This window comes from Pomacea canaliculata, linkage group LG8, assembly GCF_003073045.1.
Source record: "Pomacea canaliculata isolate SZHN2017 linkage group LG8, ASM307304v1, whole genome shotgun sequence".
In the NCBI taxonomy this organism is placed as follows: domain Eukaryota; kingdom Metazoa; phylum Mollusca; class Gastropoda; order Architaenioglossa; family Ampullariidae; genus Pomacea; species Pomacea canaliculata.
Window position 1 is genome coordinate 15,279,762 of NC_037597.1, and position 121,896 is coordinate 15,401,657.

At 39.0% G+C, this 121,896-nt stretch overlaps 6 protein-coding genes and 2 long non-coding RNA genes across 17 annotated transcripts; 2 read left to right on the plus strand and 6 right to left on the minus strand.

The window, feature by feature from the left end:
• Positions 1-6,390: 6,390 nt before the first annotated feature.
• On the minus strand, positions 6,391-15,099 carry LOC112571042 (beta-1,3-galactosyl-O-glycosyl-glycoprotein beta-1,6-N-acetylglucosaminyltransferase-like). The gene is made up of 7 exons (XM_025249831.1): positions 14,266-15,099; positions 11,011-11,279; positions 10,551-10,593; positions 10,137-10,412; positions 8,578-8,912; positions 8,133-8,359; positions 6,391-6,823 (listed from the first exon to the last, which is right to left on the minus strand). Exons 4-7 carry the CDS (start codon positions 10,272-10,274, stop codon positions 6,465-6,467), a joined length of 1,059 nt encoding a protein of 352 aa, XP_025105616.1. The 5' UTR covers positions 10,275-10,412; positions 10,551-10,593; positions 11,011-11,279; positions 14,266-15,099; the 3' UTR covers positions 6,391-6,464.
• A 1,781-nt stretch (positions 15,100-16,880) lies between these two features.
• On the minus strand, positions 16,881-25,766 carry LOC112571058 (rRNA 2'-O-methyltransferase fibrillarin-like). 2 transcript variants are annotated; one of them, XM_025249854.1, is made up of 10 exons: positions 25,653-25,766; positions 23,397-23,573; positions 21,633-21,650; positions 21,332-21,388; positions 20,944-21,038; positions 20,208-20,378; positions 18,906-19,038; positions 18,542-18,654; positions 17,870-18,015; positions 16,881-17,021 (listed from the first exon to the last, which is right to left on the minus strand). In XM_025249854.1, exons 1-10 carry the CDS (start codon positions 25,663-25,665, stop codon positions 17,003-17,005), a joined length of 942 nt encoding a protein of 313 aa, XP_025105639.1. In that variant the 5' UTR covers positions 25,666-25,766; the 3' UTR covers positions 16,881-17,002. The 2 variants fall into 2 exon arrangements, with proteins under 2 accessions (XP_025105639.1, XP_025105638.1); XM_025249853.1 differs by having other exon boundaries at positions 21,630-21,650.
• Positions 25,767-28,367: 2,601 nt separating this feature from the next.
• Positions 28,368-47,094, minus strand: LOC112571327 (putative ATP-dependent RNA helicase me31b). Its single transcript, XM_025250241.1, has 11 exons — positions 47,035-47,094; positions 46,234-46,531; positions 45,892-45,955; positions 45,064-45,298; positions 44,555-44,698; positions 43,919-44,013; positions 41,947-42,069; positions 39,934-40,068; positions 39,111-39,285; positions 38,338-38,491; positions 28,368-38,143 (listed from the first exon to the last, which is right to left on the minus strand). Exons 2-11 carry the CDS (start codon positions 46,305-46,307, stop codon positions 38,020-38,022), a joined length of 1,323 nt encoding a protein of 440 aa, XP_025106026.1. The 5' UTR covers positions 46,308-46,531; positions 47,035-47,094; the 3' UTR covers positions 28,368-38,019.
• Positions 47,095-47,229: 135 nt separating this feature from the next.
• On the plus strand, positions 47,230-56,839 carry LOC112571329 (coiled-coil domain-containing protein 186-like). 2 transcript variants are annotated; one of them, XM_025250250.1, is made up of 7 exons: positions 47,230-47,406; positions 49,638-49,724; positions 52,348-52,466; positions 53,737-53,875; positions 54,269-54,454; positions 55,067-55,155; positions 55,284-56,839. In XM_025250250.1, exons 2-7 carry the CDS (start codon positions 49,650-49,652, stop codon positions 55,357-55,359), a joined length of 684 nt encoding a protein of 227 aa, XP_025106035.1. In that variant the 5' UTR covers positions 47,230-47,406; positions 49,638-49,649; the 3' UTR covers positions 55,360-56,839. The 2 variants fall into 2 exon arrangements, with proteins under 2 accessions (XP_025106035.1, XP_025106036.1); XM_025250251.1 differs by having other exon boundaries at positions 55,073-55,155.
• Positions 56,840-57,984: 1,145 nt separating this feature from the next.
• LOC112571328 lies at positions 57,985-72,018 on the minus strand. Of its 7 annotated transcripts, XM_025250242.1 has the most exons (4): positions 71,630-72,018; positions 70,690-70,836; positions 69,130-69,284; positions 57,985-61,526 (listed from the first exon to the last, which is right to left on the minus strand). In XM_025250242.1, the coding sequence occupies exon 4, from the start codon at positions 60,570-60,572 to the stop codon at positions 59,463-59,465; it is 1,110 nt and encodes a 369-aa protein (XP_025106027.1). In that variant the 5' UTR covers positions 60,573-61,526; positions 69,130-69,284; positions 70,690-70,836; positions 71,630-72,018; the 3' UTR covers positions 57,985-59,462. The 7 variants fall into 7 exon arrangements, with proteins under 7 accessions (XP_025106027.1, XP_025106032.1, XP_025106029.1 ...); XM_025250247.1 differs by lacking the exon at positions 69,130-69,284; XM_025250244.1 differs by lacking the exons at positions 69,130-69,284; positions 70,690-70,836; positions 71,630-72,018 and adding an exon at positions 68,059-68,511.
• A 324-nt stretch (positions 72,019-72,342) lies between these two features.
• On the plus strand, positions 72,343-73,820 carry LOC112570524. Of its 2 annotated transcripts, none has more exons than XR_003100642.1 (3): positions 72,343-72,583; positions 73,233-73,428; positions 73,751-73,820. It is a non-coding gene; the product is annotated as an uncharacterized LOC112570524 (long non-coding RNA). The 2 variants fall into 2 exon arrangements; XR_003100643.1 differs by lacking the exon at positions 73,751-73,820 and adding an exon at positions 73,683-73,736.
• A 10,702-nt stretch (positions 73,821-84,522) lies between these two features.
• Positions 84,523-106,156, minus strand: LOC112570378 (beta-galactosidase-1-like protein 2). The gene is given in 23 exon segments (XM_025248795.1): positions 84,523-84,664; positions 84,993-85,109; positions 85,600-85,714; positions 87,060-87,147; positions 87,552-87,642; positions 87,823-87,900; positions 88,473-88,622; positions 89,446-89,501; positions 90,770-90,820; positions 91,412-91,514; positions 92,552-92,667; positions 92,670-92,693; positions 93,836-93,973; positions 94,949-95,107; positions 95,262-95,343; positions 95,780-95,872; positions 97,575-97,683; positions 99,846-99,941; positions 100,787-100,855; positions 101,613-101,814; positions 102,740-102,855; positions 104,553-104,664; positions 106,033-106,156. Coding segments are annotated over 22 exon segments (2,169 nt in total). The 5' UTR covers positions 104,600-104,664; positions 106,033-106,156; the 3' UTR covers positions 84,523-84,595.
• A 13,544-nt stretch (positions 106,157-119,700) lies between these two features.
• LOC112571148 lies at positions 119,701-120,809 on the minus strand. The gene is made up of 2 exons (XR_003100756.1): positions 120,632-120,809; positions 119,701-119,800 (listed from the first exon to the last, which is right to left on the minus strand). It is a non-coding gene; the product is annotated as an uncharacterized LOC112571148 (long non-coding RNA).
• Positions 120,810-121,896: the final 1,087 nt, after the last annotated feature.

Sequence of the window (121,896 nt, forward strand, 5' to 3'; positions counted from 1 at the left end):
GAAATTCAATTAAAATGCCTCGGTTGACCTGTTACCAAGCTGCGGATACTGGAATCAGTAGACATCACTGTTATTATATACTAACATAGGAAGGAATCCTCGTCTGAAAATACTCATCTGGCCACACATCAAGATAGTGATTCTCTCTTGTTGATCACATTAGTGGCTTGCCAGTCGGCGTGTGGCAAAGATTCTGATCGTGACACCGGCAAGCACTCGTTTGGCCTGCTTTTTCACTCTGTGTATATGTATCTCTCCAAATCCACAGTTTTTATTTCCAATTCTAATCAATTTTTTTCAGTATTATTTTCTTCTCTGGGAAGGTTGTATACTATGGTTCACGAGTTTGGCTAATATTTCATGAACGGCTTTGCGTAAGATGCTGTGACTTACAGAGTAGATACACTTTGCTCAGTATTGTCCGGTTGTACTTTCAGAATTTCTACTATTCGCAGGTTTGCCTTCAATTATTAAATGGGAATTTTGAGGAGAGTTTTGCAGCATGCTGCAGACAATTGCAGACGAAAACTGAAAGAAAAGATCTTGTCATAACAATATATTGAGCTATGTCAACTTCAACTTAGTTTGAGGAGCTGAGTGATGAGGTAACTGAGTGTCACCCATCTGTCTTTTTTACTTTTCTTTCAAGAAGTTTTCTCCAACAGAAACGGACGGACAGACGGACGGACGGACGGACGGACGGACGGACAAAGCAACACCAATGAGGCAGACGGGTAAACAGTCAGTCAGGCAGTGCTTCAACACAGATACTTACTACCACAACTTTACTGATCTCACATTCCTTCTGCTCTTACTGTTCTCGCGTCACTCTGGCTTCTTACTACTATAACGTCACGCCACTCTGGCTTCTGTTCTCGCGTCACTTCGGCTTCTTACTGATGTAATGTCACTCCACTCCGGCTTTACGTGCTAAAACGTCACGTCATTCCAGAAAAGGCTTTGTACAGCACCCCGTGCACTCACGTATATCCCGGCTGCCTCGTGGCATAAGTGTGGGACGAAAGCACGGTGAAATGAAAGCAAATAACAACAACAAACATCACGTCACCCCTCTCATTATTAGAGATATTTCAAAAATCGTTTACCGTTTGAAGAGCTTGATGTTCGTGTAGTGAAGGATGCTCACGTCTTGCCCGTTATTTATCCGCGGTCTCCCCTGCTTCTCAAGCCGAGTGGAAGGGATTGGCAAAAGGAACTCAATGACAATAATGAATGCAGGTGCAGGTTATTTGTACTGGGGTGAGGGGTGAATCACCTCAAATCATTATCGATAACATCAACACAAGTTAAAAATAAAATTCACGTGTTCAATCAGGAGGTTGTCCATATCTGTTGTTCATGTTGTCGTCACGGTCGTTCTACAGAGCCCTGTGGCTATTTTTAGTTCACGGCCGGAGGGAGATGAGGAATGAGGTAAGTGAGATCATAATTTTTCTTCTTTTTTTTTCCAAAACATTTTGTCTGACAGCCTGCTTCTGTTTGTTGTCATGCATTCAGCAAGCGTTGAGACTACTGTTTATCGCGGTAACATTCATCATTCAGTTACAACTGTTTCTGTATGACTTTCATTTCCAATCCGCTTGTCATTTCAACTTTTCTAGACTGATCTGAATCTTTGTTGACCGAATGTTTTTTGTCATTAAACTGGCTGATGGTATCGGATGAAAATGACAAACTATCAGTCCAGACAGACAGACAGACAGACAGACAGACAACCAGTCAGTATGTGTCTCATCACAAGTGCTTACTACATCAACCTTACTCACGTCACTCCTACCTCTTATTGTTCGCACGTCACCGGCTTCTTACTGCTGTAACGTCACGTCACTCCACAACTGGCTTTAAAACATCCAGGTATACTGTGCCTGCCGTATCAGTCAGTGCTGGTCGAAACCACGGTGAAATGAAAACAAAGAACAACAACAACAACAAAATCACCCCTCTATTTATTAGATATACTTGATTCATGTTTCAAATCAGGAACGGAGTCATATCTTTTGTTCAGGTTACATTTGTTTTTATTCAACAATTTTGTCTTTTTTTTTTTTTTTTTTGGAAAGAGGGGATTTATTTCGGGGATTTTGTACCCAGCATTTCCGAGTTCCAGGGATATGCTAATATCCATCCTGAAGACGGACGATGGTAAAAGAATCCGTTTCACCACGCGACTTTTATACCAAGTAATACTGACATGTTCTCAAAACCAGAAGTCGCTACATCAGGTGAGCTCAACTATGTTTAAGTACAGCAAATTGAATAAGAGTGGAAAACTTCACACTTGCCTCTATTAGCAGCCTGTAGCAGTTGACTTCAAAGACCGGCTTCAGTAACAAAATGCTTTTCGTGTCTCTTGGAGGTTGCCACGTTGAGGAATGGTGAGGAAGGCCGGCTAAAATCAAAAGAATGCATCATCTATTTTTTATTGAGCAGAACTTTCTAACCTAATCTCAAAATCTCTTTTGTGTCGTGCACTGCAGATGCTACATGCTACAGATGTCGTGGCTGTTTACATTTGAAAGACAAGTGCATAAGCAGGGTCTATAAAAAAAAAAATGTCCGAGAAGAAGGTAGATCAGCCTGCTTGCTCCCTTCCTTAATCATGTAGCTGACACTTTGATGAGGACACCTCCAAGTAGTCAGGCAATGAGCAACACTCACAGCATCGACAGTAGCGACAATAGTTAGGAGAGGACCGGGTACAGTGTTAATAATTACCACTAACCCACCCTCCACATCTGTTTTCTCTAGGGGTAGGGGGTAGAGCTGCTAGATAGGTGGTGGTGGTGGTGGTGGTGGTGGTAATGATGATGGTGGTGGTGGTGGTGGTAGTGATGAATGTATTAGTGGCGAAGATAGTAGCATGATAATAGTGATAGATGTGTTGGCATTGGTCACAGATACACGTTAGGAGAATTATGTTTGATTACATGTTTGTCACTATATGGAAGGAGGCGTGAGAGTGTGCTTGTGTGTGCTTGCATCAGTCATCTGTCTGTGCTTGTGCCTGCATCAGTCCTTTGTCTTGAAGACTTCTAGAGCTGCAGAAATTTTCTTGGTTGGTTGTTTACTTCAAACATAAAGTGCATAGAAGGGTTAGGAGAAAGTGGATTCGTTGAGTGATGTGTTATCACCCGAAGGATTTATTTTAGACGAATGTTCGTTAAGACTATTCCCTCTTGTCTCTAGTCTGAGATATTCTTTATTTCTGTCGTGAACTCTTGTGGATTCAGAGCGATGGTACGTGTGTTGAGAGGACATGGAAGAAAAGTGAAGTTATAGAACTGAGGCGCTTGATCAGAGGCATCGGGTTCGATTCCCATTAAACAGAAGGCAGTTAGTGATCTAAGGGAATGGACGAACAACTGTGTGCCGGTAAAGATGTTCAGATAGCAACTGTAGAGGCTTTGACAAATAGACACCACAGGCATCAGAAGATCGTTTCCTTCATCGGTGTATCATTAGGTCTTGTCTACAAGTATGTTGTGGTGGGTTGGACAGTCCTGTGGGCATTTGTCACTGGGGCTGTGCCCCTGGGGGACTGGGGGGACTCTCCAGTGCGGAACATGGTGTTCATATGAACCTGGTAACCTTTTTGCACTCGGCAACGCCCATATCCTGCTGTACTCACGGTGCTTGCACTCCAGCAACACACGCAACTTGATTTGTTATGCTAGTCTTGACTTAACAAGTAAAAAAATAATTCATTAGATTTTTTCCCACTAGGTTGAAAATTTTTCCTTAAAACTAAAGAATGCAAGAAGATGAAGCACATAAAATCAGGATGGAGTAGACAAGTTAGTTGTTATCCGTTATAAGAAGAAAATAGAGAAAGTATTATCATCATCATCACCACCACCACCACAAACTAAACACATTTTGGGGACAGATGCGCTCTCTTTCATACCTGATAGTCTTTCAACAAAGAACAATAAGATTGATCCTGGCTGCCCAGATCAGGTTGTGGTTGAGTGAACAAAAGAAAGAAAGGAAAGAACACACCCAGCTAGCTATCTCACCAGTTTATCGTCTATGGACAAGACGCTTGATAGCGAGGACAATGTCATACAGCTGAATGAACTTAGCTAGGGGGGGAAATAAAATAACAGAGATAACACAACATAAAGCCAGAAATACAGCCAGAACTACAGCCACACCTTGCCCGGAGGAGAGTTCAAAATTACAGTTATTTTTAAGTACAGTATAAACATCCTTTAAAGTACAATTATTCTAAATTACACCATAAACATATTCCAAAATAGTGTTCAAAGTTCCATAACGAGAAGAAACTACAAATTTTAATCACAATTGAATCGTGAACACAACTCACATAACAACACTCTTACAGTTTAGTTATCTCTTCAAGTTAAAAAATATACAGTTCCCGCCCTGAATATTCATTGAGGATGACAGGTAGTGTATTATGACAAAAAAGTACAGTTTTGAGATTATTATATATTCCTAATCTAGAACGCCCTTTCTGTGCTTTACTAACTTCATATACTTTAAAACATCTTACAAATATTTTGTTTCATCGATGTTCTTTCTAAGGGACCTACGTTTTTAGATCCTTTATTTTTTACATTTTATTGATGCTTGGACTTTGACTGGACAGTACATCTGTAAAATATGGACTGAGTCCCACTATTAGAAAGTGTTGAATTTTACCTATCTGAAGAAAGTAAACTTGGTTATAATGGCCAATCACATTTTTAGTTTTCCTGGGCTTTTTCTCACACTACTCATTTTGCTACAAACAAAGACTACTCTGACATGTTCCCCTCTTTTCTCAGTTTTATATTTTGTCACTTTCTAACTTTAATAACTCCCTAACCAGTCAGAGCTAAGAAAATGTGCAGGGTGTCTTTATACACAGTTCTTTAAAATTATATGAAGAAAATTAAGATAATTGAGCTCTAAATTATATTTCAGTTGTAATTGTTGTAATTTTATTACGTATAAAGTTGGAAAAATTATTTTTTTAAATAAGGTAGAAGAAAAATTTCTTGTCACGCGTAACTTCTTAGGTGTTGCATGAAGTAAGAAACAGCAGCAAACATATGTGTACTATATAGCATGATTAGGATGCCATGAATTTTGAAATTTATTTTTGGGTGGTTATTTCGGTTCGTTTCTGATGGTTACATTTAAACGAAACTTTTTTTATTTCCCTATTCTTTACATGCCTTATCGATAGATATATATATATACTCCATAGAACAGCCACAAGCGCTGTACCAAAAAAAATCATGTAGTAATACCGTGTGTCTCCATAAATTAAAACAATAAATTCTTCCCCGTACTCTCAGCTCGACAGGTTGTACACGAGTGTTTGACTCAGGCTGGCAGTCGGTGAGCAGGTCACCGAGGCGATGCGCACACTCAGACGCTGGAATGTGGGGCGACAAGAGGGAATTCCTCGACATTTGACAGAAAAATGCTCGCTGGTGAACAATGTTTTCTGGAATCACCCCTTTCGTAGTAGAGGGTGGATCACATCATAGTATGTTTGGACGATGTTGACTACTGTAGTTTAGTTCCTAGGCTGTAGACTTTTGGTTGCTTGTAGCGCAGCCCTACCTTTTTAAAGTTTATTTTATACATAACATGTCAGTGAGGTACACAACGATGTCGACGTATATTTTTCATTGTTGTTGTTGTTGTAATAAGAGCCGTCAGTTCAAGGAACGCTACACCTGTCAACAGCCGACATCAAACCGAAAGTGGGCTACCATCACCTCAGGTTAAAGGTCACATACATGCATAATACTCCAAAATCGTCCTCACAGGCCGTAGGCAGTCGACGAGAAGTGTACGTGTCTGTCCTGTCATGTAATTAATTGTATGTGACCTGTCTATCCCTTAGTACATGTTCCTTGCTCATCCCTAGAAATTTCCCTTGTTATTATTATGACTCCCCTACTATAAATTTATGTTGCTATGAAAAAAACTCATAGATTGACTGAATTTCGAATCCCACCTGCGGCTGCCTTAGCCAAGCCAGACCAAATGGTTTCACCGGCAGGTTAAAAGAAAAAAGCTGGACATGGACTCAGCAGGGTCTTGATAATGGATTAAGAAGACGAAAGAATGGACACGACCCTGCCCATGACCTGTCTTTGTGGTCCTCTTGTCTGCATGCACAAATACATGTGTACAAATATAACACCTTAGTCTTTGACAGGAAAACTGTGATATACGTTTTTAGTTCTTGCTTTACAATACGAATGCAAAAGGCTAAACTGTTCCTTGTCTTGGATAGAAAAAGAAATCTTATTTGTTAATCAGTTTATTTCGTTCTCTCTCTCTCTCACTCACACACACACTTTCTCCTCTCAGTAGGTTTAACAAGAAATGTTAATTTGTTGAAATTATAAAATCCTTTTTATTAGGAACACAGAAACATGTTCAAGATGCTCACGCCTACCATGACAGAAATGCTAATCCTACAATTTTGGATCAAGCTCACGATTCTTCTTGGCCTCATCCGCTGTCACAATATTTTTCAAGTAGGCCAGACTTTTATAATAACTCGCATTAAAGTCCATCTTGCCTAAGAACTCGTCCCTCGTGCGGTTGTACAGTCGTTCATGTAGACACTCCAGTGCCACACGACTGTAGTCCTGGTAGAACTTGTTGGCAAACATCTCTGGGCGCGTGTCCAGTAAAGGCAGGTCACCTGTTGACAAGATGCACACCTGGCGCACGCGCAGTCCACCAGCGCATTTGTACCCAAAGAGATGGGTTCCCCAGTTCTTGAACCGAGTCAGGAATGGTTTGATTAATGCATCCGTTTCAGGAGGACCTAGAAAAGAAAAAAATCCTGAGGTGTAGTTTTTCTAACATGCATACTACGAATAGACAGAGACTCAGACACAGAACGACAGACAGACATAAACAGGAAGTATTTTATTATTGTTTATTTTAAGTTTATTCAGGTGCTTTCTTCCTACATTTGTCTTTGTCAAATGGTGAGACAGCAGTACAACTTTCTTTTCTTTGGCGCAGGACTGGAACGAGTGTTCATCTTGCCTTGTATATGCTCAGAGGGCCCCCTTTATCCTTTCAAATTTATTTAGTTCTTTCTGGAGAGGTCATGTAAACTTTTATGCAACCAAGCCGACGTGTGTAACAAAAGTCCTAAAAGAAAGCCTGTGTTACATTTTAATGTTCTGTTAATCGTTCTCACAAGATTGTGAAGCTATGATTCAGTGTATTTTATGACTATTTTATGAGCAGGGAGGTGACATCTTATATATAATCCTGATGTGAGATAAACACCAGAAAAAAAATATATAAAAAGAACGACAATCGAGCATAAAAATGTCCTTACTCCAGCGATAATGACAAAGGTATACTTCTTTCCCTCGTTCGTCTTTCCACTACACAAAGTAAAGACTGCATGAAGTGAGAGACCGTGGAATGAAGAAGAGCTGGAAAAGGGAGAGAATGCAGTAAAAGAAAAAGCGAGAGAGGGGAATGTCAGAAGCTTTGTTATCACGACACCCAGGACATGAACGATGTTGATACTGAACAACGAGGGGAACAAAAGATTGTCAATGCCAATTGGCCGTTTAAAGCTCACCCGAGTCAAACAAATGTAAATTTGAGTGGGGTGGAATTAGTGTTTTACGGTGAGCCAGCAATTAAGATCATATATGGCAGAGCAGCCAGCCCTATAAACAGATGTCACAAGTAGAAAAAGAACAGCGTGCCCGAGACGAGACCTGAACCCAAGACAGCCAATCCTCATTGTATTGGGACAGGCGCTACCCGTAGTGCCACCCGGCCGCCAAACAAGACGTTAAGCATGATGTGCTAGCAGACTTAACCGACCATACGGCTGTTATCATGTATCGTCTGATATCTAATACTATTTCAGAAATATTGTAATAAAATGAGATTTTCTATCATTATTCCTTCAAAACACATTGTGTGGTTGTGACCGCCCTTCAATGATGGTCCAGTCATGGGCAGATGGGGTCATGATCTGTCAGTGTGTAAGAGTATGTGAGAGAGGTTACGGCAGTAAATCAGGTCAGTGAGATGAGGTCAGTGAGGTCAAAGGTCCATAATAGCAGGTCAGAGGAACCAGTGCAGTGTTGCGTGCCCACCTTTATAAGAACCTCTGATGCCAAGCTGCGGGTTGTGGTTGAGGGTGGAGAAGAACGCCTCATCAGGAATAAAAACACGCTGAGTCCAGTTGAGAAAGTCTTGAGCCACTGGACTGTGGAGAACGTAGTCCACGAAGTCCCTGTTGACAGCGATGTGCACTGACCCCTTCACTGGGACGATGCCGTGCGGGGGCGGACCTGCTGATGCCCAGCGTCCTTTGTTGGCCCTAGCAACAGTTGTCAAGGAACTGATTTAAAGGACTACTTGGGTCCAATTTTTTTTTCTAATGGTTAGACAAAATTCTGTGTCGGTGGTTTACTGTTGGACCAGTAGTAGGAAAAGCAGCAACAATGTTATTTCAAATGGCGATACTTCTGTATTTTTCATCTATTCGTTTAAATAAAAAGACATTTTCTCGATCGGCTTACTTCTTCCGAAACCCACCTTTCCACAGTACCTTCTATATCGTTGGCCCCGTTGTATGCTGTTAAAATACGAACAATTTCTAAGTTGGTTTTCAGTGGAAACTCCTGTCCAGTCAGGTTGATAAAATATTTCCATTTCTTAAATGCCCACAAGTCTTTCATGCAGATCAGTTCCGGTTCCAGCACAGTGAACCTCCCCCAGAGAACTTCAACTCTTCGTGAGGTCAGAAATACGTTGTCGAAGCAGTTAACTATGGCTGCCATTGTGTCATGAAATGAAGTGTCAGACTTGTTGTCGACGTGGAGGCAGTAGACATTTTGAGGTCGATAGATGACTTGTAACAGCTTCACCACCTACCGAGCAAACACAAGGCCATGTGTGAGGCTAGTCACATACAGCAACCATCAGCACACTGAAGGCTTCTGCGGTATAAATGCTATTATTCTTGCACAGAGATGTTATAAATCAGAGTATCTTTACGGGTCATGTGACACTTTAATGTCAAGGAATGTCAATACGAAGTTTCGCTCATAAATCTTTCTACCGACCAGCAGCCACTTAAGTTTAAGCAGCTAATCACAGTTTAAAGAATAAACAATCGGACTTAGTGAATCCTTCATTGAATATGGACTGAAACCCTTTATACAGTAGAAGCTTCTAATTTAAGACTCTGAAATACAACAAATCCGGGTAGTAACTTAGAGGCTCATTCCTTGAACCATGACTTCAAATACCTATAAATTAAAGTTCATTCATTTAAATGTTGAAATAATGCTCTTAAAACCATGTCATACTTTTGTGTCTTTTTTTTTTTTTTTTTTTTTTTTTTTTGCCATGCTTGTTTTGCTCTTCTTAAACTGTACCAAAGATTTATAGGGAAGCTAACTCTCCAGGTAAGAGGAATCGATCAAAACATGTTACCGTGGCAAACAAAGACTGTCTTAAAATGTACGACTTATATATTGAACGTGATTTCTGCAAAAATGTTGAAACAAAGTACAAACAGTCGATCACAATAATTTTATTTCTATAGACACGTGCATCTGCAAAAGATCCTTAATGAAGCACAATCGACTGATGTGCGCTGGTAAAGAGACAACAATGATGGTGGAAGGGGATGAAAGGGCATTTTAACCCAAAACCATATTGACTCCACCATGACCTTATCGTCCCAAGTAAGATCACATCGTCCTTCACCGAGATTCGAATCGACCAAACCCAGGTTAAATGAATTCCCGATGAATAACACTTGTTTCGTATCAACCAAACATCTGCATATAAATTTAATTTTAAAAAAATTTCCAAACTAAAGAATAATGATGGCTTTCTAAATGTAAAAAAAAAAATTAAAGAAAATTGCGTTATGTACCATTGTGTTATATGTTCTCCTAATATGTATTACAAAGCGACCATTTTGTTTAGTACGATATTAGCTTATTCAAACTTATTCGAACAACGCCTGGATCCGTTGATAATATTTGGCGTTGACAGCTACTGTCATTGCATTTCAACTGGTTCTTGTCATTTGTCCAAAGTAAAGTCATGACTATATCATGGTCAGATCCCGAAAACAGTACCTGGTAGGCGTCCTTAAAGACGAGGATGCTGTAGGCAATGGGAAATTTTCTTTCCTCCCTCGTCAGAGAGCTCATGATGAACCCGTTCTCCTTCCTGAAGACACTACAGTTCTTCGCAAGGCTGCTGATGCTTTCCATTGTGGGAATACGGGCAGCTTATCCACGATTTTTATAGAATGGTTGAATTCTTCCTCATCTCCAGAGAAAAGTCTGGCACAATCAACTTCTGCCACTTTGAATGGTTTCCATGGAAATGTCTTTTCTTTTTTTTCTTGTCTGAAAATCATTGACCACAATCGTTTATAAAACTTCAGTGATGCGGCTTTAATATTCTAAGGTGATCACGGGTAAAACGGGACATGAAAAGACATGTGTTTTTAGTCAACATCATGAAAGACACCTGTCTAGTCTTACCTGAGCACAGCTTGCTTCTCATTTGTTTCAATCCACTTCCAGCCTGAAATAAATGTCAAACAAGAAGCAGCAAGATCATTTATGGTGTAGTATCATAGCTCTATAGTCTATAGTCTATACCAACATGGACCCACTTGTAAATGAAGCATCGACCACACCTGTTAAACAATCCCGATAACCTGTTTCTTAAAGCGATAAAATCTCGCTGACGAGAAGGATAATGTCTTCGTCAAACAGGTGACAATCGAATTCAGAATTAAAAAAGACGCTTACGGACATTTTACGGGTTAAATTGAATTTAAAAATTGTGTAAAATTAAGATCAAAACTAACCAGAAAAACCTATCAAATATACAAGATAAAAGAATAATCACACATAAAGACAAACATGTGTAAGATAACAAGGATGGCGACTATAAAGACATTTAAAACAACAAAACGAAGTAGAGTCGGCAACCTACTGTAAGCGTGCTTGATATCTGCCCTCATCCACGCCGATATGTCAACTACTATGCAGATGACCACGCCAACCACACAGACTCCGACATCATCACCAAACAGCGGAGTGGCTTGTTCAGTCTCAGACAGGCCATCGATGATAATGTCGACGATCTTGCTAACGTGCCTCATTCACCCGGAAGTGCGAGGAGCTGGTCTCTGACGAGAGTGCAGAAGGTAGCACTAGACGGTGCGATGTAGAAACTGCTTACCACTCGGTCTCACTCCGTATCTACAAATCAAACAAATATAGTGCGTCAAACTTGAAGTGGTGTCAGATGTGAAGAGGTATTAGATGTGTGAGAGAGAGAGTGAGAGATGGGGGCGAATAGACAGAGAGTACTGGGATTTGACAGGGACCTTCGACTTCTATACCAAGCCTTCAATTGAATAAATGGCAGTTATTGAAAGAGAGACAGAGAGAGTTGTAGGAATGCACACACACACATCTATACCGCAAAGAAAGGGAGGAAGAAAGGATGGTAGTAGCTATAGTAGAAGCAAATGCAACAAAAATGGTGTATAAGGGAATGAGGAAGGCAACGCTAATGAAAATGACGAGTTGTAGACTCATCTCTGGACAAATATAAGCTGTCAATGTAAACTTCTATAAATAGTTTAGATAGCTTGCTCTCATTATTACCAGATTTCGTTAATCTATGTAACGTGTCATACTTTACCACACACGCATCCTAACCAAAATAACAATACTTTGCAAGTGAAAGGTGATGTCGTTGAGCGAGGCCCTTTGGGGATGGGAAGAGGTTTATCACGTGACAAGCAGCCATTTCTGATTCTTTCTTATGTTTATCGAACTAAGATGCAAATGTCTCACTGTGTACCTTATCAACTCAGGGAGAGATAGAAAGAGAGAAAGCATAATGAATAAACGTGGTTTTGGGTTTGTTTGGGTTTTTTTTTATATTTCAGCTCCGACCTGCAGCATAGGTCAGCCTGACGTTGTCACGATACTTATCTGTCGAAAAACGATCAATGTGCAAAGGACTTGCTATAAATCGCATGTATTTTTTTAATATGTCACCCTTGATTTTAAAACTTAACCCAACGTCCTACAAATTGGTATTATGTATTAAAGGTATTATAAAAGCAAAAATAAAACTGCTTGGAATCTCGCAAAGAGTAGGATCGGTTTGAATCTCGTCTATTTTCGTGTCTGATCATGTGGAAAAAGTTAAATGTTTTATAGGATGCTGTGTTTAATAAGAGAAATTAACGGGACTCTTTCGTTTGTTTCAACGAAGTCTCGTCCTCCCCTGTCGTCACCTCGATCCCAGTGTCAGCTGATGCAATGATATGGTTGGACCTCTCATACCATCTTAATTGTTATCACTTATATATATATATCACTAATATAACTAACGACACACCACCAATCACTTGAGTTCAAATCCTAACAATGACCGACACTTCCTGTCCCTCGCTGACGTCACACAGCACGTCACAGGTTATCACCGCGGTTACAACCTTTACTACACCTTTAAGGTAGGAACCTTCACGGTCATTACAGCGGCATACCTGTGAGTGTACTCACTAGGGCTGCATACTTTCTAAGTGTATCCATTAGGGTTGCATACTTGTGAATATATTCATTTCAGCATACACATTTGCATACACTTGCTTTTTATGTTTCCGCTAGCTGCGACCTAAATTTTTCTGACTGGCTTCAGTACCTCGGTTGTCCTTTGGGGAAGAAAAAAAGTCGCAAATCACTTTCACAAAAGTCGATTTGAGTCCCGACATCTCACATCACAAAAAAGACTGAGAAAAGGATTAGTCGATCTCAGCTCCTCCAGACACCGGATCAGGATCACTGCTCAGTTTCTTATAGACCCACCAAAGTCGTAAAAAAAGAATCAAAGAAAAAGATTTGTGAACAGCTAACATCGTTACCTGGTGGAAACAGCTCTCATAAGCTGGGTTTTACCTGTGCCAGGTGTGTCTGTCGTTTTCTTGGTGAATGCATCCGACAGGATAGTGTGTGTTTTAAAAAAAATTATTATTGTTGGTTTTTCTTCTTAAAATCGGTTTTTCTTATCGCCCGTTCGGCTGTCTTTGTTTGCATTTGTGCCCCAGAACTGTGCTGCAATATGTTCAGAAAAAATGCTGAAAAGGTAGAAAGGGGGATTGAGGGATGGTAAGTTAAATTTGGAGGTGGACGTGCAAGACGTTGTTGACACATTTGTTTACCAAACCAGCACGCGCACATATATATATATCCACCCACGCAGGGAATGTGACATTTGTCAAGGGGGAGATAACTAACATCAAGTCGGGTCATGGCACTAACCACCCGATTAGTCTACCAGTGCTTTGTGCAGCCGGCTCCAGCTACACACACCCTGATGTTGATGCGCCTGGCGTTGAGCTCTTCAAAATGCATTTTCATTCTTCCGCATGTTGCCTGCACTCGCTTAACCTGACTTTGAGACATTTGTGTGGATCAGTGCTGTCCGGCTATGTGGCCGGTCAAGCTGTGCTCATCACAATAAACTCGCGTGTACCAATCGGGTCAGGAGAGGTATGGAACACGAACACGGTCTTCAGCACCTTGCTGACCACATGTGCCGCTGGCAAATGTGGCGGCGAAGGTGGAGGAGACCTGTTTTGAAAACACTCATGCTGTGAGGTGAAATTTGATGTTGTGATGTTAAATAACACCTTGATAATATCATGTTAAATAGAAGAAAATCGATGATGTGTCTAAAGTCAAAAGCTTTTTGAGATACCTGCAATCCTTCACTTGCCTCGGACAGAAGAAAGTTTGACGACAGCCAGGTAATAATCACTACAGCCAGGTATACATTCATTCATATTTAGTAATAATCATTACAGCCTGGTACATATTCTTTGACATTTAGTAACAATCACTACAGATGCATTAGTAAAATGTATGCATACAGATGGAGTCCATTGGAAGATCGTGCAGTAGAGGAAGGTCTACACACATTTGTTCGTGTTGGCTGATGCGTTAGTCAAACCAAAGAGAATCACATTTGGTCAAACATTTCTGTAGTAACTTGTACCAGTTTCAGACGAAAAGAGCCATATCAACGATATAATAACAAGCAAATGAAAGATCAGTGATATATAACCATGCATACAAGCTAACGAGATCAGAATGGTTCATAAAGAAACACGCTAATGAGATAAGCATAAACAAACACGCTAATGAGATAAACATAAACAAACATACATACGCTAATGAGATGCTGGTGTCGATCAATGGGATCCACCGCCGAACTCTCGTCACTCACGCATTACATGTTGGCGATGATAAGCCTGCGCTTCAACTTTGCATGACCCGCGTGTTTGCAGGCCTGATCAATGCTTGACCAGACATGCACCCGCATGACGCTTGCATCCCGACGTCAGCAGTTTGATAACGATGGCGCGAGACACGTGCAACAATTTCTACCCGCGACAGATGGCGCGCTTCATGTCGCGTCAGAATTCGGAACGTGAGCTTTGTTTGTGTTCACCAAGTCCTTTAATTTATGATGACAGCGCCCAGGCCTGGCAGACATTAAAGCAACTAAGACAGGGGTCGTTTTTGTTTGTTTGGTTGTTTTTTTTTTTTTGTTTTGTTTTTTTTAATTTTCCGCTTTGCTGTTAAAGTTGCCTGGAGACAGAGACAGAGCATAACGTGGTGGATGTAGTAGTGAAGGTCTCGGGTATTTTAGCGGTTTCTCTTTCTTGGAGCACAACACGCACCAGGGAAAATTGCAAGCTTGTGCGATGACGAGAAAGTTGTCAGGCATCAAGTGTCCGCAAAACGAGTTTGAAGACAAATCGTAACAACGATGTCGAGACAAAAATCCGATGATTTTAAATAGTCACTGAGGTTTTGGAATGAAGTATGGACAGCGCTACGTGAAAAATGCAGTTAAACGAGAGATATATGTAAACAAAGATTGACGACAACAAGATATATCGAGACAGGTAAACTTTTGATATTTAAAATAGTCGGAGAGTAAAAATATAACTATAAAACATCACTTGTAGCTTTATTCCACTTGATGTTTTAAATCTTATTTTAGCACAGGAATTAGTCCTTTCTCGAAGACATCTGACGTTTCCCTGCTCGAGAAAGAACACACGAACTATAATATCCCTGGACTGCTGGCAGACGATTTTCTTTTCCAAGTTAACTACTAAAACGAGGCACGATACAAGAAAGCTTCCGGTTTAGTTACATTCTTTGTTACAATGCGCCGAGACTAACAGCGGAACACTTAGCAAGTGGCTAAGCGTTGGTCTTGGCGGACAGACAGCAATCCATCTCTACACGTCCATGCAAGTGTTTTAGCGTCAGACGACTTTCAACAGAACTCATTAATGAGCGCAGTATGCTTTGTGAAACACCAGTTGAAAGTCACTTTCTACATTTCGTCTTCGGTTTTTGTTTCGTTGGTTGACAAAGCTCTTGATAAAGCTGTCATGATTTTCTTGTCATCTTGCATATGGCGCCTTAAGAAGCGAGGATTTTTTTTTATTTTGCTACGTGGCTACATCGATAATGCTGCTGTGACAGTCGCCAGCTGAGTTCAACAAGTACAAGCACCTGACTTGTATATTTGCAAGTGTTTATAAATGCCAAAGCAAATGACAGCGACAAGAGCTGTTTTTAACCCTTCAGTCGACTCATAATGTAAATCAATTAATTTACAGGACATGCTGTTTTTCAAAGCAAGATTTATTAATCCTATAATGTACTACCCAAGCGGTCACTTCCATCTCCACATTTCATGTCTTCTGCTTCCTGACGCAGCGTCTTTCCGAGGCAGATATAACACGAGGAATCTGATGAACAGACAAAAATAAATTAAACAGGCAGAGCAGGTTCCACAGCACCCCTTCTGACCATCCACTAGTGACTAGTCAGTAACTTGCCACCTTGAACGTCGCTTTTATAAGTTGCCGTCAAAAGGATCATGAAAATGGAAGTACGGCCACCGAAGGCATTGTTTTTAAACAACATTAAAGCACTTCAATTTGATACATGTAAACAGAAAGCATAGAATGTTGCAGTATTCAAAAATGGGAGATTTTTGCTGTTCATGAATAGCCATAAACTCCCTTCAAGTTCTTTATGTATATACATGGCATAACCTTCATGCCTACACAGTAGTTTTCAAATGCATGTGTGTAATAAACACTTTTTAAATTTTTTTACAAATTAATGGCATGAGACATTCGAAAAAATTTAAGTTACACAAAGTAAACTATTTCCAAACATGGTCATCTTCCTTTAATCATAAAGTTCGACTAGTGGACCACAGACGTTTTTTTAGATGCAACTGTCCACACTGACATAATATTTTTTCTGTTTAATGCAACCAGTATTTATTTTTTTGCAGTGGGCCCTGCACAAGATGAAACTTTGCATCCTATAAATAATAAAGTAATAGAATCAAAGCACTGTAGTTCACATAACAGTGTACATAATTCTTTTTGTGCATTCAGCAATGGCACACATGCTTCCAAACGATTAAGCAATGTAATCTGGCAGAGGTGCTGAACCTTTAACTAGAAGTACACAACTAGCAATCGCATAATGAGATGTCACAGGCAGTTTTTACCAAAGAGATTTGTGCAAGCGAAATTATTTATATTTGAGTTCTCAAAGTATTTTTTTTTCTTGCAGTTGGTGTGTTTGAAGTAATAGTATGTAAAGACCTTACCCAGTGACTCACTTTTTAAGGTCTTTAAATGGCAGTACATTCAGGTTTGGAACAAACATCAAAAACATCACATGCACACTCTCTCTCACACACACACCTGCATGGACACAATGACAACATTGTAAACCATGCAACTTGTTTATGACCTTTATTTTAACATGGCATGTACTATTTACAAAATGCATATTTGATAAGAAGAAATGAAGACATGGGTTTACGAAAACTGACATGATGTTCTGCTTCCAATCTGTATTCACTTCTTGGGTGGTGGTCTGCAAAATAAAAATTGCAAATTAAAATCAATCTAAATTCTTTAATTCATTATTAAATATTATTTATTTTGAAGAAAGCTTTTTTAAGGATCAATCAAAAGGAAAACATGGGACAGAGGGTGGAACTTTACACCACCAACACCAACAGTGATGCCACGGACAAGCAGCTTGCCCTGAAAATAAGTGTCATGAGCTGAAAAGCAATAGTACAGCTGATTCCAGATCTGAAATCAGGACAGACAGTCCACACCGTGTTGTGACTAATGCTTTTAACTAGCAACAGAATAATGACTCAATACGTTGCACACAGAGGACTACAAATGAACTGACAGTCATCCATTCAAGAAACATGAGCTTTAACAAATGGCATCACACCAGCATTAACTAAGAGCATGAATGAGAAAAAAAGAACTGAGAAGTGGCTGGAATAGTATGCATGATTCTAAAATAATAGTAATAAACATTTGATTTATTCAGTGCATAATCACGCTCACAAAGAGGCATGCTCTCAGTGCTTAAGAGACATGGACATATTACAAAATACAGCAGTAGAATGCAGAAGTAAAAAAAAAAAGCAAACATAAATGGCATAAAGAAGAATCAGGGAACAAGCAATAAGGATGGAGAGTGTCATAAATCTGCAGAGAAAGACAAACAGTTACATGTCTATCAAGGGTTATGTCTGCATTAACAATGAATCCATTAACATTAAGTTATAGGAGTGAAGTCTATAACAGACATATCACAGTCATGCTGGCTTAAAAACATTTGAAAAAAAAAGAAGAAAGAAACCTTTTCATGCTATAAACAAATCAACTCATGTGAAATCATCCTCTGCCACTGCTCACCTGTAAATGCCAACAACCACAGCATGGTCACGTTCATATGGTTCCAATGTTATCTGTTCAAGAGGCTTAATCTTCTCTGCTCTCAATTTGCTTACTTCCCCTGCAAATACTACTTCAGGTTCTGCTGTCGAGTCAATGCAGTTTGCCTGTAACAATCATCACAACAGTCTGTGTGCACTGTTCTCCACTAAAGCAACAAGGGGTGTGGGTGGTTGCTTGTAGCATGTGTTTACTGGGCCAGACTATTTCACCACTAGTTGTCTCTTCGTTGTTGATTACACATAAATGACAAATCAACTTACCAATCATGAAATAAGTTTACATAGAATGCAATTCTTCTGATCTAGATTACAAAAGCTTTATGGTTCTTGAATGATTGCTCCTTAGAGCAAAAGGTCTACAAATATTCAATAGGCATGAAGCATTTGTCATGGTCCAAGTGGAGATGCAAATTTTAACATAGCTGCAGCTGGAACCCCTTTTTATAGATCAATGTATTTTAGAAGTCCATAGTTTAATGAGTTTTCTTTCCAATTGTCATCCGCAATAAAAAGATGATGTTTATAACTGGTCTTAATTATGCATATCTGCTATGCAAAACAACAGAATTTCATCGCTGAGTTTTGCTGGAAAAGTAATTTCGGGACTCAATACAGCACTCGAGAAACTGACCTTGATGGAGATGACCACGTGACCTTCATTTTTCAGATACATATGTGCATTGATTGCCACGATTCTTGCCTGATCTGGTTGGGCAACATCAGCAAAAATGGTATCCACCATGCCTGCAAAATATTCAATAGACATTGAAAGCACATTGTATTTAAATATTACCAAATCCATTTGTTGTAATTATCATTTGATACACAAATCTATCAATCTTTTTTTTTTTTTTTTTTAAGAAACAGAAGAGGTAAGTAAAAAGATATTAGATTTACTCCTCATAACCCACCTCTTTCATTTTTTTGTTTATATCAAAACGTTTGTAATGTACCATGCACCAACAATCATCCGATATTTGTCATAAAGTACACACCAACAAGCATCCGATATTTGTGAGGGTGCCTTGCATCTTCAATAATAGGAATGATGTTTGGCCTTTTCTTAGCAACGTTCAGGAGATCCCGTCCACTTCTGTGTGAAAATTCAACTGCATACACAAGACCCTCCTAGAACAAAGAAAAAATGGTCTTGAAACTGTCCATCCACACCAAATACCTCCTAAGGATTCTCCTCTATAAATTAAAGATCCCCAAGATAACCCTAACACATCTCTTACGGTACAGCGAGTTCCCGCGATCCCCTGGTAACCATAGCGGCGAATGCATGCAAATGAAATTTCGACCGGTATTTTTAAAAAAAATACATTTAGTAACCTACAAGAAAAACAACTATCTGTTTTAAAGAGCATTTTAAATACATTTATGTGCTGTAAATTTTTAAAAATATACTTTTTGTTTTCTTGCAGCAAAATCAATTGAAAGACTGTAACTAAATAGGACAGAGAATTCACAAATCGGAAAATAGGTTAAAGTACAACATTAAGAATAAAATATTTATACAATATATACACATAAGTACAAAACAGACATATATTTCATTAGAATATAGATTAGAATTTAAATATTACTGACTTTTTTCTTCTCATTTTCAGTTGTTTAAGTACAAATCCATGTTGAATTGAGTTACTGACTTTGACATAGCACAAACTAAAATTTGCCTGCTTTCATTTTCAAATATAATGAAATACCTGACTGGCTGACTTTTGGGGGATATAACAGGAAGAAATCATAGTGGAGCAACTCCTAAAGGCTACAGTGATTTCTCCCTTATGTATTAATTCATTTATGCACAAAATTACAACCTCAGACTTCCACCATGGTTACAACATGTTGCACACCTGTGCATGGTGTGTTAACTAAGTCAAGCTGCAGGGTTGCTTTAAAAACCCTGTTTTTCTTATCTCATATTGATAATTAAAATGTACTAGCTCTAGAAAAAAGTGTAATGCCACAATGTTTACTGCCATGCCCATCTAGCTCCAGGTTGCAACAATATCCAATAGAATTTTTTTAAAATTCCACAATGCACAGATAAACCAAAAACATACAGATACACAAAAAATACTATATTAAACATCGCAAGAAAAAGGCTCCACATATACACAAAGCAAAATAGTCATCACCAGCAAAACAAGCCATATATATAACACACTTCACTGTAAACCTCCTATCAATACAACAAAACTGTCTCAAGCCCTAGTTTAAAAGCTAAACCCAACATACAACAAATAGCAAATTTACATTCATTGCACAAAAACCCAAAAACTACAACTTACTGGCCCGACAAGGTCAGAAACATGACTGACAGTGGTCCCTGAAGCAGCACCCAAATATAAGACTTTGGAGCCAGGTTTAATGTGGATGTTTTCAACGCCACCAATAACAGCTGCTGCCAGTTTTGAGCGGAATGGATTCCAAGCCCTGTATTCAACTTTCTGATCCCCATCCTGCAGCACAGACAATTCTAAAATTTAAGAGCAATGGTTGCTTGAAATGACACTAAAAAGTATACAAATATATGTGTATGTGTACACACACACCTTCGTGTATAGTGTTGCCCTAATACTTAGACATCACCCTCAACTCCCTCCCCCCAGGAAAAAAAAATGCATGTGAGTATAACCTACGTCACACTTGTGTTTTGAATAAATTTAATAATTATCATTTTTTAATAATTGTGTTTGTTTAAGCATTTGCTTTATGGGGTATATTTATCTAGCTCCACCCAAACTTTTCAATAAATAATACAATTTATGCAAATAACATTTTCATAGTTTCAGATTAGTGCAAGTCATGTTCCTTGGTTTCGAAATTTTATAGATATGGTAAATGTACAACAATGTGCAGTGACATCTGATTACTGTTAAAGTTGAAAAAAAAAAATTCCTATTTAAAGATGATAACTTCTACTTGCTGGTGACACAAAGCAGCAAACTCAGTTTTAGTTGAAGAGATGTTATGGGAATCGTGTGATGCAATCAGATATTCTTAAAGTATTCTCAGTATACTAACCTCCACGGTGATCCTTTTCTCGCCATAGACCGAATCACCAGGCACCAAATTTTTAGTTACAATGGCATCCTCTTTACCACGTGCAATAAACACACCTGAAAGTTATACTACATTTCAATCATCTGAATTGTGTGTATTTGTTACCAACAAATGCTCTAATGTCTTAAAACTGGTATTCAAAAGAAATAACCTCATCATTCTTACATGTGTAAGCATGCACACAAAACTATGCATTCTTTAGAAGCAAAAGTAGAAATGTTTCCAAATAATTGCTCCAAAGCAATTTAGACAAATGAACAAAATTATACAGATGCACAATACAAACACTTTTACCAAGCAATCAAAGAAAATAATAAATATTATTTCTAAGCAAGCGCTTAAGACTTGCCTGCAAACCTGTGAGGCTCCACCAATACTTTTCTCCCACCTGTCATTCCTCCTCTACCTGAAAAAAGCCCCACAAAATAAGTAAAATATTGGTAATAAATAAATGCACCGAAAAACTGTGACTTTTTCAAGGTACCAACAATAAACTGATTTTTTTTTTAAATCTGTAAACCTGTATACAGCTGCATTCTGTCATACATACATGTTCGAAAGCATACAGGTCACATGCAACCCACCTGTTCTTAAGTGCACATGCACCTGCTTATATAAAGTATACAAATACAGTTTTAGTAACTTACCACCTCTTCCTCTTCCTCTGCCTGTGGAAAAAAAAAACACTTAATAAAGATTCTTCTGTGAGGAAGTATATGCAAAACATGATAAGTGAAGAAAAGGCATCTAGAACATAGACCTATAACCAGCAGTTTATATGATAAAATTAGGAAGAGTATATTCCTAAAACACTCTAACGGGATTCGTTTATACAAAGTCTGATTAATTTTTGTCAGTGCTCATGTATTACTCCATAAGCAATAAAAAAAAGTTTAACAATTGCAAAAAATATAAAAGGAAACAGCTCTAAGCTGACTTATCTGTTTATGAATCTTCTGGAACCAAATGAACCATCTCAGAATTAAATAATTTGTTTGATATTTCTTACAGGAAAGTAAAAATAAAAACCCAACTAATATTAACACTAGTCATGCCCCTTCCAAAAAAAAAAACACAAAAAAAAAACAGCCAACAGTGTCAAAACTACAGAACCATTAGCCTAATGCAAAACCATGCTGAAGGTAATCCAGAATCGCATCAAGACCGCCAATAGTTCTTCATAGTAACATCATGCAACCATCTCTCTCACAACCAACACACCTCAATCAATGGCAGGTTAATATGAAACCTATGCGTATGTGATAGCAGACATCAAAAGAGAACTCCTGGATCTTACCAAAAGTAAAGTCTGTTTAAGTCCCTTGTAGAACCAATCCTGTTTTATGGATTTGAAATGTAAACTCTTCTTGTTGATACAGAGAAAAGAATCCAGGCATTTAAGAACAAGTGCCTGAAGGCTGCTCTAAATCTTGTACAGGGAGCATAAAACTAATGACTGTACAAGAGAAGAGGGAGGGATTTGCCAAGTGACATTACACTAAGCTAGGAATTTAACTTGACAAAACAGTCACCACACCAGGAACCACTACTGACAACAGTCAAGCAACAAAAGATTTGGCCTTGTGACCTGGCATGACACTCTGTTGAAGACTGTTCCTCAAGGTGTCTTAGGGGCAGGTTGATGTCATGTTGGATATAACTGGCTTTTAAATGTAAGGAAGTAGACTAATTGTCATATGCAGGACTTAAGCATCCCCAATGACCAGTACAAGTCAAGAGATTAATGATAAATAAAATTTCCCCAAGCATCTGACTTTTCAGCCAAACTCAATCACTACAGCTTAGATATCTGCACAAATCTGCCAAAAACTCGACTGAAAGAGGTAGATATTCTTTTTCAAACAAATTTAATTTTAAAAATTCCATCAGTCTATTGTAGTATATTTTAGTATATGAAGGTGTTTTACATTCTGTTTACAACCACCATTTTAAGCTAGGAATTTTTTTAAAAACTGCTTTCAAAAGAATTTATTATACTGAAAAACAAAACAGATACATACCAAAAAGACAGGATGTTAGATTTACTAATCCTGGCTACAAAGATTGTATCTTTTATTTTAAACTCTAACTAAATACACTCCATTATTGGAAATAAGATATATTTAGAAAAATATTGTTAATGGCAATTAACTTGCAAAAGACTGGCTTCAATATGACAAGCATGTAAAAGTCTTCATAAAGATGATGATATTCTTAAACTAAACTTCACAAGCTCATTTGTACTCTCAGCAGACTGCATGACAGTAGACAACCAAGTATTTTTTTTCAAGAAAAAGAAAATTACTGTAGAGGATAGAAAAACAGATATATGGACATGTTTTACATATTGATGTTAATCTATTTTACACTATCTGCAATTTGCTTTCTCATGTCTACAGATATTGGCCACTCACCCCCTCCTCGTCCACCTCGACCTCCTCTGTCGCCCCCACCTCTTCCACCCCTGAAGCCACCACGGCTTCCACCATCTCCAAATCCACCGCCGAATCCACCTCGACCTCCTCTGTCACCCCCACCTCTTCCACCCCTGAAGCCACCACGGCCACCTCTTCCTCCGGCTGGTGAGAAACCTGAAATATAATAATTAAAATAAATATTACATTACAGAGAATGCAGAAATAGTTCACAGTGTATAAGAGTAAGTCAAAAGTGAAAATATTATATTTACAATAACGAGCATTTTAATTATCATAGCAAAGGCACTAGAGGTTTGCTTAAGTAAGAGTTCATTGTTCATCACTTTTTCAAAGACTAAACACCAAAACAATGAAGGGGGAGTTTCCTCATTTCTTGTTCAGTTGCTGGTAAACTAAAGAGAAAGCAGGCTGATTTTGTTGTTACAAGCACTAGGTCCCCACGAGGCTGTTGTCTATCACCCCTGTTGTACACTGACAGCTACAGAAGTACAGAGAACAGCTTACTCATTAAGTTCTCTGATGACACTGCATTGTTAACTCTTTTGCAGGAACATAAGAAAGAGGATGTTATTCCTTAAATTTTTTACAGCGGTGCGATGAGAACTGTCTGGAGTTAAATGTAGACAAAATAAAAGAAGTAAATATAAAATTTAGGAGAATCAAAGAGAATTTTGTTGCTCACAGTGTGATACACAGTAAACCTGTTGAAAGTGTTAACTCTCTGAGGTACCTGGGAATTTTTTTTTGATTGCCAGCTCAAATGAAATTTAAACAACAAATACATTGTTAAACATGGCCAAAAAAAAATGTACCATCTTCGTAAGCTCAATAGTTTTTCAGTTAGTTAAGCAATCTTATGGCGCTTTTACCGGTTGTTTATTAGAGTCTTTTATCCTTTTCATTTGTATGCTGGTTTCTCTCTGCCATGATAAGAACAGTCTGAACAGTATTTTCCACATCTGTTCTAAGATAATTGGTGCCGGACAGAGGGATTTAGCGTTTTTTTTTTTTTTGTTTTGTTTTGCTATCAACAAACAGGAAAGCTTCGTATATTTGGTCTATACCTGAACATGTACTGACAAGAGAATTTGTATTACTAAGCTCAGGTAAACCCTATTCCATGCCAATATGCAAAAGTAACAGACACCTGAAATCATTTGTGCCATCTGCGGTCCAGCTGCTCAACTTCAGATGAAGTGTCAGTGGTGTGTTTGTGTGTGACGTAGATGCGCACATGATTATTTTTGATGAAAGTTGTTGTTTTATAGTATATATATATAAATTGCCTTCCTTTTTACATCTTATCGTTGCATCTTTCAGTGAACTTGTTCTACTTTTATTTTAACTTACTGTAACTCTTTTTTATATTGCCCACTGGGACCAAGAAAGTTGATCATTCTCATTGTCTTACGCAGCACATCAAAATAGGATGGTATTTTCAGACAGAGCAAAATCTTCAAGTAAATTTGTGCATAACTACAGTAAAAATCAGCAAAAAATATCAAGTCCACTTAACAAACGATGTTGATTTTGAAATAATTTTTTATGAGGGGGATCTGAATATAAAGAAACGGAAGTAATTGTATAAACTTACATAAACATTTCATACGTGGTATTCATGTACATGCTTCAATTGATCATGCTGGGAAAATGTTTGATTTTAAAAATGCATGCATAGGAACACATTTAAGCAAATTAAAAGCGTTATCTATCATAAAGGTAGCCATAAATGTTTAACCTGCCAGTTAAATTAAGTATTAAGCTTAATGCTTTCAATAAATTTTCGTGCTTTTAGAAATTGCCTATTTAACAGAAAAAAGAAATCTTTAAAAATCCCTACGTTCAAAAGAAAAAGTTTTACATTTAAGCTATACATGTACATCAATTTACTGGATATTGGAATGCTTTCTTTTAGCTATAATTTATATTCTGATGGTGACCTATTGATGTATAATCCTGGAAACAACCCAGTTTCCGCTTTTGAAAATGTGCTGCATAAAACAACGTGTTTTTATTATATTTAAATGAGCTGTGTTTCAGCACATCATAAACAAAAAAGTTGAGTAGCTACAATCTTTAAATTGGTACGACTGCAGCCCTACTACCATGAAGCCTAATCATCCCAGTCTTGCATTAGCTTTATTAACAAAATAATTAATGATAGTTTGCAGGATGTACTTGAAACATTTCTGATACATTAATCGATCGACAATCCGGCCGTAAATGACATACCTGGCCTTCCCATTCTTGTAAGCGTCCTTAAACCTTTCGAGCTTTCCACGTGCTGAACTCAAAATGAACACCACAGCTTCCGGTTACAAAAGAGTTATATCCCATTACATGTATGGTAGACTCAAACCTTAACTGTGTGGCTGATTTCTTGACGCGAGAAAGCATGAAAACCTTATATTTTATTTAAAATTAAATTTATGCAAGTTATTTTGGGGATTGAACTTTTTATATATGTGTCTTATATAAGCGCTGAATAATTTAAAATAAAGTACTTGTACTTTTTTGAAAACTTTGTTTCATGACTGGGGTACGATAATAGGAGACGCCGCTTGTCACCATGGCAGTGAGCGGATAAGGGTTCATATCTCGTCTCGGGGTTTTCTCTAGATACTCTAGGTTTCCTCCTCCCATCCCTCTTCCCAAAGTGCGAAATCACCTCAGGGTAGACGTACTTTCCTACTAAATAAATCAACCGATCACTTGATTATCGTTTAAGTCCGAATTTCAAGCAGATTACATCTTAACCATCAAAAGTGTAAAACAATTCTATAAAATTTGGATTGTTATCGAGAGTTTTTGAAGCTGTTCAATTTGGTGTAATATTATTTGATATTTGTCGGCAACTAGTTCCAATTTGAAGCTTCTGTAAAAAGTAACATATTTACGTTTAGCAGCTGATCGAACAATGTCGGATAAATACTTTTCCATCCGAATAATAGTCTATTGCAGTGATGCACAACCTACGGCCTGCGGGCCATACCATTTCGCGACGCGGTGCCATCCGGCCCGCGAAACTTTGCCCACACCGAAAAATACAAAAAAAGAAAAAAAAAAGGAAGAAGAAGTATTTATCCCCACGTACTCATCTTTTTTTCGATGGACGATAATTCAACTTGGTGTCTCTACGATGCAGCCGGACATTCAGAGGTTGGTTTCGGGAAAACAACTTTAAATATCCCACTAATTAGTACATAATTAATGGAAACTTGTTTCTAATAAAAAATATCCTCTATTTTTTTTCTTTTTGTATTTTTGCGCGAAGTGGCCCGCGACACGGCTGTCCGAAATGGATATGGCACCGCGTCGCGGCTGCCGGATATGGCCCGCAAGCCGAAAAAGGTTGGGCATCACTGGTCTATTGCATTCCCCATATGCATGTTAGACTCAGCGCGGATCAGGTTGAATAACAGCTAAACATTTGTACGCATGGGAGCCCATTTCTTACGACATAAACAAGTAGGCATTAATTTGGTATCAGAAAATGTAAAAGAGTTTATAGAACATCTAACAGTATTAGACCTTTTTAATAAACTGAATGTGATTTCGTGTTTATTCTGAGTGACATGCTTGGATGAGTTGAAGCATGACAAGGCAACATAGTCATAGTCATGATAATATTAACGAATGACAACGGAGCCTCGGAGCGAGATGCACGATGGGTCCCTGCCATGGGAAAGTAAGCATGAGAGAGAGAGAATGGCCACCGCCCTCACATAAAGCTGGTCCTGGGTCCTGTCTCAGTAACAAGTTGGTAGAATGACTGTGCTCCTTTCTTCGTGCCCGTTGTCAGGTGTGTAAGATCTTTTGGAGAGTATTTTTACACCTTGCACAGTCAGCTGCAACACTCCCAGTTTTAACTGTCAAGATTAAGTGTTCATGTTGATTTTATGAGAAAAACTTGCTTCCACCTAAAGGTGATTTCACCTTTACAGACGTCTTTATTCCAGTTTAGGGTGACTAGTGGTTCTGACAAATGTCAGTCTGCCATGCGTTTTTTTTAGGATGTAGCCATTCTTCATGCTGTGGACATGTCCTAGTCATTGTAGTTGGCATTGTCTAAGTAAACAAGCTGGAAAGGCTAGCATGAGACAGGCTTCGGCATTGGATACATCGTCATTGCAGAATATACCTAAAATTCGATGGATGTTTTTGCACATGATAGGAAGTTGGGAGTCTTCTCTCATTAAGCATGTGGTCCATGATTACTTTCCATATAGCAGTGTGTTGGTGACATAGGTATTATACACCATCTTTGTCTTCACCATTGGTTTTGGATTGTTTCACACACAAGTGATAAGATGGGCAAGTGTTGTAGCTGCCTTTTCAGCCCTGGTCGATTTTTGTATGTAGGAGGAGATTACTGCTGATGGGTGATCCAAGATAGTTATCAAAGGTAATGACCGACAAAGCATGTTCTCAGAACATTGGTCTTCTGTAGGCTGAGGGTCAACCCAAAAAGCAGTTCAAAATTGACTTAGATCTTGCTAGATGGTTATCACAAGTTCTGCATCATCTCTAACATTATGCCTGATTTCTGTCAACCTTTGTTTAGGCCCCAAGGCAGAAAAGGCAAAAATAAAAGTTTTGATCCATGGATAACTTAACAAAGCTAAGAAACTATAGCAAAATTTGTACATATATGCTTAATTTATGAAAGTGGTGTCATGTCTGAGTTAACATCGCCAACATTTTTCAGCCAAACCACATCATGACTTGCTGCCATCTACTGTGCTACATGATTATAGTTTAAGCTTGCATGTAAAATTGTCTGAATAACAGGTGCAGTCAGGAATTCATATTACAAAGGAAAACATAAGGTGGATAATTTAAATGCAGCTCCTATGCAAACTGTTAAATGTCTCACAAAGATGAGAACAAAAGCATATCTTTTTAGACAGCCTTCATAATCACACAGATACAACAAAATACGTAAAATCTTGAGCTGGCCATTTTAATTCAGGGAATCACAATTCAACAGATGTTACATTGTTAAGCAGCTTCTTAGGCAGAGTGTTATGCCACATGAAAGAAACAGCAATGTTGAAATACTTTAGGTATGGTATAACCACTTCCATCATATTTTTTAACCAATTTTGATGCAGACCATTGATGAACCTTTAGAAAACAATAAGGCTCTTATTTCAAAAAGAAAATTGATCCAAGAAAAAAGTTTTACAGTTCTTATCCTACATACCAAAGCTTGTGGCTTTACAAGATATATTACTGCATATAGCATATCAGTCTGCCAAAATGCATTTAAAATTTCTCATTATCTTGCACTAATGCTTTTCTACAAACTGCCAGTAACAATAGTTTGTTGCTAACACATTTCTTTTAAATCCAATCTGCTGGCAAAGACCTCTACAAATTTATTGTTTGCTCTTCACATAATGTGTGCAAGAAATTCCACCAGTTACCACTGCTTGCCTGCTCACAAAGCCCATGTTCTCTGGGCATTGGTTTTGAATTTGTGTAAAACAACTGCCAAATCCCTGGCCAGCTCATGGCAGATTTTTTAAGTTGGTAGCGCATGTAATGCAAATCAAGGATGCAAGACAATGGCCATTAACTCAGCAAGCATCCTGCGTTTATCAAATTTGAAACTTGCGAACATCTGGCTTTATTCAAGCCAAGTGGTAAGCTTATATTAACTAGATAGCAAAGTATGCCAAACTGCTTGCTATAAAGAATAGGCAGCCTTGGTTGTGAATATTTTTCATCACTTGTTAAACGTATATTAAATATTTTTTAGACAAAATCTACTGCAAAGTTTTATACAACCTCAAGCTGTTTATTTTTTGAAAGACTTTCACACTTTAGATATATTAGTCTACAGTACATGCTTACACCCCATTTTTGTAAATGGGCATGCAGATGGACTGTTTAAAATTGTAATGCCTTTAAACTTGATTTCACATGTTTATTAAGTATGAACCTCTATAAAATGATATTCCCTACCCCCATAGAACCAAAGCTATCCCTTCACCACCACAAAAGGCTGTCAATTATTTAAGCAGAACAAAGGCTAATACTGTAGTCTTTTCATGTTTCATGAAAGGAACTGATCCTTAACAACAGGATATGCTCATACACTTGCTTGCCGACTAGCTCGTCAGCCTATTGTCCAGATGCTTTAGGCACCAAACTATTTCCATCTACTGCAGAACATGCCCACTAAACGTAGTTCAGAGGGCTTTTGTACCCTTCCCTTGTGCTACGTAAGCCATGGAATTTGCACCAAGGGAACGAAAATTTAGTGACTTTAGATTTGTAAAGGAAGTCACAACGAAAATAACACAAAATTAGTTGCAATGGGCAGCCTGCCCAAGAACAAGTTTTCTAGGGCAGACAGGATTTCAGAAATTTAAAAAAAAAAAAAAGGGAGGAAAAAGTTTCTGTTGATTCAGGTATGATTTTGGGAGGTGGGGGAGATGGTGTTTTACTCAGAGCCAGCAACTAAGGCTATATCACCAAAGGCAGCCAGCTCTGTAAATGTATGGGTTTTGGTGAGGGCGGAAACAGATGTAAAAAGGAATGGGAAACTACAGCAATGAAAAGGTTTAGGCTTATAATGAAGGTGTGATGAGACTCCGTCATTAGGCAGAAAAAAAATTCTTTGTTAGATTTTATGGCCTGGACAGCAAGTCTTAAAAAACTGCTGAAGTGATGATTAAGGATGAGCTTCAGCAGGAAAAACAAAACCACCAAAGCAAATCATATGTAAGTCTGCATGAAAGTATTTTTTGAGTTGAAGGAACTGCAATGATGCAATCAGTAAGTTCTGATTTAACAGAAACCCCCATTGTGTTGGATTTCATTTTTTAGACAGCTCCATAAAAAGTCAAGTCTAAATTTTGTCACGCTTACTATTAAGGCCTTCAACACATTGAAGTAAATTTTCTCATTAAAAACAAACTGGCAGAAGGGGGAAGAAAACAACTGAACATTTGTGGTTTATATCAAGTTTGTTATTTTTTCCCCAAAAAATATGCTAAAGCCTGTTTTAACCTTTAAAATAAAGTTTTATAATGCTGACATCTCCCGCCAAAAAAATTGTGTTTACAAGATTGAGCATGAAGTTTTCAAGAACATGAACATTTTCAGCTTGACTCTCTGTTGCCATACTTCTACAGAGCAGCCACAAATTGTCAGTATTCTACCTTTGATGCCTCATCTGCCAAGCTTTATTTCTAGAACTTCAAAATGTGGGGGAAAAAAAAAACAATTCAGGTTTCTATGCCACACAATCAACGAGGTTTCAACACCTTCCTGCAAATTATTTAAAACTTGCCAAGATAGAATGATAGCTCTTTTGTGGAATTGTAGTTGTGCTTGTTTCTCCTATGATTTAAAACAATTTTTAATAAAGGCAATCATAGCAATTTTGAAAAAAGCAACCAGATCATCTATGATCAGTTCAGAAATTTCATCTCTATAAGGAAACAAAAGGAGTGGTTGATCACACATTTAACGAAAAATGAAATTTCATCTCTAATGCATGTTTTCATGCATTAAGAAATACACTAGTCCACTTAACAATGTGACAAATTAAGAAATCACAGTCTAATTGTTGTAGGTGCTTCGTCATGCTGTTAAATCAGAAGCTTAAGATGAAACAATCCAGCATAAGGCCAATAAATAAATGTTAGGTTGTGAATGTTTTCATGTTAAATAGTATGAAGCATAGCCAACTGCAAATTTGTAAGGCATTTTAAGCCTTGTGCTTCAAAAGAATCCATAGACCTATTTTTATAACAAAACCCTTTAGTGACTGTCAAGACATCATTCCCCTCTATAATCAAATTCACACTGCTGCTATTCACCATTTCGCTGCATATACTCTTTGGAGTTCAAAAAGCAGCAACGGTCAAACCACATACCAATGTCTAGCCAGAGGTCTATGTTATATTTTCATGAAGCCATTTAACCTGCAATAATGGTATTGATTCTGGTGCTACAAAACGCATTAATGAGCTGAAGAAGCAAGGGCCTTTTCCACAAATGTTTTTAGAAACGGTGGAATGATTCATCAGAAGTTAACAAAAAAAATTGTTCACTTTAGACCCAACTCCCCCACCCACTTCCTTCTTTCCTTTTTTCCTCTAACATGTACTGCCCATTCCCCCTCCCACTTCAATGTGGAAAGGTCAGTAGGTCAAATGCAAGCTTACTGTCCTACAGAGACCCAATAATGGGACACAATGTGCGAAAAAAAAAAAATATAAAATGTTACCTAACAAATACACATACTAGAATCATTTTGTTCACACCCCAGCTGTACATATGTGGAAACTGGGTACAGTTGACATCTTCCCTTCATATCATCCAAAAAAAAAAACAAAATTCCACCACATACTTTTCCCAAGCAGGTCAGATTAATAATTGAAATACAAAATACTGCTTGGACTTTACCCCAGACACAACTATCATGCCTCTCAGATGTGGAGATCTTAGCACACACCAGACTACACCCTTGCAAGCAAAACTGCAATAAGGAAATGAGATCAAATCACACCTATAAACACTCACCAAACGTTCTACTTCAACCAGTGCATCCTATCATATGTTGAGTTCACACTTTTTAAGACACTCTGTCACATACAGTTATTAAAAAAAAAAAAATGCATCTTCATCAAAGTGTGCAAACATGCTGATGCAGTCTTGTTTTTGACATGCCAAATTTTCAACAGACTGCTTTCAGATTACACTACATTCTTAAGAAATACAAATAATTCACATGCAAAACCATTCAGTCATTTTTAAAATTGTAGCACCAAGTCTTTTTCATGTTTTTAAACAAGTGACAACAAAGCAGTAAGAAGAATTAAGCCCAAAAGACATCAGGGTCAGTGGAGTGGAGGAATGTTTATGCCCCAGATTCTCACCACCATGAGCTTATCTACACAAATGTTTACCATTTTCTGCTCATTCAAGCAATGTTTGCAATGTGTACTGACTGGCTCATTCTCTCATGACTGAAAGACTAGAATGACTGGCTGCCTCAGAATGTGAAAACTGCAATTTATCTGCAATAAATCACTTTTCTCCAGCTTCAACTGCTTGATATTATTTTGTAGCCCTAACATACATCAAATAATCTCATGCAGACCATTAACAAATCATGTTGGTGCATATTAGCATGTCTACCAACACACATAAGCAAGTCATGCTTAGATGGCCAATATGCACACACACACACTAACATGTACGCACGCACACACTCGAAAATAATGTGTTAATGTGAAATGTATACACAAGTGATATTGTCAGATGAATCTCTAGATGTTAACAGAAACTACCTAGCTGTTGCTATCTAAGATTTCACATGACGTTTGCATACAATAACAATCCTCTGACATATATGGGCACTTATGTATAGAAAGATGCAAGCACTTATAACCCAATCATGGATTGTGACCAAAGAGAAGTCACAACATTACAGCTGTTCCAAGTATTTTATGTCCTGCAAGGATTTTACTTGCTCAAACCAATCACTCACGAGCTCTTCTGCACAAGCACTGGCATTTCCCTTTTTCTCTTAGCTCAAAATTACACACAAAGCATATACACAGAATGTGTGCCTCATTCAATGTCAATAACCACAATTCTCAGATGACACCCACTAGTTAAAACATCCACTGACAAAATTATATGCAAAACACAACCTTTTGTGTAAGGTCAAAATAAATATCAATATCCATGCATCCAATTCCTAACTTTGTTTTTAACTCTGGACTGCACAATCATGTAAAATGTGCCTTGAAACAACACTTTTTTCCCCCCAACTAGGAGATGAGACCAGTAAGGAGGGGGCAAAAGTATGCAGACTAACCAATCCAGAACTGTTTCATCTATGATTTCCCTAAATTTCAGACTTTTTTGGGGGGGATGTGATTTTAACAAAAACAAAAATGAAAAAGCATAAACATCACTAATTCTCCAATCTACATCTAGCAAAGAGTTTCCACTACTATTCACAATGCACCTAGTTTTATAGATTTTTAAAATTCTAGCTGCTTCCAGTGATTGTGTTTTTAGACACCATATTGAGTAGGACCAAATTTAAAGTTAACATAACCAATTTCTTTTGCAACTTCCCACACTTAAAATTAATGTGCCATCATTTTAATGTTCTATTAAAATCCATCAATGATTTAAATATCTAAACACTGATGCCATGTTGTTTAAGTTTTCCCTACTCTAGATCATTAGCGCCCATTTGCAATCAAGTTTAAGCTGGTGCAGGGTAGTTGTTAGATTATTATGGTAAGGTTATCCAATCATATCCAGACAGAACAGGAGCAACAGCTCTCTACTGCCCGCATCCTTTTTTTCTTCTCTGTCTTGTGATACTCTAATGCCATCCTGAAGTATCATTATGATGAGGTCAGAAACTGTTGCTACTGAACAAAAAATAGTAACAGCACACTGTAGTTTCCCCATGTTCTCGATGCCTTTTTCACTTTTGTAATTATGAGAATTATTTCCAGAAATCCAGCACATAAAAGTAGGCATTAACAGTTTTTAAAGTTTCTTCAATGGTGGCCTTTTCCCTTTTCCACAGAAATGAAACTGTCAATGATGCCAACTTGTCTGCAAAGGATTAATCTGACAGCATCAAGCAGATAATAATTTTTAAGTACACATGCTACATTAATTAAGAGTCATCTTTGTTATAAAGTAGCCTAAAGAATCTTCAAAGCACTTATGTCCCCATACATTAGTCATCAAAAGTATTCTCTGACTTACTACTGACTCTTCTGCACAATCTCGGCTGCTCACATACTCAGCTCCTCTCAACAGCCAGTATATACTTCAAACCAGTATCTCACTGAACTACTTAAAACCTTTCCCCCCAAAATTGCACCCAGTGTAAACAGTGATTTGCCTTTTTAATTTTCTAAGGGTCTTTTGTAACTGATACTTCTCCCTCAAGAAGCCTACACTATTTGCTAAATGACAAAACCTAAAAGTGGGCTAATAAGGAATATCTAGCAATAATGCATAAGCAACATAAAAAGGCATATACACTTCATCTATCTAGTAATTTTAGTAAACTTTTTTAGTCTTATTCCTCCTACTACAGAAAATGATTGGGCAAGTGTAAAAGTTGTTGGCAAAAGAGCTGGGAAAGGTAAAGATTAAAGCAAATATGCACGATGTAGAACTACATAAAGAAAAGCTTAAAAACCTAAAAGTTGCCATTCAACACCTTCACAATTCCAGGCAGCTCTGAAATATGAACTTTGGGATATGTGACTTTACCTCTAATAGAAAGAACATCTATTGACCATGCGCTACAAACATAGGCTTCTGACTTGGTTCAGTTTGTCACACTAGCTGCAGCCTTTGATCTCTACTACTGATGCAACAAAAACAATAATTTCTAGTAAAATCCATTGGTTCATGGTTAAAATGGTATGTGCACAGAATCTCTGTCTTTATCCATACTTCACAGAAGCTCTTATTTAGATCTAGTTGCCAAAGATAAACTGTCTTAGCACATGGTCAATAAACTTTCCTACAAAAATCAAAGATGCCTTTAAGCATTTTCACAAGTCATATCAGTAGATGCATATGCAAATATGTACTTAAACAACCATGCCTTGCCTAAGGTCCAATAAATGACAAGAATATAAGATTGTGATTAGGTCCCGCTTTTCTAGTTTTTGTCTCAATTCATACTTTCTGAACTGGATGCAGTTTCAGCACAAATGTGATATCTGTGATAAAGTTAGTGGAAAGCCCTAATCCTCTAAAACCTAGGATTTAGAAAAATAGTTCTGTCAAGCAACGCCAAGGGCACTGTATGCCACAGCAGTTAGCTAAAATACGTATGTCCACTGCCAGACATAAGCTAGTGACACACTGTGCCCAGGACATAGAGGTCACAGGTGAAATAGACTTCTTAACACAAATGATTAAAATGACAAAAGTACTGTGGCTCTGGGAAAAAAGTATCCAATACTATATTCTTTTAAGCTGAAATTCCGCAACTTAATGAAAATATTCCAACTTAAAATACCAGTTATAGCATGAACTTCAATTCAAAACGTTGATAAGATTACAGTGCAAGTCCACATGCAGAATTCCTTGCATCTATGTCCCATCTTCAAATGCACAGCCACATGATAAAGCCTGCATGTCCAGTGTTTGTTCAAACATCTAGTGTTTCATACAGAGCTAATACACACCTCTTCTGTATGAGCAGGACAAAACGTGGACATAAATGCTGTTGCACACAGTCACAACTCAGTCTAAATGAAGTCTCTGATGAATGTTTATGATCATGAGCAGTTCAATGTTTGAGCTGCTGTGTGCACAAACCATCACTTCGACATAGAAACAGTTTATGTTGCACACTCACTCTTGCATCTTGCTGCCATATTAAGTGCCATGCAGTAGTGACACAGATGAGTACATTTAAAGTGCACAGCCCAGCTTTGCAGCAAACGAGCAGCACTCTCTAATTCTTTCATACAAAAATACAATCTTATCATCAAAATTGCAACAAGCAGAAATGTACCCCAAACCACTTCCTGCTTGATATGAAGTAACCAAGATTATAGCGATGACATATGCATATCCTCCACCCTGCCACAACACATCCATGCACATCATCCTGGCTCCTGTACTTTGCTTTTATGAAGAACTGCTGGCTGAATAATCATTGTTTATCGATGAGCCATTGGTTCAAACCAAATTGCGATGTCATGTTCCTCAGTTTTCCATGTTGGAAATGAAACAAATCCATAATTATTTCACGCAAACTGAATTCACATTTGACGTAAGAAAGTTTCCACAATCGTATCTTTATATTTGCTTTCAAGCTAAGCACATGCAACAAACTTCAAGGGGATAACCCATGTCTTGCCAAGGCATTATCATTAAACGATGAAATGTTCTGCAGCAAAACAATTGTTGCCCATTCTCAAATGAAGATGAATTAGAAGTTTGTGGTACATTCCTTCAGCATCAGCTGGATGGGGTAGGAAGGGTAGGGGTAGGGTATAATCTATGTACAGTTATTTATAAGCAATATACATTTTGGCAGGATCGAAGGAAAACTCCGAGACCAGTTTGCCTTTAGTTCTATTTACATACATTACCATTATTCTCCCACAAATTTAAGGGAAAATGAAGTCTAAACAGCAGTGTTAATCTCGCACTGATAGGCTAGATTTTCTGTCCCAATTTCTGTATGCCCTGGTGTACCTTCTAACTAAAAACTGCTTAAGAACACAGCTATCCTGAAAGCAGTTCACTCACACCATTTTTTTTTAAATTATAGACCCAATGAATTCCTTCCTACAATCAACAGGCTACCAAGACCAACACAAAAAAAAAAAACCCTTGACATGCTGTCCTTTTATCACTTCCAATGAAATTTCAGTCATCCCATTCATTCCAATGGGAAAGCAAACATGCTGAATGCAAGTTATATCAAATCTCGTGATGGTCCACACACTCCAAACCAGATGCACACATGTATCTCTATTAACTTTGGCCCTGGTCATCAGAAACAGGGAGGCACTATTGCATGCATTACAAAAGGTCAGGAAAGAGAAGTTACTGCATTGCCAACTGCAGCATAACTACCTGTAAACAGACGAAACTTTTAAAAAGTATGCCAGACATCTGAAATCCAGTAAATGATGGCATGTAACTTGCTTGCATTCCTGGCCTTAAGATTTTTAAATGAATCAGACCCTTCCTTCTTGCACTCATACACACACAAATAGTTTACCTGTGATCCAACCGTAAAACCATCAGAGGAAGAAGCACATTTTTTTTTTTAACTACTTTCCTCACATAAAAGGGTCTGAAATACAGTTAACTGTCACATTTATCCTGCAATGGCCTTGAAAAACTACTCTGCCATTCTTTAGATATTCATCTAGTGAAACCTTGACAAACCATAATCTTTCTTTGGTTTGCAGAGCTGTACCACTGGAGTTTACACTGCTAAGCACTGAACAGCTCCAAGACTGTGTGATTATTATTGTTACCCACCTTTTGTCCCTGCAATGTGGAAAATGATCAACTGCTTAGAGTTTGTGACCAACGTGCTCACAGTTGGCTTATTTGTGGTGAAATGCTAATTGTCTGGTTCCCAAGAAAAATACTTCAAATCACTCAAGATGCCAATGACAGAATCAAGAAAATCTTCCTTGTTTTCGTTTAACCACAAGACATTATGGCACATACTGCCCACTGCTTTTGTCTTCATTCGATGCACAACACTGTCCCTTAAAGGCATTAGAAGCATGTGCACAAGTGATCTGTCTCACCACATTGTCTCCATGTCTAAATAGTTTATTTGAAATGACTGTGGAAACACTTGCACAAAAAAAGGGGTTACAGCTGGGGAAAACAGATACTGAGAAGGTTGGGAGTCCTCGCACATCTTTAATACGAGGAAAATAGCTGATTCTGGCTCCTGCTGTTATGTTACAAGAATAATTTACCGATTCCCCTTTGATGAATTAAGAAGCACAAGCATCTCCTGCCTCATCTTACATGTCAGCAAAACACATTCTTGTCTGAAGACACCCAAGCGGAACTGGCACACAAAGAAACATAACACTTAGGCATCGTCTTGTGCATCCTTTGGAATCTGGAACTCGGCAACATATAGTGATTTGTCAATGGTTTTAGGTATTGGTTTTATTTCTGTGCAGAGTTCTTGCTCTATCTTATGAAGGGCAAACCTGTGAACACAAAAGAAATTAAAGAATGATGTTAGATTTGAAGCTGTTACTTCACTGTAAAATCTTCATATCAAAAAATTAAATGACTTCTCTGGTTTTAATATATTTCCCCTTCCTTCAGATCTTACCACAGTGGTATAATAAAAGACACCTCAAGATAATAGATTTTTTTTCTCTTTCCAACAGTATATTACCTGTCATCAAAAGTAATAAGGTTGATGGCCACACCAAGATGACCATATCGGCCAGAGCGACCAATTCTGTGCAAATATGTTTCAGCATGCCTAGGGAAGTCAAAATTAATCACAACATTCACTGCTTGAATGTCGATACCTCGAGTGAAGAGATCTGTTCAGACAAACAAAAAATATTACACTAATGATCCTATTTTGAGGCCAAACTACTACTGGAAACACGAAAGTTAATAAAGAATTGTTTCGTTAGGTACAGAGTAAATTTCAACATCAAATAGCATTACAATCTATTGCACCTACATTGAAAATTATACCGATTGCATGCAAATATACCAAAATAATTCAGACAGTTCAGTTAGTAACAGATTACTACTTGTCTTTTAAACATAAGCAAACAAGGTCTACCAATTGGTTATCAACAGAATATTTGGGTAAATAGGTGCAGGATGAAGACAGACCCTTTACAAATATACTGCACTAAAGTAACTGATAGTGCATATCCCTAGCCACCGTTTGCAAGGAACAAATACAATATAGCATTCATCACTAAAATGCTTGCTCAAAAATGTAATGTGCAGCAAGATATCTACACTAAGAACATAAAAGAAGCTGCATGATTAAACTGATTTTTTTTTTATTATTTATAGGCATGATATAAGGCATCATGTCAAACTTTGAAAGTTATGCACAAAACACAATGCACCATATCTTCAAGAAGTGGGGAAAAAATGCAAAAAATGTATCAAAAACTTGTTTTGATTGGATGCCTGTACCTGAGCAGACAAGATTGCGGCAAAGGCCTTGTCTGAAATCATGAAACACGCGGTTGCGATGCTGCTGGTTCATTTTGGCATGTATGTAGTAGCAGGAGTAACCAAGTTCTGTGATTTTCTTAGCAAGCAACTCAACACGCTGTGTAGAGTTGCAAAATATAATAGACTGGTTTATCTGCAATAAAACAAAAACAAAATACTTTTCAAAGTAAAAAAGACAAAATTAAGTATCTTACATATTTTGGAAAAAACTAGAAAAATACAAAGTGAGTCAAAATTGGTAAAAAAATCTCAATCATGAAAAATTTTTAATTTGTAAAATATGTACTGGCTTAAGATAAACTGGCCTCTGTATTTTGGCATGTTATCTTTCAACTGCTGGCTAAAGCCATTTACATGCAAAAAAGCTAAAATGCCTTTTGACAGTCATTCAGGCAAAACTAAGTAACCGGTTAAAAAAAAAGTCTATAGGAACAACGATGATGATGGTAGCTCATATAAGAATTATTTAAGGATGTTTTCTGCATCATGCACTGCACATAGGGTCATACTTATAACTGGCTTTGGACTGTGATTATCTTGGCAACAACTCTACAACAGACTTCAATGCATAGATCACAAGGAGTCAAAAGCTAAAATTGCAGATAAAGGTGATTTGCATTTCTTTACCAGGACGACTTCTCTACTATGGGTGTGATATTTCCTTTATCCTCTGCAGTGGAAGCTACTTACCACCGAATGATAAAATATAATAATCGTTCAAGCAATCAAAGATAGATCCAGCTATGCTGTCAGAAAACACCCACGTTCAACAAGATCTTACCTGTAGTTTGGAAAAAAGTGTGTTTAGGCAGTGGACCTTCTGTTTCTCTTGGACAAAAGCATAGTACTGTGTGACACCTTTGAGAGTAAGCTCTTCCATCAGATTAATCTCATATGGATTGTTGAGATGTTTTCTCTGAGAGAAAATAAAGAAATATTAGGGAAGTTTACACACTTGACAGATCTAGGTAGGAGTAAAAACATGCTGTTTTAACACATCAAAGCAACATACCATGATACTGCCTTTCTATATCATTGTTTTATATGTTTGAATACATAAATCGGTAATCGCCACAGAAATAAAAATGGCCACTCAAGGGTGAGTCACTTTCTAAATATGTTCTATTCACGCTACAAAGTTAAAAAATTTGGTGTGCACTCAAGCTTTTTACCAAGGAAATTTCAACAATTTCCACACAAAAAGTATTAGTCAACATATTCCTTCAAAAAAATTAATGCAGAATGGGAATATTTTGAGCCAAAATCACACAAATTTTTATCAATGACATAATTGCTTTCTCGTGTGTAAAAAAAAAATGGTTGAAATGGTTGTTTGAACGATAATTTTATTAAATATCTGCTAAAAACCTCTAAAACATGAACAAATTTACAGCAATATATGAATTTTGAATGAAACTGAAAGACTGTCCCATTGTGACAACCGTTGTATTTGACATATTTTTTTCAACTATAATTATGGACACTTCATGCCACACACTTTTTTTTTACAAATATAGCACATACACAAAAAATAGTGAATTTTACGACCGATAATTTATTTTACCAGTTGAACTTTCTTCACAGAGTTATATGCAAAACGAGATAGGCTTGTGTCCGGCCAATCTTTTTTTTATATCTTCTATTATATAAGATTTTTCTTTGCTACTTCTCTCCCTTTATTGCCTGCTTTAATTAATGGCCTTTGGTATTAACTATACCATGCTGAAAGGTTAATTCAGGAGCATGCTACTCTCTGTTGGCCATAAATACTTTTTTAATTCAATTCTGCTCATTGTCTGATGCTTTCCTTTACTTTAAGCACTAGGAAATTTCTTAGATCTCCTGAAGACCGTATGATACGAATATTTTTACATACATATTAAAAACAAAACAGTCATGAACAGAACCAAAACAGGCCATAATTGCTTCAAAGCAGCATATGAAGTGATGTTTTCCCCTTTATTTTACCCCGAAGCATCACATGTAAGCATACTAACCCTCATACAGGTTTTAAGGACTGAACTTTAGTAAAAGACAACAAAAATATCTAGCAGCAGCAATATCACTGATGTTTGTTCTCTGTGGACACAAGCAAAGAGTTTTCTGCATTTTTATTTATGGACTTCATGCTGTTTTTATTGCTATTTCGTTAAGTTCGTTATCTTCTTCTATTTATTTATACATGCCAACATGTAATCCTTAAATTCTTCACACAATTTCACAAATTTATAGTAAACCCTCCTTGCTAAAATCTACCTAAATCAGGTCACGATTTTAAGGGTTTGCTTTCATTCCACACACCACGATGTCCTATAAATTGAAGTATGTAAATGTTCAAAAAGTAAAGCTCTAAAACCTATGTTTTCTTTGTTGTTTTTTCTTCGTCATGCTACTAATTGTTACACTTTGTTAAAATTTATAGAAAAACCAACTCTTTGGACAAAAGCAACTGAACAATATGCAAGTATTTTTTTACATGATTTATGCAAAAGAAAAATAAAGTGTTGCAATAGAGCACAAGCAGCCTGTCCAAAAAAAAATTATTTTTATTCAACTTTGGCAAAAGGTTGTTAAGCACGATCGACTAATGTGCACTGGTAAACAAAGACAATGATCAGATGCCAGTCATTTTACCCCAAACCACATCAACCTCCTGCCTGAATTTTATCAACCCCACAATGACCAATATCATCACATGAAAGTCTCAATTTAAGGTTGACAATCACCCCAGGTTTCAAAACAAGAAAAACTGCGCAACGATGATGTAGCTTTTGTTCAAATAAACACAATTTACCATGAACTGTTCCACAGAAAGAGGGAAGGTTGCAGAGTATAGCATGATTTGTCTTTCAGAAGGTAGGTGGCTAATGATGCTGTCTAGCATGCCCTTAAAATCTTGAGACAGCAATTTGTCTGCCTGAAAATATCAAGTGAAAATTTTGTCAGCTGAACAGCATATAAATTCTTACAATTACAAGATAACCTAAAATCCTTTTGGAAACAAGATAAAATGCTTTTAAAAGTTGCAGATCTGCTCAATACTAGGAACATGTTAATAAAAATAAAAAAAAACCAATGACATTTTTAATAGTTTTGTTTTGCTATCTTTTCAGCACAGCGACTTTGACCGTGTTCTAACCACAAGTGTGCATAACATGCGTCTGTATTTACTTGGTGTTTGAGTAGGTGCGTGTTGTAGAAGTCTGCCACATCTGTAATATACGGATATTGGCGCATGGCTGTCGGTTATTCTGTTTATATCATTTCTGTAAAGCGTTCTGAGCATATTGTTGAAAAAGTGCCAACAACCTGTATTGAATGTATGCACAAACAGGCAGCTAGTGCAGAGAATAAAGGAGAGGAGTGATGCGGTCCTATTTCTTTCCCCTGACATTCTAAAGTTTGTGAATGAAATATGGGATAAAGCCCAAAAGCAAGAAATATCAATAATCAAACCGAGATAAAATAAACAGGCAAACAAGATTTACAGCAGTTTGTCAAGAGAGAATGTAGCAGAGGGCACTAATTTTAAATCAATTTATAATATGCAAACAGCTGAAACTTAAGGGTCATACAGTGGTAATGACAAAGCCAAAACTCCTAACACATGAGGTAAAAGTCCCACCAATACCCACATCTGGAAAGCTGGATAGTTATAGATCAATTGTCTTTTTATCCAGAAAAAACTTGTGTTATGGTCATTTAGCTCTGATTTCCAATATATAATTTTGTTTTAACATCAGTACACAATCCTTCACAGTGACCTCCACAGCAGGCGGTGTGAGACAACACAGCTGTGTCATCTGCATAGTTCAAGTTTCAGTTTCAGTTAACGGCATAATAAAAATTCATGCAATATTTTGCACATAACCAAAAGGCTCAATACTGATACTTTTGTAAGACTATTAACCTATTACCTACACAAATTTTTGGTTTTACCCACAAACATTTTAAGGTAGAGAGATCCTTAAGAAAATACTGGTTCAAGAGTGACATGGTCGAACTTACGACACCTAATTTTGATGCTGTAACATAAGGTTTAAGTGTATTTTGGTTAAAAAGTACACGTTCTGATGCTAAATAAATTCACTGTTCACACAAATCCTCACCAGTTTGCTTTCAAAACCTCAAAGAATTAATGGTTCCCAAGCTAAAAAGTTATACAAACCTATGATCTGGGCATAGTAGATTTGACTTTTTTTTTTTTTTTTTGTCATCTGCGAGATGTTATAAGCATCTTAAAACTTGAATTTCTCCTACTGATGTTTTTGACTGCTGATGCTTGAATGCGAAAACACAAATCTCAAGATAGGCTTGTGCTATAGCATTAAAATTGTCCTCTTTAATTTAGAAATACTAGTATAAACAAACATTACCTGAAGGGGGGGAAAAAAATTGTACATTTGCTAAGTTCAAAGGTGTGTACCATATTTGATTGCTTATATCTCTTAAACCTCAAGAAATGCTTGTACATTTTTTTATGTTGATTAAAGTCACAATTTCCACTGAATATGCAAAAACAATTTTTATGTGTCAATTACATAGTTTAACAGTCTATAACAACAACTAAAAAACTCTTTAAGATATTCTAAGCAGTATCCTCCTAAACTTAAAAGTATATAAGGCTTTCAGTTTTATCTAATTTTTGAGTATAGTAAAAGGCAAAGTGTTTGTAAGCTATCAGATTTTTAAAAAAACCTGCAAAGTCTGCACCAGCAAACTTCTAGATGACTAACAAATTAGCACAAAACAGCACGTGTTCTTACCTCATCCAGGACCAAAATAGCGCAGTGGTCTGTTTTTACCAAGTTTTTATTCATTAGGTCAAGAATACGCCCAGGTGTTGCAATTATTACATGCACTGAAAGAGGGAATGAATCCTTGACATTCATGAAATACTGTCTTATTTCTCCGTCATAACATGGTGAAATACACCAACCCCAATTCACCCAGTACTTCATGCATCATTCATACCTATGTTTCCATAGATGTTCCAAAATGAAAGAATATTTAAACAAACAGTATATTACTTTATGTTGGTCATGGTTTAATGTAGATGATTTATCAATTAAACTTTACCTTATTTTATAAAAGTTACACAAATATAGAGTTATATCAGTATTACCAGCCCATTGGTGTGGCACAAACACATATTAAAATTTTGACCCCAAACAGATGCTAAGAAACTTAGCACCAAGCATAATCTGACAAAATATTCTGCTCTTAGCAAAGCAGTAAAATACTGATCTGCTTGCAACATTCGTATGTGTGGAATGATTTTACTGCCTTAACAGTTACAACTGAAATAGTTTCAAACTTTTTTTTTTTGGCCAAACAATTCATAAATCTATACTTGCAAGCTAGCCAAGCTCCCTCCCCCAATGTCATCACTGCTATCATACCTGGTTCATACAGCCGCATAATGTCATCTTTCAGGTTTGTGCCACCTGTTGTCACCATGCATTTAAGGCCTAAATGTCTACTGAGCTCGATACATATCTGACTTGTCTGCAATGCCAACTCTCTGGTGGGAACGATGATAAGTGCTGTTTAGAAACAAAAAATTAATATCTTTTGCAATTTATGCAATTCTACACTTCATCACAACAAATTTTTAAACATAATGATTACTTTTAAAATTTAATTTCTAATAAGTTAATAATTTAAAAGGAGTTAAAAAAACTCCCCTTTTGTAGTCAATGATATACAAAATGTACCCGTAGGTAAGAAATTTTATTGGGAGGTGAGGTGGGGAGGGTAAAGAAACTGACTTCCACTTTTGGAAAACAGCACCTACTTTTTTACGGTCTACGCCAAAAGTGTAGTTGTTAAAACAGTAACTGTACAGAATAACTTTGCAAAAACAAAAAAAGTGTTCACAAAAAAGTTAAGAATCTTGGTCTAAGCTTACCTTGCAGTTTATCCATAGATGGGTCTGCACGCTCCAAAATAGGAATGGCATAAGCACCTGTTTTACCAGTGCCATTTTTAGCACGGGCTAGTATGTCACGACCTGTAAGTGCTATAGGTATGCTAGCCTCTTGGATAGGAGATGGTTTTTCCCATCCCTTTTCAAACACTCCCATCAACAGATCCCGCTTTAAACAGAAGTCTTCGAATTCATTTCCTTTAGTGTTGGTCACATCCTGTATAAGGAAATAAACAGTAAATGCTATAATAAACTGAATCCTCCTGGCCTACTCAGGCTTTTATCTAATATGCTGCAGTTGAAAATGTCAAAAACCTAAATATTTTTAAACACAGATCCTCATCACAAAAGATTAAATACAGTATAGCGTTGGTGATATCTATATTATTAAAACATAATGTCAACATAGTTTTGATGTGGTAGTAATACTAGTCATCTGACAATTTCTGGAATTCACAAGGGCAAGAAGTAATGATGAATAATCATTATTTCTCAAAGACTTAAGCTAAACTCAAATTATAAAAACTTAAAAAATAACTCATCAAGTACACAGCCTACTTTCCAAACTGCGAGGAAAACATGAAGCGTCATGAAAAATCAGGAAGTTCACATTTAAACTTTAAAAATGTTAGAGTTAGTTTGATCAGCTATCAAATACAAGATTTAAGAGCTGTGCAAGATGTAAAGTTGCAGATACAACACAAGCTAAATTTCACTACATATATCTCATCTAAAAAAAATCAGGCTTATAAATCATTAAAAATAAATGTATATACATATATAAACTTGCAAAAAGTAACAAAAACTTACTGTGGTTTTTATTCTTAAGTCCTTTGGGGGAAGCTTCAGTTTGGCTTTCCATCCTTGGGCATCACTAAAAACACCAGAGTATAAAGCATCCTTTACACTCTTGCTTATCAAGGCCACATAGTGGCATCACTTTTCTACATTCTTTCAGCCAGTTCAAGAAAATCCGTTCTAAGGGGTTGATTGGGAATAATAACACAAAAACTGCAATTACTAGTTTTATCAAGACAACTACAATATTGAGCAAAATGAATTGTTTTCCCATCACTCAGAATTTGTTAGTAACCTTTATGATATATCACGAAACATTCTAGCCTTAAGCAACAAATTAAATCTTGTACTTACTCGGTAGATTTCCCGACTCCCGATGTTGCTCCATGGTGATTGGTGGAATTCTCCACAATTTCTGTGGACGCCATTTTTTTCAGGGTCTTACCCTAGTCCTTTTCGCTACAGCCTTCAATAGTAACTAATTAACTGTCACTTTTTAAAACAGCTGATATGCTCTTGTCTCCGTCTAAAACATCCACGATGTATGTATATGTAATGTACAAATATAAACTTTTGAAAACACTGGTTTCTAAACAGCAGAGGTAGACGCCGTAAGTACCTAAATTGCCAACGAAATTAGTGTACAAGACACCTGAAACAAAAAACGCAAGTTGCAATCCTTTACGATGCCTATATAAATCACCTTTCTAAAGCAAAGAAAATTTACTCTGCGACAAAACGTCAACAACAATATTAATCCAGTGTAATACGTTATCTTTGTAAGTAAATAATCAAGCACCGAGGATTTTTTTAATTTTTCAATACACAGCTGTTAATACTTCTTTCTTAGGCTACATCTCTCAGAGAATATAAGCATACCTAGACCTCATCCATTAAATAAGAGAAACGAAATTAGTTATTTCCAGTGAAATAAGAATACTTCACAAGAGAAATTATTTCGACAACTTTTGCTTTCAAAACAATTTGTCCCATGACCTAAAAAAAAATTTACACGACAGGAAACAGAAAAGCTATCATAAATAGTAGTTATTGAAATCCAAAAGGCATATGCCGTTTGTACAACAAAGGGGATACTTTAAAAACAAAAACATTGCAGTGGATGATGACAGATTTTAAGGTTAGCGTTCTACCCACCTTATTCGGGAACAATATGGCTGTCAATGTCTCTTAAGGCGTGCCAGGGGAATTAGTTTCGCACTCACCATGAGAGAAACGAACTCAACTTATTATATAAAATTATTTTTATTTTTCTTGTAATCTGGCATACCTTTGGAGACTACGAAAATTTAATTATCGTGAAACGAAGGTTAAAGGTCATGAACCCAAGCGTCTTTGGAACCTGTGTGAGTCAGACCACGGACGTCCATGGTCAGACTCGAGAAATAAATTATCTTTATAACATTTTGCAGCACGATTATTTATATCTTGGCTAACAAATCTCGTTACCATAAGGAATCTACACTTGAAGTAATTGCAGAGAACAATTAGAAAGAGTGCACTCTGCAGGTCAGTTTCTTTGTGAGCGTATAACCACGAACTTATATATCCCCTATATATTTGGAATGTCACAGAGAGTTCTTAAGGCTACAGTATTAAACTTGATGCCTGTTTACTGTTAGGTGGAAGTGAGTTCCAATTAGCAGCAACTTTTGTGGAAAATAACGTTTGCATTTATTAGTACTTAATATATATAGTGTCTGATTTTTTTTAAAAACTGAAGAAGTTATAGTTATATTTTTTATATATTTTTAAATATTTTTAGCTATATTAGTTTATGGTGAGGAAAAAAATATACGCATATCGATGTCATTGCATCCACGAAGTATCTTAAAGATCTGAATAAGGTCTCCCTAGATTCTCTTTCACTTCAAAGAACAAGACATATCTACATTCTGCTTGTTGCTGTCCTTTGCTCCTCAACAAGTTGCATGGACTAAACTAAACTACATTCTACTAGCATTTAGAAGCACATCATTGTCCACTAATATTGTTTGTCTTTAAAGGACACCAGATCAGGCTGCATTTTTTAAATGTAGACAATTAAGTACTTTGTAAAATCTTTTAAAGTCTCCATTCTAATATTATCAACCATTTGATTTGCATTGCCTACCATTCTTTAGATGTGCGAGTCAAAAGACAATTTGCAATCAAAATTGACGCCCAAGTCCGTCTCTTGATCACATGGTTTTATTATCTGAACCTCATTTTCTATTTTTATTCTGTCCACGTATCATGGATTATTTTTACCTATATGCATAAATTCAAACTTGTGCATATATAGTCTCCCTATTCCACACCACTCTTTCAATTTGTTAATGTCACTTTGATTTATTATGCTGTTTAATGCATATTTTTTTTATCATCTGCAAACAGCTTACAAGTTTTTAAAGGTTTACTGGTAAATCGCTTATAAATACCATGAACAACACAGGACCTAAAATATTTCCCATAAGGAATTCTCATATTTGGGGGTTTATCTAAAAGATAAAATGGTAAAGTTCATCCCCTAACCTTTTGAGATTGTTGAGGGGAGTGGGGATGTTAAAACCTCATGTCATTTTCTGGGCTTTACATGAGGGCAGTGACCATCTCCTCTCCCTCACTCCCCAACCCTCCCCAGGTACCCATTCCTGCCAGCTGGGTCGATTGGGGGAAGTTTGCTTGGCTAATTGAGCATTGAACCAGCGTGCTGTCAGTTCATATGCCTGCACTGTAACCACTCAGCTGTCCATGCTGTTAGATCAAATTTCAGTCTTATTGTTTCCCTTTGTTTTTCTGTCATACCAGACACACGGGTCATAGTTATTGGATGCATTGAAACACTGTATTTTTTTTTTTTGCCACAAAGAAAGAAAACAAAATGTATGGAAGATCATTTTGAAGAGGAATAAATAATTATGTACAATTAATGCTTAGAAGATCTTTTTCTCTTTTTCCCATGAATTATGAAGTGGAATTCTAGTTTTGAAAACTACCATGAAAATGACAAGCATTTTAGCCACTGTACCACCAAAGACCCCAATGCATATAGAAAAGAGATACCAATTACAGTGTCCATCCATGATACAGAATGATTTGATTATCATGCAAGATGTAGCAGACCTTCCAGCTGACAGTGTACATTATTTAACACAAAACAGTAGTGTAGTTGTTAAAACACTCACTTGTCACCACCGGAGTAAGAGTTTTGGGGTTTAGATCTCGTCTTGGGACACTGTATGTGACACATGTCTGCAGGGCTGGGCGTCAGGGGCTCTGGTTTCCTCACCTGCTCCCCATAGTGCAAAATCACCTCAAGGTGGAAGCACTTTACTGCTAAATAAACTAACCAATGATCTATCAACTCAGGGTTAGGATTAGTATTAAATTTACTATGAAAGGGACTTTTTCTGGTTAGACACTGCTTTTCTGCATTTTCACCTGTATATATCTGTGTGTGAGAGTGTAGTTCATCTTCAGGTGAAACAAACAAACAAACCAAAAAACCAGGAAAATAATAATAGTAATAATAGACAATTTTTATAGCACAGCACCACAACCAAAGCAGTGCTGACCAAAAAATAATAAAAGAAATGACATTAAAATCACTGGCTAACAATAACATGCTTTGATACTGAACACATTCAGTCAGTGAGCCATATTAAAGAAATACACAGGTAATGAGAGTTCAAATAAGACTAAGTATATTTTTTTAATTGTGTGAATGTTGTGAGCTTATGCTTTTTTTCATCAAACAGGTAACAGATGAAATGATGGGATCAAGGGCAGGTTGGCCACAGGATTTTAAGGCCAATGAACTGAAGATGAAGAACCGCATCAAAGAGGTTTTAAAATAAAAGCTGTGATAAACTATTACTTTTTTTAAACCGCTAGGGTTTTATTTATATTTTTTTAAAACAGAAGATGCAATAATGTGGCTTTTTAGTGGCGCTATTGTGCGGCTCTAGGTCTTAATTGAGGGTCGTTTTCCGACAGCCTTTTGTTGTGTCCGTCGTGACGTAAGCGGTCTTTTAATCAACAGACGTACCGTCATAGGCGCACGCGTGCGCCGCGTTGCGGTACGCTGATCTGTCCGAGCCCCGAGCAGTTTTACCCTTTGAACATAGGAAACCGTCTAGCTCCCTCATTTACCACCGGTGTCCAGTCGGTGATAACGAAAACAAAGACTGTTCGTATGGGCTAAGTGTAGGTCTTTCCATTAACGGATGTACCCCTGATGGCGGCCCTTCTTACGTAAGCGGCCGCGATACCACTCTCAGTTAATGCTAGGGGGGACAACATTCCTACCCCTTTTGTCCAACTCAAGCCTGCTATTGCCCCAGGGCGACCACTGCCCCTCCTTAATGTTTTTATTACTACTCTGTCTTGACAGGCTGGTTAACCTGCTAATTATTATTTTATTCATTAATTGTAAAGTCTGTTGAGCTTTTCTTAGTGTAGAGGGCGGTAGGCCTGCGTTTGTTGTTAGTTTTTGGCGGGGGGTGGCGGTTGTTGTTAGCGGACCTGCAGAGGCATCGCAAAAGAGGATACTTGGCAGTGATTGGCTGGGGTTAAAGCCGTATAGGAGCATCACGGAAAGTTTAGACTGAAGATGTATGTATAAGGGCATAGCTGAGACGAACGAGAGAAGAGACGTCGGCTGATCAAAGAGGGAGCACAGCCATGACTTTTAGCGCCTCTGGCGATGCGACGCAGCCATTGTACAAGCCCGTGTTGCACACCTGCTGACTGTTCCTGCCTTTGTTGGAGTGTTTTGGAAGTTTGTAGTCGTCACACCACAACCCCCACCACTTGGCTACATCAGCATAAGAATTTTCCTTGTTATTTACATCATAGTTGTATCTAACATAACTCTGAAAGATGCCGACATCCATAAACAGAGTATCCTGTTACACATTGTTATTATAAGACTTCTACACTCCCAGCTAATTATTTTCTCACCACCATCCATCCAGCACATTGAGCAAGAGATTCGGATGGCAACATAAAGAGAGTAAATGATTTACACTAAGTCGACTCTGGGGAAAAACTGTTCTTCCACAAATTGTGGCAAAAGATGGGGTTGGTAAGATAACAGATGGTGAGGTAACAAGTTGAAACTGTATACTTTGTCAGGCTTTGGGAGTAGACAAGGGTTTAATGCAACAAGGTTAAAGTGGCAAAGGAGAAAACTGACAAGATGCCAGTAAATTCATAGATGTTCTTCCAGATATAATCTTAACATAAATACATATTTCGTTTTCACAAAACAATAGTTTTAGGCATTCAAAGTTGAAAAAGAATGTGTGTATGTAATACAATCAACATGATCAGCTGTAGTATATGTGCAAATAAAATATCTGGTCACTTGTGTCAGCACTAGGCCTGATTTGATCATGACTGCAGTCAGTGGTCCATTAGAATTGTAGGTTGTGAGGAAATTAGCAGACTTTTAATTGTTAGTTTCTAAAGAATCATCCATGTTGAAACTGTAAAAAATTTTTATCATCTTTTCATTTGTTACCATACTATCAGAACTGCCTTCAAGACAAATGACATTGGTCTCCAATTTCCTCTTCCTTCCATGAAGTTTTCTTTGCATTTCTGTCTGCTTTTTTAAGGGGGGTACAACATGTATCAGGCATTTGGCCTCAAATGATGAAGATAAGTAATAAGTGGAAGACTTGTTGAAATTTTTAATCATCTTTGTTCCAGGGCTGTAGTAGGTTTGAGCAACTCTGTGGGAGTGTTGATGAAGATGTCTTGGCTTGATGTAGTCTGGCATGTCTTTTGCTGGTGCATTTGATACCATTCTTGTGCTCAGACAGTTCTGGTAGTTACTTCACAATTTCTGTACCATGTCTATTATGACATGGATTGTGATCTTTTATTTTCTCTGGCATGGGAAACCAAAAGCAGTTATCTCCTTCATATCCTTGATTGCTGTGGTTTGAATGGAGACACTGATGATCTCAAGGGTTTGTTTTTGGTCTCTGTCCAGCTCTTGGGTGTAGACCAGGATCTTCACAGTAAACAGTTCAAATGCCATTCATATGGTTATAGCTCATTTTCTGCTTATTATCTTAGCTTTGGAATTCATATCATATTTTCTATCTCTACTTTGAAATAATCGCTAAAGAAGCACTTCTTTTGTCATTATTTTCATTAACTGTTGTCTGTCAGTTGTTTGTTCTTTATGTGACTATGTGTATGCAACTTGATCATTGGGCTGGGTACCATATAAAGGCCTTCTGTTTTCAGTTCACCTTACCTGTTTTAACCAATTTTTGCATATTGACCAGTTTTAGAGTTGTTCTTATTGTTGCCTTTACATGTATGGTTTCCTAACTTGTTTCTTGTCAAAGATGAACCCAGATGTACAGTTTTCTTGCAAAGTTGATGATTGTAACCCTTAATGTCTTACAATAGCTAAAATAATGATTCTTGATTTAATTATCTGTTTGACAGCTAGAAGGAGAAGTTGCCTGCTTGAAAAGACGGTTGGATGAACTACGAAAGGCTAAAAACACGACCATTTTGAAACGTGAGCGAGAAGTTATTGAAGTTGGACTGCCTTTTGGGAAAAGGTAAAGAAATTGATTTTTTTTATGCACCTTGTTTTCAGCTGTTTCAGATTATATATATAAATTCTCTCCCTTTAACACATCTCTTTTCTTTTTGTACCCCATTCTGCTAATGAAAAAATAAAGCAATTGAGCACCACACGGGTGTACATTCATTTGAGATGGATTTTCACTACAGACAACTAAAATACAGTTAAATTTAACTTTATATCATTTTTTTTTAATGTTGATTTAGTTTTTTGTTTTGGTTTAAGTGTAGAAAGTATAAAATTCATGCTTTTTCAGTATTTCTCTGTAACAATTAAAAGCTCTGGTCTAATTGTTTGTTTAGCAGGAAAGTGCTTCAACCTTGCGGCGATTTCGCACTATGGGGGGAGAGGGAGGGCTGGTCTAATTTCGAACCCCAGCAAGATTTATATACTCGCGACTGAACATTCGAGAAAAAAAACTACCACCTTTCCCACACTCTAGTTTTTGCATCCCTAGTAGCCGACATGACTGGCAGTTATTGACCCTGTATTAATTAATACTTTATACTTATTGTGTTAAAGGACTTCCAAAGTTTTTATAGCAGAGGAAAAACATATTCAGATACATTTTTTGCTGTGCAAATCTTCAGCAAATGAAGTTCATAGTTGTTAAGCGTCAATAGTTAAAAGAAGTCGATGCCTGTTGAAGAAGGAAATTTTAGGAAAGTGGTTGTTTCAGTGAAAAGTGCATGCAGACAAGTGTACCTCATTTTAGCATGTTTATTCACAAGGCAAGTAAGCAGGTTCATTTAGAAGTATTCCCTCATACTTTCTTTTAAAGAGCATGATTGATATTAGCTTCAGTGAACCATCTGACTCAGTGACTATTTCTTATTAGCTTTGTCTGGACTTGTCATTTTCAAAATTTACTTTCCCATTTATTCCAGTCAATAAATCTATAACTTCATCTTGTATATTCTATGATATTTTTCTTCGACTCATATTTATATCTGACAACAACCCCTCCCTTCTTTTTTTTTTAAAATTAGAGCTCGATTGCCACCCAGCATAAAATAAAGTCAGATGCTTATGAGTGTAAGCTGATCAAATGGTTGCCTTGGTAACATAAGTCACCATTAGCAATTGTTTCATACTAATAATAATGGAGGCAAGTGTGCTGGAGAGGTTAGAGCCATTCTTAATTATCTTTTGTTTAACAACTATGCCAATATGTAACAGCAGAACTTGTTGTGATCTTAGCATGCTATTATTTGCTGAACATGTTTTTGGGGTGTTTTCAACAGGGATTCACCTATAACAGAGAAAGAGAATGCTGATATAAAAAGGAAATTGCAGCAACTTGAAAATGAAAATGCTCATGAGATTGAGGCTTTACAAAAGAAATTTGAGGCAGAAATAGGAGATCTCAAGAAGAATAGCAAGGTCGAAACATTTGTTTCTTACAAGTGCAACCTAAATATGCACTCACATACCAGAATGCTTACTGTAATAAATTAAGTAGATATTCATCATGCCCAGTCATACACACATTAAGTCATCCATACACATTTACATACAGGTATGCATGTTAACACATTGCTATGTATTTTTACTTCCAGGCAATTGCGTAACATGGAGAGATATGTATACATGCACCGAGTATTTTTTGGTTGATTTTTTCCAAATCATAAGCATTCTTGAAAGGTGATAGCTTGCATTTGTACAAGCATATTATTTATATTGTGTGGGGATATTTTGTTTTGTTTTGCTGACTTCCTTTGCTTAAACAAAAGTAGCTTAAGGTTTTCAACATTTGGAAAACTTCTGTCATTTCAGAATCTTGAATGCAATCACATGGAGGAGCTTCTTTTTCTCCGGAACCGAAATGAAAGTCTGGAAAATGAAAATGTGGTACTTACAGCCCAAAACCAAGACCTAATGGCTCGTGTGGATTCACTGATTACAGAACTTAGTGAGAAGGAAGCTCATTGGTGTGACCTGGAAGAGAATCTCAATCTAAAGGTAATAGCATTTTAACTTACTGAGGACATAGCTTGACCAAAAGAATGTTGTCTCAACATGACACTGAAAACAAGCTTACACCCTTAGTGAAAGAGTCACACTTTTTATGTTGACTATGCTATAATAATAGACAGCTGAAAAAAATTAACATTTAAGCATTTAAGGGGTTGCTTGTGCTGTAATTCATTTTCTATGTTCAATTACAAGCAAAAAAAAGGATAAGAAATAAAATTATTTTTTTCTCCATTGTATAAACAAACTTTACTGCATATATACATTAAATTCGCTGCATATGTTAAATACACAGTAGGAAAGGCACGAAGATTGAGAGCACATCTTGAGGGCAAAAGAAGGAAGAACTTTACAGTATTTCATTCTAACATAGTCATACTCCTAAGACTGGACACAAGACATGCAGTAGCATGAACTTAGTAAAAGGATGGTTAGCAAAACAGTTGTGAAGTTCTTCATGGAAGATTAATGTAAGTTCATAAGATGCTAAACCAGTTGTAGAAAATTATGCATTTTTATCATTTTGTGTGATGTGCTGATTTAAAGCGAAGAATTTTTGAAGGTTTAACTAAATATGGACAGTGTTTTTCTTTTGTATAGATAAAGATGTCATGGGGAGAGAAATACAAAGAATGGATGGATGCTACCGAAGCAAAAATTGAAGAGCTTCAAAAAACAAATCAGCTATTGTAAGTCTTTTACTTTTTATATAACTCTTTTTTATCTTTTTGAAAATTGTGTTTACCCCTCCCATTTTACTTAATGCATTCTGTTGTCTTAAAGCTATGCTTTGTGACTCATGGCTTTTTGGTGGCAGGAGGACATATCTAAAAAAATCAAAGCCACAAAGTTCAGAGCTGACAGGCCAGGAGCCAGACCTAGATGCCCTGTGACTGACAAAAATACCAAGATATCATTGAACTTAGCACCCAGGAAAAATTAAGTATGGAAGATCTTACCAACAATGAAAATAATTCGCATTACTAGAGGTTTTACAGCACTCCTAGTTTAAAACAACTCTCTTTATACTCTTATCTTCCTAAGAATCCATCTTATAAATACTTTTATCAATTTTATTGTGAGAGAACCAACATGAAATCAGTCTTATTAACTTCAGAACTACATCCACAATGTCCTGGAAGAGATGCCAAAACAAAAAAGGAAAGAAGTTTCAACTTAAGGAAATTATGAAGTTTTGGCAATTGTATCACCATCAGTGAAAGATTTTCTTCATAGTTTTCAAAATGGTCAGGTCTGCATCATGGATATGCTACACCGGATATCAAGAGAAAGATGCCACCAGCCAGCAGAACAGCACTTCTTAGCATTTGATTCTATAGTATGTGTGTGCCTTTATTGTTTGTCAACAAAAGTATTTTTATTTTTCATGTGAATGAAACATTTTACATTTCAAGAACATTCCTTATTTGTCCTTTTGTCAAATACCAGAATCAGATCTTTATATTTTATACCTAAATTAAAAAAATATATATGTGAACAGTCTTGTAGATGTAGCCTATTGCCTTACATTGGTCTGTGTGTATGTTCATACACAAGTATGTTGGAGGGAGGTATAAAGTTCACAGGGATGTCCATTTTATAATAGGCTTATTCATGGCCATTGTCAGTTGTCATTGTTGAATCAATTCCCATGACTTTGATGCCCTACCTGGGACGTTATGTCTGGGCTGGACTACAAGAGGCCATGAATATATCATTATGGCTGTGGTTTTCAGATTTATCTGGCCTGGGTAGGCTAATCTGTTGAATAAATGTGCTTCATGAGTACAAGCCCAAAACAAGCAAGCAGTGCCTTCTGCTTTTCACAATTTCAATATTATTTTCTTTTTCTACCAGCAAAGAGTGTGTATTCGACTGGATTTTGCACAAAAGGAAGTGATAGTCTACAGATGTTTCTTTGGCATAGGCAAATCTAGAGCGATATGCAGGCTCAGAAGCTTTATTGCAAATAGATGTTAGATGTCAACTTATCTAACATCTACTTGTTTGAGGCATCCTAGAGGCTTTTCCTGCATGAGGAATGGTACTGTCGGTTTTAAAATGATCTTACCTGTAGCATTTTCTATGCTTTTATTAAAAGATTGACATGATTATAAGAGTTTCATGAGTGGAGTTTAGGGCTTTAGATATGACCATTATATACCATTTTTGCGTGGTGTCTCTTAAGTGTTAGCTCTTGACTGAGAGAAAAACTTGTTTGAGGTTATATTGCTAACACATCACCATGCCTCTGGTAGGTGCAGTATCAAAGCAAACTGCTCTGTCTTCCTCAGCCAGTGCACAAATATGAATGTTATGTGCATGTGATATTAGTCAAAATCTGTGATTAAAATTTATTTCTCTTACCAGTCATCTTGCAGTTTTTTGGTTTTTTTACCACTGGCGAGTGCACATGGTCACACCTGCAAAGACTATTCAAGTACACTTTTTATAATCTTAGTGCTGGAATGCTATTTATTGCATTTATTATTATAATAGCCTTTTAATCTCACTTAAAAACATATTTGGAAAAAATGTTACTAGTAAATACATCTTTGTTTACTATAGTTTGCATATACCTGAAAACCGCCTTTCATGCTTGAATAGTGGATTGTCATGTTCTGAGAGGTGTACATCTAAATGAGTGCGCCAAGTCCTCGAATAGAAGAATTCATCTATTTGGCATGTGACATCACACGAGGAATATGTCTTGATAATCGCTGCCACTTGGCAAATACCAATACATCTACACTCACAGTTGCTAATAGTCACACTAATACTCCCAAAGAATGACTCATTCCACATACAGACATTCTCTCTCTTTTTCATATTCACTGTATACCACCCACACATTACAGATTCAATATTGGCTCATTAAAAATGGTTATTATTATAAATTATATACATGTATATTGCTTATAAATTATATACATTGCATTGTTAATAAATCTGCCAACATCTTTTCACATTTTTTAATCTCATCAGAAAATAGCAAGTAGAATGAAACATCCAGAATTCTTTTTTTAAAACTAATTTAAAGATGCTAAACGGGTTTGGTTATAATTTTTTGGTGCTGTCAAATGCAGCAAATACTTTAATCATTAAATGTTTAATTGCACATCTTAATATATATACCCTAAGACCGCGGTTCTCAAACAGCGTGACGTGCTTAACAAGGGGGCCGCGAAGGTGGTCGTTTTTTAAAAGTTTCTTATACCAGTATTTGAGCTTACATTGCTGGCTAAGGGGGGCGCGCGGATGTATTTTGTTCGTCAGGGGGGCGTCACAAGTAAAAGGTTGAGAACCGCTGCCCTAAGACATATCCATCCTAAAATCTCAAATTTCATAAAGTATCATATTCTTTCTAAACTTTTTATTTTCTTTCCAGCAGACTTCCCACTCTTCCTATTTACATTTTCTTTCATGTACTCACCATTCTCATGTATGTGTATACATTTTCTTGTAACAAAATCTTTAAAGTCCACTAAGGAATTCATATAACAAAAACAAGTAAAACCAACAGTTGGAATTATTTTATTATAAAATGTGCATGCCTTATTAGCTGATGTTGAAGAAATTTTTGTTCACAGGAAAAAAGAATTTTGCACTTTAGACAAACCAGATGGTTGCTGGAACTAGACTTAATGCTGAATGGCATTAGTCTATGTATACCAAAAGGTCTGTGAATGTCTTTATGCAGTCCCACTATAAGGTCCCTGTCCTTCTTTAAGGCCTTGTTAGGTCTGTGAATAGTGCTCTTCCTGCTTGCAGAGTGGGCAGTACAATCATCATTTGAAGAAAGAGCTATTCCTTGAGACCCATTCAAGCCTTTCAACTGTTTAGGTAGATATGATTGCTCTGCTACTGTTTGCATTTCCGAAGAGGACATGGTATGCATATGATCTTTTGGAAGCACTTGATAAGCAGCTAACTGTTTACTAATATTGGTATAATTTCTTTTGCTATCATCATCATCATCATCATCTTTTTTGATAATGCCTTTTATCCTCTGTCCCTCACAACTTAATCTAGTATCCTCTGGATCCATCTCAAGGATCTTCTGTGTCTTTACAAGTGTTGTCTTGGTCACACATGACAGTTGTTTGTGCAAACAGATTAACTTCTTCGTTTCTTAACTCTGAAAATCTGACCCGAAGACAAAATCTTTAGTTTAGAACTGTCAATGCATTGTTCAACACCTGAATGCCGTCTTTTCAATTCTATGGCTCTGAGCTTTGCAGTACCACATTCACTGTGATCTGAATGAGATTTGTGTATTTTGGGGATCTGTCTCTCAAGGGTACAGTATTTGCTATCCTGCAGATGATGTTGTGGCTGCTGCTTTAATGAATCTGGGTCAGATATGGATTTCAGATTCTCCAGTTCTATGTTTTCTGTCCCACCAGGACAATGCAACGGTAAACAGTGAGATTTCATAATTTTTGGAGTATTGGCAAAAGATGTCCCAGGCTGAGATTCTGTAGTGGTATCAAAATCACATTCGTCAGACCTTAAAGAATGTGCTTCAAGCACAACATACTTTCCTGAACAGATCTGGTCAAAAGACGCCTTACAACTAAAGCCTATTTCAGAAGAAACAGGTGATAACATATCTCTTTCTGTAGAACTAGGTGATAACATGTTGCTATCTTTGATGCTGCCACAGTTAAAGGAAAGAAATGTTTCTGCCATTGTCAAGATAGGTGTCTTCAATTCAGCTTTGTTACAATTTGCTGGAGAAGTAGTACTTGCGGCTAGTGGTTCAGACACAGTCTCAAGGTTAGTTGCAGTATCTTTCATACTAATTACACGATCATCATTATTCTTGTGTAAGGCACTGCATTTTGGGGAATCTGCATCCCAAGACTGATCTAGATCTCTCTTGTGATGGCTACATTTTTGAGTATATGAAGTTTCCATTTTATTTGAGGAGTCTTTGATCTCACTACTGTCCTCACTGACATCATCAAAAAGGTCAATAATTAGAATGTCAGACTCATCCTGATGGGAAATAACACTCCAGGCTGTTATTATTAGTGTTAGTCACACTAACTTCTGATGCAGGATGGAATGCCATTGCCTTGCTCTCCTTTTTCACATCAACCACTTTAATGTGTGTCTCTGAATGTCCAGAAGTAATAACAAGCTGCTCCTCTTCAATTCTATGAGAAGTATTATCAACATTGTCTGGTTTACCAGGATATATTCTCTCACAAAATGCAGAATGAGATGCTGGGGTGCTTTGCGTTGTTTCTATAGATTCAGATTGAAGTTGCACATGCTGAACGCACTCACTTTTGTCACTGGCCACTACCAAAGACTCACCAACAACATCAGTTTCTTGGTCTGCGGGCTGAACCACTAACAAAGAATCAGGAACTAGTGGTGTCCGTCTGCAGGTTTTGTTAGTTTTATAAATCTTTCTCATTACATCCACATCTTTTTCTTCCACAAATTGTTGAACTCCCTGACAAAGATGTGTTATCTTATTTCTCTCCAACAGTCCATGCTTTCCAACACCTTCGGTTCCACTTCTCTTTTTCATCAGAGCTGCTACCTCTCTGCAGTCATCTTTACTGCTGCAGCTGAATTGTTTCCTTAAAGACATCTGTGAATCCACATGAGACTGCACACCTATGATATCAGGAACACTTGAAACTATTCTTGGAGTCTGCCCTGGGGTGAATTCTTTGAAGGTAGAGTTCCCCTGATATTGTTCTGATCCTCTTGGATTCACATACTGACTAGCATATCTGCAGGCAGAATTCCCCAAAAATTGTTCAGATCCTGCTTCACATGAGTACTGGTTGATACTGCAGATGGCAGAATCATGTTCAGACCTTGCTACCTTTGTGCACTGGCTGACATGGCTGTTCACACAGGAAGCTGTTTGTGCTAAAGGTTGGTTAAGTGCATCATGGTGGGCCTTTGCAGAACCATAAGCCCCATCACTCCTTGCTGAAGGTAACACACTTTCTCTACCTAGGGAATTTTCCACATACTGTCTTGGGGGTAAATGAAAAGCTGTCTGAGGCAATCTTTTCACCCTATTTTGAGTAGTTTTATGCTGATTGTGAGAGGAAAGCCTAGGTGATGCACATGGCATGGAAGGTGGCCACCTTGCACAGATTGTTTTTTCATGTGACACTGGAGGTGGTGGAAAAGGATTGCAATGCCTTTGATGGTCATTCAAAAAGCCTAGATCCTTTTCGATAAAGTGACCAGGTGATGGAATGTTTTCAAGGATCCGTCTGGAAGTTCTAAAACTGTCTGCAACAAGATGAGGATTCTTCAGATAATCTTGCACAGCATTTGAAGGCTGTGTAGCAAAACATTGATGATTAATGAATGCACTTGTCTCTATGGGTGAAGGAGGCAGTGCTACGTTCTCTTACATGTTGGTTTAAGGAATATGAAGAATACTGACAGGAAGCTGGATTATAATCAGGCCTCGGATTTGTGACTGTTCTGCAGTGACTGTATGCGTCCCATGAATCATTGGTTGTTCCATTGGAAGAAACATGACTGGGTACACCCTGATAGTGATTCAGTGATGACCTATATAAGATACTGGAAATGTTGTTCAAGCTTCTGTTTGGAAGTAACTGGTCATTAATCCTTTTCTGGCTGTGCATCTGATGCTCATCTGGTAGCACAGCTGGGAAGGGTGGACACCATCCTAAGTACTGCTGATTGACATGCTGGCTGAGTTCTGGTGGACAAGGCCTATAAATAGTGTTGTAGTAGTTGGGAACATGTTTGGCACTAATCTAGCTTCCTTGTCTTGTCAAAGAAGCTGCGTAGTGATGAACATTAGTGGATGATAATTTCCTTAAAAAGCAAACCAAGTGAATCTGCTTGCATATGGCTTTCAGCAAATGTTGTCATGACTGCATAATCCACCCAGTCGCTGAGATGATGGTATCCACAGGAAGCCATTGTACATTGTGGATGCATTAGGTTATCAATCTGCAGTCAATATGAAGACCCCAATCAACAGCAATTTTCTGTTTTCATGTGCACCAAAACTGCCATTGTGCTGGTGTGCAATGACTGTTATCTGCAAAAAAGAAATGCGGAAATGTTTAACATCGGTGTTATACTCTGTGTGTGTGTGGAGCTGGGGTAAGTGTTGGCGGCTGTAGACCCAGAGCAGTGTCATCATTGGCATGTGAAACATCCAATTTCTTTATTTTCACTACAGATTAGATGCCTCTTTGCAAATCTATCAACACACGAAATTAAAAACTTGATTTTTATTTTTAAAGCATGCACGTTGAAAAGCACTCTTAATTACCATTATTGAAACAGGTTTAGTGCTGCTCCAGAAAAATTATCATAGGTTCAAATAAAATTTCATTTGTTTAGTATTAGTTCCAATATGCCCTTTACCAACCAACCGTTTTAAAAACAGAATGAATCTTTTTTTTTCAAAAAAATTTTTTTGAAGTGCTATCTTATTCTAGCCCTCCATTTCTTCCACAGTATCATATTCTTAATGAAAACTGTGTTGTATTACTTAAAACCTCTCTTTACCGTATGATGTGCTAGAAAAAGCTCATCTATTTGCTTGCAAAAGATTTTAGGTGTGGGGTTGAATACACCAAATAAAATAATTTACGGCGACCTAGGTAGATTCCCAATATGTATACTATCCAAAGTAAGGTGTATCAAATACTGGCTTAGGCTTGTTAGTATGCCAGAAGATAATCACGTAAAAGTTACAATATGATGTTACATATGCAAGAGTTAGGTAAGTGCAATTGGGCACACCATGTGAAAGATTTGCCATGTGTAAATGGTTTTGGACTTGTATGGTTACAACAAGGTGTAGGGAGTGTTAATATATTTATACGTACATTCCGACAACGATTGAAAGACTGTTTTGTCCAGGGCTGGGCACTCCGATTTGGAGAACAGTTCTCGACTAGAAGTGTACGCATCATATAAAAGTTACCTCCAGCCTGAAAGATATATTGACCTTCACCAATTGAAATGTTTTAAACTAGCTTATATCCGCTTCAGATTTGGGATATCCAATATAACAACACATAAGCTCCGATACAGAAATGATGTGGCCCCACCTGACGTGGCATGTCCCTCGTGCAAAGAAGAAATAGAAGACGAAGCACATGTACTCTTTTTTTGCAAAGCTTATACTTATATCAGAACGCAAGTCCCAGTACTGCAAGGTGTGTGCCCTACAGACCCAAACAATGTGTCACGGGCTATGGGAGATGCGGCTGAGGAAACCATCAAACAGCTTTCCCGCTATCTGTATAGAATTTGAAAATTGCGAGATGCTAGCTTGATGTTCAATGACCCAATGTAATCTTGGAATATGGATGACCCCTTGATTTGAGCCCAATGGCTGAGCTCAATAAAGAGTCAAAGTGTCTCTTTACCGTATGCATTTATTTTGGCCAAACTCAAAAAGTTAAGTAGATAATTAACATTAATAAATAATATACGACATATAAGTGCAGAAATGTTAGATCTAGCAAGCGAAACTTTCGAGTCATATATTAAATAAGATCTAAAAGAAGTATGAAAATGTAGTAGTTTAAATATTGCTAGTTTTTATTTTATTTAATCTAGCCTTGTATGTATTCCTGATTGCGAAGATTCAAGCCACTCACTGCGAAGAAGAAAGTTGTGTTGTTGGTTTTTTTTTAAAAGACATCTTAAGGACAATAACTCGTGTGTCTTGGTTTAGGCGGGAAAAGCACATTATCGACCCTGCTGATTGGAGCGCATTGTGAGAGATTTTCTAAACCATGAACAACCTGACCACAAAGCCGTTCCAACTACTATCTACATAAATATCAGTTTGGTAATTGGATAGAACGATTACGATGGACCCAGACATCGTTACCTTCCGCATATCGCAAGGCAGAAGTAGGTTACATCTGCATACTGCTACCAAACCACAGCCACTTGAACGGAGTCAACATATATAAGGAGTGGCTACTGAAGATTTCAAAGAAAAACAAATAGGAAAAATTGTCACAAACAGAGAATAAGAAGTAGAACATAACCTGTCGCTCAATACTGGAAGTTGATACGGGTCGTACAAAATTATTTGTACTACTCCAGTCGTTCACTGTTCTTACCTTTAATACCTCTACATTCCCCTCCATTTGCTGCTTGCACACCTGGAATCGAAACCAGCCACCCTGAACAGGAAAAGCATGGAGTCAGCTTTCATTTACCCCACCCTCTTCCCCTCGGAAGATAAAAAAACGGTGTCCGTGTCGACGCGAAAAGGGTGTCACTACCCCAGGGTACAATAAATCACACCGCCACTCCCGCAGGTGAGACATATCAAGTTGGGCAGTTGATGTTAGTCCTTTTTTTTAAACCTCAAAGCCGAAGGTTTTCTGGGGAGCGATAGAAGAGCTTTCCAGCCTGCAAAGATAAGTGGAAGTCAAGACTCGCAAAATGATATTACAACTCTGGAAGAAAATGGGATGATAGAATCAAAAGGTGAAAAAAAGTTATGACGCTCCCACGGTCAAATTAAACCAATTCATTACAGGGCACAAGCTGAAGTGCACACGCCTAGAAAAATAAAGATCCTACCGTGATGTCACTGGTGTGCGTTCCCTCCAATGGTCACTGCACATTGCACATTCTTGAGCGCAGGTATGTTACCATTTCAGTCCTGATCTGGGTTATCACTGTTACTCTGGCAATACTGTAACGTTTTACGAAAGAGTGTGTTGAATGTGTCTGCGAGCGCGTGTAAACATCTGCATGTAAACCACGCTCGCCGCACTCTTTCACCTTTTTCAGCAAAAAGGTCCGGCCAACGATTAACACATTTAATGTTATGAATTAATTAACGATGCCGATGTGGATGAAACAAAATAAAAGAACGCTACTCCCCCACGTCAACCTCCTCCTAACGTTTCTCAGAACGGGCTGGCGATGATGACCGACTGGACCAGCAGGTTAATCCAATGAATCACTTCACGCAGTTCGTGAAGCTAAGGTGATAAAGCCGTATCGGCGAAGATGTTATATTCCGATTGAACCTTAAATTACTACACCACAACTCGAATACACGTGATAATACTCCACTGAAAAAACGTTGATATACGTTGAAGCCAGTAACCACACACTGTTCACTCTCCACGGAGCTCTGTACCTCTCCACTGCTTGGTCCGACTGTCCCGAGAAACGTTAGAATCACCTAGTTAACTCATCCTTTTCTCCTCCTGACCAATCAGGCACCCTTAGCGACAGGTAACTAGGACGACCTCCTAACAGTCTTTCTTGGAGACTGTGCCAACCAATCATAAGTACTACATGGCTCCCCATTGCCTACCGTCGCCCTAGTTACGCTGTGCTAAGCACATTTACGTCATTCCATACATGACGTAAGAGAATGAGTCACACAGAGCCGCGTCAGTGCTGGCGCGACTGCTCTTCCCTGACCACAAGGAGAATTAAAAATAAAAATGAATCTAACTAGATTCGCCTGAATCGCGAATCGTTACAAATACCCGGCCCCTGAGTTAGAGCTCAGCAAGTGGGTGTATACTTTCGCGCTCACATTAACACATAAGCAAAGGGACCAACCTATAATTACCACAGGATCGACAAATGCCGTGACCTACCAGCCTCCACTCTCCTCCCTGCTCACAATAAATCTTAAAATGGTCAGAATTAATATTTGCATTTGCGAGTCTCTTCAAAGTATATAACTCACATCAAAATATCATAGATATGTGTTATATACACACACACACTCAGACACAAAATTTACATTAGAAAGGACATTGCCTTATCTAGAGTGCCCATTCGTCGCACAAATGAAAACTCGCCACATCCAAGATCTCATCGCACTGACTGCCATTGAACACGTCAGTGGTTCCCGCCACTCACACAGCCTGCGGGAAAGGTCAAAGGTTACCATGCTTGGAATGGCTCCGCAGCAGACGAGTTTTGGCGTTTGACCGTCCAGTCCCGATTCAGCCAGTGTACTTAATGTATATACATGTATATAAATAATTAGTCTAGTGGAGAAAGATGGGTCTGAAACAGAGACTGGCAGATTTCTCTGATCTGTATCGTAGCTCGTGTTTGTGCACACCCTGCGTGTATTGTTATTGGCAGCAGTAATGAAAAACGGCTCGATTTTACATAAATCTTTCGATATAAAAGAACATCAACATTAGAAAAAAGTATTAAGGTTTATTTGTATAGCCCCGTATCACAGTCTTTTGAGCAAGCTCGTGGCGCTCTAGAACTAATAATAGGGAGAAATTAGAGGACAGGAAAAGAAATAAAGCGTAGAGCAGGAAAAAAAGAGACCGCTATCTATCTATATTAACAACCGAACAAACACAGTACTCCGCTATCCAACAAGTCCATGAAATTAAAATAAATGCATAAGCTAATGGAAATGAAATCCTGTAGAAAACGGAGGACCAGAGTTGTCTGTGCAGCCGTGTTGCATTTTACTGTCAAAGAACTAGAATGAAGATCAGCATCGGAATTCATTAAAAACAAACATCAAAATTTGCTCAGTATAACCCTCCGCGGGTGAAACAAAGATGTAGACAGTTTTTTTTGGGCTGGGTCGATTCAAAGAGCAGTTTAGTCACATTGAACAAGGTACGTTGTGGAAGTGTACAAACAAGAAATTGGACTGAGGTCGAAATGGCGTCGGTTAAGAACTGTTAGTCAGCGAAAAGCAACCTTGTCAGACTCAGAACCTTGAAATTGCTCATTGTCCATGTCGGTGACGCTGAAATCGTGTAGATAAGTAACAAAAACAATGTCCGACCTTAACTGTACGATGCATGGGTTGACGCACTTTGATGGCAATGTTTACGACGATGATCAGTTAAACGTGTGGAGGAGGAGGGAGATAGTAGTAACATTTACAGAAAAGAATCAGTCCAGTCCTCAGTAAAATGTTCTTGTGCCAACTCTCATCGAACATCAGATAAGACCTGGCGCTCTCTTTGTTCAGATCTATGAAGTCAGCGCACAGAGGACAAAGAAGCTTCCCTTCACCCCACGGCCAGCTCAATTGTTTTCTATTGTTATTTAAATGTGAAGGCCAGCCCTGTAATCAGAGTGTCACAGCCGATGGAAGCACGTGACAAAAGCGTCGCAGGTATCGTCCCACCGGCGCGACATCAAAGCAGAGGACGAGGACTAGACTGGGAGATGGCACCTTCCAGCTCCCACCTGACCGGAGTGCCACCTACAAAAGACCATCAAGTATACAGAGGGGAGGTAGCAGAGGCCTTAGGCCTGGGGCCGTCCTCACACCGTTAAAGAAGAGAGTGAAGGTGGACAGTGCTCACTCTCAGAGTGGAGTGAAGGTAGGCAGTTCTCGCCATTCATGAAGCACCGCTGACATCAGTGATATCTGCAAATTCTAGATGTAAACATACTTTCTTACGTTAAAATTTAATCCCAAAATTGGCACAAGATCTGAAATGAACGTATTTTCCTTAACTTATAACTATAAATTTTTGTTTCACATTTTGAAATGTATAGAGATGAAACAAGTGCAAATAGGTGATTCGCCTTGCTCGCGTCCACACCGCATAGCACATTTACTCACTAATAGGCTCACCAATAATTATAATAAAAAGCACATTACAACTCTCACTATAAATAACGACAAGGCTCAACACACCACGACCTTTGCTCGGCCGACCTTTGGCGACCTGTAAGTGGCCTCATGGCGGCGCAGGTAATTCCGTTAGTGTGGCGAGCGCTGATCACGACTAAAAAACTGAGCCAACCTTACGGTGTGACGGCACTAAATAAAGATCACCTTAATCAGCCGGACAAGCTTGAATTCTGATTCCACGGAGAAGGCTGGAAGCTACATAGAAAAAAAATATCAGCGCTTCTCAATGTCGGATGTGCACATGGGAGTTTATATTCTTGTCGTTTCCCTCGAAGTTGCGAACGCGATATATGTTGTCTTGATATATGACACACCACCACACGAAAATATCTGCTATTTACATATATACACCACATTCAGTGGATTTCGCAAAATATTCAAAGCTATGTGGAGTACTGCTGTAAGCTCTTTTCGTCTCTTTCGAATCGGAAGCTCAGCATCCCGTTTCTTTAGTCATGAAAGGATCAAAAGGTGTCAACCTTCCATTGTTGGAAAGGGGCAGGGGCCTAGACCTTGGTCGAAATAACGAAACGTGCCCCAATATTCTTTGTGGAGATATCGTCGTTGGTCTTGATCCTTCTGAACCAGATTCAGACTATAAGATGCAAAGCAACGAGCAAAAGTGTTCAATGAAAATACACAAACGCATGTATGGAAATGAGGAGTTCGAGTCTTTGAGGGTGGAGGAAATGGAAACCATCCTTTGCCACATGCCAGTAAGATTTGCTACAGCTACACAACATGCACATGTACCTAATAAATCTGTTGCTTCTCATGAATGAGCACTAAGTCACTACATAAATCATTTCATTTGAGGCATTCACATGAGCAAAAGGCGAAGGAGTTAATAAAAGCCCTACATTTCCAAATCGTTTAGTATCAACAAAGACGCAGAAGCACACAACACGTGAATCCCGGAATGTGTCATACTCACCCACAGGTCAAAACGAGACAATTTCTTCTTATCTTGATGTTGAAAACTCGATCTCCCTTGCTTCTCTCGTATCTTGACAACTGAGGGTCAACTTGCCTGTCGGCTGCAGAAGGAGATAGGGAGCTCGACAACAGCTTACCAATACGGACCAACAATGTGGCAGCATCTCTGTGCTATCTCTTCTTGGGTGTGAACACATCCATATCTCTGCTAACAATGTCAACGTGTAGACAGCCACCCCAGTAACAGAATTCCCGGATCGCTACCGTCTTTTCAGGCCCAGCCACCCACTCCTCCTGGTCAATGCCATTAATCTTCGGTGACAAGGCCGGCAGCGCTGCGACAGTCCCACCCGGACCTTCATGCGGGCGATTTGTTAAAATGGTTTCGCCCTTTCGAGGGATGGTAGGAGTACACGGTGCTGACTCACAAGCGGTCAGTTTTCCCTAAATGCTACCCAGGGTGGAGATCACAGGCAGTGTCGACTACCTGAGCAATAAAAAGTCTTTCTCAGCCGAGTACTTGCTGTCGGCGTTGAGAAAGCTGAGGTGAAACGGTTTGCAACTGAACATTCTGTCAGGGTTAGGACCGACAATTGAATAAATTCTCCATAAAATTGAGAGAAAAGTAAAGGAGAAAAAGATGAACAGCGGAAATGACACAACCAGCGGCAGCAGTAACACTGTACGAGGTCTGATTCTGATCAGATGACCCACTTCACCACTTCTTATGTGGTACACCACAGCACCTTGAAGGGAGAATGTCGAGGTGGACAGAGAAAAAATTGGGTGGCTAGCATGAAGGAATGGATTAATTCCATAAACTGTTCGTTAACGTAGAGAGAATTCCATGTATAACTTCCTTACCAAGCAATATCAGTGACTGCCTGTATCGGCATAGGTCAGCCCGTAATGGTAAAGAGAATGAAGTACCCGTTACTGAGTACCTCCCCGCCTCCTACACCCCGCTTGCAGAATCGTGCACCACTTAACACGACGTGACTGAGTAAAAGCGGGGCTTCCTGTGGTTTTAGACAGTTTCAGTTACAGAGAACACAAAGCAGCCTATTACCATTTTTTTTTATGGCAGACTAGTATCCGGACTCTCCTGCAGTAAACAGGATACAGCCTGAAGCCGGGACTGTAGATCAATCACAATGGACGTACAGGGTGCCTCAGGGTTTGCAGACTCAGGAACAGCTGCTCTGTGACACGTCCTGGTGCCACCTGTGAAAAGAGAATTATAGAATCAGCGCTAGCGCGACTGGTACGGGTACGTCAACGGGTATCACCATAAAAACGTGAGCTCTACGTCCTCGGCTTTTACGTCGTCACGACGTATCCCTTTGCAACCCGAAATTGTGACTGAGCATGATTCAGAACATTACTAGCTAGCATTTAAGCCCAACACCATTTCATTTTGCTCTTCTCTTTCATTTATAAAATAAGTATGTATATACGGTGACCAGACGTCCCGCTTTAGGCGGGACAGTCCCGCTTTTGACCTCGTGTCCCGCCTGATCATCGGGCGGGACGCGCAATGTCCCGCTTTCTGGCTTTCTGGCAAGTCCATCAAATGTCCCGCTTGTCTTTAAAAATCTGAATACCGTACGCTGATTCGGCGTTCTTTGACGGTGACGACACCATCATCGGCACGTGTCCCGCTTTCGCCCCCGAAACGTCTGGTCACCTTAATGTATATTTATTCGCGCACGATTGTTTTTGCATTTTTATGTTAGTTCAGTGCTATTATGATATCAGCATGTAATACTGACTTATTTGGTGTATTTTATCTTCGTCATTGCCAATAAGACAATCGAGTGGTTGTCGATCAAAAGCTACAACTTTTTTTTTTTTAACAGTTTCTTTCCCTGCTTACATCGCATCCCGATCGACATAGTGCTTCGTGCACGTGTAGACGATGGCGTCAACCGTAGCTGTACACGTCTTGGCGACATATAAGTCACAAACAATTTAATATTCTTTTTTTCGACGAATGAAAGCACACTATAGTTTTTTACGTGCGTTAGCTTTGGAAACGAAATAGTGCAGCGGAAGAAGAAAATGAGCTCTTTACGCCATGACAGTACAGGGGCTGTCTTACAATGTAGTGGCCATTTGTATTCCCTGTCTACGGGGAAGGGCCGTTGATGTCTTCACGCTGCCTTCTACCCTTCCTGATATGTTAGTTATCTTGAATACTTCAATGTGCAGGAGAAGATTTCCAGTTTTAGGCGTTGGCGAACCTCGAAGTTGTGGCCTTCTCCAAAGTCTTTAAGTGCACTAGTCGCAGGCATAATTGGTTTCAATCAAAAGCGATAATTTTCCGCCAGAGTAGTGCATGAGGTGTTCAAAACATGGCCTTCTTTGTGACCGTCACAGAAGAATGCAGAAATGTGATTGTATTTATCTTATTTATTCCACAAAGACAACAATGACAACAACAGTGACTGTAGAGTAATGAAGGGAAGAGAGAACGTTATTACTTGAACATTACCAGCCGACACTTCCTCAGCAGTATGTATTGTGAATTATTATTTAATTGCTGAAATCTTCCATCCAGTTTTGTGGACCTCGATTTAAGACACACGACACTTTATAACAAGGATCGGAATATGGTCACAGAACAAACCATTTGAGCAGCTCAGCTGGGACCTTGTCAAAGCCAGGTGACATCGCTTGATCCCTCCATCTCTCTCCACATCTGTCGGACCGGTAGGTGTGCAGGCTTGCTGGTTTTAGTCTGATTGCTTTGGAGAGCGTTCGCATCTGTGATCAACTGAAAGTTGTACATGTTAATACGACATCCAGTCTATCAGATTAGTACAGCTGCGCTGAAGAATTTGGTACAGGTGTTTATCGGCAACACAGAAACATTAAAGGAGGAAATTAGCGCTAAGAGCAAAGAGGTCAGAGGTGGATTTCGCAGACTTCGTGCTGTTGGCTCCCTGTGAGCCCTTCGCATCAACTCCACATACACAATGTCTGCATGTTCCCGCGCTCTACTGAAGACATACTGACATCTCTATATTCACAGTCTTCACATTCTTCATCCATAACTTTATTCAGTCCTCTCCAAGCATCTCTCGCTTTCTCTCCATCTTCCTCCCCCAAGTCTTCCTCCGCCTCTCACTTTGTTCGCGCACCCTACCAACAACCATCGACCGGGGCGAAAGATACGAACTTTGTCCGAAAAAAAAAAAAACTGATGGTGGAACGGACTCGCTCAGTGGCTCCAGCAAGACTAACCTCCGAGCTTCTCAGCAAGATTTACCCCGAAAATTAAATTCAACATTGAGGGCCGCCGAGCATCTCGAGATAACAGCAGCTATAGAATGACTGCCAGAACATGCGCGAAGCGAGGCATTAAAACATGCAACAAATCTGCATTTTGGTGACCACAAAACCAATAAACCATCGTTGTTAATAAATGAACGCGCACAACACAATTAGCCAGTAGTATTAAAAAAAAACCAACAACAACAGAGAGAGAATGAGCGAGAGAAACGATGCAAACCAGAAGCAACAGTCTGCGCGAAGCCTAACAACTAACTCTGTATACTTGTACCCACCATGAAGGTGTTCCTTCAGCTCCAGTGGTATCAGTATCAGCAGTAAGTGGATACTGACGGCAAAACGTGTTGTGAAATTCCTTCCTTTTCCCGCCCCCCAGCACACACACACAATCCCATGATCCTCCCGCCTTTTGGTGTGTCGGAGGCTCGGCACATGGGAAGAGAGAGAGACGGGTCAGCCATCTACACCGCCAGCCACCCGTCTCGCCGGCTGCCCAGACAGGTGCCGAGGCAAATAGGTCACGTGACTCACCATCTCGTCCTTGGAGTCGGCAGACAGACGAAGCACCACTGGCTACAGATGAGGTAGAATTTAATCATCGGAGCAGAGGAGAGAACTGCAGATACAGGAAGGCACGTCCTATACTGGTGGCACCATTCCTCTACACTCGCGCCGTGATGAAAAATCATTTGTGTGTGGAGGTGGCAGGGGAAGGTGGAGGCGGGGGTACAGCAATGACTACGATCTTTCGATCTCTTGTTGACGAGGATAACGACGCCAGCAATAACAGCCTACACTCCGTTTTTAAAAGCACTGAATGCACAAGGAATTCATACCGCGTTTTATTCTTATTTTTTCTCCTATTTGTAAGCTTCTCACCAATTGTAGAGAGTTTGTACAAGTGACCCCTCTGGACTACATCTAAATTCCCCTGACGCTATCGATCTTTGACTAAAGGGGCCACTTTCCCCAACGCTGTACTCGGGATACCTGAGACGTGTTGCATAGGCGTAGCGAATCGAGCGAAGCTAGCCAATCTAGCCGGAAGTGTAAAGAGCGCGCCCCTACAAGCTAGCGAACCTAGACCCCTAGCGTAGCAAAGCTAGCGGCCTTTGGAGGTCCTACGCTTGCTATTCAAAATGGCCGACATTGTTGTCGCTTTCAAGTTTGCAGATGAGAGTTTCTTTGATGCTCCCGTTAAAAAGGAGTATTGGACCGGATACAAAGTGGTAAGTATCTTTTAATGATAAGTAATAAAAATACTCTATTATTTATGTGGAAACATATATTTATTTGTGTAGCGGGAGCAATTTTAGACAATGTGTAGTCGGATTGGCGTTTGCCGAGTACGAGCTTTACGATTAAGGCCGTGTACAAAGTGGTGTCTTTTAGCGATTGCTATTTAAAATACCCTATTATCAAGGTTGACAAAATATTCACATGTTTAGCGAGAGTAATTTTATAACAACTTGTAGCCCCGACAGTATCCTCCAATCTGCAGTCTCCGCGTGTACCGGCTTCTTGTGTGTGTGTTTTAATTTTCTGCTTTCTAGTTCCAAAATTTATTATCTCAAGTTATGAAAAGGCTGAAGGTGGTGATAAAGGTATTTTTTCAGTGTTATAAATGCCATGAAGAGCTGTTATAATGGAAGGCTTTAATTATTTTCACAAATAACCCAGCTATGAAAATATTGTGCACATTATTGAACTATCCTTCCAACAGAATAAAATAGTACAACTACCCTATTCTTTGATGTTTAGAATCAAAGCTTTAAGTTTGAATCTGATACTGTTGCATTTACTAAACATATCACTATGTTATTCTGGTTTTTATTTTCCTGTTTTTATTCCTGATTAATTGATTTCATATTTTAACAGAAATGAATGTGGGAAATCAATGGACCAAGGGGGCAGTACTTTTCCTCATGGACACTTATGCCGAACATAAGGAACAATTTGCAATTCCAACTTGAAAATAGAGGTAAGGAAGAGGATTGCTTCGGAAATGGCAGCCTCAGGATGCCACTTTGCTCCAGCAGCACTTGAGAAAAAAATGGAGCAATATGAAAATATGGTGAGTTCCTACAAAATCATTGGGCTTTCTGTCTTAGAGTGCAACATTTTTCCATAGATCTGAGAAACAAAACATCGCAGGTTTTTAAGGTTGTGCAAGTTCTTATTTATTTGTGACCACAATTCATTCATTTAACCTGTAAACAAGACCCACCAGTATCAACCAAGCTTTAGTAGAGATTTTTTGGTAGCTGTGTGAAATTAGTCTGGATACATAATGATATGTAAGCATGTTTGGTACTTGTATCCCAACAGGTACAAAGCTATATTAGATTCAACAAGAAAACGGGCCAGGGAAGATCACGATGGAATTTCTATTCCAGAATGGCTGAAATCTTGGAAGGAGACCCTTTGTTCATCCCACCACTGACATCATCACTGGGGAGTGTAAAAAGGTGAGTGAACCATTTATAATATAAATAAGCAAGTAAAGCATAATTTTAGTATAGCCATATTTAGTAAAACATTTGACAGTTCAAGTATTAATTGTTTAATGCTTCTTTTCCTACAGGTATTTTGGGGAGGGTAGTGACAAAAGTCTGTTCTGCCACAAAGAGATGAGTCTAGATATGTTAAAAGCTCAGTTAGGAACTTTTTGTATTCATGCACTGTTCCAGCAAGAGCAGTTATCATGGCATACAGGCTAGACATATTTGGGTTTTCCATGCCCATATATTGTCATAATTCATTAATATTTATTTTTCAGTAAACACTCTCTCCGAGATCTCCAATACCCAGCAATGTGCCACCCCTACAAAGAAGCAAGAACAGCAAGGAATGTCTCAGGAGACTCCTCACCTCTCCCCAGTATCGGTTATTAGTACGACCCTACTGAATAAAGGATATTGTCACTGTCTTGATTTTAGTACTAAATAAAAAAACTTACAGGCCCTTACAAATGTTTTTTTTTTTTCACTGTGACCGTTAAAACCAAAAATCCTGATTTACCTGATAATCATGTACACAATGAAGCACACTTGTTTTCTACCATGAATTAGTAAAATCAAATGAAAATTTATTATATGATAAACACATTACATGATAATCAAATGAGAAATTATAACTGGAAAAGTGTTGCATCAAGCTAAACACGAAAAGTGACACTCATTTGAAAAGCACAGAACATGACATGCATCTGGTGACAAGCAAATTATTAAGGATGGTGACAGGAATTTAAACACACGCACACTCCTCAATTTACACGAATAAAAACAAATCATAGTGGTGATGCAAATGCAAGAGATATGTATAAAAATTCAAATTATGCAATGGAAATAATAAGGTTGCTGGGAGAGAACTGTACACAGTGATGAAAAAATACACAACCATATGGTGTATGACAATACTTTGCTGCTGCTGTGTCAACTTCAGTATGTAGACAACATATAAGCACAACTGCAAAATCACACCAATCATAAATATAAATGCACATAGATAATATATGCACATGGTGGACAACTTATTAATGATGGTGACTCAAAAGACATGTAGACCTCATTTGCATGGGGAAAGAAATTATGGGTGTTGATACAAATACAAGAGATATTTATGCAAAATATTCAAATTATATAATGAAATAATAAATGTTGGTGGAAGAGAAAAGCAGACACTGATGATGGATGCTTTGCTATAGACGTGGTATGGCAAATATAGGTGAATATATTCTGGAGGGTGATTTTGGTGCCAGTAACCACAAGGTGGCAAGCAGCTTTGTTCTATTGTTGAACCACGTTGCTGTGGCAGATGAGGCTCAATCCAAGCTGGAGAGCCTGAAAAATTTCACAAAGATCTCTATGAAAGTTTGTGTTTATTGTGTGTGAGAGCATTATTATAGATATGTGTAAGTGGATACATTTATGCATATATATATATCTTGGACGTTCACATTTCTTAAAATTGATTTTGGCATTTATATTTATATTTCATTAAGTTTTTACATTTTACTTTATTTTTATTACGTTAACTTACATCAAAGGCGTCCGGCAACATTCGAAGTGAGATTTGAACTGGTATGTCGAGTATCCTGGAACGATGACTTCGACGAAACCGATCATGTGGGCATTGGAATTTTCATTATTGTCCTGATTTACTTTCAGTGGACAGGTGGGCCGCAAGCTCGATATTTATTTGCGACGGCTTGGCCACAGCATGGCGGGGTGTAGCTTGCAAAACAAAGACTTCACTCAAACCTCGCCGTAAGTCGGCCATCTTGAAACTCTGGCTTCCGGCTACACTGCGTTGCACAGGGACCGCTAGCTTTCGCTAACCCCTAGATTCGCTAGGCTAGCTTCGCTCGATTCGCTACGTGCTATGCAACACGCCGCTGGCCCTACCTATTGTCCCTCTTTCTCACGGTCGGCCACACATACCCTCGACTGTTACGACACCCGTCTAGCTCCCTCATTCAGCCCCTGTGTCCAGTCGATCGGTGGCAACGAAAACAAAGGCTGTTCTCCGGGCTAGGTAAACCAGTCTTCCCCAGAAGCGATGATGGCGGCCCCTCTTACGTTTAGTTTAGTCCTTGTTACTCCTCGAGGAGCATAGATCCGAAGGCCCCCTTACGTGAGCTGCCGCTATTCCCAGGCTCAGTATATGACAGGGGGTGGATTTCATGTTGAGCCTCTATCCCACTTTCCAGCCGTTAAGCGCAAAATGTAAGGAATGTTAGAATATTTTACAGAATTTAAGGGCACACTTCTCACCTAATTCACAAACTCACCGAGAGTGCGATGACCAAAGCGGTTGCGGCGAGTGCAGAATCCGACAGCTGGTCAGCAAATGCGGGCGTGAGGTTAGAGGGCAGAGCGAAATGTCCGACATGCGGGTCACTGTAAGCGCGTAACGGCTACGCCCTACGGGCGTTCGGTCATTTAGGAGCGGCATAGCCCGTAGCCCTTACTTTCACCGTCCCCCAATTAGGATCCCAAAGCTCTGGCAGGCTGGGTCATCATCATCATCATCATCATCAAATACAAACCAAGGAAAAGAAAATGAGCCACATGCTGCTAAATGCATACTAGACATGGGGTATGTTGTAAAGAAATCAGGGATGATAGTGAGAGAAGAATACCCTTTGCTTTCTTCAAGCCCTGATGGTACTTTGAATGATGCTGAATTGCAGAAATTAAATACCCTAATACCCTGACTTCAGTAAGTCGACCATGGACATCCCTATAACAGTTTTTCACAAGACAATCCATCCGGGGATTTAAAAAGTAATAATAGAAAACCTGAGCTAAAAGAGACAGAGGGCGGAGGCTATTACTGCCATGTACAGCTCACAGTGATTTTTAATGGTTTACATAAGGTCAGGCTATTTGTGTGGACCCTATGCATGCACTTTTTTTGTGTTTGATGCCATATGTCCAGAGAGATTTCCCTTCTCAGAAAGTTCTATTTTCAACACATTCTGCACAGGAAGGGAGGCTCAGTTTCTGTGATGATTACCAAAACTTAATCACAATCACATAGATAATCAGTTCATTTATCATTTTTTGAACATTCTTTATTTTTGAACATGCTTTATTTTAGCTTGTTTCTTTTGTTTAGATCCAGTTAAAAGTCATTATTTTTACCATGGAAATTAAAGTGCTGCAACATTTATCCATAACACGTATGAATAAAAGCTCTTCAATTCTGTGCTAATACTGTCTGCCATCAAATGCAGCTTATGTTTCTTACCTTCTTTTACAAGATACTGCACTTCCAGTTTAAGCACTTAAGAGCCTGATTTCTTTATTTACTGGGCTGTAAAGAGAAGAAAAAAAACCTACCATGACAGATGTCGCTAAAGACCAACTCAGGTCAAGCTGATAATTGCCAACCTTTTGTTAAGCGGGAGAGAAGACAGCATCTGCACGCGCTGCACGTGTACGGTGACCCTGGTGGCGTGTGGAGAGATTTGAACCTGAGACAGAGCAGACGTCAGCCTGAACTGTCGACAGAGTCGAGAGTGGAGCTGAGTGCAGGCTGACGACACCACGAGTGTGTTGAAAGACACCTCTGCCTCGGCCTATCCCCTAATGATGCATGCTGGGTATTGAAAATGTCATTGGTAGCTTTCCTCCTCACAGTTACCTATTACTAGTTGACTGGTTCTGTTGATGGTCGGAGCTCAAATCGATGATGCTTTTTCAATATCGTGGCCAAAAGCTTCAATCAGGCCTTGTCAAGCTGTTGATGTCGGTCAGTGTCACCAGGCATCTTACCGACAAATACGTGTTAGAGGGCGCTGTTAATTACACACTCCTCACCTCATACTGATTGCTTGTCCACAGAGCATGACCTCCACACCAGTCACCATCACCATCGCTACCGCCGACCCACGTGGTTTATGAAATATGTATTAATAAGGCAGTTACTGCCAAAGACACACTCACGCAAGCTTTGTGTCCATTCGGCAGGCAGTGTTTGGCCGCTTGCTTTCGAAATTTGAAGACAGTGACCAGCGTCGCTTTGAAATTTCATCTTGTATTTTAAAAAAATGGATGTAGTTTATATGTTGGTATAACATGTTTTCTGCGTCCGAGACAATATCTGCTTTTCTGACACCATAAACACAAAATTAAGAGAGAAATCACACGCTCGTCAGTATATCATTAGAGCTAAGTAGTAAGTGTCGATACTGGACACTCAAACGGTTGAAGTTTATGTGGTGAAGGCTAATACTTCAAAGCAGGTGCTTCAGGTTCTGAATTGTTGCATCTGTTTTTTTTGTTAGTTTGTTACCTGTAATTTTACTCAACCAGTAATACTTTCTTCCCCATGATTCACCAGTAAATGCAAAATAAAAAAGAATTTTAAAAAAGGGATTCGTGCAGCCGACAGTCTACTTGGGTACAACTTGCAATAACGGGCCTTTCAATACTTTCATCGCTAGAACAATCAATCCTAGAAGTACGCTATAAATTAATCACTCCTTAGATAATCACAGAAGAGAAATCGAAAGAGCACACTATGGAGGTCCATTATAAGTGTTGAAAACAAATATGCACCAGGATTTTCTTTATTTCATTGCTTTGACAATTGACACACACGAGCAGATCAGCATCTATGAACTCTGTCATCATCTACTGGCGTACGGAGCTGTCGGTGTACCTGAACGTTTGCTGTGTGACTAGCAGTCCCCCAAACTGGTTTGTGAAGCAGTTGGCAAGCTTTTTTTGATTTGTCGTGTGTCAGCACCTTTAGTGACCTCTACATGCCTATAATTAACACAGTTTAGTCCACCATCTTGTTCTGACTTTGAACCAGGCTGGTTAATGAGAGATTCACCTATTTTTTTTTTTATTGCCCGGAGCACGATCTATTGTTGATTCTTTGCCTTCATTGATTATCCTTAGCTTGATTGATAGGTTGACAACCATGCTCATTAGGCTAGATGCACCTTTTTAGTCCGGATCAACGGGCGAGGACAGTAGATGTTAATGTTATACGGGTGCATGACCACTAGGCGAGGAATGCACTTAGCGTTGTGTCCTTTTTGGCATCCTCCGTAATTAAGTCGTGGGTTCAGAGAACAAACAGGAGTTCCAGAATATCTGCTTATCCAAAAAAAAAACGACGCACCTAGTCGCTGTAGACAACGTGGAATGCGCTTAGATCGGTGTCCTATGGCAACATATAATCATCAGAATTTAACAGTTCTCTTAGTGCCGTGCGAAAGCTAGAAAAAGGAGGGGGGGGGATGGAGTGGACGAGGGTATATGTGTGCTTTGGATTATTGTGTTCTTTCACTGTGGGCGTCTTCTAAGAACCATTAGTTTAAACATTATCTGGTCGTATTTAAAAACCTCAGAGACACTTCCTAGATGGCCACTTAGCCAAACAGATGTACATGTATCCCGGAAAGCTGAAATATGTTCAGGACGTCTGCGCCTCAATGTTATTTGCTGTTTGATCTGCGACAGGAAACGCCGGATTGTTTTATTGCTTTACAGTGTAACCCTGCTTGTTAAACAAAATAAAACGATGTCTTATTAAATGTTACAACGGTTTTAGTGTGTGATGAATGAATGTTGGTTTGTGGGAGAGGGGCGCAGTCAAACAACCATGCTAACAGCAGCGGACGTTCATCTCTGCAACTTCTGATTAAATTTTAGTTTAGGCAAAATCCCAACAACAGCAAAAAAAAATAAAAAAATAAAAGTACTCTGGCAGACCTCTGTGATTAAAATTCAGCTTTGATTACCCAGGTGAGATATCTATGCTGGCAGACGATGATTTCTGTAACTGTAATTAAAATGACAAACAAGATAAAACACACATCCAAACCAATAGTAAAAGTGTTTTGTCCTCAAAACTTTCTTGGAAAATAACTTTACACGTGTGCAGTGGGACTTAAAACAAAGAGTGGTTGTGGGGAAAAGAGTACCACGCTGGCAGTAGCGGACGTTCACCCCTACCACAGTGTGATTAAAGCAAAATTTGGCGGGATACAAAAAAGTAGTTTTACGCTAGCAGACCTGTTACCCAGCCATCCCAACATCACAGGCGGGCCATCCATCAAAAATAAACACACTGTAGGGCACAATACACATCGTCACCCTCTGCTCTATTTGTAATATTAACACATTCTATAAAGGCATAACAAAATCAAATACAGAAAACTAGCGGGTGGTCGGTTGTCACAAACCTGCTGCGATATATATATATTTTTAGCTAGGAAGGGGATAGGGGAAAGTAAATTGAATGAAGACACCTATGACCGCGGCTGTCAGTGTCAACAGCCTGAGGCGTGCCGCGCCATGATGGGATAGCCGGCCGGTCTTTGTTTTAATTAAGTTGGTGTTGATAGGTTTTTGTTCGAACAAAAGAGAGAGTGTGGTAGTGTTTTGGATGTTTGTGGTGTGACTGGTTTTTTTTTTTTCTTGACAGGAGCGGGGAGAAGGGACAGTCTCCTCTTGTGTTGTCAGTGCGTCCAGAGCGGACAGGTTTTTCTATTGTAAACAAGTCTTCAAGGGACTTGGTGATGTAGTCCTGACTGGACTGTACATATCATGACATTTGTATCTTTAATACTTTATGTAACATTGAACCTGTTGAGGGTTTTGTTTTTTACTCTTCTTCTTTGTATCCGCCTGGGGTTCGCCAGTGGAAACTTCGTGTTAAATGCCAGAGGATACTTTGTGCTGTTTCAAGTGTCGACTTAAGGGAATTGAATAGTGGGAAGGAACATTAGATGTTTTGTGACAGTGGACGTGTTCGGACTGTGGGTTGGGAAATTTGGATTTGCTTTGTGTTTTCTTTTAATTTCAAATTATATTATTTTTAAAATTAAAATTGCTGTCGGTATTTTGATATATCATCCTCGTCTGAAAGGCACTGTAGAGTGCAGGTGACACCGGTTGTATAGTCAAAGAGGGTTGACCTCTTTAGTATACACTCGCTTGTCACCACTGAAGTAAAAAGTGGGCCACTATATATGATACGTTGATACCTGTTCACAGGGCTGGCCGTTGAGGGGTTTTTCGGGTATTCTGATTTCCTCTCCGTCACGAACCAGTCGTGTTTAGACTAGACATGTACTCGTACAGTCACTATAATATTATTATAGGCTAATCGAGAGAGGAAGATCAATGTCGCGTTATGCAATCGGGCGCTGAGAGATTCGTTCTCACAGTCACACACACAAGCACTCACGCGCCCGACGCGAGCAACGAAGACAATATCGCTCCTCCGCCTCCTCGATGAACAGATAAACACGCACACGTAGGGACAGTATAAAATATAAGTTTATTAGCGGTCACTAGACGTGACCGACCAACTCAAACAGACTATAAACAATGGAACCCCACAATCGAATAACATTATAAAACATGCAAGCAAATATCCTTACTGAATAAACAAAACAAATTGACAGGTATCCTCGCAGCCCAGCACCCACACGTTGGGTGGGTACAATAGAAAACAATTATACCCACCTAACTGATCACTGTCTGGGGCAACGCGCCCCGAAGAAATAAAACACACACACAATCAACACACCTGGCTAAATGAACGAGAGGTAAGGTAAGGACTAAGCACCAACCGGTAGGTGAAAACAAAACGCGCACGAGTCACTGCGCCACTCTCTCCATCCGTTGTCTGCTGCATCCGCTATGACCAGCAGTCCGAGGCGGAACCCTGTGACCGCAACGTCCGTCCTCACGACGATTAGATTTGATGACTGATAAGAGTGACAACTGAATTGAAGATTGGCGACTGAAGAGCTGAAGAGTGACGGGGAAGATCGACGATTGAAAGCGATTTGACGTTTGAAGATTAACGAAGAGTGACGATTGACAATGAAAACGATTTGACGATGGACAACTTGAAAACAATCAGAGCCTGCAGAAAAACGATGCACAATGTAGTTCACAACCCATGAGCCAGACCCCACCCCGTCTGCCATGTTACCGTTTAACTGACCCCTCAAGTATGTCCCTTACCGTCCGCTACCTCCGTTGTCCGCTGCGAGTCTGTGACTGTCGCAATACCCTACACACACAGCAGTCTCTAACACTCGATCCTAGTCGCTAACAACGAATCATCACAACCACGATTACAACAAAATTAAACACATATATAAGCCACCCTCCCCCATACATACACAGAGACATCGAAGCAAAATTCACACACGTGTGTGTACTGACAGGATAGCAGGAATTTCCCTACCCACCCAGCGGCTCGTCACGCTTGGTTTACTGCCGCACACAGGAACCACAGGAGAGAATACTGGCTGCTGGGATCTGTCCTTGCACCAAGCCAGGGACTCCACTACGCTAAATCCTCCGCACACAATTGGATTCAGATCTTCCTATGGGGGAACAGATACTTTCCTCTGAACTTGGCACCTGTTTACTGGATAATACTAGTGAATTTCCACGCTCCAAGTTTTAAGTATGTAAATTAAAATTATCTGTTGTGTGAGAAACACATTTTGAACACTTTTCTTACTGAGATCCGTAAATGTGGAATGAAGCAGACCTGGGCAAAGGGCGATCCGGCCCGCCCGCCAGTATATATACTATATACACAGTACATGTATTGGGTAAAACTGAATTAACTATATTAGTCCGGCCCTCTAGAACCATCCCAATTTCTCATGCGGCGCCTTGGGAAAATTAATTGCCCACCCCTGGACTGAAGTCATGGCTTGTGATATCAATTCTAGGAATTTGTAATGAATTATTCAAAGTGTGTGGGTTTATGAAATTCAAGTGAACAATAAACAACCCATTATTTAACTATTTATTTTCTGTGTGAATCAATTATTAAATACAAAGTAAGCAAATATTATATTCTCACAACAGATCATGGAAAAGTCAACATATGATTTCATCAAAGTTCAGTTGTAAAAGTTATATACTAAACTTCTACAAAATAATCTACGTTTTGCCTTTCAAAAATATAATCTGGGTCAAACAAAGGACCAAAAAAAGTGAAATTTCAATAATTTTCATCAAAAATAGCTGACATTTTACAAACACACCACTTCGAAATCTAATTTTTATGACCACAGATCAATTTTCTGTTGTACAAAAATATGGGCAGCTCATCTTATTGCCACCTGTTATTTCCACTATAACAACACATTCTACATTGAGTTCAATGCAAAGGAAACATTTTTCAGCCACAGAAAAAATGACACCCAGTTGAAATTGCAGTTACACATGAGCTCCGCACCATGCACATATGGATGTGCAACACAACACACACATGAACTCCCAACTTGTCTGTGACAAACCAGCAGAAAACCAAACTAATCAATCAAAACATTTATTTTTAAAAAAAAAAATCAAGACACAAGATCCACAAACTTTTGAAGTCAGTACCATAACGAACTAATATCCCTTGACTGCTGGCAGACTATTTTTTCCAGTTAACTGCTAAAACAAGGCATTAGACGACATAGCTTCCGGTTTATTCACATTCTTTGTTTTGCAAGAGGCCAGGTACACGTCTCTGAAGATGCTAAGCTTTGGTCTTGGCAGACAGCAATCCACCTATGCACGTCCATGGTACCATTGACTTATGCCAGGACATATCACTCTGTATAGTATGGTGATTTTTTTCTGTGTAGTTGCTATAGTTTTAACAATTGTACTTTATACTTAAACTTAAAAGACTGACTGTAGCTGGTGACATAAAACATGTACCTGATACACAATTAAGATTATAACTGTAATTTTATGGGCCCTTAATGAGGTCTCTAATATGTGAAAATGCTGTTCACACGAGTCTCATATACAGCAGACAGTTCATCTATTGGTGATCAGCACAAAAGTCTGAAATTCATGTTTCAATGCATTACCTGACTTCTCCAAGAGAAATTAACTGATTACTTTTGACCAGTAGAATAACAATATTAAACAGAGTGTAAGGATCTCCTTTTTCCACATCAACTTCTAAATTATTTGAACTGTACGTACATAGCAGAACTGGTCAAGCCTGAACAATGCACAAACAAGTTTCACAGAATACTTTCCTAATGTTGACAAGAAATGAATGTCTGGCTTTCATAGTGATCCGATACAAATGTCCTCAAAGCTGCAGCTCAGTTGCACTAATTTGTCCATACTGAATGAAATAAAGGCATGCTAACTTTGAAATATAGCAATTTCATTTGTTATTTATAGTGTTATTAACAAATCTATTTTAAACTATAAGAAAATTTCAACACCCTTATGTATCTTGTTTTTATTTTGTTTAAAACATCTTTTAATAAACAGCAACAATAATAAAACATTAATTATGATTTGCTTATTTTACACAATCGCTTCAAAACATTTAAACAAACATTTTTACAATATTTAAAAAAAAAACACTCACAGAACATTTTATCATGAAAATAATTTTATAGAAAATGTCTAAAAACATTGGCTATAACATCAAAAGATGGTGAGATAAAATCTTAGTCACCTCAAATGGGATGTATTACCATGTCAACAACTAAAACAATTAAAAAAATATCCAGTATTTTAGTTTGAGTTTCTCAAGCATGTGCATGAATGCATGTGCACACAGGCATACAAACCTTACTCTCTTTTTTCAGATGTGCAAGTCATAATGTTAATTATCTTTGAAGAAAGTATCTCTAGGTTTTGGATAGGTTACGTTCTCCATGATAGTCTAACCACTGTCAGATATGTTACAATGGCTTTCACGCCTGAATGATCCGAGTGAAGCTAACCCAGCTGAGGTTCTGAGTCAAAGGACAAGAACTCTGCAGATGAGAACTCTTGAAACACCAAAACCTACAAAAAGAGAACAAACATGTGTACATTATGATTCAGGTCACCAAACATTGCTTTTACATCAGCTAGAAATAATCAAACAGTAAGAGCACATGCAGACACCTCATCATTTCTATTCCTTACACTATTCATCAAAATAGATGCATGTATATATATTCCTTTCAAATGTCCAATAAGTTATTTGCTATTTAATCCCATACTGCATTTGAAACAAACTTCACATTTTAGCCAGTGAATATTCTCTAGTATATGCTCAGTTCTCAAGCAGATGATAAAACAAAAGTATTAGATTTAAAAAAGCAGAAAGTTTTAAAGAAGTGCAACTGACTTCATTCTTGCCCTTCTTCAAAAATGGCGCAGGTAAGTATAATGTGCGTTGCGGACCTCTATCCCAGTAGCGTCCAAGGTTATGTCCATTCACTATTACAATTCCTTTTTTCAAGTGCTTATGAAATAAAATATAAATTTTAAATGGTAAAAATCTTCACACATAGCAACAGATAATTCAGATCTTGGGGAAAAAGAATGAGCAGAAAGAAGGCCATGGAGTATAACACTTAGACATACAATTAACAAAGGTCACAAAACAAAACCTTAGCAACTAAGGAACTCATGGATTTATATTGATGTGCTACAGCAAACATGCACTTTCCATCTTTATCAAATATTTTCTATTTGACCATACTAAATCATACATGTACTTACTTGTCTATGTGTCTTATTTGACAATACTGTCACACTTGATCTAGATGTCATTTATTTATCTCTTGGAGCTGAATGCTTTTATCTGATGGTGATATTTAACTTCTGACACAAAGATTATGAGCACAAGATAAAGCTGATTAGGTTTTGGAAATGATCATTAAATAGAAAAGAATATAAACACTAAATATTAATGTGATCAAAAAGATGTGAAAATGAAGACAGTGTCCTACCATTGTGTTCACAAAGGTATCTTTCGGTTCATCAAGTATTTCCAAATATGCACGGCAAAGTACTGGGGAATTTTTTGGCATTCCAAAGTCTCTCCACACAAGGGACTTGGAAACTCTGCAGTAAATGTGAGTAACAATCAAATATAAATCAAGTTAATGTTACTCATGGATTAAGAATACTTGGTTAAGTATTTGGTACTAATTCCTGATATATTAAATTAAAAGCAAGTAAACTAGTCAAAGGTAAGGGTAAGGTCATCCCATGAGCTTTATCAGGTTGTTAGGGGGTGAGGTGTTAGGAAATTCACTTTTCTTGGGGGCAGCTGAGAGTGGTGCTCATCTCCTCTCACTTGCTGTCTTACTTTCCCTAATGAGACAGGTACCCAAACCCGCTAGCTAGGTTGCCTCGGGGGAGTGTGATGCATGACATGAGTATCAAACTCTCAGTTCGGATGCCAGCACTGGTTGTGAATTATAGGGCTTTGGTTTTTCTGATCGTGCAACTAAAATTGCATTATTATAAACATGTTTTTAGAATAAGAATAAACACATCCAACTCAATGGTACATTCACATTGAGTAGGTTTCCAATAGATGTTATTGCAATAATTATGATGCTATACTTTTGGCATTAACTGGTTAATTCTTCTAATGTATATAAGTTTTTTAGTACTACTTATTGATTTACATATACATTGTAGGAATAATGGAATTCATTTAGATTATGTCTTGCAGTTGAAGATTTATTGAATAGTTGAGGGTTTCATAGGCTTGGGACCCACAGAAGAATTTGAAAATGTTCCCCCAACTGGTTTAAATATAAAGTTGAAAGACATTAATTTGATATATGTATCCAAATGTGATTCTCTGAAATGCATCAAAAGGATCTATATAGGAATTAAAGAATGAATACGGCCTCTTCTTATTGTAAAAATGTATTAGTTTGCTATTTTATAAAATGCTGTACCAAGGATTATCATCTTTAGTATCATTACAATATTTTCCCTTTGCTGTATAACCGTATCTCAGTATTTACTTTTTAAATAAATTTACTCAAGGAGATGGCATTGGTGAACTAATTTTTGGGTATCATGTCAATTTCTCCATACCCTCAAGGCATGAACAAATGTCTAGTTCTATGACAATCATGATGGCATCACGACCTTTTCAAAATACTCCTCACTCCTCAGCATAAACTTTTTGAGCTATTGGATATGACAAAGTAATTCATTTAGATGGATCAGCAGAAATTCTTGTCACCTATATTGAATGAGAAAAGTATGACTGCTATTGGCAGTATTAGGATTAATAGAATAACATGCTTATACAATATACAAGAGAATACCTGGACAAAACTGAACATCATACATGTACAGCCAGCAAGAGAGTCAATTGCAAACTAAGCCAGAAACAAAATACTTGTAAAATAGATATGACTCAGAATTAAACTGAACAACATACTTTTCTAAGAAGTCTTCATCAAAATCTAGTGCCAGAGCTGTCCAGTCAGTAACAACTTTACCATCAAACATGACATCACCAGCTAAACCTGCAAAATCAAGTTCTGAACATTGCAAAGCTGCAAGACAGCTAAAATGAAAAAGTAAACATTTTAAAGATGCTATGCAACTGCTCAAATATTCAGTCTTCATAAACTTGATATATGACTTGGTATCATCATTCTGGAGTATTCTGCATATGTGCGTGCATGCTTATATGTGAGTAAAAGAGGGTTAAAAGGGTTGTGCAGACATTCACATATGTATGTATGAGGTACAGGAAAGAGATAAGGATAAGCACGGTGTTTTTGTCATGGAAATAAATAAAACAGAGAGAGAATGAATGAAAGTGAGAATGCACCATAATGTGTGCATGATGATGTGTGCCTACAGATGTTCATAACAATAAAGCTGATGACAGACAATATTATTGTAGTTAGAAAAAAGCATTTACCTTTCCTTTCTTCATTGAGCAGATTTGAGTCAAATTTGATAAAGTTGACCCGTCCAAGATTTTCTACTATTATGTCAAGTTGGCTGGTGGGCTAAAACCAAATAAAAACACAGCATGAGATGAAGTGTTTTCAATGACTACTTCCCAAAAATTAAGAAGTGAGGATACATTTAAGCAATATTAACTGACAATACATAATGCTTCTTTTGTATAGTTAACAAGTCTATCAATCAGATTAATCAGCAGTTAAAACCTGTTCAGTCATCTTTACCTGGGAGGCTCGGAGATCAACTTCCAGCTTTTTGGCATCAGAATCAAACACAGCAACACTATCAGAGTTCAAAAGCACCTGCAACAATTTTGTAATCGCTAATAGTTTTATTAAAAACTTCTATTTCTATAAAATACAATTTGTTCTTGCAAGGTTGGAGATTTGACAAAAATGGTCACATAGTAACATTTTTTAATTTAGTCTTCTTCGCACAGGCCTATTTATCTGCTTTTATTTAGTTTGATATTCTTTCAAAACTCTTTGCTGTCCTTACTCCTTTTGATTACCAGTTAGTCTGCATAAACAGTGAGGCAGTGCACCTTCCAACAACCTTGGACTAGTCACAAAGGCACAAGGCTTAAGTGTGTAAATTTTACCAGTGTTTTAGCTAATTAGTTTGTATAAGTCATCCTGATAATATCTAGTGTCAGGCTCCCATTCTCATACTGACATACACATTCAGATAACATGAAATGAACATCTGAACACAGCTGTGATCATCATCTTCTCTTCAGCATGTAGACAATCAAATACTTCTGAGAAATCTTAAATGATCAGTGACATAAACATAACCAAGCATTTAAAGAAAAAACTGCAAAATTTGCAAACATATTATAAGCACACAAGTGTATATACAAACTATACCACACCTGTGCATAGTCATGAACTCTTGGAGGCAGACTTATTTTGTTGACAGACCCAATCTGTTTTCGATAAATAATATATCCATAGGACTGACCAATACCCATGTCAAATTGATACATTTCCATTGGCTGAAGGTTGTGGGATATAGCTTTTTTCTGAAATCAAATTATTAATCAAAATGAGTTTCAGAAGCTTCGATGAACATCTTTAAACCTGCGTGTGCACATGCATACACACACATTCACATATGTAACTGTGCAAAGAAATAAAATGAATGTCTGATAAATATGAGGTCTCTATGAATGTAGGTCTAACTTTCACATTATTGTCAGTCTGAAAGTCTATAGTTGAGATAAAGAAATTCCAAGAGTTCCCACAGCCATTCATTTTATTTATCACTGTCCAACTAAGTAATATAGTTTTTGTTGTTTTTTTTAACTTTGCCTCACTAACATTTTTTAAAATGCAAAAGCACACTGTAATAGTGAAAAACATATTTTGTGGGTCTTTCATCATTTGAAGATATCAGACTATGATATGATTACGAAATTAAAACTATTAAAAGGAGTAAATAAACAAGTTGTAGTCCAATACATTTGAGGTTTTCATGCCAGGTTTGCTAGAGGAATACCACAAACTACAGGAAGAAGTCTTAAAACTCTCACTTCCAAACTCTACTACATAACATATAGGAAGACTAAATAAAAACTGTTGCAAAATCATTCCTTGAACAGAACAGACTCTGAAAAGTATTATTTGTCATACTTGAGTATTTTTATTTTAAAAAATCTCTTTAATGTGTGATTTTAAAATTCTGACTGTTTAATATTTAAAAGACTAATGTGCCTTATTTTCTAAAACTAAAAAATGGTGTTATCAAAATATTAAAGTGTTACTATTATTTTTTCAGTTTACTAGAGATAGGGATATTTCTCTTTGCATGCTAAAAGTCAGCAAAATGACATACAATTCACCAACCTGAATTAAAAATGTCAGATCATTCCAATTCATATATTCTGCCAATCTCAGATTTCCTGAAAGCAGACAGGACAGCTTATGAAGTTTTATATAATAGTACCGGGAACATATTACATGCATTTATTTAAGCAATAAATTTATAGTTCAACTGTCTAGGGATAACAAAGTGGCATAAACAAGTAAATTTTAATCTAGAACATACTGCACCATTGAAATTGTGTGTCCTTCATTCTTCAGAAAAGAATTAAGAGTGTGATTGTAAGCTTACAGCTGTGCTGTTTGGATAAATATGTCAAGAAAAGACAGGCTTCTATTAACTATTTATGGATGGACTACAGAAGAGTTTTCTTAGAGATGCCATTAGTCAATCAAAGAACACCTGTAATTTGGAAAAAATGTTGGAGAAGAAAACTGGTTTAAACAAGCACAATTTGTTTTGGTTATTAGGGCTACCAAGAGGAAGTGCGATAGCACATTAGCTGGTGCACACAACTTTAAAACAGGTTTTCAAAGGCTGTCGATGGCCTATGATTGGAATAATCTTTTTGTCAACCTAGTTTATTAGTAAATTAAGCATGTTAAAAAGTGGCAGAAAGAGACCATCAGGTCTCAGCTTCTTTAAGCCAATGACATAGTGGAGTTCTTACAGTTCACTACCTTTACAATTATGGGACACTTATCTTTTGCCTTTGAATGAGGACAGAGCATGTACAAATGTGGTTTTTTTTTGTGTGTGCATTAAAGTAGCAGTTCTGCATTTCATGACTTTTAGATAGCATACAATTAGGATGAGTCATCCACCAATGGGCATTTTAACATTAAAAAACAAGTCAATTCTAAAACCTTTTCTTATCCCTGCATGGCAAGCACCTATCTGTAAAAAAGTGCCACCATAAAATTTGAGTTCATAGCACTAGCCTTAGTTGAAAAATAATCCATCAATCTTAATGTCAATTCTTCAAGAAAACAATGACATTTCCCCTGGACTTCCCATATAAAACTAAACCTATATCTGTAAATTAAAATTATCATATTAAATTCTAAGAATCTCGCTCATCGCACAAGGTAATGAATTCATCCAAGTCAATGCCATGGTCTACTAAGAAGAGAAAGCAGTGCCATGCCATCAGAGAATTCAAGAAGATATTAACCTTTGCGGTTACTGCAACAGCTGTTGGTAGAAACTTCAGAGAATAAAGCAAAATATAACCTGAAAACTATAGCACATTTTCTGAAGTGGGAAATTGTTAGGGTATTTTTTTTAAAATAAAAGCTACAAATAATGCATGCACAAGCAAATAAAGGAAGGCATGCATGTACTCACCATAGTTTGCTTTTAGAATGTTAGGAGGTATATCTGGAAGGGAAGTGATTCCTGCAAAAATGATATAAACTAGAAAATTAATCAAGAACATGCTATATTTCAATAACATATGCTCACTATATTTACTATATTAGTTAAATGCCGATGTACTAGTTGCATGTTCTGAAATCAATGTACCAAGAAATACCCTTTTTAGTGGTAGAATTTATTTCTTCGAGTACTTACCAGATGACATGACTATGGAGATCAGCCTCTAGCCACCTCAAATTCAGACCTGTTTCGGTTAAATGACCACATAACAGTAGGACATGAAACCAGTTCAGCCCCTCTCCCATTCCACCTGTCATGCTAGTGAGCACTCACTCTGTTTTTTACCTGGACTGAGTTTGGAACCCACAGCAGGGAGGCCGGAGGGATCTAGTTGTCATGTCATCTGGTAAGTACTCGAAAAAAGAAATTTCACCACTAAAAATGGTATTTCTTCTTCGTACTGTACCAGATGACATGACTATGTGGAGACTAAAAGGTGGAGGGAGTGGTAACCCACCCTGGCAGCAAACCTAGGTGAAACAACTTAACATACCACAAATCCAGCCGGGCTGTAGGCTGTGAAGGCACCTAAATTGCATTAAAGAAATCTGCCTTCAGGCTGGCCAAATAGGCCATCACACCTGACCCATGCTGCCGAGCCACTGCCAATCACTCTACCAGTGTCAGAAGGGGTGCCAGGTCCCACAGGTAAAACCTGGGGAACATCATAACACGCCTTTCTATCACCTGAATGCTACTTTCAAGCCTTCCGTTCTAGCCGGTTCAGCTGGTGGTACACACATACTTCATGTGCTCTAGCAGCACATGAGAGGCTACTGTAAACAGTGTTACAAAAACAGCCTTAATGACAGCCCCGACCGATTGCATGAAAATTTGAGCTTGAAGACAATCACCATAAAACAACAGGTATTCTATGTTACTTAAAGGAGCCCTAGAAGGGCTCCAGGTTGCCATGCTCAAGAAGGTCAGAAACCAGCGCCATTTCAAGAAGAGGAGAGGATGTAATGTACAGTGTAAGGCAGTGAATGGCCAGCAATGCAAAATATTATTATAAGCCTGCCACACTTATAACATGAGCACTTATAATTCATCCTTTTATCATGATCATCTTCACTTCCACCTCTTACTGACCCACGCCTGCATGTACACACACATATATACAGTCAATATGCTGGTGGATATAATGCATAGCAACATACTATCATGGAATAAAAAACAAAACGACAATCTTATATCAACCTCAGTGAACAAAGGATGTCAATGTTAATGTGACAGAGTAGCCCAGTCAAGGGCAGTGACATAGTTGTCAACGCCTCGCTAACTTAAAATGCATCCATTGACTAGAATTATTAATGGGAGCAGATACAGAAGGACCCAGAATGGAGCCTTTACATACAGCTCGAGTTTAGGCAAACTGCATAACACATGATCTCCACATAGTCATGTCAACTGGTACAGTACGAAGAAGAAAGGATGATAAAATAAGCCAAGAAAATTAGTATTTACATGAACTACCTTTATGGTAGTAATTCTCTCTCATCATTTTTATAAAAGGGGAGGGGCATCAAAACATGTACTTTTCCTATTTAAAAATAACTCCAAAGACTCATATTACCTTCTGTATCCCCCCCACCCCAACCGACAATACACATTCACATGGCTGATTGTACTTTAGTATATATAGGGATTCCATTTTAAAGTCAGTCAACAAGTTTATCATTTTTTACTGACTTGGTTAAAAGATAATGGGTCATCATACTGAAAAACAACCTGTTTCTCACCAAGAGGTTTGTAAATTTTATCTAAGATAAGTTGTCTTGTCTTAAGATATTTCTCAGTGATGTCCCAGCTTCAGACAATGGTGCATCATAGTCTGCAGAAAACGTAAGCAAAAGCAATGAATAAACAATCATGAGGCAGTGATATTAAGACACAGAGCAAGAGCAAAGCTTGAAGAAACAGAAAATGGGGGTGGAGAGAAAGAGTCAGGGGAAAGAGATTTGACACCTTTAATATCATTGACTTCAACACAACATGGGGAAGAATCATTATCTTGTATTAACAAAGAGAAAATGTAAAGATCATCATATGACCTTTTCCAGGTTGTTAGAGAGTGAGTGTTAGAGACCTAACTTTTCTTGGAGCCAGTTGGTGGTGCCATCTCCTCACCCTTGCTGCCTTACCTTTCCCAACCCTTACTGTAGTCAGGTACCCATTCCCGCTAGCTGGGTTGACTCAGGGAAGTGAGCTGTGCTACATGGGTATCAAACCAGTGCGCCTCTCAGGTCAGCTGCCAGCGCTCTAACCATTTGGCTATCCACTCCCAAAGTAAAGCGTAAATAAAAACCAACATATAATAATGGACATTTTAACTACATTAGAATCAGAGAATATATCTATGACCATCATGTGCCAAAGATTTAAGTAAGAACTTAATAAACTTTTACTTGGGAGACAGTTTTATTTCACAAGAATGCATAATTGCATACTGAACCATGTATAATACTCCTATGCGCCTATACCTATAATACTGTAAATTAGCATAACCCGTAGACTAAAGATTGAGGCACTAGAACTGGAGATCAAATAAAGTCATCAAAATCTTGACCTTTCAAATGAAATAAATCATGAAAGTTTCTCTATTTTTGTTAAAGTCTGAGATTAATCTTAGAAAGCCTCCCACAAAATTAACTCCCAGGGCCATATAGTTATCAAATGAGGTTAAGTCATTACACCAGGGCAAAAGAAAGCATCTTGTCTTCTCAGTAACAAAAAGGTGTCTAGACCTTCAGATATTTCTTTATAATTATAACACACAGAGCAATTTTGTCACTACTTCATAACTATGGCCAAAGTAGTATTTCTGGGATCTGAACATTGCTTTATTACTTGCCCTTAATTTCCCTGTTTTGTCTCTGGAGGATGATTTCCTTCCCTCCCTTCATAACTACAGTCTCAACAACCAAAGACATATCACTTTACAACAGACATGTAGCAGTCACTGATTTTCATTACCATAACTGGTGACATCTGCCTTATAGTGAAAGAAGTTGTTGGCTCCTGCCATAAACCCAAAGTTGGTGCCACCATGAAACATGTAGAAGTTAATGGATGCCCCTGTTTCTAGGATCTTACTCAATCTTCCTTCATACTCTGAAAAATGGAAAAAAAAATATCAAACAATGATTATATCAAAAGTTGTTCACATATGTTTCAGAAACTATTTTGTCAAAAAAGAACACAGCCTCTGGCTTGCATATGGACACCATAAAGGTTTTTCAGCTAGAGTGAGTATGGCTGCTTCTTCATTGCTGTGACAGAAAGCAGAAAGTAAGAGAGGAGAAAGTACAAAGAAACAAAGCAGAAAGCATGCATTTGCTCATGCCAGTGACATGTTGTACCACATGTCCTCTGCTATCGACGGTGATTATAAAAAAAAGTGGCATGTTTTAAGGTGGAAGATTTAGCATACTCCAGAGGAGTTTATTATTGCTATGTGTGCAGTGCATACTGACAGAAGAAAAGTATCTTTACAGTGTTTTTTTTTTAGCAAACAAACAACAGCAAAAACAAAAAATAGAATGACATTGAGACAATTATTATTGTTAAACAACTAAGAAAATATATTTTTAAACTATCATAGTTAAATAAATAAAAAGAGAAGAAAAAGAATATTGCAGGATAATTTTTGTGAATAAAGGATACAGCAAATTTCCAGAAGAAAACATTAAAATAGTTCAAAGAAGACTGTTCATTCATTCATTTCAGGAAAAGTGTATATAAATGGATGCTAGTCTATAAGTGCAAAGCATGTGATCTTGGTTCTGTTTTGCAGTTTACATTTAGCCAGCTTATATTTGTCGCTCAGCTGTATTGTATCAATACGCTTCTAGTCTGCTAGTGAGCAGGAAACAAGATCCCTATTCCTTAATCAAAAGCCAAATTTTTCATTTTTACTAACACGGAATCTTTACCGTAGCATGTCATAGAAGTTTTCACTATTATATATAAAAAAGAATAAAAAGGCTTGTCTTATTAGTGCAATCAAGGACATCAGGGATAAAAATATTAGAGTGAATATTTATCAAATGCCTTAACTGGAAGGAGAAAATAATGATAAAAACTGACCATCCACATCGTCAAAACTGTGTGGCTGACCCCAGTGGTCAAACCAGCCTGTCCAGAACTCCATGACCATGAGGGGAAAATCTGGGTTTTCTTGTTTAATAATATTAAAAATGGCCTGGCCAGCCTCTATCTCTTTGAAGTTGGCAGTAGGCAGAGCACCTATTGAAAATACAGATATCAAAACAGTTAAGTTAAATTCACTAATAGTTTCAAGCTCCAAGAGAACTCTCCTTACGAGTGTGAGCATGTGTTATTTGCATTTATTATTATTAAAAAAAGAACAATGCTAGGTGCATAAGACTAAGTCACTCACTATTATAGAAAATGATTCGGACATTGCCCTCTGCTCCATCAGATGTAACCAAAAGTTCTTTGATGCCATTTGCTCTCAGCAGCTAATAAAAACATAAGAACTGTACTTGTACATTTTTGGGTATTAGTCTTTTTATGCATAAGGTTTGGGCTTGTTGCTGTGAATTCATTTTAGTTATAGGTGTGTGAGTGAGAAAGAAAGAGTATATGAGAATAAGTGCATATGCATGTCTGAGAGGGAGTGAGAGAAAGAGAGAGAGATAATGTATGCACTGTATGTGCACTGTACATGTTTCAAAAGTTACAGCTGTTGAAAAAAAATTGCTACTCACATTCATACACTCCATCTTCTGATCAGTGTGACATACAACAGGGGCCATAGCTATGATGAGAGAATACAACATAGCCCCACAGCAACATGGGGTAATAAGATGTGTTTATAAAGTGGTATTCAGATCCTGCAAATCTTGCTTTATCAAATGTAAAACAGAAAACAGCAAAAGATAGCAGTATACTCACATCTTTCAGAAAATCTAAATGTTCCACTTCATTACTGTAGGCTCCAAATTCATTTTCCACCTGCACTGCTATGATGGGACCACCTTGTGTGAACTGTCAGATTATTTAAATATTCAAACTCGAAATGAATGGCTTCAACTCTTTAGCAGTAACCTTGCCATATGTAAAAAGTAAGCTTAATTAACACATTATTCATATGTCATGGTCAAAGACTTCTTAATGATGTCTTTTCTGGGTAGGTTTTGAATTGCAAGAAAAGTTTTCTTTGAAAGTTGAGACTATATTGACATGAGATGGAAGTATAATCGCCAAGTTAGCTCATGTTTTGTGTTACTACACCTATGAAACTTTTACTAAACTGAACTGAAACTATCACACAGTCAATTTTGGTTTTCCTTCACATGTAATATGTGATTAAGAAACTTAGTTACAACTTAAGAGATTTTATATCATGTCCAGTGTGGCCTTTAGGCAAAAAAAAAAAAATGGTTGGGCACCACTGAGTTAAGGTAACATTTCTTACAAATGTAAGAAGAAATTTGGTAGTAATACATTTGAACAAATGGAGAAAAACGCTAAAAAAATATGTATAGTATGGTTAACACCAACAGCAACAGTAAAAACATATCAACATGAACATACAAGAGCTGGAAAAGGTCAAAGTTTCAAATACTTAGGAGTCATATTAACCAAAGATGGCAGCTACATATCAGAAATCTGCATCAAGATTGTAAGAGAAGCCAGGTTGTATGGGGTAGATGGTTAGTGGAGGAATTTTTGGTGCTCTGGTAGCTGGTTCCTCTATATAGGATGGCCAGGACACACCCAACTCTCACTGCTGGCTTCACACACCAGTTTGGCACTCTCAGTTGACAGACTAAATGGTGTGATGCTGACTTGACATTGATTGGGTGGAGTGTCCCGAGGGTGAGCCACTTACAAACTGTGGAGCTTGGCTGTCAACCATCCCAACAAAGGGCATAGCATGGGAAACAGTAGGAAAACGAGCTCACATACAACCTTTAAGACCATGCTGAATCCAGAGACAAACATTTCACCATGGTGTTGTCTTATCCCAGTGTGCTGCCAAGAAGGGACTACCCCGGCAACTGGTGGCTCTGCAAACTCTGAGCAGCAGTAGCATGTACTACAGTTCTGCCCCTACATAGACAAATACAGAGCGGGCCATAGCTGTGATCTCAAGCAGCCACACTGGAAGAGACGCTCTGGGGCACCAAAGAGAACCTGGAGACAACAGCCCTGTTTGTAACCTGGGAGGGGATTGAGGTTTGACAGGTGTGGTCCAGGAATGCCAAACAAGAAGAAGAAAGTATGAGAAACACCACCAATGACTGAGCTGAACAGGATTTGACACAGTCAAATCACCAGTTTTAATATCATTCACTCATAGCTTTTATACTGCTCTACAGGTTCAAGAGTTCAACAGTGCAGGCAGATAAATAGAAGATTTAAGACTATGCATCTGATTTTCTTCACCTTTCATGCCTAGAACACATTCTGGCAACAGTAAGACATCATAAGTTGCCCAGTCTTGGTATGTGATCTACCACAACATACCAAGGATGACAAAGAAATGATCTTAGTGTTAACCATATTTTAAATATCACAGTTTAAGTTAATTAGTCAGTTTAAAAAACGTTATTTAACATTTATATTATTTAATAACTTTATTTAATAGCTTTTCCCCTCATTATTAATCTGCATTTTGCTTACAAACTGATAGCATTATTATTATTAAAAGACAGTCTTCTTGAAACCCTTAAATATTAATTACCTGAAGGTCTACTACTTGTGGTAAAAGATTCGCAAAAAACCGTGTAACTGCATCTTGATAGGGTTTGTAATTTGATCGAACTTTCATGTTTGGATCTGCCAACAGCCAGCTGAAAGTTTTTAAAAGAGAAATTACAGTAAAAATTAAAAGAAAATACACTTATTTCTGATGAAAAAAAAGCCACTAAAGTAGCATCAGAATATTTAACTTAAATATATCATAAGCATAGTAACACCAAATAAAAATGACAAGTATAATTAGTTATGCCTTGCTTCAAGATAATGAGATTCTCTAGCAGATGAGTGTGGGAGTAAATGTACAAGTCACAGTGCATTAAATATATGTGTGTGTGTTACAGAGAGAGAAAAAGGGAGATGTGTTTACAAGTTTAGGACTTAGGGAAAGCCATAAAGCATAACAAAAGATAATTAAAAGAAAACATAAGACTGCATGCCCATAGGCATACTAACAGTGAGAATTGTCTTCCATCATGAGTGTCCAGCCTTAGCAAGTAAGGTTCAAGTGACAGGAAAGAATGGATCTGATCCAGCAGAGGGAGGTGAGAGTACTTGGTGGACTAGAGGAAAGCAAAGAATGACCACTATGGTAGCTATCACTACATATGCTCATCACCTTGCTAACCTTTAGGTCAAGCCCTTCCTTCCTGTCATAAGGTAAAAGTTTTGCCCCTAAACCAAAATGGGTGTGACCAGGCATGCAAAGTCAGCAGGATAAAGACATGAGACAGCTTCATCAACATCAAGTTGTTCTCAACTGTGTGTAAATGTACTACAAAGGCTTGATGGGGAAGGGGTGAAGAAAATAAAGTAACAATGTCATCCCCACTTTGGCAGATTGGAATATGTTTTCCAGGTTTTAGCAGCCATGGATCAGCATGCGACATGAAGGAACTAAAATGGCCACGATTTGTCACATAAGAAACAAGGTGTATCTGGACCTTGTCACATTGAGCTAGTGAGTGACTATACTAAGACCAATTGGAAAGTTGCTAAGTGTGAAAGTGGCAAGCCAAAAACATGATATAATGTGTAGAAGGAAGGATTCTGAAAGCATGCTAGTGAAGTTTCTGGAGTGTTACCTTAGTAAAAATATTTTAAACCAGCACACATTTTTCATTATAGGTAGGCAAGATGTTGCATTCTTCCATCAATTTTTGGAGACTTTCTCAATAGACAGCTCTAGGAAGGGCTAACATGACCAGGGTAAGAAGAAACTAACAACAGGTAGCAGTGGAAAGCTTTAAAGGTGGTCTGTATATGAAACAATATGGACAACATATTTCCAGACACTAGGACCAGAGCAGAAAAATGCGTGGTGCCCAAATTTTTCTTGTCTGATGCAAGACAAGCGCAAGTTTGCTTGAGTAGGGCTGCTGACAGTTGGTGGAGCTTCAATATCACAGATAAGTATCCTGGGAACAGACCATGAAAGCATCCATAATACAGTGTGGCCACACTGAAATCGGTGCAGTTCATGAAGGAGTGGCGTATAACAGTTTTACATGGTATGATCTGGACAATTCACTACATTAAGTTTGGCAAACCTCTTGCCAAAATGTAACCTTCATGCTGCAGGTTTTAGAACTTGCAGTACAAAGGTGAATGGAAATTGGAATAAACAAAATACCCATAGCTTCATCAAATTATTCCAAGAGTTGTGGGACCCTAGGAGACCAAAGTATCAATATAAATAGTTAAAAATAAGTCTTTGGATCTCTTTTAAGTTTTCTTTCTCAACAACAGCAGGGATCAACTGATAAAGTTTGCTTCAATTTTAATTAATGATGATAGGTTTATCATTGTTGCACCATGAAACTGCAAGGTTTTCATTGACATTAGATATGTTAGTTCTGTAATCATTTAACAGGGGAATGTACATCAACTCAAGGAGTCAATAGGAGGGACTTAAGGATCAAGTGATACAGCCCACATGCATTTGTTCAATCCCTAAGCGCACTGATGAAGGCACCATCACATAAAAATGCAATTCCCAAATGTGTGTATGCACACAGGTATGAAACTAGCATAACTGTACCTAGGAACAGATGTTTAAACTATTAATCAGCAAACGTTTTTTGAACAGCATAAATTATCACTAAATTATCATTTACTATATATATATATGTGTGTGAAAGCACATGTGCAATCCTTACTCAAGCATGAAATAAACATGCATAGACTCATGCTACTTCCTTCCTTGTCTCTCTTATAAAACACAACCTGGTACACACATAAATTATCAAAAACCTACCTAGGCATGCCACCCCAGTCCCACTCTGAACAAATGTATGGACCTGGACGCAGAATAACGTAAAAGCCCATTTCATAGGCAAGCTCCAAATATTTCCTGGAAAAAAAAAATCAAGGGTCAGGAGCAAAGGGTTAAAAATAAAACAAAAATGTTTGACAAGTTTTAAGAAAATACTTTATTTTATAACAATGGTAGCAGGAAATAAGCTTTATTAAGTCAATAAAATTTTATAATATAATAAATGCATAATTTATAAAGCACATACTCACACTCCTAAGGAGCATGCTCTTAGCACTTAAGAACAAGAACGAAACATGGACAGCATATGATGGGGTGGGGGGGGGGGGAAATTGGTGTTTTACGCCGTGCCAGCAACTTAGACTATATCACGGCAAGGCAGCCAGCCCTGTAAACAGATGCCATGTGCAGAGAAAGAACAGCGTGCCTGAGACGAGAAATGAACTCTGGGCAGCCAGCCTTCACTGTATTGGTGACAGGCGCTAACCGTTGCGCCACTGGACCGCCCTACAGGGACAGGAAAACAAATAGCATACAAACTGTAAAAGAATAAAAAAAACAAAAACATACTAAATGAAGAATAAAATCAAATACAGAAAACACAAAGAGGAACCAAATAACAAGAACAAGAGCTGAGAGTGACATAATATTGCAAAAAGGAAGGGTATGGAAAAGGACTAGCATTATGGGAAAGGTTGCTAGGAGTTATAAAAGTGCTGGAGTAAAGAAGATCATCTAAATTTATCATTTTAAAAAACTCCAATAAACTTACATTTTTAAAGAAGTTGTGGTAGTGCCATTGTGACTCAATAAAAATCTTTTTTTTTTTTTTCTCTCTCTCAAACCTTTTAGTATCTAAGAGATTTACATTTGCACCACTCACCTTTTCCTCAGTTCTTATAGCACAAGTTACAGACTATTACCTGAGATTGAGCATCCCTTTATAGTTGAATTTCCCTGGTACTGGCTCATGCAAGTTCCAGGCAACATATCTGAATAAAAAATAAATTAAAAGATATAATGAAAAAATATTCAAGGTGGTTGAAATTATGATGAAAATGTAAAATGCTAAATAAATGCCAATACCTGGCAACAAATAATGGCAGGACTTCTTATGGCCACATGACTGTAAACACATACTGGACGTTTCCTAAAACAATAATAATAAAAGTATGATACAATACAAAAGGCTAAGGGTGTTTATCATGATATTATTGTGTAGGACTGATAAAAGGCATAGATCCCACCAGCTGCAGTCATAGCAGCTTTTGCTGTTTGATTGTTCTGATGATCACCAAACAGACACTGATTTTCTTCTCACTTCTTTACATTGTAATTCTTCCTTTACTACTACCAATTAGTACTGAAAATAAACAAGTTTATGCTGGCTGAATGGCTTAAAACAAAGCAAGGTTGGTTAGGTCCCTACAATATTGTGGTGTCCATATCCTTAGGTTAAGCAGGTCACAAATATTTGCATTAATTTAAAAAAAGCACACTTGACTATAAAGTGGAGGATCATCATTAGCATGTCTCTTGTTGAAACTTTAAAGTATTTCACATCTCGTAAACAAAGTATCAAATAGGGCTTAAAATTACTTAGAAATCATGATAACAATGAAGTGATGACTTGCCTTTTTCAGTACTTGCCTGTTAGTACTACTGCTGGTTTACTAAAAATAAATAAATAAGCAGTATTTGTGCAAGTCCACATGGTGAACAAAAAAATTCTTCAGGAAATTGCCTTACGTTTCTAGAGTGTTCAGACCACACGCTTTCATTTTTTTCATGCGATCACGCCAGTACTGCTCTGGGACACGAAAATAATGCATAGCTCCACTGATAATCCGGAAAGGTAAACCATTTAAGAAGAACTGACGTTTGGCAAATGTAAGTCCCTGTACTCTCTCTTGAAGGTTTGCTTGAGGCAACATTTTTTCAGTAGAGGAGGCTGCAGAAGTAACACAAATAGTAAATAAACATACTCAGATTCTGAAAAAACTTTATATGATTTAAGCATACAAAAGCTGAGACTCTCATTCTCTCTCTCACATACCCCCACTCACCCACACACCCAATTTCATAAACTATACATCACCAACCCATTCCAGTTCCATAACAAACTGCATGCATAAACATCTCAAAACACACAAACATGTGCACACACATGTATGCATGGATGCACACTTACTCATTCACTTGCACTATACTCACAATTGCATTGCATTTAACATTCAGTTCAGAAAGACTACTGCTTCAGCAGAGAAAAATACATTATACTGAAGGTGCTATACCAGTTTACAAGTTTTGGCAACTAAAACTACAAAAATGAAAGCAGTACTGTTGCTTATTAACATGTGGAGCAGCAAACAGACTGGTTCTCTAAGTACACTCAACAGTTGAATCAACATCACATCATGTATGACAACTTTTTCTTGAGTTTCATACTCAAAAGTGAACCAGTCCACTCTGTGTAATTACAGTCATGTAGACAATGTAATAAGAGTTATGATTGCAACAAAAATGAAAATACCTGTATCACAGCAAGCTTAAGTTGAATTAAGTAAACAATTTTTCTGCAGAAACAATCATATAATGGTTTACTAAATAATGCATGCTCACTAAATCTCTATGACTAATTTATTTACATTACAATGGTTTTTATTTAAATAGTTTTTGGTGTCACTACAAAGTTGTACTATGGGTTTGTATAGGCTTAATACCGTGGCTTTGTTAACAAGCACCTGGAAGAAACAAACTGTTATGATAAGAATACAAATGCATAATACTTGGAAATAATCTTTCCTCATAAATATTGTGTGTCAAAATATGTGTACTTTAGATATTTATCGTGCATACATTTTCTCTTCACTTACAAAATCCCGGAATTCCTCTGAAGTAGAACCAGGTAATAACAACAGAGGCGGCAAGAAGAAGGTAACACCGGCGTTTGTATCTCTCTCTTATCATTACTACCCGTAGTGTTGAAGGCCTGTGGGTAGAAAACATACGAAATAATAATATATCTTTCATGTAAGTCCCAAGTATTTTGACAATGCTAGGCATCTGTTACCAAAAGAAACCAAAAATCCGCGAACTAAGGAACGGGAGCTTACTCCTTCATAGTGCCATCGTCTGCTGCTGCGATGACTGCAATGATTTGTGGATCTCAGTGATAAGGTTGTTAGTCTTATAGGACAGTGAAGATAATAAAAATAATAAAGTGGTGAAAATGTGAATGCCTTGCCCCATTTTTTATGCTCTAGCAGTCTGAGGCCTTTTGCATTCAGAGTCGACTCCCTCGTGAAGGATTATCGTTCTTTGATTGTTACCTCCTGTCAGCCTTCACATTTCAAGCCTGCGTCGTCAACGTTGTTTACCAAGCTGCTATATTTGGTCTATTTGAAGATGTTTATTTCGAAACTGTATTTTGACTTTTTAAGTGCATGGAGTCTACTCTGCAGTTAAGAAATGTGCTGTATAAAAATATACGTTATGACATTCATAAATGTACGTCGACGCTGTTAGGATGTTCACTTATACCTTACTAAACATCTTACTACAGTAGTTTACCGACAACACTGTTTGAAGCACGGACCTTCCGTGGTCTAAGGAATATTGATGTTTAGGGGATCGACCTGCGCACAGACCTAAACTCTGCGCGTGGCTGTGTATATCAATAATTTATATGACTGGACTGCTGGCAGTTAGTTCGTTGTGAAAACGAGGCTGGTAAATATAACGCTTCTGTTTAGTTACATACTTTGTTACGGCTCGCCGAGACTAACAGTGGATCACTTCGCAAGAGGTTATGCGTTGGTCTTGGTAGACAGACAGCAGTCCACCTATACACATCCGTGTGTATGTTTCTTGCGCGTGCGCAGACCAGGGGTGCCCAACTTTTTCTCGCTCGAGGGCCGCACTGGACATTTTCTGGCAGTTTTACCAGAATCATGATGTTAAAAATGAAACTATGTTGTGTCTAGTCAAGGAAGTGTATAGAGATATTGGTTCGTGGTCTGGTTAAAATGACCGGGCCGGATGTGGCCCGCTCACCGTAGGCTGGGCACCCTTGGCGTAGACCAAGAATTATACCCAAAGAACAAAGACTGTCATTTAAAGTCTAAATCGATAGCCAGCCTTAAGACGCCAGAGGACATTTGATTGTAAGCGATATGGTCTTGGAGCGAAATGACCTCCCCATCAAGTATCAAGGGGAAGAATAAGAAACTAAAAACATTTATTTTCTTAGGATGTAGGCAGTGTGTGTGCGCGCGCGCATGTAGGGGTGGGGGTTACCCCGATTACATAGAATCACTGTATGCGTTTCAGAAAGATGAGTTTTGTGACGCATCAATTAAACAGCTAGCAATCACTATTTTATTCTTGGTGGCTTAATTCGTATACAAATTCTGTCACTTCCTCAAGAAGCCAAAAACATCAAGAATTTATCATTGCCAGGAACTTGTATTACTGGACTGCTGGCAGACGATTTTTTCCCCCGAGACTAACAGCGGAGAACTTCGCAAGAGGCTAAGCGTTGGTCTCGGCAGACAGACACCAATCCACCTATACGCATCCATGGAAGTAAAGAAATATGAAAGAGTGAATGTCGATAACTACACAGATAAATCAATCCGTTTTTTGAACAAATGAACGATTGAGCGTAGAGATATCCTTCGTACTTACCTCAGGAAGAGGCAGAGCTGTACACTCGACTTGATAAGACTTTTCATAGTGTTGTAGAAATAGTAAGCAGGGAAGAGAGCAAGAACGCTCACGGGGAAGCCGAGCGTGGAGACTAAGAAACATAAACAGCGAGAGCAGACGAGGCGAAAACAAGACAAACTTTAGGAGAAAATAAACCTAAAAATTGAATATATGGAACTCTTGGAATCAAAAACCACATGCTTACTTAGGCTTAGCAGCGGTTGGCCCATTCGTCTAAAACGAAATGTACCATCGCTGGTTTCCTTATAGGAGATTATTAAAGAGAGGTTCTATTAAAACCTCTCTCCCATATAGAACCCTCTTTCCCATCACTAAAACATAGTTCAGATCCAAAAGACAAGTCCAATCACACTATTAAACTGCTGAAAGCCTTCTAAATTAAGAAAAAAGAAATGTAGGAAGTATACTACTCACAAAATGTTAAGGGCCAGACAGAGAAACCGCAATAAATGAGAATGTTCACGTTGTAACATTTTTTAATTTACTAGCTGATAAGAAAAGATCTTTTCGCTTGTAAAATCAATTCCATCTTGAAATATGGACGATCAAAGTGACGCACACCCGACTCCAAAAGAAGTCATGAGAACTGTCGTCAGTGTGCTTGACACCGTCGAAAAAATGTGTGGCTGGCACTTGCTGGCACACATTCATTGTATCTTCCTCGCATAGAAGGAAGAATTGTCACTGAAGAGTTGTTCGAAGAATGGCCAGCCACTCCTACTGCAAGATCTGAAACAGCTGAACCACATTTGCTTCAAGTGGGTGGTTCGCCTGGCATCTCAGGATGTCTCAGACTAATGGAATCCAAAGTCACGTGAAAGCGATGGTCAAGGAAGACGCTAAATTTTCCGCCGCTGCAAAATATCGGTGACCATGCGAGTACGATGGTAAATGGCGTCATCTTTGCAGGTAGCATGATGACTAACTGCACACTCTCCCTTCCGTACCAGATACCCGTAAGAACGCCGTGGACGAGAGTTTTTGCTATGAGTATGGAACCTAGAAGGCCTAGAAGCACCTCCATGCCAACTTAGCTCCGTAACACTTCTCTCCTGTCGCAGTCACAGTCGTTTTAGTTCATTCAACAGTTCTTAATATTTCGTACACTAAATCTGCTGTTGTCCCTTAACGTTTTACGAGTAGTATATTTAGCTGACGGGTAAGCCCCAGTAAAAACTTGAAACATTATCACTGAAAGCTTACAAACTTCAAATTAAACAGAACAGAACTTCCTCCCTCCGTCGTTTCATTCATCCATTTAGGAGCTACGCCACAATAAATAAACAGTAATGACAACTATTTTAGACTGCTGTTAGTTTAAAACATGACAAGCCGCTGACCTTAGCAAATTAAAAAAGGATGAAGCTTCATCGTTCGTCAAACAAACCCCAGAAGAGCACCTTTTTACAGCACACGTGAAAGTGAAGAAAATACTAACGTGCACAAACAAAGTGGCCACAGCAGTTTTCTGTGAATCCAAAGGTAATAATAACACCTCCGTGTAGTGCAGCAAGTCAAGTCTGACAAGATGGCGATTTCCGTTATGACGTCAACCAATCTGTTGTCAGTTCTTCTAACAAATCTCTTCTTTATTCAGGTAACATTTATAAACTACAACCACTTTCAGCCTGATTCTTTTCCCAGCATGTGGTAGCCTAACTTAATCGAACTAAAATATTCTTTGTTTTTAATAAAAGACAGTTGATGATAGATCTGTTTTAGATCTAGAAGAAGGTCATGGCTGTTGTATGATCATTGACGATAATGGAGTTTACGACGATGTGAAAGCTTTGCGCGCATTAAATGTCTGGCATCTACTATGTAGTCATGTCTGGATATATGTGCCATGCTTTGCGCTAAACACATTCAGCGTGAAAACACAACAAAGGATTTCAAAAGATTATGTCGTATCCCAATGACTGTTTTGTCAGACAACTGGCACACGAAACGAAAATAATAAATAACAACTAGGCATTCAAGCTTTAAATCCCAGCTGTTTCGGGCTGTTGACAACGCATAGCTACGAATTCACATCAGAAGGTATTAATCAACAAAATTTTTGCTTTGTTATCGTAAAGATAAAAACTCACGGTTTTTCGGTCTTGTCATCCATCTTCGAATCTGACGAATTATCTGCCGCTTGTCAATTTATATTCCGTTACTAATATTGGAGTATTGAAGCTCAAACTCAAACCTGAAATTTGAAACCTGAGATCGTTTAATGTGAATCAGTGAGTTCGGCAGTCTGATATGCGGAGGCAGCTGGGACAGAACGCGGACCAGCAAAGAACCCGACTACGAGCAGAATACGGCAATGAATAGTACGCCTGACCACGAACTTAATTATTTCCCCTTATACACGTCCATGACCTGACCGACTTCCTCTTATTCATGCTTGGATGTTGATCATTGATCAGCTGCACAAGATGTCGTTAGATGCTAACTGGATGGCTAACACGAAGCAGTCTGCTAAACTGTTCATAGTTTGTAATGCTCACTGCTATGCGTTTATCTAGCGTCTAGGCTACTAAGCGCCACGTTGGCGTAGTAATGAGATACGAACGTCACCTAGCCCCAGTAATAGATCAGAGCACGAGTTTTTGTTAACCTACCTGGCGAAATATCTTTTAAAATGTCACTGCACGCCCTTGATCTTAAAACAAACAAACAAACAAACAAGCAAACAAACAAACAAACAAACAAACAAAAGCCACACCAGCAAGGCCAGGCATGCTTTCAACAGCCTGCGGCCCATCTAGAACTCCAGAGCATTATCCTTCCAAAGTAAGATCCGCATCTTCCACACTTATGTGAAAGCTGTCCTACTGTATGGTTCTGAAACCTGGAGAGTGGCAAACACCATCAACAAGCTCCGGAAATTTACCAACCGATGCTTACGCCATATTCTGGAAGAAGATGGCCTGAAAAGATCTCCAACAGCTGCCTGTGGAAAAGAACCAAACAGAATGCCACTAGCCAAGACATCAAAAAGCACAAATGGGGCTGGATAGGACACACCCTGCGCAAACCAGCTGACATCATTGCCAGGCAGGCACTTGACTGGAACACTCAGGGGAAAGAGAGAGTTGGGAGACCAAAGCAGACTTGGAAAAGAATACTAGAGAGCGAGGCAAAGGACGTCGGAACCACATGGGCCCAACTGAAGGAAGGTGGGCGGGGTGGGGGGGATGGATGTCCGAGTCCAATGCCGAGGTGTTGTTGCGGCCCAACTCCTCGAGGAGTAACAGGAACTAAACTAAACAAAGTAAAAGTCAAAAGCTCACACGTTGCAATATTGCAAACGCGCATGCACACTTACGCTTCCACACACAGACAAAGTGGATATGATATGTAAAGCTGATAATTGCCAACCTTTTGTTATGCGGGACGGAAGACAACATCTGTAGGCGCTGCACGGGTACGGTGACCCTGGTGGCGTCTGGCGAGATTTGAACCTGAGACAGAGCAGACGGCAGCCTGAACTGTCGACAGAGTCGAGACTGGAGCTGTGTGTTGGAGGACGCCTCTGAACTGGCCTGTTACCTACTAATATATTCTGGATACTAAAAATGTCATGGATATCTTTACACGTCGCAGTTACTAATTACTCTGATTGGATTGGTTCTGTTCATGATCAGAACTCGAATCGATGATGCTTTATTAATCTCGTGGAAGGGAAGCTTCAATCAGGGCTTGCCAAGCTGTCGACGTTGTACAATGTCACCAGGCGTCTTACTGACAATTGTTAGCGGGCGCTTTTAATTACACACCCCTCATACTGATTGCTTGTTCACAGAGCATGACCTCCACACCAGTCGCCATCACGGTCGCTGCCACCAACCCACGTGGTTTACACAATGTATATTATAAAGCAATGATAGTAACACTCTTTGAGTACAGACACAACTGGACACAGGGGCAAAGACACGTGTAACAAGATTTGCAAAAACTAGAAGTCAGCCGAGAAAGAACAAAGGTTGTGAGGGACGTTCTCTGTAATAGTATTATACTGCAACGGGGCGAAGTGGGAATACAACTTGCCCATTCACTTTAGATAGCTGGCAGCATAGATCATCGGGAAGTTGACAAATATTTACCGCTTTATTGCTGTAGCACGTGGGCGATTTGTTCTCTTGGAACTGAAGCGAAAGATTAGCCGTTGCATCTCTAGATAGACATATTCCACCCTCTCCAAATAATACAAATTCCCGTGTTTTGTTGTTTCTTCTTTTTTGAAATCTTTCTTTTAGGAGTAACAGCAACACCAGGACCTTTAGTTAGGAAGCAAGGGTTTCGCTGCTCTAGAAAAACGTAGAACTCAAGGACAAGCATCTTGTCTCTGTAGTTATCAAGCGCAAGATCCCTGAGATATCGCTTTGCACTTGTCAGTAGTTACAAAGAAGTGGTAACGATGCCCTGGGTGGACAAGGACACTACCAATGGGAGAACTGAAGCCATCTATTAACAGGGTGTTGTCGTGGACATTTGTTACAGGCTTAACCATCCTTTGTTTGTAGGCTTGTGTCTCAAAAACAGAGGAATGTCATTCACTGAGATTTGGGGGAAAATTATTCTGTGCAGAGCTTAATGAAATCATCCGAAACCGAAACGTGCAATAAACAATTACCAATCGATGAGTAACCAAGCCACAGCATCAAGGACGAAAATCGTGTCTGCTTGCACATCAATCACACGTGTTGCAGTGCCCTGGTGAGTCTCTCCTGCTGTTGTCCTGTTGTTAATGAGCCGTGTGGAGTGTACGACTGAAGGGATCGATCTTCAAGAGTCTCAACGTCCTGTGGACGAAGCGTTAAATCTTGAACACGTGCGTGGGTTCAGGGCCGCCGAGAGCCAGCCCGGGCCCCGGGACAGACGAACTCTCCGGGCCCCTTGTACTTGTAATCGTAAATTATTTTCCCAGTATATAATGTATGTTTACAATTCGAATCTCAATATCTACACTTCATTCAGTAACGAAATATAGACTGCAAACAGTAGGACAAGTGCGCTATAGGATCTACATCACCACTTGAACATAAAGTTGTTTACATGCGAGTGGTTAGTAAATGAGGAGAAATGATGTTAAAGGATCAGACTTGTAGCACCCCGCTCCACAGACCCCCCCCCCCCCCTTAGTAAGGACTGTTACGTCAGCAGCGATGTCAAAACCTCGACAGATTAGAACAACGGGTAGATGTATCACATCGCTTTGTGTTCTAAGTGCTGCGCTTTTGTACTAAGCTCACTGACGTGCAAGGAAATGTTCTCTATGTAAGTGATTTATACTTCTACATGGAAAGAGGAAGAACCGAAGAAGTAAATGCCTAAACAAGTCTTCATCGAGTGTCGTTAATAACCTCATTAAAAAAGTGTTTGCTGCGACGAACAGCAGAACACATCAGTTATCATTTTTATCAACTTACATAACAAACACGCAGCACCTATCGAAAGTCCCTTCCTATATTATTCCTTTAGCAAAACCGCACGCGCGCGCACACATACACAATAACTACACACACGCATGCTGTTACACGTAAACAAATATCTGAACTGAACTGTCGCCTTCAGACTCTTTAAAGCAGAAATTTTGAATTCATCCAACTTTTTACGAAGCATAAACTCAGTCGACTTCAAACCCCATCAGTCACTAGCCGTTAAAATACCTGCTGAGTTTTAGAAGACAAAGAAACTGTTTTAAAGACTAGTTAGCTAGTAAGTGTTAATACTTTTTATATTTAAGGAGATTAGAATGCTTTGTAAAAATGACAGAAAAATAGAAATGTATATCATATTTTAGCTGAATCGTAATAGTTCATAGAACAAAGTTATGCAGTACTAATATTGTCATTTTACCTGCTGACTAAAAATTTTATGAGCTTTTCTCACAAACTTCATTATTGTCGGTCAATTTGAGACGCTAGTCACTCTCATTGACACTGATGTTCCTGCCTTGTCAAATGCTATTTGCCAATAAACTCGATTACTATACTGTATGGTAGTGTGCGACATCGCAGTTAGTGGGGATGGAACATAGCACGCACACAGGGAGGGTGGAGGCTGGCAACGTGGGGGTCGGGTGGTCGCTGGCCGGGTGACAGCCACGTGACAGAGGGAAGGTGTGAGGGGGTCGACTAGCGACAGGATGCAGGTGCGCGGATGTGGATGGATACGCCTAATCAACCATCCAAACAAAGTTATGCAGAGGGCAACCCAGAATCACGAGGTCAGAAGAGTTGGAGGACTTACGGATACATGTATCACCATCTTCAGTGTACCCTGCGCAGCAAACATTCTTCCTGCGATAGGCGAGCTCCGTGACCACCTTGTACGTTGACCTCAGCTCTGTTCTGTAAGCAGCAAATGTTGTTTTAACTCGAGATACATGCATACGAAAAAATAGAAAGACGAGACAAAAATGGCGTATCATACGACTACTTCTAAGATGTTAATCTTTCCTATTCCTTTGGCTAAGGAGCATACACATATTTTAGTTACAGAAGTCTTACAAAACAAGTGCGAACATGACAACTGTGAAATTATAGGTCACGAATCACATTCGCATACACAAACGCATACACTCACATTCACACTTACCACCAGACCTTCCTATATGCACCAGGCCCTCACTCAGACCAGGCCCTCCCTTTTCGTATACTTGAAGGAAACGAGGTACCCCTAAGCTTCTAATGCCAAAGCGAAGAAAGTGATGAAATCAAATTTTTTTCTCAAAGTTTTGCACCAGGCCCTCCCTTTGCACCAGACCCTCCTCTCTGCACCAGACCCTCCCATCGACCTGGAACTTTTGTTAAAAAAAAGTTTTGCACCAGGCCCTCCCTTTGCACCAGACCCTCCTCTTTGCACCAGACCCTCCCATCGAAGTGGAACTTTTTTTTAGTCTTCTAATGCCAAAGCGAAGAAACTGATGAATCAAATTTTTTTTTTTTGCACCAGGCCCTCCCTGTGCACCAGACCCTCCTCTCTGCACCAGACCCTCCCATCAACCTGGAACTTTTGTTAAAAAAAAGTTTTGCACCAGGCCCTCCCTGTGCACCAGATCCTCCCATCGACCTGGAACTTTTGTTTAAAAAAGTTTTGCACTAGGCTCTCCCCCGGGTTTGTTTGCTTTTGTTTTGTTTTTTGTTTTTTTTTTGAAAATGGTTAGGGTTAGAGTGTTCTGCAATTCACATTAATTCACGCAACTGGCTGCGTTCTTCATCGACGTGCGAGTCGAGCGATCCCACCGCCTAAAGTTGTTTCATTTCTTTTCATCTGCTTTGCAACGATATTTGAAAGGTTTCAACAAAATGCGAAATGAATGAAAAAAATTGTAAAGCTAGGGAACAGCCACCCGAGAATGTGCCTCTCTTTACACTTTCGCCGATGCCACCCCCGAGGCGAGAGTCCGGGGCGTTAGTGAGAGCCTTCGGTTTGATAGACTTTTTCAGACTCTCGACGCGGAGGCCAGCTACCCCTCACTAAACCGTTCACTCGGTAGTAGTGACAAGCGGTGTGTAGAAAGGGCATCGACGTAATTACTGGGAATTCCTCGTTGATAAGAAGAATTTCAAGCCCCCAATCCCTATCACGAAGGACGTTCAAGGGGTTCGCACTGTTTTCAAAAAGTGGTCACATCCACCTTGATTCCTTCTAAAGGCAGCCAGACCTGTTATTGCTCAATCTCTTGTGGCTAAACGCCACTTCTCCCTCTAAGAAGTTAGCACCGATGCGTGAAGAATCGGTGAACTATTTAACAGGCTAGAGACTCGCCCGTTATCGGAATTAATCAGACAAATCGCTCCACCACCTAAGAACGGTCATGCGCCACCACCCACCGAATCAAGAAAAAGATATCAATCTGTCAATGCTTACAGTGTGCGGGCTGGGTGTGTTTTACCGTGTTGAATCAAATTAAGCCGCAGGCTCCACTCCTGGTGGTGACCTTCCGTCAATTCCTTTAAGTTTCAGCTTTGCAACCATACTTCCCCTGGAACCCGAAAAGTTTGGTTGCAGAGTCGATGAAGCGAGACCTGCACAACGCTAGTTGGCATCGTTTATGGTCAGAACAATGACAGTATTTAATCGTCTTCGAACCTCTGACTAGTTCTTGACTAATGAAAATAGGCTTGGCAAATGCTTTCGCAGTTGTTCGTCTTGCGAAGACGACCCTGCGAAGAGCCGCGCACGCTCAGGCTTCGCGCAGTAACCGTCGCGAGACGGACCGCACGACCATGCCTGAGATGCAACTACGAGCTTTTTAAGCGCAGCGACTTTAATATACGCTATTGGAGCTGAAATTACCACGGCTGCTGGCACCAGACTTGCCCTCCAATAGATCCTCGTTAAAGGGTTTAAAGTGTACTCATTCCAATTGCGGAGCCTCAAAAGAGTTCCGTATTGCTATTTTTCGTCACTACCTCCCCTAGCCGGGAGTGGGTAAGTTGCGCGCTTGGTGCCTTCCTTGGATGTGGTAGCCGTTTCTCATGCTCCCTCTCCGGAATCACACCCTGATTCCCCGTTGTCAACATGGTAGGTCTATCACGTACCATCGACAGTTGATAAGGCAGACATTTGAAAGATGCCTCGCCGGCTCGAGGCCATGCGATCGGCACAAAGTTATCCAGAGTCATTAAAAGGGACGGGGCCGAGACCCCGACTGATTTTGAACTAATAAAAGCGCTCTTTCCCGGCTTTGACGGGTCGGAGTTGGTTTGCATGTATTAGCTCTAGAATTGCCACAGTTATCCAAGTAGAAATGGATCATCTAAGGAACCTCGACTGATTTCATGAGCCATTCGCGGTTTCACCGTACGAGGCATGGCTTAATCTTTGAGAACAAGCATATGACTACTGGTAGGATCAACGAGAATGCTGTTGGGTGTACACGTAACCGACTCCCACGAAGCAGTCGCCGCTGGAGCGCGGGTCCTGCGTTCGCGGGTGCTTTTCGCTCTTGCAACCGAATCATCGGTTCAAATTTTCAACGTGCGGAGCGTTCACCCGATCGACACGGGCGCGCTCTTTCACTCGAGACACAGTCAAGCGTTATTCGATACGCCGACGCGGCTGGCCGAAAGGAGCACGACGAACCCTCTCTCTGCTCAACCAGCCCACGCCTGAGCCGTGGGAAACGCGACAGCGAAAGCCGCGCGAATCGCCAGCGAGCCAACCCGTACCACACCTTCTTCGGTCCGCTTCGAAACCGGCTCGCAGCAGGACGGGACGCAGACAACGATCACTTTCGACCGAGGGCGTCGCACGCCGAGCGAGCGCTCAGTTGCCGATGCAAAAATCCACAACTGGGTGAGCACTACATGGCTAATAGTAACCTTTGTCTATTGCCATGTTCACTTTCTAGCGCCTTTCGGCACACCTGCTCCCCATATATATAGCGCCGACTTATCACTTCCCTGCCTTGTGCCACGCCTCCCCATTCACCAGGCCCTCCGCACCAGACCCTCCGCACCAGACCCTCCGCACCAGACCCTCCGGTTCGGCAAACTTGAAGGAAACGAGGTTCCCCTAAGCTTCTAGTATCAAATTGAAGTTACTAATGACTAGAAGTGAGTTTTCAAAGTTGGGCTCCAGATCCACTTTCCACCAGACCCTCCGCTGGAACGAACATTTTACAAGTTTGGCACCAGACCCTCCGCACCAGACCCTCCGCACCTGACCCTCCGCTCAAACGAACATTTTCAAAGTTTGGCACCAGACCCTCCGCACTTGACCCTCCTCTCTAACACATTTTCAAAGTTTGGCACCAGACCCTCCGCACCTGACCCTCCTCTCTAACACATTTTGCAAGTTTGGCACCAGACCCTCCGCACTTGACCCTCCTCTCGAACGTACATTTTTCAAGGTTTTCACCAGAACCTCCGCACCTGACCTGCTAATAGTAACCTTTCTCTATTGCCATGTTCACTTTCTCGCGCCTTTCGGCACACCTGCTCCCCATATATATAGCGCCGATTTTGCCCTTCCCTGCCTTGTGCCACGCCTCTCCTTGCACCAGGCCCTCCGCACCAGACCCTCTTGTTCGGTAAACTTGAAGGAAACGAGGTTCCCCTAAGCTTCCAGTACCAAAATGAAGTTACTAATGACTAGAAGTGTGTTTTCAATGTGTTGCACCAGACCATCCGCTTTGCACCAGACCCTCCGCTCGAACGAACATTTTACAAGTTTGGCACCATGCCCTCCGCACCAGACCCTCCGCACCTGACCCTCCTTTCGAACGTACATTTTCCAAGTTTTGCACCAGACCCTCCTCACCAGACCCTCCCCTCGAACGAACATTTTACAAGTTTTGCACCAGGCCCTCCGCACCAGACCCTCCGCGACACACAGTCAAGCGTTATTCGATTTTTGCCCATCGTTTGAGAAAAGACACTAGGCCTACAGCAAGCGATGCTCGTTAACAACGATTCCATTTGAATTCCCTGGGGAAATTATTATCCATTTTATTTCTATTGATTTTTTTGGTCAAAACAAGACTTGCATGACCATGAGAAATTAGAGAGAGGATAAACTATGTTACTTTTGTTTCAATTTTTTTTTCTACACTTGTATTGCTTTATTTTGCTTCAGTGCTGAAAGAAAGTGCACATCAAGATAGTGAACATGGTGGCTTAGAAGATTTATTTTCCAATGATCAGCGAAACCAAACCCATTTGACTGGACTAAACAGAGATGGAAAAATGCAAGACTGGGATAGCAGACTTCTCGATTCATTTCAAAACTGACACCATTGCTCTATTGATGACAGACAGGTGTATGTTGAAGATGACGTGTTTAATTAAGATGAGCTGAACCTTACACAGTACTTGTCTCATACATTTCATACATCGCAAGTCTGTTACATGCACACACCATAATTCTTACACAGGAACGAGTTATGTTACAGGTCCCACACGTCACATGTCACACGCGTTATGGTACAGGACCCACACGTCACATGTCACACGCGTTATGCTACAGGTCCCACACGTCACATGTCACATGCGTTATGTTACAGGTCCCACACGTCACAATGTCACACGCGTTATGGTACAGGACCCACACGTCACATGTCACACGCGTTATGTTACAGGTCCACACGTCACATGTCACATGCGTTATGTTACAGGTCCCACACGTCACATGTCACACGCGTTATGGTACAGGACCCACACGTCACATGTCACACGCGTTATGTTACAGGTCCCACACGTCACATGTCACATGCGTTATGTTACAGGTCCCACACGTCACATGTCACACGCGTTATGGTACAGGACCCACACGTCACATGTCACATGCGTTATGTTACAGGTCCCACACGTCACATGTCACACGCGTTATGGTACAGGACCCACACGTCCCAAGTCGCACGCGTTATGTTACAGGTCCCACACGTCACCCAGGCCACACGTCATCATACTCACACGTGTTGTTCTTTTGCTCACCTGCATCTCCTACATCGCGGAGGAAAATGCCAACACCACGTGTTAGTGCAGACTTCGTGCGCGTGCTGAGTCAGAACAGTTTTGTACATCAGGTACCTGGTGAGAGTTTAGAAAAACAGTTACACACAAATACTTAGACACAACTCACGTGCCTGTGTGCGCCAGGTATTCGGTGGGAGTTTAAAGAAGCCGTTACACAGAAACAACAGACTGGGACATCTAATCTAAAAAAATGTTATTTCCCACGAAGGCACATTTCACAAAATACCATTTGCTTTATTATATTACAGTTTGACTATCATGCACTCGACTAAACCTTTAGGCTAGGGCAACGGCCGTGAGATATGTATGTGTAAACCTTGACATAAACTGTGTATTAAAATATCAAGAAAAATATTTCAGAAGCGAGTAGAATGAAAGGAGGCAAGAAATCTGATTTTTTTAAATATCAAATTTATCACGAAATTTGACAAGAGCTTTCATTAGGCCACGTGCGTTTGAAATGCTGACAATAAAACACATCTGGATACTTACGACTCCTGTACAGTGCACTCAGTACCAGTCACATTGCCTGAGGTCACACCTTGCACCACGTGGAAAATAAGAAAACAGACCAGAAATCCCAATGGAGCAGGACACTTCAGCTTCGTGTTCATTTTCTGACCCTGCAATAATACTGTACTTTATTTCGTCTTCCTGTAAACAGTAATATTCCTGGGATGATAGATTATCCCTATATTATCTACCTTGATGGGTGTTAGTTCCTTTGTGCACTATTCTACAGTAGCTGCATGGAAAAAGAGACTGCTCATGTAAATGACACTGAAGATGATGTTACACTAGATTTTACTTCCAAGAAGTACAGTATTCCATGGAGAGCCAACTGTCAGCCTGTTATTTTAGACTGTAAGCAGCGCCGCCGAGAGCCACCCGGGCCCCGGGACAGACCTCTCCGGGCCCCTTGTACTTGTAATCGTAAATTATTTTCCCAGTATATAATGTATGTTTACAATTCGAATCTCAATATCTACACTCAAACTCAACTTCTGCATGTGTAATGCTTGGGTGTTCTGTCCTTAGACCTTTCTTTAAAAGAAAAAGAAAAGGAGAAGAAGAAAAAAAAAATCCACTGACCAAGGCCGGGCCCCCTTGACAGCCGCGGGCCCGGGTACACCAGACCCCCCTGTCCCCCCCTCTCGTCAGGCCTGCGTGGGTTTCATCGCAGACACAGAAGAATGCAGTTGAAACCGGGACAAGAAAAGCAAAAGTAATAAAAAAAGAAACAGAAGAAGGAAAGAAGAAAAAAAAAAGAAGAAGAGAGAGAGAGAGATTATAGCTAAGGCAAATAAAGACTGGCTGTAGCGCAAACCACGATCACGACACAACAATGCAGACCTCCGTATTGCACACACATGCAATCATCACTTTAAAATAAATAAATAAAAAAACGCAAAGAAATTTTCTGTGTATTTTTTCCATACCAACAGTCATCTCGTTTGAAATAAGTAACAAGCCGAAAACCGTTCAAAATATGATAAATTATACAATGAAATAAAGAAACAATGGAAAATAAAAATCTCTGAAATTAATAACAGACTGAAACAATAAAATACAATACAAAGAATCTTTCATACTCAAATCAAATGTTCCCGCGAGAACAACCTACTTTAGAAAACTGTCCGATCATTACGCTGGTGTCAAACAAAACAGGTTAGTGAGCAGTAGACAGACAGGTGGACGGACAAACAGAAGGGCACGCAGACACACACAGAGATTATTAAAAAGAAGATACAAGCAACAGAGAGACATTTATCTTCCCCAGTAGACCAGCACACAAATAAATTAGTCAGCTCTCACTGACTTGAAATCCAAGACATCTAAGGGAAGTAACTGCTGTCTTGCAGTCACTCAGGGCATACGGAGTTGCGTTTCGTGCTGCATGATGTGTTATATGGTTGACATGTTTACTGTGGCTTCATGGTAATCTGTCTCGACTTGCACACTATGTTGTTTAGAAGCATTCTCTTGTAGCTTATCAGTCCTAATATCTGAACAATGAAATGACAATGAACACTCAAAATTGTTGCTAAAATGGGACACATCTTAATGGCGGAGAAAAAACTAAAAGCAATATTTCATCATTACTCTGTTCAGAGGAGGGTAGTCTATTCTGTTTTGAAGATCACAGTAAGTACGATAGAAATGATCACTATCACTAAAGTGATGTCATAAGCCTAATATTTTATCTTGTAGTTTAAACTGTTTTAACGGGATAATTTTCTTGTATTGTCAGTTTGGGAATCATGCTGTCCTTGGTCACAGACATCGCCGGAAACAAACTTGTTATTACGAAGGTCGTTTTTCTGATCGTCACCGCTCGATGGAGTCGTCACTTTGATAGATTGTTCATTAGGGTCGAGCAAAGTGTTCTCTTTCTGCGGTTGTCATCATCCTGGGAGACGTGCTCTAGTCGTCGCTTGCTTCATTTGCGAAAAGGGCGCAGCACAGAGTCGTCTTCGTTACTGTCGTCGTCCACTGACCTTCGTCTCCTTTCCTCAGCGTCATCGTCTTTCCCCTTTTTATCATCATTGGCGTCATCGTTCAACGATCTTTTTCTTCTGCCGTTAGCATCATCGAAAGCATCATCATTACTGTTATCATAATTATCATCATCGTCTGTGTCCCCTTGAGGAGACCGCTTTCTTCTGTCGGTGATGTCATCGTCATAGTCGTCATTACTATCATCATCAGCGGCAACAAAAGAAAGAGACCTCTTTCTTCTCTCATTTGCGTCATCCTCATCATTCTTATCATCATCCACGTCGTCGGTTGTTGATCTTTTTCTTCTGTCACTAGCTTCAACGGTGTCATCGTCTTTGACATCATCATTTCCGTTATCATTCGCTGATCGTTTTCTTCTGCCGGTGGCGTCATCGGAGGAATCATCGCCAGCGTCGTCATTATCATTATCATCACCAACAAAGGAAAAAAGAGATCTCCTTCTTCTCTCATTTGCGTCATCCTCATCATTCTTATCATCATCCATGTCGTCGGTTGCTGATCTTTTTCTTCTGTCACCAGCTTCATCGGTGTCATCGTCTTTGACATCATCATTTCCGTTATCATTCGCTGATCGTTTTCTTCTGCCGGTGGCGTCATCGGAGGAATCATCGCCAACGTCGTCATTATCATTATCATCACCAGCAAAGGAAAAAAGAGATCTCCTTCTTCTCTCATTTGCGTCATCCTCATCATTCTTATCATCATCCACGTCGTCGGTTGTTGATCTTTTTCTTCTGTCACCAGGTTCATCGGTGTCATCGTCTTTGACATCATCATTTCCGTTATCATTCGCTGATCGTTTTCTTCTACCGGTGGCGTCATCGGAGGAATCATCGCCAACGTCGTCATTATCATTATCATCACCAGCAAAGGAAAAAAGAGATCTCCTTCTTCTCTCATTTGTATCATCCTCATCATTCTTATCATCATCCACGTCGTCGGTTGCTGATCTTTTTCGTCTGTTATCGCCGAGATCATCGCCAGCGTGCTCAGTGCTATTCCCAGCTTCAGCAAGACCCTTGTTTTGGTCATCATCTGGTGTCGCTCTGTGCGTGTTTTCAGTCAATCGCTTTGTTTCCTCGCCATCGTCTTTTGTGTTAGCTGGAGGGGAGCCGCTGATGACGTCGTTCGCCTCTTTCTTGCCGTTATCACTAGGCGTGGCCTTACTCGCGGGTCGGGCTTTTACGTACACCTGACACAGGATACCTGAAACAACAAGTCGGCCAACTGTGACAGGACGTGAAACGCGATCACTCACTTGATATACACGATACTTAAATAAAAGAACTGCTTCTCAAATTACTGAATTACTGTCAGCAAATTATTTAGACATACAATCTAAGTTTAGAGATTGTACTGTGTGTAAGTAAAAGACTTATTTAGGAATCTAATCATCCTTTTTTTGCTGTTGTTTCGAAAGCACAAACAAAGATTAATCGAAAATTAAATCGCTTGTGCGTAAGGTATAAGCGTAGCCAGATCGTTGATGACAGCCTCTAAAGCGTCGGGTAACCACTCAACAGGTGGATCACCAGTGTTGTCCATAGGAATGGGAATCCCATGGGAATCCCATGGGAAACGTCCCATGGGATGGGATGGGATGGGACAGCACACATTTGTATTTCCCATGGTAGTCGATACTTGATATTGCAAAATAAATTTACTGTTATTTCATTCATCAAGGATTTAAATCTTTCCTCTGAATCATCTATTGTATGTGAAGTAGCAGGAATTATAGAACAAAAGCCGAAAAGTGGTTTTCAGTGTTGTCCATAGGATTGTTAATACCATGGGAATCCCATGGGAAACATCCCGTGGGATGGGACGGGATGGGACTGGCATAAATTGCCATGGGACGGGATGGGACGGGATAGAAAAATATGTCCCATGGACAACCCTGTGGATCACGTCGGGAAAATATACTGCGCGCAACGGGTATCGAACCGACTAGAGTACGTGCTTCCCTGAAATAAAAATTGGGATTTGATATTATTTTAGATGCATATATAGTGAGTTTCAGAGCAAAGTAGCACTTACCAGCACAAAGAAGAGCCGAAAACCAGAGGTTTGAAGATTGGATATACATGGTTTTTTTTTCAGAGATCGTCTTGGTTTGAAGTTGAAAGTTTTTGCTCACTCAAAGTAAAATACAGACTTGAGAAAAACAAGCAGGTCCGCCCGCAGACGCCTGGACGACAGTGGAGCAAGTCAGGGATGCACATCGAATCCGTACATCGACAAACTTTATATAACACGTCGGCCAGTTTCTCTTGACAGGATCCTTCTAGGATGTGCATCGCATTTGCATGTTAATTTTGAGTTGCTGAATTAGGAGGGCACAGGGAGGAAAGGGCTGCTTAAGAATATGATTAATTGCAAGCTGCCTGACGTCACTATTCATCATGCAGGTAGATCCTTTTGCAGCTTCCACCCGTCTCTCCTGTCCTCCACCCTGAGGATAACTACTCGCAGATGAGGATTTCTTTGTCACCCCCACCACCACCACCACCACCACCACCACCACCACCACCACCACCACCACCACCACCGCCGCCGATGACGACGACGATGATGACAACAAGGGCGAGTACGATGACGAGGAAGTCAAAGAAAGTTACTGTCGCCGCTCTCCCATCACTGAAGCCACACTGTCAGATGCTTGAGGTAATAAATTGTAACTGCGCATCACAAAATTACAGGATTTTGATTACACTTCAGAAATCATTAACGGCCGAAAAACAGGGAAATATAAGGAAGTCATTTACGTCACCATGATGGATGTGAACGCATGGAGTCATCTGAGTGGAAACACATTTTATTAATTGTATTCATGTATTTATGCATAACAGCACCAAAGATATGCACCGCCTTATATTAATGGGATGCTAAATCATAACTAAGACAATCAAGTCAGGACGTGACGAACAAACACTAAATAACTGTGTCACAGGTACAAGTAGGACAACAGGCCGAGCAACATGTCGTTTGATTGTAATAAGGAGGAGAGAAATTCACATACCTATACCCTAGAAGAGAACAATAAAACTCTTCGAGGAAAGACTTGATATTTTCTGTGCTGGACATTTGATTGTGATCAGAAGACACGTGCGCCCCTCCCTCCACAACAAAACCACACACACTAACACATTAACACACTACTCAATTATCCATGCGCTTGGGTTTATTCATAAGATTGGTGCGGGAAAAGATACTCACTCTCTCACACACACACACATGGACGAGCGAATTATGCATCTGGGGTGATATGCTGTTGTTTATTTCTCAGAGCAGATGATAGACTG

Coding starts and splice junctions, on each gene's coding strand:
- LOC112571327 (XM_025250241.1), bottom strand. CDS start 46,307: ATGGCGTCCACAGAAATTGTGGAGAATTCCACCAATCACCATGGAGCA. Junction 39,286..39,933: donor CACTTTTTTCCAAACTACAG/GTAAGATCTTGT, acceptor GTTTTATTGCAG/ATAAACCAGTCTATTATATT. Junction 38,144..38,337: donor CTTATTACTTTTGATGACAG/GTAATATACTGT, acceptor TTGTGTTCACAG/GTTTGCCCTTCATAAGATAG.
- LOC112571328 (XM_025250247.1), bottom strand. CDS start 60,572: ATGCCATGTGCATCACCTAGGCTTTCCTCTCACAATCAGCATAAAACT.
- LOC112571042 (XM_025249831.1), bottom strand. CDS start 10,274: ATGGAAAGCATCAGCAGCCTTGCGAAGAACTGTAGTGTCTTCAGGAAG. Junction 8,913..10,136: donor TCTTTAAGGACGCCTACCAG/GTACTGTTTTCG, acceptor TTTGCTCGGTAG/GTGGTGAAGCTGTTACAAGT. Junction 6,824..8,132: donor CATCAGAGGTTCTTATAAAG/GTGGGCACGCAA, acceptor TTTCTTTTCTAG/GTCCTCCTGAAACGGATGCA.
- LOC112571329 (XM_025250250.1), top strand. CDS start 49,650: ATGATGGGATCAAGGGCAGGTTGGCCACAGGATTTTAAGGCCAATGAA. Junction 53,876..54,268: donor ATCTCAAGAAGAATAGCAAG/GTCGAAACATTT, acceptor CTGTCATTTCAG/AATCTTGAATGCAATCACAT. Junction 54,455..55,066: donor AAGAGAATCTCAATCTAAAG/GTAATAGCATTT, acceptor TCTTTTGTATAG/ATAAAGATGTCATGGGGAGA.
- LOC112571058 (XM_025249853.1), bottom strand. Junction 21,651..23,396: donor TCGAGGTGGACGAGGAGGGG/GTGAGTGGCCAA, acceptor TTTTTTCCACAG/GCAGAGGAAGAGGAAGAGGT. Junction 19,039..20,207: donor TTTCTGACCTTGTCGGGCCA/GTAAGTTGTAGT, acceptor TCTTTGTTCTAG/GAGGGTCTTGTGTATGCAGT.